The sequence below is a fragment of the Motacilla alba genome, chromosome 4A (genome assembly GCF_015832195.1).
Source record: "Motacilla alba alba isolate MOTALB_02 chromosome 4A, Motacilla_alba_V1.0_pri, whole genome shotgun sequence".
Lineage (NCBI taxonomy): Eukaryota > Metazoa > Chordata > Aves > Passeriformes > Motacillidae > Motacilla > Motacilla alba.
Window position 1 is genome coordinate 5559321 of NC_052045.1, and position 139088 is coordinate 5698408.

General features: G+C 55.8%; 2 protein-coding genes across 5 annotated transcripts; both read left to right on the top strand.

The window, feature by feature from the left end:
- Nucleotides 1-4999: 4999 nt before the first annotated feature.
- Nucleotides 5000-9427, top strand: LOC119695214. Of its 4 annotated transcripts, none has more exons than XR_005255095.1 (5): nucleotides 5000-5054; nucleotides 5199-6612; nucleotides 8429-8613; nucleotides 8805-8973; nucleotides 9200-9427. XR_005255095.1 is itself a non-coding variant. In XM_038123226.1 (4 exons), the coding sequence occupies exons 1-4, from the start codon at nucleotides 5686-5688 to the stop codon at nucleotides 9201-9203; spliced, it is 678 nt and encodes a 225-aa protein (XP_037979154.1). In that variant the 5' UTR covers nucleotides 5007-5685; the 3' UTR covers nucleotides 9204-9427. The 4 variants fall into 4 exon arrangements, 1 of the variants encoding a protein (XP_037979154.1); XR_005255094.1 differs by having other exon boundaries at nucleotides 5007-5327; nucleotides 5810-6612; XR_005255093.1 differs by having other exon boundaries at nucleotides 5007-6612.
- A 4285-nt stretch (nucleotides 9428-13712) lies between these two features.
- On the top strand, nucleotides 13713-62237 carry EFNB1 (ephrin B1). The gene is made up of 5 exons (XM_038164773.1): nucleotides 13713-13942; nucleotides 42255-42532; nucleotides 55695-55787; nucleotides 56694-56822; nucleotides 57778-62237. Exons 1-5 carry the CDS (start codon nucleotides 13827-13829, stop codon nucleotides 58164-58166), a joined length of 1005 nt encoding a protein of 334 aa, XP_038020701.1. The 5' UTR covers nucleotides 13713-13826; the 3' UTR covers nucleotides 58167-62237.
- Nucleotides 62238-139088: the final 76851 nt, after the last annotated feature.

Sequence of the window (139088 nt, forward strand, 5' to 3'; positions counted from 1 at the left end):
CAGCCTGGCTCCAGAGGGGCTCCAGCCCTCAGAGCAGCTCCATGGTCTCCTCTGGACTCTCTCCAGCAGCTCCATGTCCTTTTTGTTTTGGGAGGCAGCTCTGTAGGTGAGGTCTCACCTGATCAGGGCAGAATCCCCCCCTCCCTACTTCCTAGCTGGGATCAGCCCAGGCCTCAGGGGGTTCTGGGGTCCCCGGGGGCTGAGCAGGCTCCAGCCTTGAGCTGGTCCTGCTGGGTGTGCCCAGCCCTGCTGCTGGAAGCTTGGCATTGGCTTATCCCTATCCAGAATCCTGATTCCAACTGGGAATTAGGGATGTGCTGCCCTCAGTGGGGTCTCTCCTCTGTTCTCACCTCTGATGGATAAACCTGCCCCTCTTTGCCCTTCGCCTCTCGGGGCAGGTGTGAGGGATTCGAAGATGAGGGTAAAATTGCCTCCGGCTAATTTATGCAGATTCCCTCCCCTCTCCCTGTGCCCGCTGCCCACCCTTGGCAGTGCCCTGCTCCCTGAGCATCCCAAGCCGCGGGATTTGGGATGCCCTTTCTGCCCAACCCAACCTGGGATGCGGGGACAGAGGCAGCGGGGAGGCAGCACATCCCTGCAGGAGCCCAGGTGGAAAGAGAACAGGCCCAGGTGGAAGGAGGACAGGCCCAGGTGGAAGGAGGGTGGGCCCAGGTGGAAGGAGGATGGCCCAGGTGGAAGGAAGATGAAGGTGGAAGAAGGATGGGTCGAGGTGGAAGGAGGACAGGCCCAGATGGAAGAAGAACAGGCCCAGATGGAAGGAAGATGAAGGTGGGAGGAGGATGGGCCCAGGTGGAAGGAGAATGAACCCAGGTGGAACAGGACAGGCCCAAGTGGAAGGAGAATGAACCCAAGTGGAAGGAGAATGAACCCAGGTGGAAGGAGGATGGCCCAGGTGGAAGGAGGATGGGCCCAGGTGGAAGAAGGATGGGTCCAGGTGGAAGGAGGAGGGCCCAGGTGGAAGGAGGATGAATCCAGATGGAAGAAGAACAGGCCCAGATGGAAGGAAGATGAAGGTGGAAGGAGGACAGGCCCAGGTGGAAGGAGAATGAACCCAGGTGGAAGGAGGATGGCCCAGGTGGAAGGAGAATGAACCCAGGTGGAAGGAGGATGGCCCAGGTGGAAGGAGGATGAACCCAGGTGGAAGGAGGATGCCCCAGGTGGAAGGAGAATGAACCCAGGTGGAAGGAGGATGCCCCAGGTGGAAGGAGGACGGGCAGGCAGCGAGCTGTGGCCGCGCTTGCATCTCCGTGGGTGTTTTCTTCATTAAAATGCTGTGGGAAGAGGTTGCCTCGCCTGCCTCGGTGTTTGTTGCTCCTGAGCTGGAAGCAAGGGGCCTTTGTCAGGGAGAGTGGGAAGGAGTTTTGGCAGGAAGGGCTTTCCGTGGGCTGCCGAGGGCGTGTGGGCACCGGCCGTGGCTGTGGCTGCTGCCCATGGGTACTGAGGTTTTGGCAGGGGATTTTGGGTTTGATTTGGTGTCCCTTTTAACGGCCAAAGCCCTCTCTGTGTCTGTCACCTGCGTCTCTCTGAGGACCCCTCCATCCCCCTTATCTGCTGTGGGTGGTTACTGCCAGGAATTATCATCTGCCTCAGAACTGCTTTGATCTGCTGCTCCCGGAAAAGGAAAACACGCGTTTTCTCTCTTTATTTTATTTTAAGCATCGTTTATCAGCCTAGCAACACCTTTGGGTGAAGGGGTGTGTGGGCAGGGCCCCCAAACCTCTGAGGAACAGGCTTGGGAGCCCCTGGAAGGATGGGATGGGGGCGGAGGGGACCCCCTGTGCCCCCCAGGGCGGGAGGTTTCACAGAGCTGGGCATCCATCGGGTTCCTGATGCTCTCCCGATGCTCTCCGTGCCCCCAGGCAGGGCTTGCCGGCGCTGGATGTGCCTTGGAGGCAGCGGCTGAAATGGATGCTGCTCACTGAGCTCCTTAATTGCTTTTAGTTGTAGACTTATTAAAGAACAAGATTTAAATAACGTCAGGGGGAGGAAGGAAAAAACACCTCAATAAAAACAAGCTGAAGGATGGAGAGGAGAAGCTTCCCGTGGTGCCGAGCGGGAGCTACCCGGGAGGAGTCATCAGCAAAGGCTTCCAGGTTTCCTATTTTTCCTCCAAATCTGCTTTGAGTTTAAGCAAATCCCCGAAGATTGCCCATGAATAGTCATGCGGGAGCTGCCCCTGCCTGTGCTCCAACCGCTATCCCAAAAAACCAGATTCCTGGCAAAAAGGAGATGAGAAAAAGCACCAGGTTTTCCTTGAATATTCCTCATTATTCGGGCAAGGCTTGTAGACACTTGTGCTGAGATCTGATAGGAAAAGATTTGCCCAATTATGGAATGGAAACGGTCCCGGGGGTCGCAGCCAAGGGGGAGGGAGCGGCTCCCGTGCCCAGCCCGGGCACGACGCCCCTGCCAGGCAGGGAGAGCTGCCCCTGCCCCTCCTGGCACAGCCCCACACGTGTGGGTGTCCAACTGCGAGCAAAGAAAAAATAATCCCGAGCACCTGGGGGAAATCCAGCAGCGAAAAGGAGCCAAAACACAGCGGGAAAACTTCCCTTGATCACCCCTTGGTGTGCTCAGGGGTCGGGGAATGGGAGATGAATCCCAGGTTTGCCCTGAGTGATGGAGGCAGATCACAGGATTCATCCCAAGAAAACACCCTGGGAAGGGCGTTAGGAGAGGGACTTGTGTGTCCTTGAGCTAACTGGGATCATGGCAGGAGGTGGGATGAGGGTGCTCAGGAACCCAGCGCCAACCGGTGGCTCTTGGTTCGTCCTGGGATTCCCAGTGGGATGAAGGATTCACTCAGGGTTTGGAATTCACCCCAGATTGCCTCATCTTTGCTTGGTAGAAAAGACCTTTCCCCCAGCGAATTTTCCAGAAGTTACTCTGGACGTGGATGTTGGGATTTCGAATTTCAAAGGAACAAAGAGCCCTGGGTCACGCGTTCCTTTCACTGTATCCGGCAATTCCACCAGCCGTCCCCTTCTTTCCCTGGAATTCAGGTTTTTTCAGTGAAAACGCAGGAGGAAAAAAAAAGGGGGAAGAAGAATGAGATGGTGAATGAGAAGGGAATGGGAGAATGGGATGCTGGGAGGGCAGGAGCTCCTGCACCTCTGGAACCAAATGCTCTGGGTTTGGGGTCTCTTTCCTCTGTGCTCAACCCAAAACTGCCTGGTCCGATCCCAGAAATTCTTTTACCCGTGTCTGAAGCTGGGGGGAAAAAGGAGAGCAGGGATGTCCCTTGGCTCTCAGAGATGTCCCTTGGCCCACTGAGGGGTCTCTCGGATGACCAGGGTGTCCCTGTGGAGCCGGGAACGGCAGCGGGAGCGGGCGGGAAGGGGCTCGGCCGCACGGGGCCGGTGCCTGCCGTAGCTGCAGCTCGTTAAAGTCTGGCTGGAGGCGAGAGAGATCCCTCGATAAAGATGTGAAGCGAAATCGAGGGTAAGTGCAGCAATCTCCCAACTTCCCACCGGGGTGTGAGCGCCCGGGTTGTAAATAGGCTGGAATCAAAGACTCATAAACCATGCAAATTGCTCCGTGTGTGTTTGTCTGTCTCCTTCCCATGTCTTTGCCCCTCACCTCCTTCCTCTGAGTCTCTATCTCTCTATCTCGCCTCTTTCCATGAGCTCTGCTCTGCTCCCGACGAGCCTGTTCGGGCGAGGGAGGGACGCTTTAAAAGGCATTTTTGTGGTTCTGGGCAGCAAGTCAAAAAAAAATCTGCTTTTTTTCCCCCCCCCGCCACCCTGTCCCCCCCCCCCCCCCCCCCCATTCCAGACTCAGGGACACGTCACCCCAAACCTCCACAGCCATCAAAATAAACATTAATTAAGATATTTCCAGTGATCTTCACTGTCACAAATTACCAGCCCCACAAAAGCAGCGCTGCAACTGCTCAGGATGTTCAGTTTATCCCTTTTTGTGATTGCTGGGAGATAAAAGTGAATTTCTCCACTTTCCTCTTCTGCCTTTCAGCCCATCCTGCTCTGCACAGGGAGCCTTCAGCGGCACCACGGGGCTGAAAACATCCCCAAAACCCACATGGAGCGATATCCTAGTGGGAATCGTGCAGCCATGATCCACCTGAATGGGAGGATTCCAGAGCCTTGTGTTCTGCGTGAAGCTGGGATCCCCTCCTGGGTGCTGGGAGGTCGGGATGGGGTGTGGGAATATAAGGGTGCAGGGATGTGGTGGTGTTGGGATGTTGGGATTAGGGGAGCAGGATGGCAGGGAATGCTGGGGTGTAGGGTGAGGCAAGGATGCAGGGGATTGCAGGATCCAGGGAGGCAGGGATGCAGGGGATTGCAGGATCCAGGGGCACAGGATGCAGGGGATTGCAGGATCCAGGGAGGCAGGGATGCAGGGGAATGCAGGATCCAGGGAGGCAGGGATGCAGGGGATTGCAGGATCCAGGGAGGCAGGGGCACAGGGATGCAGGGGCACGGGGATGACAGGAAATACAAGTGCAGGGGTGCAGATGTGCAGGCGTGGGGATGCAGGGGATTAGAGGAGACAGGATGCAGGGATGCAGGGGCACAGAGATGTAGGGATTTAGGATACAGGGATGCAGAGCACAGTGACAGAGGATAGCAGGGATGCAGGGGCTACAAGAGTGTAGGGGTGTGTGGGTGCTGGACTGAGGATGCAGGGATGCAGAAACACAGGGATGCAGAGCCACGTGGATTCAGGACCACGGGGATACAGGCATGCAGGGCTATAGGATTGCAGGAGTGCAGGGCTATAGGATTGCAGGAGTGCAGGGCACAGGGGTGCAGCAGCGAGGGGTCCAGGGGGGCTGGATCTCCCTGTCCCGGCTCCCGCAGCCGCCCGGGAAGCAGCGTGGGCCGCCCGGAGCAGGCCGGCTGCCAGGAGCCGGAGCTGGCAGGGCAGGGTGGGGAAGCAGGAAAGGGAGCCCCGCTCCTCCTCCCCTCGGGGAGAGCTGTGGCTCTCGGCGGGAGGCTTGTGAGTACACTCAGACTCTCTGGAGCCTCCCATGTAAATCCTGGCAGGACGCAGCCAGCTCTGAGCTCATTCACGTGAGATCACCGGCTGGTTCGGGCCACGCGGGTGGGGACGTGCCGGGAGCTCCGCGGGACCCTGCCCCGGGGGCTGCCCGTCGCTTGGAGCTGCGAGGAGAGCTCGGCCCATGCAACCCCTCTCCCTACGCTTCCCTCTTACAGCAGCACCGTGCCCGTGTGGCCGCAGCCGGCATTCCCCAACCTCTGCAGACAGCCGGCAGGAACCTGCTGTCACACCGGGGTACTGGCTCTGATCCTGGGCATGGCACGTGGGACTCTGGGGAATGGCAGGTGTGACACTGGGGATCGGCCCTGGCACTGGGGATTGAAGGTGTGGCACTGGGGATCAGGTGTGACCTTGGGATGGGAGATGGGACACTGGAGGAGGCAGGTGTGACCTTGGGAATGGAGATCTGACCCTAAGGATGGCAGGACTGGCGCTGGGAATGGAAGGTGTGACACTGGGGATCAGCCCTGGCGCTGGGGATTGAAGGTGTGGCACTGGGTATCACGTGTGACCCTTGGAATGGGAGATGGGACACAGGAGGAGGCAGGTGTGACCCTGAGAATGGAGATCTGGCCCTAAGGATGGCAGGACTGGCACTGGGAATGGAAGGTGTGGCACTGGGGAACAGGTTTGACATTTGGGATGGGAGTTGTGACCCTAGGAATGGCAGGTCTGACCCTGAGGATGGTGAGTTTGACCCTGGGGATGGAAGTTGTGACGCTGAGGATGGAAATTGCGACACTGGAAGTGGATGGTCTCATCGTAGGGATGGCGGGTCCGGCCCTGGGGATGGCGGGTGTGGCACTGGGAATGGAAGATGCGGCCTTGGGAGTAGCGGGTCTGACGCTGGGGACAGCAGATCTCATCCTGGGGACAGCAACACTTGGATTTTCCACCCCGGCCGAGGAGCAGAGGCCACGGCAGGTGATGGAGCGGCCCTGGGAGCGGCGATGCCTCGGGCGCATCCATCGGCAGCCGCGTGTCCCGGCGCAGCCTCGGGCTCCCGGCACCGCCCCTGGGGTAGGACACAGCCCCAGGTCACCTCCCGCTCCTCTGCCACCTGCCCCGCTTTTCCTTCGGCGTTCGAACCCTGCGGGAGCTTTGTCTGCAGTTGCGACTTCCCCCGGCCGCTGCCGCTCCAAAGAAAACAGATCCGTGTGTTTGAAAATCTCAGCTTACACAGCATTCCTCCAGCTTCTGCTCCTTTTTGGGGCTTCTCCTTCTTCCTCTGGCTCGCTGACCTGAAAATGCACTTTGTGCTTTCCCTGGGAGAGGTGGATGAGGAGAGCTGCGGCATAGCTGCATATTAACCCCCCCGGATTTTCCCGAGGTGCCGCCGCCGCTCTCCCGCTCCGACAACTTTTTAATCGCTCGCCCCAGATAGACCCGATTGGATTTATTTATTTTCCCCCGCGAACAAAACCATGGCGTTTCCTGCGCTCCTTTCTGGCTCTTCAGGCCCCTTTCATGTCTCCCTGCCTGTGGAAGGACGGCCGGCCCCGCACACCGGGATGGCGGCGGGAATTTCAGCGGGAATTCCAGCGACAAGCTGCTTATCTTCGCTGCCAGGTCATTAAGGAGCCGGGGGTGCCTTTTGCAGGTCATTAAGAGAGATGTTGAGGAGTGACCTCGGCAGTGTCCCCTTGGATATTCCCGCCTCCTCCAGCAAGCTCTGCGTGAATGGATATATTGCTACCTCATATATATACATATATATATACACACACATAAATATATATAAAAACTTACATAAACGTATGTAAAATATACGTATATAATCATATTAAAATACAAACATTCCTATATCACATATAAACACATAAAATCCATATATACCCACATATAAATATATACCAATACATATATACCCACATATCTGTCTAAAACATTACATACACACACACACACACATATATATATATATATATATTTGTTTCCCCACCATAATCTTGTAATCTCCCACTGTGCCATTCAGGGCTGCTCCTTCTCCAGCCAATTTGAGGCATTTTCCTGATATTTTCAACAATAGTGGTCAAAGAGCTGAAGGCAGCTCCCCTGCACGTCTCACCTTTGTTCTTACAAGAGTGAGCGGATTCGCTTCTGGTGGGGTTTTTGGGATGCATTGCTTGGTTTTCTGGGAATATTGGGATGCTCAGGACCTCTCTGTTGCCTTCTGTCCACGCTTAGGGCGGCACCAGCTGCCTGCCAGGGATTTTTCTTGTTGTTTTTGTTGTTCCTTCCCTCTCCCTTTGTCTTTCCCAGGGCACAGCCAAAGTCATGGATTAGCTGGAGATGGGGAATGATGTGTCCTGTCCCAGAGAGCGGCAGGAAAGCAGAGCCAGGAGGGCTCAGCCTCTCTCACCCATTTCTGTGGCCTCATTCGTTGCAGCCAATATTCCTCCCTTCCCAGAGGTCCGGAGGAAAGGGAGCTGCTCCAGTGAGGATGTTTAGGATTAAACCTCTACTCCAGTTCCATTAAAGCTCATGATTAAAGTGCTGGACTGCAGACAATGCTTCCCTGACTTCCCAGCTGCTCCCCCAGCTCCCACTTTCCATCTCCAGCCCAGCCCCTTTTCAGCCACCTTTGAATTTTCCCCTTTCTTGCAGGGTTTTATTCTTTCTCTTTAATTTTTTTTTTTTCAAACCCCAAATCCATGAGTGGCCACTTCTGCAAGCGATAAAAATCTTATTCCCTGCCTTTGGATTTTTTTTTTTTCCAGGCAATTGTAGCTTGCAACACCTTAATTATTGCGGCTCTGAAAACCGGTTAAAGATTTTAATACTTCCTTCCCCAGCCTATTATGCAGCGACTTCTCAGCCCCATAAAAATGTTCCTCTGGAGCCCCACGGCCTCGTGCTGCTGCGTTTCCCTGCTCCATCCTTTCCCCATGGATTAAACACTCCCAGCTCCCCCTTTCCCTCTCCCCTTGGGGCAGGTGGGAAGCGCCCGGATTTCCAGGTGGAAAATGGGTTTTTTTTTCAAAATTGAAATCCTATGACACAGCCAGCAAAAAATGTTGCATCATTTTAATCAGGCAGCACATCTGCAGAAGGTGCAAGATTCCCGGAGCCTGAGCGCGGGAATGATGGGATAAATCACGGGAAAGGCGAATCCTTGACATCACCTTCATTGCTGGTTTTGATGCTCTGATTTCTTGGCTTCCCTGGCACCCATCCTGCCTGGCTGGCTGTTATTCCATGGGTGCAAGGCTCTTTGGATGTCTCCATGCATTCCATTAAAAAAAAAAAAATCCCTTTTTTAAAAAAAATTTGGTTTTTGTGAGGATTTTTTTTGTTGTTGTTGGTTTGTTTTAGTTTTGTTTTTGTTTTTTTTTTGTTTTATAGAAATTTGGGTTAATCACGAATTTTGGTCCCATCTCAGCAGGGCTCCTTGGAAAAGCACTTTCCAGGGAGAGGGGCTGTGCCTCCGCCAGGGTGTTGGGGATCCACGTGCCAGCCCGGTGGGATCTCATCCCTTTCATCCTACAAAACACTTAGGGGGAATATCTCCCTGGTCCCACGGTGCCTGTGGGATGAGAGAAGTTTATTCCCCACCGATGTTTTATTTAGGTGAGTTTTAAATAACTCCAACGCTTTCCTGGGGGAACCATCCCCCGGATTTCTGCACTAAGCACTTTTTCCTGGTGTTCAGCCGAATCTTTCTTTTTCTTTTTCTTTTTTTTTTTTTTTCCTTTGTTTTATCCCATTTCTCTCTCTCTCTTTTTTTTTTGTTTTTTTTTCCCTGCTCTGAAATTTCTCAGGTAATTTAAATGTGAAGTGGCTGTGGAATACATTGGGCTGCAGCTCATCACTTGATGAGGGGCTGATTGGGATCGGAGAGACTCTGCCAGCAGGGAGGGAGGTGGGAGAGCCGGGAATTTTGGGAATGACGCCGGGTGTCACCAGTCCAGTCCTTTTAGAATGGAGCAGGTAAGGGAAAATCACCCAGACCATCCCCAAAAATGTTTTAATGAGGTTTCAAGGTGAAGAGAGAGGAGAGGGAAGCCAAGAGTCCGGAATCCACATGGTGTGGGAAGGGCACAGCAGGAATTGTGGGAAGAGGGCATGGATTGGGGATGAGGCAGCTCCTGGGCCCCAAAAAGGTGAAGAATTTGGGAATTCAACAATGTCCTTTCCTGTCCCTCACCATTTGCAGGTGAGGACTCTGGGGAACACCAGGTCTGTGCGTGGCTCTTGGATCCCTCGTGGAATGGGAGCCTGGAGCAGCACCCCAGGACGGAGCTGTGTGGGAGCCGAGTCCCCCAAAACTCCTGACATCCACGTGGGAATGTCCATGCCAGACCCAGGAAAAGGGAAGGGAGGTGGAAATCCCAGTAACTCCTTATGGAAGCACAAGGATCATCCACCCGGCCTGGGATTTTGGGCATGGATGGGGTTTGTGGTGCCCTGGACCTGCTCGGAGCCCCCAGGATATGGATCCATTCCTTCTCCCACCTGGAGCCCAGCCCAGATCCCGCTGTCATGGGTGCACCTGAGGCATGGAACCATTTCCCATTTAATTTATTGGGTTTTTTTTAATCCCTGAACCAGCCCTGGTTGGTCACCACCAATTCCTTCCCGTGTCTGGTGGGAAAACCAGGTGCTCTGCTTCCCTGGGCAGGTGTTTCCTGCTGGGACAGCACCAGGAGGGCTCGGAAGGAGTTTTCCCACTCTCACACCCCTCCAAGGTGTCCCGCTGCCCTGGGAGAGCCCCGTTCCCGTTCCACGGGGCCTCTCCCACCTCACGAGTGTTTGGTTTGGTGTTGCTGGCGCGTTCCGGGGCGGGCAGAGGCCACAATCCGGGTTTTTCCTGGCGTGCCAGGCGTGGCTGTGCCGTGGCACTCTCCGTGAAGAGGTGACCTTTGGAAGCTCGTGCCCGGCTCAGTCGCCTGCTCCTTTGGGATCCTTGAGGGATTTCCACCTCCCTCATCCCAAGGATCCACATCCCACTGGGGCGAGGCCACGGCGTCTGATCCCAAAGTGTTCCCAAAGGGATCCTGTGCTCTCCTGGCCGGGCGGGGGGGGTTTGGGCACAGGGCAGCTGTGGGGGCATCATCCTCCTCCTCCTTTCCAAAGGATTCCCGGGCTCCCGAGCCCCACCTGAGCCGGAGCCGGGAGAGCGGCATCGCCATGGCAACGGGGCCTGGTGTCAGCGGCGGGGATGGAGGGGCAGGGAACGGGAACGGGCAGGGAACGGGAACGGGCAGGGAACGGGAACGGGCAGGGAACGGGCAGGGAATGGGCAGGGAACGGGCAGGGAACAGGGCAGGGAACGGGCAGGGAACGGGGCAGGGAACGGGCAGGGAACGGGGCAGGGAACGGGCAGGGAACGGGCAGGGAACGGGCAAGGGACGGGGCAGGGAACGGGCAGGGAATGGGCAGGGAATGGGCAGGGAACGGGCTGGGAACGGGGCAGGGAACGGGCAGGGAACAGGCAGGGAACGGGCAGGGAGCGGGCAGGGAACAGGCAGGGAACGGGCAGGGAACGGGCAGGGAACAGGCAGGGAACGGGCAGGGAACGGGCAGGGAACGGGAACGGGAACGGGGCAGGGAACGGGAACGGGAACGGGGCAGGGAACGGGCAGGGAACGGGGCAGGGAATGTGCAGGGGACAGGCAGGGAATGGGCAGGGAATGGGCAGGGAATGGGCAGGGGACAGGCAGGGAAAGGGCAGGGAACGGAACAGGCACGGAAGGGGGAATGTGCAGGGAATGGGGCAGGGAACGGGCAGGGAATGGGCACAGAATGGAACAGGCAGGGAACGGGCAGGGAACGGAAGGGGGAATGTGCAGGGAACGGGCAGGGAACGGAGCAGGGAATGGGGCAGGGAACGGGACAGGGAACGGGGCAGGGAACGGGCAGGGAATGGGGCAGGGAACGGGGCAGGGAACGGGCAGGGAATGGGCAGGGAACGGAACAGGCACGGAAGGGGGAATGTGCAGGGAACGGGCAGGGAATGGGGCAGGGAATGGGCAGGGAACGGGCAGGGAACGGAACAGGCACGGAAGGGGGAATGTGCAGGGAACGGGCAGGGAATGGGCACAGAATGGAACAGGCAGGGAATGGGCAGGGAATGGGCTGGGAGAGAGGAAATGGGCACGGAACGGGGCAGGGAACATGTAGGGAAGGGGCAGGGAACAGAACGGGCAGGAGAGCAGGAACAGGCACGGAAGGGGGAATGGGCAGAGAACGGGGCAGGGAAAGAAGGAACAGACAGGGAATGGGCAGGGAATTGGCAGGGAACAGGCAGGGAAAGAAGGAACGGGCAGGGAGCAGGCAGGAATGCAAGGCCCCTTTCCCAGGACACAGCTGGGCACCCAAATATATTAAAAAATTCACATTTTGTGATGTTTTTTCTCCTCGTTCCTCAGGTGTTTCCCTCTCCTTTGGATCAGGATGGCTCCAAGAGCCCAAATCCCACTGCTCACCGTGCCCAGGGAGCCCCACACCCCACGTGCCACCCCCAGCTTGGGGTTTTCATGGAAAAGACAGAAGAATTACACTTAAAACCTCAATTTTTAATAAATTTTATTGATATGGAGCCAATTTGACCCCGATTGTATACTTTTTTTATTATTTTCTCAATAGAAACGGAACTGGCTCCACCATTTTTTAAAATTTTTGAGCTTTAATTTGAATTATTTTCATAAAAACCGAAGGGACTCGGGGAGGGGGGTTTGGTTTATTTTTGTACTCCAGAGTGACTTTTTTGTTTGTTTTTCAATTTTCTCAACACAAATGAAAGCGACACCAAAATTTGTTGGTTTATTTTTGTAACAGAAAGGAACTGGCTTGAGGGTTTTTTTTAAAATTTCCTTAATAAAAAGTGAACAGACTCAGGAGGGCGTTTTATTTTATTTTGTTTTTATTTTATTAATAGAAATTAAACCAACTCCAAAGGGGTTTATTATTGTTCTTGTAATAGAAAGTGAAGTGACTCCAAAGATTTTCTTAACAGGAAGAGAATTAATTCTGGATTTTGGCTCCTCCCTCCTCATGGACCAAATAAAAACCCATCAAAAATTATAAAAACTCCAAAAAGTCCAGAACACATTAAAAAAAAAATGCCATGGAAATAAAAAGCTCACTGTAAATAACATTTTAAAAGAACCTCAAAATCCCTCAAAAATAGAAGAAAATTTTTAAAAGTTAAAAAGAAATTAAGGAAGAAAAGCTCCGGAGAATTCTGGAAATGAAAAATAAATTAAAAAAAAGTTGAAAAAAGTTCAGAAGACTTAAAAAAATAAGAAAACTTAGGAAAAAAAATTTAAAATCTAAAAAAAAAACCACCTAAAAACCATCCCAAATCTCCCAAAGCTTAAACCCCCCCTATAAAACACCAGAGAAGAAAACAAATCAAGAATGTTTTTGAGGCTTTAAAAATGAAAAAAAACTTCAAAAAATAAAAACCTTCAAAAATTAAAAAGCAAATACAAAACGGCAAAAAGTCAAAGTACTTGACAAAAAAATCAGAAAACTGAAAAACGACATAAAAAAGTTTATAGAATCAAAAATTGGGAAAAAAAATTTAAAACCCTGTAAAAAAGTAAAAAAACCCCTTCCAAATCTTTAAAAAAAGATAAAAGGAAAAATATTTTTAAATGCTTAAAAAATTCCAAAAGTTTCAAAAACATCTTCAAACAAAGTCAGAAAAGTCAGAAATTACTTAAAAAACCTCTAAAAAAGTAAAAAGAATTGAGAAATCTTTAAAAAAACAGAAAAAAGGTTAAAAAAACTGAAAAATGCTCAAAAAAGTAAACATTTTTTAAAAGCCCTTGGAAAAGCCCCAAAATATTGAATGATCTTTTAACAAACCCTTCAAAAAAGTAAAAATATTTAAAAATCTTTCAGACAACCCAAAAGGTCGAAGAAGTGGAAAAATCTTTTTTTTTTTAATGGGGGAAAATGAACAAAACCTTTGGAAAACCGTAGAAAAAATAAAATAAAATAAAATTAGAAAAACTTAATTAATTTTTCTTAAATTAAAAATTTAAATAACCTCTAATCCGCTGGAAAAAAAAACCTCCCAAAGCGGTGGAACACTTTTAATCCCTCCCAATTTTGGGGATTTTGGGGAATATTTCGGTTTTGGGAATATTTTGGGAATATTTTGGGAATATTTTGGCAATATTTTTGGGAATATTTTGGGAATATTTTGGGAATATTTTTGGGAATATTTTTGGGAATATTTTGGGACTATTTGGGGAATGTTTTTGGGAATGTTTTTGTGAACATTTTGGGGATATTTTGGGAATATTTCGGGACTATTTCGGTGCCGCCGCCGCTTCGGGCATAGCCGGCAGCGTCCGCTGGGGGGCGCTGTAGGATCGCGGCTGAACGGGAGGGCGAGGCCAAGCGCGGCGCGCAGCGGGGGGCTGACGGGCTCGGCGGGGATGGGGACGGCTCGGTGCGGCGCCCACACCGGCGCTCTGCCAGCTCGTCCCCAACGCTGTCGCCTCTTCACCTCCCCCGGTAACCCGGTAGCGACGGGCGGCAAGCGGGGGGGGGGGCGTTAAAAAAGCAAAAATCCTCCGCGCTCCCCTTAAGAACCCACAATGGGCGTGCCCTCCCACAAGGCCCCCCCCGCTCCGCTCAGCCATTGGCCGCCCGTCCGGGCTGTCCGCGCCGCTGCCTGCGCGGAGGGGTAGAGCGGCTGCCGCGGCGGGCGGCGCCTCAGTCGGTGCGGGGCGGGCGGAGGCGGCGGGTGGGGAGCGGAGCGGGAGGAGGCGGCGGCGGAGCGTGATGGGCGCCTGACGCCCGGCCCGTCCCGCCGCCGAGGGACGATGGCGCGGCCCCGCGGCGGGCGGTGGCTGCTGGGTGTCCTGCTGGCCCTGTGCCGCCTCGCCGCGCCGCTCGCCAAGAGCCTGGAGCCGGTGTCGTGGAGCTCCGCGAACCCCAAGTACGTGCGGCGAGAGAAGGGGGGGGGTCGGGAGGGACGCGCCTCGCACCCCCCGCGGGGAAAAAGGCACCGAAACCGCGCTCTAAACGCGAATTCGAGGGAAACAGCGAGGTTTTTAGGGTAAAATCGCGCCCGGAGGCTGCGGGCGGCGAACGGAGCGACCCCCGGCTGAGGACGGACCCGCGGCGCCGCGCTGCTTTTCGTACCAAAAAACCCCCAAAACCTTCTGCCTTTTTTTCCTCCCCGTTTTTAACTATGCTTTCACTTTTCGCAGCTTTTCCTCTCTTGAAATCCGTTTTTGTTTTTGAAAACCACGTTTTGTTTCTTGATTTAAATTTTTTTTCTTTTTTCACGCCTCTTTTTTTTTTCTTTTTTTTTTTTTTTTTTTCCCTCGCGGATCGCCGGTTCCCTCCAGCGTTTGGATTTATTACCTTTTTTTTTATTATCATTATTATTGTTTTTTCCTGGGTTTTCTCATCCGAAATCAGCCGCGGAGGAAAGCGAGGAGATTCGTTCCGCCCCCACCTCGGGCTGGGTCCGAACAAAGCGGGCGGTGGGGCTGCTCCGCCTGTAGAGCCACCTAAATTCTATAAATTTATATATTTTTATATCAATCTCTGGATATGGACTCGGCTGCCGTGCAGGAACAATATGAAGGGCGAGGAGGAGGAGGAGGAGTGGGGGTGTTTGGTCGCCCTTACGCCGGGGCTGGTGGTCAGGATGGGTCGGTGGCCCTTGTTCAGCTTTATCTTGTAGATCATAGAATGTTTATTTATCTTACCCCTTTTTTTCATTCAAAAAATTCCTGCTTTTAGCCTGCTGGTTTTTTTTTTTTTTCCCTCACCACACGTCTCAAGGTAAAAAATAACCCAAAAATAATCCAAAGAGTTTTTGAGGGTTGGAAAGAACCGAAACAATTTGGACAACCTTCCTGCCTGGACACGTATTCCAACCAAATGTTTATTTCCTCGGTTTCTTGGTGGGGAAAAAGGAACTTTGCAGGCACACTTTGCGTGTCCCCAGCTCTGGAAGCGCCGGGACGGCGGCTCCGTCACTTCGTTCTCCTCCGAGTGTTTTTCCTTTCCTTTCTTTGGGAGTTGTGTCACTTGGCTGGGAGCAGAGAGAGCCTTTTCCCTCAGGGATTGCCCCGCTGGATTCGTGAGCTTGGTGAGGGGCAGGCAAATTGGTTCCAGAAAACTGAGTTTTTATTTGGGAAAAGGCAGCTGGAGGTGGAGGCGGCTCCGGCTTGGTGCTGGAGGATGCCATGTCACCCCTCTTCCCTTCCTCATCCTGGGTTTTCCTTAAGCTCCTGAGGACTGGGAAGCTGGGAGGAGGCCGTGGCCGTTGGCTGGCACAGGGGTGACACTCCAGGACTTCCCGCTGAGCCCTGGAGTGGTGGCCTTGGAGATGTCCCTCCCTGCCCAGGGAGAGCTTGAGGGGTTCCTTGGTTTTCCCGAACTGGGAGCTTGGTGGTTTTCTGTTCCCAGTTTTTGGGGCTCAGCCTTTCTGGCCTTTGGAGCACGCCTAGTTCGGAGCTCAGAGCTTGTCCGGATTCGGTTTTCCCCCAGATCGGATCTTGGTGGTTGCCCACTCTCAATTCTCTCTGAATTCAGGGATTGGGGTTGTCCACCCTTGGTTTCCCCCAAATCAGAGATCCGAGTTTGTTTGCTTCCAGTTTCCTCCCAGTTTGGAGCTTGTTGGTTGCCCGCTCTCTGTTCTCCCCAAATTCAGATCTTGGTGTTTGTCTGCCCTCAGTTCTCCCCCATTTAGGAGCTCGGTGCTTTTCCACCCCCAGTTCTCCCCCAGTTTGGAGCGTGGTGCTTTTCCTCCCCCAGTTTGGAGCGTGGTGCTTTGCCACCCTCAGTTCTACCCTGCTTTGGAGCTCGGTGGTTGCCCACTCTCCATTCTCCGGGAGTTTAGAGTTCGGGGGTTGCCTGCTCTTGGTTGTCTGAGCTCAGAGGTTGTCTGCCCTAGACCCAGCTTTCTGGGAATGTGCCGTCCCGTGTGGGGCTGCTCCTGTGGGTGCTTCCCCATCCCTGTATCCCCACAGGGACAGGAGAGAGCGAGAGGCGCCCGAAACGTCGGCGTTTCCACCCAGAAATGCCTCTGCCGGGACATGCACGGGCAAAACCCATGGAAGTGTTTTGCCTTGGTGGGGACTTTCGGGGCCTGGCCGTGATCCCGCTCAGATCCCTCCAGCCTGTGCCCCTGCGGAGCGACCCCGGATCCTCGTGTCCGGGATCCGTCTTTGGGATCCGTCGCTTTCTCTCCCGGCTCCGAGCTGTGCCGGCTGCGTGGCATCGGCCAGAGCCTCCTCACGGCCGCTCCCAGCAAACCCAGCTGAGGAAACCAGTCTGGGGATTGGTGTGCTGGGCAAAGTCCGGCTCCAGCTGGAGGAAAGCTCATGCTCTTGGATGGATTGGGATTATCGTCCAGATAGATCCGTAAAAACCCTTCGCCACTGTACTTGGGCTTCCAAGCCCCTTCCTGGGGCAATGCCGGGGCTGTGCCAGCCCCCATCCCATTCTGCTGAGCTTTAACTCTTGTTTTTAGAGTAAAGAGAGCTAAAGCCTTTAAAAATAACACAGCTAAGTGGAATTTTCCAACGAATCCGAGGAGCAAGCGTGGCGCTCCGGGCCCGGCCAGCCTCAGCGCGATTGCTGTAAATAAGGAAAATATTTTCCTGCCCTTTCTGGGCAGCTGGGAGCCGTGGGCTCCCTCTCCACCAGCAAGTCTGGGGCTCCTGGTGTTATCAGAGGGATGCTGATAACACATCCGATAGATGGAACGATTTCCTAATCGAGTTAAGCCAGGCTTAAGCTGTGTGCTGGGTTGGGAAGCCCAGGTCGGCTCCTGGGTGTGTGTCCCAAAGCCAGAGATGAAATCATCACCCACTTCCCACTGCGAGGATGCTGGGTCTTGAAAGAGAAAAAAACAGGCCTAGGAACGGTTTTGTTGGAAAAAGTGATAATTGTCTCAAACCTGTGCTTGGGATGAGCTCACCCTCGGAGTGAGCTTTCCCTGGGATGCCTGCAGAGCCCTTTGGAAGGGGGCTTGCAGAGGCAATATGGTTTAATTTATTCCATCGTGTCCAAGGGGGGCTTTGGGGAAAGTGCTTCTGGGATTTACTCGTCCCCTTTGCTGCGCAGCCGGGGGCGGTGGGAGCGTGCTCTCCTTGGACAGCCGGGAATTGCCAGAGGAATTCTGGCTAAATCCTTTCTCAACTCCCTCGGCTGTAATTTGGGAGAAATATTGACCCTGGTGGGCTCCTGTACCGACCGTTAAAGGGAAACATTCCTAATAAAATATGGTTTGGAAAATTCATTTCAGGCTGGAATTCGCCTCCCCAGAAAGTATTTTAATAAGGAGGTGGGGGAAATGGGACACATCATCCACGCTGCTCCGGAGAACGCCTCCTTTCGCCTCTGCTTTTCCCTCTTCCCCTTCCAGAAAGTTTTGCTCAGTTCCAAACTTGTTAAAAACCAAATAAATGCATTTATTTAAGAAAAAAAAAAAGGTGAGGGAAAGAGGAAAAAAAAAACCCAGACAAAAGTCTAATCCTTCGTGGTATTTTTATTCTGCCTTTAATGACATGATGGTGTCCCATGGAATTCTGTCAGCACTGGGGTTGAAGCCTGGCAGATCTTTGCCTCTTTTAATGCCGTTTTACGAGGGACAAAGTGCTTGTGGGAAGGCTGTTTCCGAGGGGAAAGGCTGGCCTGGAGCTCTGGAGCAGGGGGCTCGCACTTGTCGGAGCAGATGGAATGGAATTACAGGAGCCGTGGGCGCAGGAGGCGCTTGCGATGTCAGGATTTAGGCAATAGGGAAAACTCGCTGCTTATTTTTAATTAAAAGTAATTTCTGACTTGTGGACACTCCCCCTTCCTGAGGCTGAAAGGTGGAGAGTGGGTTTAAACTAAAAAGATGGAAAGTTTAGGTTGGATATTGGGAAGAGATTCTCGGCTGTGAGGGTGGGCAGGCCCTGGCACAGGGTGCCCAGAGAAGCTGTGGCTGCCCCTGGATCCCTGGAAGTGTCCAAGGCCAGGTTGGACAGGGCTTGGAGCAACCTGGGCTGGTGGAAGGTGTCGGGGGGGGGTGAGGCTGGATGGGCTTTAAGGTCCCCTCCCAACCTAAGCCATTCCAGGATTTATGATTCTGTGTTCCCATCAAGAATCCCATAACCCCTATGTGCACCCGGGCCTTTCCTGGGCTTTGCTTCATCTCCAAAGGCTGGCTTGGGCAAAGCAAGCCCGGACAGCCTGTTTTCCAGTTGGAGTTTCCCTTTGGAAGGGGGGGGACCCTTTGCTGGGTGCCAGGCCTTTGGGAGCCCTCCCAGCTCCTGCTCCCCACAAGGCAGAACCCTCTGTGCCCAGCCCACGTTTCACCGCAGGCATTCTCCCTGTGCCTCTGCCGGGGAAAGGAGCACCCAGGGCTCCTTGCGGGTCGTTTGGGAATGACTTCATTAACTTAAATTAAAAAAAAAAGGGAAGGCAGGGCTGCGGCTCTTGCAGTAGCAGGGTAAATACCGCTGGATTCCATAAAATGGATTTAACTGCTTCCTTTAAAAGAAAAAAAGAGCCGTGATGGGGTGGCTGATTGATTGTAAAAGGAGCCGGAGCTTTCTCCGGAGCAAAACAGCTGCTGCAGCTCCTTGGATCCGCCTGGCAGTGGGGCTAGATGGGGCTTCCATGGGCCTTCCATGCCAGTTCTGACTGGGAAGGGCTGGCAGGGGGCTGGCAGGAGCTGCTTTCCTCTGCTGCACCTGGGCTCCTGTGTCGCTTTGGGGTCTCAGCTGTGCTCTTGAATCCTCATCCCAGACCGGCTGGATGTGGCAGGGCGGGATGTGCCTGTGCCCTTGGTGGTGTGGCCAGGTGAGCTGGGGTTCCCTCTGGGCAGCTTCACGAGGTGTTCAGGGGTTCCCCCAAACAGCTTCACTGGGGGCTCAGGGGTCCCCCCAAGCCCTGTCCGTGTTTTTAGGGATCGTGGGGTTGCGAAGAGGCGGAGTGCACGAGTAGTCCCTTGCATGACGTCCTTCAGGAGCTTTTTGGATTGTCCCCTATAAACCAGAGGCTTAGCAGTGGGGATGATCCCTTGTTTCCCTGTAGGATTTGTATGTCCCAGCTTCCCCCCAGCTTTCCCATAGCTTTGTGCTCGCTGCCCCTGTGGCAGGGCACCCTGTCCTTGGCGCAGCAGTGGCCGTGCTGCTGGGGAGCCTGTCTGCCCAAGGAGTGCTGGACTCCGGTGGGAAAACATCTTGGAGCGATCAGTAGCACATGCTACTTGGAGTCTGGCAGCTGGAATAGGGTGGGGAGAAACAAAGCTGATTCCGTTCTGTCTCTAATTAATGATTGCTGGGATCAGGGAGCAGGAGCAGGACTCGCTCGGCGCTATCGCGGCGTCACATCTGGGCAGGAATGCGCGGCCGGGCTGTGGGGCTTTTGTTGTGCAGGGCTGAGGGAGAGCCCAGCTCCTTGCTGGGCTCCTTGCTTTTCCCCTTCCCATCCCTTGCTCTGGGTCGGGTGGTGTGGCGGAGAATCCTGCTCCGGAGAGCAGGGGGGGTGGTGGTGCTGGTCCTCCTGCTTGTGGAGAGGGTCGGTGCAGTCCCGGCATCCTTCGGGAGGGGTTTTCTTGCCCCTTGTGAGTTGTCTCCTCCTTGATCACCAGCTCACGGCTGTGCTGAAGCGTCGGGGTCCCATCTGTTGTATAACCCTGCTGATCTGCTCAGGGCTGTGCTGGAACCTCTGGATTGCATCTGCAGCTGGAGCACCAGAGCTCAGCTTGTGGCTGTGCCGGAGCCTTGGGATCCTGTCTGTGGTTGGAGCAGTGGTACTGGGCTCATGGAGTGTCAGGATCCCCACCCTGCTTGGAGCCCCAGTGCTCTGCTCACGGCTGAGCCTTGGAGTCCTGGCACTCCTGGCTCCCCCAGCCTGTCCAGGCTTGGTCCCAGAGGAGTCGGACAAGCCAGGACTAAACGTCCTGCTCGGTGAGGCTGGATTTGTGCACAGTGGGGTTTTCCTGGCCCCTGCCCTTCCGTGGAGCAGGTTCTGCTGGAGCTGGAGTGCAGTCTGCGGGCAGTCCCCGGAGCGTGGCTCGGGGGCCTCCAGTCCCTCCTCCCTGGAGGATGAGGGGACAGGTTTGGGGGGTTCCTGGTGGTGTTGCAGTGAGCAGTGGCTTCTCTGTGAGCTCTCCCTGCCGGAGCCCCCGGGCGGGATCCGAGCCGGCTCAGGTGCCGGCGTGGCAGTGCTGCCCCGGCCGAGCTGAGCTGAGCTGAGCAGCTGCACTTCAAAAATGCCAGCTATTTATAACCCTGGCTCGCCTGCTCGGGAATAACCTTTTCCTACCCGCAGCCAGCCCTTCCCAGGTGGGCTGCTTGCCCTTTCTGAGGCCATGAGACCCGGCTTTTCCAGGGGGGCTTTGTGAGGGCAGAGCCGGGGCTTTGGTTGGTGTCCAGCCGTGAGCTCCCCTTGGTGTTTTTCAAAGGCTCTGTCCCTCTGTGGTGCTGTGCCCGCACGTGTGTCATGTCTGCTGGGGCTGGGCTGTGGTGTGAAGCCTGGAGTCACCTGGTTTGACATGGATTGGCCCTTGCTGGTGCCAGCGTGGAGGTGCCAGGGTGGGATACTTGGGAGACACTGCACAAGCTGTCCCAGCTCCTTCTGTCCCAGCACCTTCAGGTCGGAGTTTGGGAAGCTCCCTAGTTTAGGGTCCTGGCTGGTTTTGGTGGCACCCAGGGTTGCGCCACTGCTGGTGATGGGACAGGAACATCCCACTTCCCAGCAGTCCCTTTCCTTGCCCCTGGCATTCTACTAGGATGTAACAGCTGCCCTGCCTGTCTTTTGTTATCCCACCTCTTCTGAGTAGATACTTTGGGAAAAGCAAAGTGCCTTTTCATGGCTGATGAGCTATAAACCCCCTTACACCATTCCCATTGATCCCAGAGTGTGTCCATGTTTTCCTTCTCATTAGGCTGGGCAGCGTCTGCGGTTGCTCGCGCAGGGCTGAGGCTCGGCGCCGTCTCCTCTTTGCCACCGATTTTTCCCTTTTAATGGATTTCTGAAACGTGGGAGCACGGCCTGGCGTGCGGGTTGGCAGGCAGGGCTGGCAGCCTCGGGATGCGGAGGGATGCAGGGATGCGCTGGTGCCGGGCTCCGTGCTCTTTGTCTGGGCTTGCTGTAGTATCGCAGCCAAACGCGAGAGGGAGGGACGCAGCCCCCTACTCCCACTGGGATTTCGGGGGGCAGATCCTCAGTGGGGTTTGGAAGGGGAATGGATGGGCACAAAGGCACCCCCGTTAAGGCGGGGTGGCCGGTGTTCCTGTGCGGGGGGTCGGGCGGCTCCCGGTGCCGGCAGCGATGCCGTCGTGCCCTGCCTGCGGCCGGCCGGGAGCATATGGAAAGGATCTGGGTGTAATATCCCGGGCTGCTCCGCGGCTTTGCTGAAGAGGCCACTTCAGCAGGGGACGCGGCGTGGTTAGTCCTCCCAGCTGACACATCCCAGGCCTTCCTCCGACTTGAAAGAGCTTGAGTTCGCCTTTGAATCTGAGGATTTATAGCCCTTTTAGGCCTCTCCAATAAAAGCACTGCTCCCTCCTCAGACAGAGCCCACCGTCTCCCTCCTCCGGGCTCATTATCCCGGGGATTTGTGTTGCTTGCTCTCGCTCTGTTGTTCGCTGCTGCCGCTTTCTTCAGATGTGTGGCCGAGAACTTCAGAGCAGAAAAGCCGAGCTGGAGTGGCCGCGGGGCCCGGCCTCGCTCCAGGTTGGAGCAAGTATGGATCCACATGCAGTGGTGTTCCCAGAGAGAACCCTTATCTGCTGATGATCCCCTGCAGTTGGCGAGCGGCAGTTCCTCTTTGTTCTGTCTGTTCCTCAAGGATTCTGAGCAAACCAGGACGAGCTCCCATTTCATGGAGAGCTTCAAGCGAGTGTCTGTTCCGTATGTCCATCCCATCTTCCTCATCCTGGCACATGTAGACATTGGAGCATCCTCAGCCCCACAGATTTCTGCTTTCTAGAGGCCCCTCAAGCCTCAAACTGTTTAAAGGGAGGCTTAGGAAAGAGGCCAGAGAAACGACATAATAATTATTGTATTACAAATTGTTTCCTTTAATGGGCCCTGTCGGATCGCTCAGTCTGCTAAACACATTGTGCCCTCCCCCAGCCCCTTCCCACTGCTCCAGCCTCCCCTCGAAACCCTGGCCTGCCAGAAAATTCCTCCTGGTGAGGAGCTGGGGTGGTGGGATGAGGGATGGGGCTGTGTGTGCATTCACCTGCTCCTTTGGTTCTCCACTTGTGAGGGGAGATGGGGTGGCTCCACTTAGGAGTGAGGATCCTGTCCCTGCAGGTTCCTGCCTATTCCCCATGCTCCAGAGTTTTGTACTGCTCTCAGTGTTGCATATTCCAAGGGCTTTTGTCTGGTGGCACCCTCAGCTGGTTCTCAGGGCTCGTGGACATCGACTTAAAGACCTCTTGCTGTGCAAGGGCTCCCTCCCTCCTGTTCTTTGCTGGCATTCTGGTGTGTGCTGGCAAAGGCTCCCAGGCAGCTTTTGGGCAGCTCCCAGCCCCAAGGGCTGTGGGGAGTAAACAGAGGAGCCACCAGTGGCTCTGTGAATTTTTTTGTTGCCCCCCAAAGAATGAACGTGTTGGAATTGGGCAGCAGGTTACGTTTCTTCAAGGCCAGGCAGCAAATATGTTTTAAATTTGGCAGCCGACAGCGGAGAACGGGTGGGAGAAATTTTCCAGGTATTGCATTACACTTTCCCCTGAAAGGGCTCTGCTTTGGGGCTGGGGATTAAAGGGAGGAGAGGAGGGGGACCCCTTCTCTTTCACGTACTCGCAGCCCCGCTCTGAGGGTGCTGGGACTGGGGTGTCCTCCCTGAGTGCTGCCTATCCTGGGTGATGCCCGCCCCGGGTGATGCCCATCCCGGCTGAGTCAGGCCCTGCTCGGGGCAGAGCTGTGCTGCGGGGGATGATCAGGATTAATTTTTGGGCTTCCTCCCTCTGGGTGCGATGGGAAATTTCCAGCGTGCTCTGGGCACCGCCCCGGCCTGCCAGGCTCTGCCTGGCCCCCCTCCCCTCCCCTCCTCTCCTCTCCTGTCCTCCTGTGATGTCTTTAATAAATGCTTTATGCAAGAGCAGACCTGGGATCCACTCCCAGCACGGACCTGGGGCTCAGCCAATTAGTCAATTATTTCAAAAGAAGAAATTAAAAAAAAAAAAAAAAAGATGAAATGTTATTTTTGTAAAGGAAGGTCTGGCCCGTGGCTCAGCCAGCAGCCCCTCTCCTGTGGGAAGAGCTGGGGTGGGGGAAGATGGGGAAGCTCTGCACATTCCCTCCCGCAGTGACCACAGCCTGCAGCTGCTGAATTCCCTGTGTCCCTCTCGTGTCCCCCCCATGTCACCAGGACAGGGAGCTGCCCCTCACACCAAGGAAGGGAGGGGGTCTTGGCAGTTGCCTGTGCCCCCTGCTCCGGGCTGTCCCTCCCAGCCTGTCCCTTGTCCCTGGGCAGTCAGGTGGGTGGTCCATGAGTGTCCGTCCCTGCTGGAGCTGGCACTGGCGCATCCCATTGTTCCCAGCTTCCTTCGCAGCGTGTGTGGAGGAGGAGGAGGAGATGGAGATGCTTCCCCTGGAGGTGGGAAAGGCTGTCCCAGTGCCATTGGGGATGCACAGCCTCCTCCCCTCTCACTGGGCCAAGGAGGCCTGGCTGGATTGGGGTTTCAGGAAGGCGCTTGGAGGTGTGAAGGGCTGGAGGCAGCTGGAATTTCCCCTTCAGCTGTGTTTGGGTTTAATATTTGTATTATTCTTCTTTCATGGAAATTTTGGGAGGCTGAGATCTGGCTGTGCATCCCAGCCCGTTTGTGCCCCCTTTTTCCTGCAACCCCCTTTCCCTGTGCCCCCCTTCCCCTGCCCCCCATTTGCAGTGCCTGGGCTCAACTAATTACTGAAATAACTGAAGCAGCAACATTCTGGCAAAGCAGTGGAGAGAGGGGAAAGGGGAGAGGAGGGTCCCTTGTGCTTCTTGGACCCCCAGCCCTCTCTCTCTGCTCCATCCTTTGAGCTTCATGCCTGCTGCTCATTTAATGGCAGTAGAAGAGCTTTTTCCTATTTTCCTTCTTTTTATTTCACTTCCCTGAGCTACAGGAAGACTTGCTGGGAGTAGGAGATGGAAGAAAGCCTGCTTCTCTTGCCTTCTGGCTTGGCATTCCCTACCTTCAGTGAGTGGTTCTGAGATGCAGGGATTGGTGGGGGGTGTCCTACAGGAGTCCATTCCCAGGAGCAGCTCCCGATCCTGGTGAGGATTAATGCTGGATTCTGCTTTTGATCTCTGCTCTGACTTGGTGAGTGCTGGGTGCTGTTCCCTAATTACCCCCTTCATGTGGGGCTCTGCTGGGTATTTGTGCTCACCCAGTCTCTCCAGAAGGAAAACCCACCTTGCGAGGGTGTGTGCGGGGCGGGGGAGCCACGTGCTTTCCCAGACCACGGAGGAATCCTCCGGGCTCTCCATATAGCCCTGGGTGCTCCCACCCACGGCAGGCAGTTTCATGCTCCCTGCCTGGTTTCATAACATCCAAGAGAGGCACGAAAGTCTTCGTGAGCCACCTCCCTCTGCTGCGTGTGGAGTTCGTGGGTTCGGGAAGGTGGGTGGGGGTGCCCCTGTTTGAGGTGCTGGGGAGTTTCTGGATGTGTCAGCCAGCTGAAAAAGCCCTGGTGCCCATCGGCCAGCCTTTCTTGGCTGGGTTTTCCTTTTGGGATGCAAGCTACATGTTGTCCCTGAGCATGGTGTGGGATGAGGAGAATGCAGGGGCTACCTAGCCTGGGGAGGGGGTGTTCAGGGTGGTGAGGAAGGGCTGTGGGATCCTCCTGGCTCCTGCTCTCCTTGACAAGGCCTGTTCCTCCTTGTTTTTCCTCTTTGAGGATGGAGGCACGTGGGTTGAGGATGGAAACACATGGTTTGAGGCTGGAGGCGTGTTGGTTTAGGATGGAGCACATGGTTTGAGGATGGAATTGCACGAGGTGCGTTGGAGGCATGGGTACCATCCCACAGAGCTCCCAGAAGTTCATCCATGCCTGTAAAACAGTTGGAGGTTTTTGGGGCATCAAAATAAGAAGTATAAAGTGCTCCAGCATCATACCAGGGCACAGGCAAAGGAGGCAAATTGTTGTATTCCTTATCTGAGTGGGCTTCTTCCTGAAGGTGCCTACAGGTGCCTGTCCTTGCTGTGCCCAGTTCTCCTGTGACCTGGCAGGAGGAACCTTGCCCACCCTGCCCTACATCAGGAAAGTCTCCACTGCCGCACTGGGATGAGGGGTAAAATCCCTTTCCTGGTTTATGACAGAGAGATTGCTGATACTGGGAATGGTTCCTTACAAAAGGAGTGGGTGACAGATACAAGAGTGCTGGGATAATTGCTTCCAGATGCTGCCTCCCCTTGTCTCCGGGGCTGTGTGTGTTCCAGCGTCCTGCCAGCTCCAGTGAGCGAAAGCAGGGAGTCATCCCAAAAAACAGGGCTGGCTGGAGCAGTGTCAGACAGCTCAGAGTGTAATGGCTCCTGATGTCACCCGAGCTTCTGGTGGCCATTGTGATCCTGTGTGGCTGTGGAAGCAGGTTGGCTCGCAGGGGCTCTCCCAGTTCTGCCAGCCCCTGAGCTGGAGCTTCAGGAGCACCAAGTGCTGAGGGACTGGGATGCGCATGGAATTGGCAGCGCCGGCTGCATTGTGCACGGCAGGCGGCTCTCCCGGATCCTGCCTCTCCTTGTGCCGTAAACACGGCGTTTTTGGCATCTGGGCTTTCTTGCAGAGAGCCTGGTTGCTGCAGCAGCATTAATGATTATTTATTGGCTCTTAATGCCAAATAATGTCAACATCTGGCTGACGCAGCACACGCATCCCTCATTCCATGAGGCATCTCCGAGTGCTCGGCGTTGGGTTGGCGTTGGATCGGCGTTGGGCTTGTGCGCTTTAGGAATTAGAAGGTAGCAAATGGTGGGGTTGTTTGGATACTCCCCTGAAGGGACAGATTCTTGAAGGGCTTCGCTGCTGACCTTCTCCTTAATTACCGCTCTGCGGCGCCGGCAGGACCAGCTCAAAGGGAGCAATGAAGCGTCGGCACCGGCGCTCGGCCCAGGGCCCCGCGAGGGGAATGCTGCTCCCTCCCTTCTGCCGGGATGGTGCCTCTCTGCGTGAGATTCCCTGTGCCTGGCAGCTCAGAGCTCTGCTCATAACACCTGTGTTAGGGTTGCCATTCTAACCTTTGTATACGCCAGCAGTTGATGCAGGATTTTCCCAAGGTAAATCCAGCTGATGACAAAGGTACCAGGGAAGAAAAGGGAGGAAAATGGCATTGCCACATGTTCTTGCTGATGGACGCAGGCTTTCCCTGCAGCTTTCCTTGCTTTCAGCCCCAGACAGAGCTTGGAGGGAAAGAGAAAGGAAAATGTGAATGGGGGAAAATTTACTTCTCTGATTCCTGTGTGGCTTCTGAAGGTGAGAGTTGAGTCACTTTGCCTGGAACCAGCTCAGCAATTCCACCTCGTCCCCAGAGAGTGTCTGAAGTCACGCAGGGAGAAATAATGCTGGGGGTTAAAAATAGACGCTGACAATAGGACAGGAGGACTGGAAAAGCTCTGTGTCAGGCAAGGTGGACAGAGCCTGGTGAGCAGCATTTGGATTGTGCACTGCTAGTGCTGGGCTTTACTGGGTTAAACTGCACTTAAACCTCATTTGCACTTGGAACCTGGAGCAGATTTCAGTCTTGGGCTTGTGTGTCCATCCGGCAGGCTGGGGAAAGCACTTCTGCTTTTAAGGGGCTTGAAAAAGTGAGGGAAGGATGTGGCACTGCTGGGGCCAGGGTTGGGGAACGAAACAGCTCAGTAAATCCAAATGGCTGGAGGAGGACAGGTGGGACAGGGCTGGGGCAGAGCAGAGTCTGGCGCTGGCACCTGTGGAAGTGTTCCAGCTCCCCTGGCATTTTAAAGGCTCATCTGCAGAGTGAAGCATTTATGCTCGATCTGTTTCCTTGCCAGTTGGGATGTGCAGTCGTGACCAAGCCCAGAGTGCTGTGTCGGGGTTTCCCAGTGCCACCAGTGTCCTCGGTGCTGGGAGCAGGGTGCTTGGCCGGGGACAGCAGAGCAGGATGGTGGCTCCTGTAGCCCTTGCTCGGGGCTTTTGCTGAAGCTCAGTGAAACAGTCTGTGGCCACCGGAGCCTGAGTAGAGCCCCGGGCGACAGCGGAGGCTGGGGCAGCGAGTCCCCGTCCCCGCGGAGGGGACACAGCCAGCGCCATCCCCCGGGGCGGCCGCCAAGCAGCAGGCAAGAGGAGATGGGGTCACAGCTCCCGCTGGAGCGGGACCAGGAGCGATTCCGGCTTCTCTCTTAGTTTCCAGCTCTTTTCTTTCTCTCCTGTTCCTTTCCCGCTGGCAGCGCGCTCGGCCCGCTCCTGGTGCTGCGAGGACAATGCGGCTGCGAGGTGGGGCGGGAGGGGGACGGAGATGAAAGGGGAAAAGTAAAATCGAAGCATGTCTGGAAGGGCATTTTGATGTAAATGGGACTTTTTGATAGACTTTGAGAGACACCGGCAGAAAGGGCACCGGCCCCCTTCGGCGCGCTCAGCTCCGGGCTCAGCTCTTTCATTTCCTCAGGAAAAGGGCATTTTTTCACCTCCTGTTGAGTGCAGCCACGGTTCCTCCTGGTGCTCTCCATCCCCATCACTGCCCGTGTCCTGGTGTGGAGCCCTGTGTGCGTGTCTTAACTGAACTCCAACAACCGGAGCTCCTGTTCAGATGGTGAAAGCAGTGGCTGAAGCTCAGGAAAAGGGGAGATGGCTGCTGGCAGCCCATGGGCGGCCAGGAGGGCCTGGCTCCATCCCACCTTCCTCCCCCCGGGCAGCTCCCTGAAACCTTCCCCCTCCCCAGGGAGGGCGCGTGTTTGATCCTCTCTCGCGCTTTTGATCCCAGCCTTTGTCCTTGGCACCGTCTCGCAGCTCTCGCGTGTCGGTGGAGATGTGGCCTCACCGTGAGTCATCCTCCTTCCTTTCTGCTGCTGTTTTATTTTTCCCTTTTCCTTCTCCTAAGAGAGCACTTAGTAAAAGGAAGCAGCGCATTCATCCAGGAAACGGGAGCACAACAAACGCCTGCCGTTTATCCTTTCAAAGGCGTCTCCCTTGAGCTGTTGCTGCTGCTGAGACAGGCTGAGGAGAGAGGCAGCTGCTGGTGGGGGGCCCGGGGATGCTCCCCAGTGCATCATCCCCAGGGTCTCTGGTCCTGCCTGGCCGCAGGGGCCCCTCGGGGGGTCACCTTCCCCTGTGCTGGCAGTGGGGAGCCCTCGGGGGGTCACCTTCCCATGTGCTGGCAGCTCCTGACCCTGCCAAGGTGGGAGGAGGAGAAATGAGGACAGAGCTGCTCCCTGGAGAGAAGTCTGACAGGTCGGGGGGCTGGGAGGGGGGGCCAGGAAGGTCGGTCGGAGCCGGCATCCGTGTTCCCGTGCTGGCGCTGGGGAGCCCAGGAGGAGCCCTGTCACTTCCCATCTCGGCGCTGTCGCCTGAGCCCGGGGCTGGGCTCGTGTCCTCCCCGCACCTCCCTGCTGCTGCCTTCACTTGTCTCACACACCGAGCTGTCAGCAGCCCAAAATTTACTGCTTGGCATAAACCCATCAAAAAGCCAAACTGTTGGTCGGTAAAAATGGCAAAGCAATTGCAGGGGAACTTGTTTCTTCCTCTGACAACTTCTGAGTCAGTCCTTTAATCTCTAATCTAGGTTTATGGTCATTTTATTGAAATGCTGGGCTCTGTGGAAATCTGACATGTATGACCATCATAAACCAGGAGTTATGGGAGCTCAGAATTGCCTTGATGGTCTAAGTGTCTGCAGGAAGCATTTTTAAAATCCGTAATTGGGATTTATTGGCCATTGTGGCTCAAACTGTCAGGAGAAAATAAAATAATCAGCCTGGGATTTTTTTCCTCTTTGGCTTTTGACTCTTTCCACATATTCTTCAATCTTTTGGTGCTTTGCTTCCGTGCTTAATTCCCTTATAGTGGGGGGATGTGGGTGTGAGGAGGGAGCCCATCCCTTTGGGTGCTGTGGCTCCCATCCTGGCTGTGTGGGCTACCTGTGCCCTCCTCCGTGTCCTGTCCCTTAGGATGGCTGGGATCTCATCAGTGTCCCACAGGATGTGATGGTCATGGACACATGGGGGATGTAGATGTGGGGACAAGGAGCAACAGCTGAGCCTGGAGGAGGCCTCTTGGCTGGTTCCTCATCTGGTGGCTGGTTCAGTGGAGGAGGAGATTTGTGGGTTGGTGAGGTGTTGCTGGAGATGGACGTAGCAGGAAGTGTGTGGTGGGCTGGCACAGGGAGAAGAGACGCTCCTGTGCCCTGCCAGAACCTGTGTCAATCAAAGCATCCATTGCCATGGGGTTAAAACATGCCAGCACCAGAGCTTGAGGCCGGGGGCACATTTTGTACCAGCAGCCCATCTAAGGCAGTGCCACGGAGGGGGGCTGTGCCATGCTGGAACGGGCCGAGCCCCACTTGGTGCTTGGCAAACCTTGGGAAGGACCTTGGTGTTCCATTTCATATTCTTTCTTTTTTGGATGTGTGAACTGACTCACCTTTCAGGGCTTTTTTTTCCCAGGCTGGCAGTGACTCCTGTGCTTTGCCTTATGCCTGGTTGTGTCCAGTGGGGCATGGACTCATCCAGGCTGGGGATGGCTCTCCTCAGTGCTGCCATTCCCTGGCTTGCTGCTGCAGGATGCGCCCGCCAGAACTCCTGCCCCTTCCCCGTTATCTGCCATTCCCAATTTTCTCTCCATTAACTTGCGACCGCAAGCAACATCCAGCAGTGCCAGGTCCAGAGTTACCCTGGAATAATCTGCTGGGCTTGATAAATATCTCTGCTTCTGTTTTGTTTAACAAATATCTCCTTTAATGGCGCAGCTTTTTGTTAAGCTTCCTCGCATTATCATCCCGCTTAATCATGCAGGGTGACTTCTAAAAGTACTTTTTTAAAAAATGCCACTTTTTATCCAGGTTTTAAAATTGAAACTCATTTTTTATCCAGAGGCAGGATATAAATGAGTCTACTAAAATTAGATTAATCCTAATAAGAATGTCAGTTATCATTTCTGAATACATTAATTTTTTTTTTTTAAATTTTACATGCCTCTTTAGCTATAATTGCTGGTGTAATTTCTTACACAGACATGATGTGTCCTCATGGTTGACAGAAATACTTAATGCAATGTCGACACCGCACTAAGTTCCAAATTAGTGCGTCTCAGACACTGCCAACAGTTTGAACTTTCTCCTTAATAAGTTAAAAAAAGAGAAAGGCAAAGAAAAAAAAACACCTTACATGCAAAGAAAGACTTAAATGGATTGAGGGAGTTGGAGTGAAGTGGGATAGCTGGAAGCTAGAGCCCCATGAAGGGCTTTTCTGGGAGAGGGAAGCAGGAAAGGGATGGAGGAGCTCCCTCTCCAGGGAGGAGATTTGGGGCCCAGTGAGGGTTTGTGGGTTGAATCCTGCCAGGGGCTGGCAGCTGCAGGGCAGGATGGAGGAGCTGAGGGTCAGGGAGGAGATTTGGAGTCAGCTGAGGGATTTGTGTGGGTGAGTCCTGCCAGGGGCTGCAGGGCAGGATGGGCAGGACCCACAGCAGCACTGGTGCTGCTCACTTGGGGTTTTCCCAAGCCAGGATAAAGGACCCCCACTTCTAGAGGGGGGGGGTCAACCCCAAAACCATCACTCCAAGGTTGTTTGGTCTCTGCTCTCACAGCTCCAGTGGATTTGAGGATTGCTCTGTGTTGGGAACTGGGGACTGGCTCTGCCTCAGCAGGACAGACAGACACCAGCCTTGGAATGAACTCTGGTTGGATTGGTGGCATCAGCCCTCTCAGGCTCCCAGTGTGGTGGCATGGCTGGGATGTGGCCCCAGCCTGGTGGCACGCACTGAGTGGGGCGAGGAGCGCTGCTGGGAACGCTGGAGCTAGCGGGATCTCGGGACGGGGCTCTGGGGGATCGCATCTGGCAGCAAAGCAGGGGGGCAGGATGTGGCTGGGGGAGACTTTGGTCTCTCCTGCGGCTCTCGCCAGTTTTCTTCCATGAGTGTGGGTGGCACGGTGGAGGATTTCGTCTCGGAGGGAGGATTGGGAACACTCCCCGTCCGCAGGCAATTGGAAACTGCTGGCGCTGGAGCGGGACAGGCTGGGTGCTCTGCCCTCCTCCTCCCCAGGCCCAAGGGCTGGGTTATTTTTAGGTTTAAACATGAGCTTTGCTTAGTGCCTTGTGAAAGCTCCCTCTGGGAGTGGGAGCCCTGTGTCCTGGCAGAGTCTGGTGACATCCTTGGAGATGGAAAGGAGCACCATTCCCCGAGATCTCTGGCTGGGTTCTGGTTCCTCTCCTCTCCCATTCCCAGCTGGAAGTTGTACATTGGGTTGAAGTTCAGCTATACATGTAAATCTGGCCTAAAAATAAAGGCAAGGACAAGCCAGATCTCTTTGTACCGAAGGAGTGATTAAAACCTGACACTCCTGTGCTGTGCTGGCCTCTCTCCTGGCCCCTCCTTCAGCTGCTGCTCTTTCCATCAGCCTTCAGCTGGGCAAACTGGGAGCAGTGGAAGGGCTGTTGAGGGGGAGCACAAGAGTGTCCCAGCTCCTTCCACTGGTGAAACCTTTAGGAGGTTCTTTTTGGTGTAGATACGGAGAAAATTTGCACTGTTGTTCCAGAACAGGACCTGGCAGTAAAGAGGGGTGTGGGCAGCACTGGGAACAGGTTCTGGGGAGGAAAAGGCAGTTTCTGCCCTGCTGAGTGACATCCAGAGCGGGACTGGAGGAGGAGACCGGATCCAGCTTCCCTGCAGAGCTGGCTCTCCAGGCTTTGGTGATGGCTCAGTTATGTGCAGGAGGACAAGAGAGGAGAGAACAAATGAACTTTTGAGGTCCTGTGACTCATCTTCAGCTTTTTCTCCCAGACCTAACCCAGCCCCATCCACCCCCGTGGAGCGGGGCCAAAGGTCTGGGGCAGCTGAGTGCAGCGAGCCAGTGGTGGGATTGGTGTGGGAGTGAGGAGCATAGGGTGACCTGGTTCAGCCTGGAGAAGGGAAGGCTCCAGGGAGACCTTGGAACCCCTTCCAGTGCTTGAAGAGCCTCTAGGACAGCTGGAGAGGGACTTTGGATGAGAGACAGGACAAGGGAGAATGGCTTCCTACTTGCCATAGGGCAGGATTAGATGGATATTGGGAAGAAATTCTTCCCTGTGAGGGTGCAGAGGCCCTAACACAGATTGCCCGGAGAAGCTGTGGCTGCCCCCGAGTCCCTGGAAGTGTCCAAGGCCAGGTTGGATGGGGCTTGGAGCACCCTGGGCTAGTGGAAGGTGTCCCTGCCATGGCAGGGGTGGGACTGGATGGTCACCAGGGTCCCTTCTAGCTGGGCAGCTGTGGGCAGATGTGCACATGGCCTGTGTTGGGACGGGGGTTGGGAAGCTCTTAATAACCCCCAGTGCCGGTGGCAGCCGAACAAGTTCCCAGTAATGACGCCGGGGCTGAGGGCTGGTGATTTGCAGCTGCCTGGGAAGATGGCGCTTCCAGACGGGAGCCAGAGCTGGAATGCCAGAACTCGTTTGGCCACTCCGGGAGCCGGGGGATCAAAGGGGCCCGGAGTGAGTCAGGGCGGCGCGGTGGGGGTGACGCTGCTCCCCTGGGACCAGGGGCTGGCAGGGCTGGCGAAACCCGGGAGACCTGTCAGGGCAGGGCAGGGCATCCCACAGCTGGGATGGGGAACCCTCCGCAGGGTTTGCTCCTCCCTGCCCAGTTCCTAACATTGGGATTAATCCTTCAAACCGCAGCATTGCATCCCTGGGCTGAGCCACAGCCCCAGGGACCTGGGTGGGTGCTCTGGAGCTGTCTCCCAGCCCTCAGAGGGATCTCCGGGGTTGGAAACCCGAGCCCTGGGACACAGTGAGGGGCTTCTGGGAGTCAGGGGAAATCCAGGAGACCTTGTGGTTTCTACTGCTCCCCAGGACATGTGTGGGCTTTATTTTTCTGGTATTTCTCAGAAGAATGGGCAGGCTGGTGGCTCCTCTCCCTTGCTCTGGAGGTGGTCAGTGAAGTGAGAAGCTGAGGGATTTGGGGAGCCCTCTTGTACCCCTTGGAATGCAGCAGCAGGAGCCCTCAGTTACTGTCCCATGGGGAGTTTTGAGACTCCTGGCTGCAAACTGTGTTTGTGGGGTGCAGGGTTATGTGGGGTGTCAAGTCCTGGGGTTCAGGAAGGAAGGGGCTCCTTCTCTCCTAAGGCGCAACTACCAGCTGTAACTTCAGCTCACGGCTCTTAGCTTTCTGTTCTTTTTTTTCCAACTGAGCTTGAAAAGTGAGAGGTGGGAAGAGGGAGGCCTCGGAGAACACCGGGGTTTCTGTCAGGTCTGATGTGCTGAACCCCCCACCCGCCTTTCCCTGTGCCCCCAGCCCTGCTCTGGGGAGGGGGCCCTGCAATTTGCCTCCGTTCTGTCCGGGCTGGGGTTGATCTGCATGAGAATGAGCGGGGCTTGGCGGGGAGGGCTTGTCTTGGGTTCCTTGGGCATATTCCTGCTGCTTTCCCTTCCAAGTGGGCGCCCGGCCGCCGCCGCAGCCCCTGCCAAAGTAATTCTTTGCTTTGGACCGGGAGACGAAATCTCCTCCGTTTTATTTCGGAGGGGTCAGGGAAGGAGTGGGAACCCCGCTGATCCAACCGTGTTCCCTTTTAACCTGCCTCTCCCTCTCTCCCCCTCCCGGCCCCCCGTCCTCCGGATGAGCGGGGCTGTAGCCAGGGCACGAGTGGCCAAACCGAAGCCGGAAAACACACCGAGCCGAGCGGGAACATGAGCTGTTTCCGATGGATCATTTAATATCTGCAGCATCCCGGGGCCGGGGCTGTGCTGCTCCTGGTGCCGTCAGGGTTTTGTGATGCCTGACATGTGCTGGGCTCTGTCGTTCTGCCTCCGTGTTCTCCCTGTGGGTTTTAGGTGGTGTTTTTTGGCACGAGGGTCATGGAGCAGCCTCCAGCTGCCAACCTCTGTTGGGGCAGGGATCGGGGTGCGGGTAGGAGAAGGTGAGTGCCCACTGCCGCCGCCGCCCAGCCTCATTGTCTCACTTCTCTCTCCATTCCTACGCCAATTAAAGCGCCGTGTTGCCATTCATGGCCCTTATGGTTTTGTTCAGTTGTCTGTCAGCTCTTGTCAAGCCCTGTCCCCTTCCCCTCCCCCGTTTCCAAAAACAAAACCCCTGACAAACCCCCCTTTGAATCCCCTCTTACCTCACTCCCAGCGTGGGGCCCCATTGCCGGGGGATGCCGGCGGCGGCGGCGGGGAGACCGCTCCCCACGCCGCCTTTGTGGGCCGCCGCCGCCCCCCAGCCCTCGGCCTCCCGCTTCTGCCAGCATTAATTAGATAACTCGGCCCCTCTTGATTCCTCCGAGGGGAGATCGGGACGATCCGACTCCAGGGAGAAAATATGGCTTTTCTTCCTCTTTATTTTTTGGCCGAGCCCTAGGTTCCGTCGCTGCTGGAGGTGCTTATTGTGCTGGGAAATAACGGGTTTGGGGGGTGGGTGTGCGATGGGGGTGAGCCTGCGGGATTCCCGGTGTTCCTCATTCCCTGTCTGGACCCCAGGCGGGCGTGGGCGGGAGCCTGGGGTCCCCCGAGCCCACGCCAGCGGCAGCGGAGAGTGCTGCAGGTGGCAGCAGCAGCCTGCGCCAGTGCTCTGGCCCTAATTAAATCGACTCCAAAATCCCTCAATTAGCAGCAGGTTTTGTTTCTACCCTTGCTAGGTTTGCATTGAGATCTTTTGGGTGCAGCGTCTGAATGCCTGGAGTGTGCGCGGACTTGGGAGGATGGAGCAGCACATGGCTGCTCCCGGCAGGCCCGGCTGCTGTGAGGGCTGGGAGCCTTCCCTGTCATCCCCCTTCTCTTCTTCCTCCTCCCTGGGGCATGAGTGGTCAGCAGCTGTTCCTGGAAGTGATTGACTGGCATCAGGATACATCCTGGCCGAGCCCGCAATGGGACAAAGGAGAACATTCTCCTTTTGTGGGCGCTGCCCTTGGTGGTGGTGATCTGTCATCCTCCTTGGGGCTGGTGGGGAGTCTGGCACTTGGATACTCTCCCTGGCCATGCTGTAATTATGGGGAAAGCTCAGGGAGAAAGCTCTTCCTGCAGCCCTGCTGTGGCACAGGAGGGCTGAGTCACTGGGGCCAGGGATGTCACCAGCTGTGGTGGCAGCCGCTGGCTGTGGGTGCTCAGGTGTGGCTGGCATCCCACAGCATCCATGCCAGCTTTCCTGAAGCCTGCTGACCTGTTTTCCCAGCATCCTGATGGTTGGAACCCTCCTCTGCTCTTGGCTGGTGGCAGGAGGAGGGGTCTGGACTGCAGGAGGGGAAAGCAGACCTGTGCACAAGCTGCAGGTTTGCAGTTGAAACCAGGATCCTGCTCCTGACATCCTGCTTGAGAAACCCAGCAGTGGTGGGTATTTTCCTGAAAAAGTGGGCTCTCTGCTGTGTTCCCCAGATGTTGGGTCATGGCCTGGTCTTCAGAGCTGTGGCAGTGACTGCAACATGTGAACAAAGCTCGGGGAGCTACAGTGAGACATTCCCTGCATCCCTCATTCCCTGAATCTCACCTTCCCTGCTCAGGGTAAGCAAGGTGCTCTCTCAAGCTTCAGTGTTTGAGGCTGCTTGGGGAGAGTAATGGTCCAGTGTTGAACGTGAGGCTCTTGTTTGCCAAACCTCTGTTTGAAGCACTGGAGTGGCCTCTTGGCCATTGCCAAAGCATGGAAATCACCAGAGCCACCAGTTCCCCTGTGGAGAGGGGCTGGGAGCCGTGCTGTGACTGGGGCTGGTGTTTGAGCATGGGCAGACCACACTGCCCTGGGCATCACTCCCCTTTCTGAGCAGAGAGGGGCAGTTTGGGTTCGTTTTCACCTGTGCTTGGTCCATCCTTTCCTCTCCATCCCAGCCCTGGCTTGACCGTGACCCAGAGTCGGTCACAGTGCGGAGCTTCCCGGGGTGTCTGTGCCAGGGGGACACTGGCTTGGGCATCTTGTAACTTCACCTCAAAAAATGTCACCCCTGGCACCCGGGCTGTGGGGAGGGGGGTTGCCAGCTTGCGAGGAGCCTCCCAGCTGGCAGAGAAGCAACAAAAGGGTTTTGGGGAGCAGCAGAGTTGGAAAATGGCATCCCAGAGCTGGGGGGGGGGGTCGGTGAGCGTTGCCATGGAGACCCGTTTATGCCTCACTGATGCGTCGTGTAAATCCGTTTGGAAACGAGAAGGCCCTTTTGTCTTTGGGAGGGTTGAATGGGCCTCATTAAACCCGAGATGAGGGAAAAAAGGGCCTTAGAGTGTATCTGGGAGGGGGACTGGACGGGACGGCCCTGGGGGGGCTCAGCAGAGGCTGTTCCCTCTCCCAGGGATGGTGAGGAGCTGGGGGGGCTGGAGGGTGAAAAATACCTCCTTGAACAGCGGAGACCAAAGGAGTGGAGGAGATATGAGCTGCTTTCTGATACCTGGAATTGCTGGCTCTGGGTGGCCACCTTGGCTCCAAAAGGATAGAGCAGAAATAGAAGAGGGCTGCTGAAGGGCAAGGAAAATAATTATCCATAGATTAGCAGGGGGAAAAAAGATGGCAGGCTCTTCTAAAGGAGACTAATAATAGAGGAGCACATGAAAGGAGTGGGATCTGAGAGCGTGGGGGTTCGTGTGCTCCTATTTACCCTCTTGTGGTGACGAGCGGTGCGATGGACGAGCGAGAAGGCGACAGAGACAGAGGGAGGAACCTTTTCATTCCACTTGTAATTAACTTCCTTCCACGGAGTATCTTTGTTCCCAAGAGCTGAATGGGAGTCAAAGAAGAGAAAGAGGCTGTGCCTTTGTGTACTGGCAGCACTTTGGGGAAGGGCTGTGGATGTTGGTGGTGTGCTGGGATCAGGTGGGCCTTTGGGATTAGGTGTAATTCCTTTGGTTTGATTGTCCTCTGCTCTGGAGAAGTGAAGTGAGGTAGGTGGGGGCTGCTCTGTCTCACTGATTCCTCCTGGTGTCAGCAGGAGAACCTCTCCCTGTGACAGGGAGTGTCTGATGTTCTCAGCTCAAGCTCCCTGAGGACCATGTGGTTGTCCCTGTCTGATAATGTGGTTTGACCTGTGATGTCCCACTTCACCTAAATTAGGTTCCAGGTTTTACTACTGACCTCTGAATTCTCTTTCTTGATGAAAATACAGATTTAGGCAAGGGCAGAGGTGGCTGGGTGTCACCAAGGGAGCTTTGGACGAGCTGTGCAGGGACTGTCCAATGGCAGGAGTGTGATGTGGCTCTGTTACACTGGGGTCTGGAAAACAGCTCTGGGAGCAGGACTGATTCTTCTGGCCAGTGGCCGAGAGTCCCCAGTGCCTGGGCATGGCTGCTGTGTCCCAGGGACATTTGGATGAGTGAGGCAGAGGGGGCAGGATTGGATTTGTGTATGGCTGGGCACCAGCAAATCGCAGGTTTCAGGAGTGTTTTTCAGAATCCCACGCCCAGTTTGAACAGAGCTTTGGCTTCTTTGCTGGATCTGGCCCTTCCCCATCCCTTTCTTGAGGAGATTCCTGGTGGGTGGAAGCTGTGATCCACCTGGAAGGACTCACATGCTCTGTTGGTGTGGAGAGCTGGGCCCATGGGGAAACCTCCCAGCTCCTGCAGGTCTCGCTCTGCCGGGCACTGTCAGCCTTCCCTGCCAGACGTACACATCCTCCACGTAAGATCCAGTTATTTTTGGATTTCTGTGAAGCAAACAGCATTTAGCATATGTCATCTTATATGTATGTCAGCATCAGTGTTAGAACATCTTCTCCAAGGAGAAGGTTCTTGGGAAATGTTCTGTTTCTGCCAAGCCTGAAATCAGGTGAGGGGCATTGTATGCTGTGGATGTGGGGAAAGGTGATGCTGCCCCAGAGATTTTGTGGTTGATGTGGTGCAAGGAATGCCTGGATCCCGGGGGAGAGCAGTTGGAAAATATGTCAACCTATTATTTTAAAAAATGGTATTTTTAAGCCATTTTTCGGTCTTCCCTAACAAAGAGCCGGAGGACTGTTGGATTTTAAGGTTCCAGATGACTTATCTGCAGGACACTTGTGTCTGCAGGATTGCTGGGAATGTGTTGGCTCATCCATGTCTGTCCAGGTGTGCACACATGGAGGAGAGGTGCCTGCATGGAAGGGGGGTGTGGAGGAGTGGGGTATCATTCCCAGTATAACTCCTGATCTTGCTCTGGCCAGCTTGCTTGCTTTTCCTCCTTAGCTTGTGTTCTTCCTCCTCTCCTAGCAAACCCTCTCTGGGATGCCTGGGCCCTGGCTGAGTCCATGGCTCTTCCAGCAGGTCCCACCTGTAGCCCCCGGTCGCTCCATCAGATCCTGTATTTTGGACCCCCAAGGGAAAGTGAGGGGGGCTCTGTAAGGGACTGGGGGCCCCACCAGCAGCCCCCCAACTCAGGGCACGGGAGAGGCTGCGCTTTAATCCCATCTCCCTGCTCCGGCATCCCGGCATCCTGCTGCCAACAGAGCTCCCGTTGTTTACCCAACTCAGAGGAATCGGTTTACAAGGCTCACAAATCCCCTTTTCACCTTTCCCATCAGAAAACACCTCCCGAAACAATGAGGAAATTGGACTCTGCCACCTGATCGCTCCCAAGGAACCTGCGGGGCCGGGAGCTGGGGGCCTGCAGTGGCGCTGGGGATGGGGACGCCTGGCTGGGATGGCCGGGATGGTCCCCTGGCTCTGCAGGTGGGCAGCCACGGATGCCACCCAAAAATCACCTCAGGGGCTTTAGGGGATGAAGCTTTCAGCCCTCTCCACCTGCTCAGCTAGCAAAAAAATACTTGTTCAAAGTTTTAGTGGCTGTAGTTAATCATTCCCACCCCCGTGGACACCAGGAGAAATGATGCTGGGATGTTTCCTGTGAACTGGTGATGATACCAGTCACAGGATCCCAGAATGGTTTGAGTTGGAGGAGACCTTAAAGCCCATCCAGTTCCACCCCCTGCCATGGACTGGGACACCTTTCACTATACCAGGTTGCTCCAAGCCCTATCCAACTTGGCCTTGGATGCTTCAGGGATGGGGCAGAAATAAAGCTGGAGCCATTATCCTCCTCCTCCGGCATGGTGGGCAAAGTACAGGAGAGTGATTCTTAATGCTGAGTGTTATTTCAGCCTTAAGGTTGAGCTAAGTTTTAGTTTTTCTCTTTTTTTTTTCCCTTCCCACCTTAAAACAGGGAAATCAAGCTGTGTTTTCCAGAGGAGCAGCATGTGCTCCTTCCCTCCCTGAAATTACAGTGGGTGCTCTGAGGGCAAGATGAATTTCCCTATTAATTTAAGAGTTGCTCTGTTCACTCCTCCGGGTTAAGATAAATCTGAAGACATGTCCTTGTGAAGACAAGTCAAGAGTGTAATTCCTTTTTGTCTTCAACCATCCCTTGGAACTAAAATACCTCGTCTCCAATACTGGCTGAAATCCTGTGTTCAGGCAGCATGTGACAATTTTTGGACGTTTTTCCCCTCTCCTTTTCTTGTGATAAATGTTGCTTTTCACTGTGTATTTTAAAGGAGAATTTCCCAGAGAACCAGCCTCTGGCATAGTGGGAGCTATTGTTGGTCTTCCTAGGACGATCATCACAAGCTGTTCTTGTGACAAAGCAGAATTTTTGGGGGAAATAAAGGTCTCTGTGTGTGGTGAAAAGCTGGAAGAGCTGTGTGCGGGGTTCGAGACGCATGCCTCAGGTTTGTCTCCTCTCCTGTGCTGCCCAGGCTGTCATCTGGAAACAGCCCTGCTGTTAGAGAAGAGGGGAAATGGAGGAGAAAAAATCAGGAAAATTAGAGGACATAGGGAAAACAGTCTGTGTGCAGGTGGGGAACAGCAGTTGGAGGGAGCAGCGCAAAAGCTCCGTGCACAGAGAAGCGGCTCTGTCTTGCTCCATGTTTGTGTGGATCTGGAAGATGTTGAGCTAATTCCCAGACAGCAGCTGTGTGCTTCTGGAGCTGAGACGGAGTGTTTGTGGAAGGGATTTGCCTCCTTGTTTTATCCTTACATAAACCTAGGGTAGGCCTTGGTCCTGGAGTTCCTGAGATGAAGAGGTGCCAGCAGGATGTGGTACTGGGAGGTTCTCAGCTCCCTCGGTTGCTTCGTGGCTCCTCCCCTGCTTACAAATCCATTTGGCCTGATCCCAGCAGGCTGGTGGCCCGGGGACCGGTTGGTTTGCAGGTGTTGGCCAAGGTTTTGGCCACAGAGGTGTGATAGGTCCTCCTGGTATGGAGATGAGGGTGGATAGGAGCCTTCTCCTCCTGCTCCGGCGGTGCAAGACATCTGCTTGACTTGTTTGTGGCTTCCTGTTTGGCATCTTCTGGGCAGGAGGGAGCTGGCAGGAGCTGGAGGAGGGAGCTTGAGTCACTCCAGAATCCTGTGCCAGGAAGCCTCTGACTCAGCCCAACCGTGGAGAAAGGAGTGTGGGATCCAGCTGCCTCTCGGGGTGGGAACCCGTGCAAGTGTTCACTTGCGCTGCGTGTCTGCGGCCGGGCGGGGAGGGAGGGACAGGGGCTGCTCCTGCCTCCTGCTCCCGCTCCGGCCTTGCGTCAGGGCTCTGGCCGTGGGTGGGGAAGCCTTTATCGCTCCCAAGCCTTTGGAAGTGCCTGCTGGCCACTGGCCAGGTGACCTACTTGGTAGTGTGAAGCAAAGCATGGCTCACCTGCCAGCAGTGCTGGGATGGAGGTGGGCTTTGCATCCCACCTGCGTCCCTAAAGACCCTCCAGGGGCCAAGTTTCCCTCTGTCTCCTGGTCACCATCTGCCTGAATCATGGCTTGTACAAAATTCCCTGCAACCTCACGTGGCCAAGGTGCTGCTGTGCCGCTGGTGCTGGGGTTGGGATGATCCCAACTGCCCCGTTGTGCTGCTTTGGGTACTACTGGAGCTGAGGTGGAGCTGCAGCCAGGCAGGGAGGATGGACCCGTAACCCCTCTAAATCCAGCTCCATGATGGGGCTGTGCCTGCCATCCCCGTGCTGTGCTCTGGGTGCCTGGAATGCTCCTCTGACCTGGCAAGCTGCAACTGAGGTGCAGATGATGTCTGTGTGTCTGCCCTGCTACTACAGCTGGCACTGAGCTCCAGAGCCCGTGCCAAGGGCACTTGGGGGTGCGTGGGCTTCAGCTCCGCCTGCCTGCTCCAGCCCAGCCTGTGGATCTGCTAGGCTCCTGCAGCCAAAGGCCTGCTGCTGGTTCCAGCTCTGTGGCTTCTTGCTAAGACTTGCATGGAGCCACAGAGCAGGTTGGTCTTGTGTGTTTGATCTTCTTTCCATGGAGCCTGCAGCTCCAGCCGGAGCAGCTGGCTGGGGGAGAAGGTATCCTGGCCCCATCCAATCTCCAGGGTGGGCTGGGGCAGGGATGGGCTGTGTCCGACAGCGGAAGGGGAAGCATGGCCGTGCAGCCTTGGCAAAGTGCTCGCTTTGCGTTTTGCCATGCCCAGATTACGTGAGGGAGTTGCAGCAGAGATAACTCCGCAGGAAAATCCATTCCCACCTTATCTCCCATCAGGAGCGCATTTAGTTGCCTACATCAAAGTAGATGATCTGCTGCTTCCCTCCTTGCTGCCCTAATCCTCTCCTTCACGCCGAAAAAAACCTAATCAGTGCCTTGCCCCACCATAACGAGATCCGAATGTTAATTATCAGCATCTTGCCATCCTACCCTTCCCAATGCCCTGCCTTCCAGCCCCGAATAGCTTTCCTCCCTCCTTGCTCCTCTCCATCCGGTCCTCCCACGCTCCTGGGCACGCTGTTGAGCCTGGCTCAGTAGAAGTTGTCCTGCAGGATGCTTCCTTCCCTTCCATTTAAGGACAGGAATTCCTCAGGGAGTCGGGGCGTGGACGGGATCCCTCCCTTCACCCCATTGTCAGGACTTCTCCCTAAGCCTAATTATTGCCTGTCCCTGCAGGAAGCTCCTTGCCTGGCCGTCGGGCAGAGCCGTGGCGTCTCCCAGCCCTTTGTGGGAAGACTCATTCCCAGTTGGATGCCAGGCTTGGGGCCGGGAAGGGTGCCCACCCTTATCATGGCTGGCGAGCGGGACTGACCCAAGCCAGCCCTGATTTTGTCAGCAGGAGCCTGTGCTGGCTCCATGCACAGGCTGGGATGGTGAGGGGAGAGGAGAACTTGTTTTCGGTGTCAAAACCTGTCTTACAGAGGGGCAGCAGCAGAGCTGAAGCACAAAAATGGTGTCAGAGTGGGGTGGGCTGGGCTGGTGTGGCCTCTGCTCCAGCACGTGGTAACCTCTTACCCTCCTCTCTTCCAGGTTCATGACTGGGAAGGGGCTGGTCATCTACCCAGAGATTGGGGATAAACTGGACATTATCTGCCCCAAGGCGGAGCCGTCCAAGCCTTACGAGTACTACAAGCTCTACCTGGTGAGGAAGGAGCAGGCGGATGCCTGCAGCACCGTCATGGACCCCAACGTGCTGGTGACGTGCAACCGGCCCGAGCAGGAGATCCGCTTCACCATCAAGTTCCAGGAGTTCAGCCCCAACTACATGGGCCTGGAATTCAAGCGGCAGCAGGATTACTTCATCACATGTGAGTCGCCCTCCTCTTCCTCGCTGCCAGCCCTGGCTCGGGAGGGCTCGGGCGCCTGGAGAGTGTCACCAGGCGCTTGTGTGTGACTTGGCCGGTGCAGAGAGCTGACACGGACGGAAAATATGTCCCGCTGGATGGGAGCAGGGGGAGGAATGTGTCACTGGCCGAGTGGGTCACCAGTCCCTATCTGGCTGCTCTGCTGTGTCCCCTGCTCTGCTCACGGCTGGGAGCAGGAGCACATCCCCATCTGGGGTCAGCCCTGGAGCGCTGTCATGCCTGGAGTCTATTTTTTGGTGCCATCTTTGCTGGAAGTGTTGCGGGGTTTTGCTTTGGGGTTGGGGAGAAAGAGGAATGTCCGTATTCCTGGGTGTTGCCTCCAGGAGCAGCCCCAGCACAAGGAAAGCTGGTGGTGTCCAGTGTGTGATATGATTGAAGTGGCTGCAAAATTCTGCACACTGGCTTCTTCTGTTTGCGTCTTGGTGCACCATGGCATTTAATGGAGGGGAGAGAGAGGAGGCTGGAATTTCCTTGAAGCTTGTGGTCTGTGCATGCAGGGGATTGCTGCACAGAAATGTATCCTCTTGTGCCTGCTCTGGTGTGGATGGAGGGGGAGCTCAGCCGTGTCTGGGCAGTGCTACCAGCTCTCTCATTGTCCCCTCCCTCCTCCTCAGCCTGGCTGTCCCTGCCTGCCTGGGTGCACTGCAAAGGGCACGGTGGCCACGGCTCAGCTCCCCTCGCTGCGTGCTGTGGGCTCTGCGGCGAGCGGCTGGCACGGGGGTCACTGCCCGTGTGGGAGCGAGCTCCTGGCCGTGGGAGCCGTGTGTTCCCGGCTGGAAACAGGGTATTTTTAGCCTGGAATCTTCGGGAGGGGGCAGCAAGGCCATGGCAGGCAGTGGAAACGGGGCGGGTGCTGTGCTGTAGCGTGGTGCTGCGGTGAGGCTGCTGGTCTGGATGTCCCCAGCGAGCCTGGCTGGGGCTGTTGGAATCTTGCTGCAGAATAATTTGGAATAAACCTGATGCAGAAGAAGCAGCGGAGCCTGGCTCTGGCAGGTCAGCCTTGAGCCCTCATCACTTCTGTCATGGCAAATTTTGCCGGGTGGTGACAGGGGCTCATCGGGGGCTGTGTTCCCTGTGTGGCTGTGGAGATGCTGAAGTGGCTCCTGCATGGTCAGCCAGGGAAGTTTCCCTAACAGGAGGGGTGACAGCAGGGACGACCTGGCACCACAACCTGCAGAGCCAGCTCGGCTCGGTGCTGGCAGCGACCGTGGGCTTTGCAGGGCTGAGTCACTGTGGCAGGGGCAGGCTCTTCCAGAGCAATGGTCACTGTCACTGTCCAGCCAGGGGGATGTCTGTCCTGTGTCACTTGAGAGGCACCAGCTTTGAAGCCTTTGTGGGCAGGACACCTTGGTTCCAGCCCAGATGCCCCATTTTTGGGGATGCCAAAACCCCTGGCGCATCTCCCATGTAGGCTCCCATCTCCCTTACCACAGCTGCACCAGCCTGGTGGCTCTGGGATGGCAAATTTCAGTCCTTCTGCCATCCTTCAGCTGATGGAAAGCTTTATTGAATAAAAGCTTTGCCTGCAGTGGGCAAAAACTTGGAAGAGAAGCCAAAGTGCCAGGCCTAGGTCAGCCAAGCATCTTGAAGCACTTGGTTAGCGACTCCTCTGTGTTTGGGGGTCAAGTTCAAGCACTGACACGGTCATCAAGCTAATGAGGGCTAAAAATTGGGGTCCTCTGAGCTACAGCCTGTGGGACTCTCAGGCTGCAAAGAGCCCTCAAAGACAAATAAGTTCCCCAAAATGAGCTCAGGAGGTGAACAAAGCACCGAGAAGAAGAAATATGGGATCCCTCTTATGGTAACCAAGTCCATTAGGAAGGTGGAGGCAGAAGGATTTACCAGCCTTTGAATTACCCAAATTTTAAGGAGCTGTTTTGCATTTCACACAAAAACTGAAGTGAAAATCAGCCTCCCGGAGCTTTGGGAGGTGCTTTCACAAGCGGCCGCCGCTGCATTGCCGACTCCAAACACGGCTCCCGCGGGGCCCCCGCAGCTTTGAGCCGATGCCAGCTCCCCTCCAAGGCTGCCGGCACACCTGGGTCACTGCCGGTGACCGGCTCCGGCTCGCTGCGGATCCGACGGGACACGCAGCCGGGATTTAGCAAAGACAGCATAGCCCAGGTTGGGAAATCCCGGCTGTGCATCCCGTTGGATGTTGGGCCGAGCCTTTTAAACTCATTTTTTAATGTAAAATCCTGTTTATCCTCTTGTTCCCAGTTTCAGGCTGTAAAGGGATGCAGCGAGCGGGGCACTTGGAGCATCCCTGTGGGATGCCCCCCCTCTCCTCAGGGGGCCGGCAGTGCCCTCTGCCCCTGCCTTGGACCGTTTCTGACTTTAATTTCTCTTGACTCCTCCAAGCTTTGATGCGAAACCCCTCGGAGCTGGGAGCTGCCAGCTGAACTTTGGCCCCTGGGTGGGCTGAGGATGCTCCTGTGATCTGGCCATACCCTCTGCTGAGCAGCCCCAGGAGTTCTTTCTGCCAAGAAATAAAATAGCCAAAAAAACAAAGTCAAAAGTCTCCTGAGCAGACCACCCACATGTTGTCTTTTTTTTCCCCCCCAATTTTTCTCCCCTCCCTTTCCCCAAGCTTTGCCTGGACACACAAAAGGGTTTTTTTTCTCCCTTTTCATTTCTAAGCCGGGGAAGCAACGCTGGAGCCGAGGGGAGCAGGGCGTGTGCCACTCATCCCCCACCTTCCCCAGCGGCTGGAAAACCGCCTCACCGGAGCCGGGGGGCTTCCCGGGGTCCCTCTATTCAGGACTGCTCCTTGCCATCGCTTTGGATATGCCAAGCCTTGTTTAGGGACACTTTTATCATGGAGGGACACGGCCCCAGCCCTCAGCTTAGCAGTGAAAAGGCTTTTGAAAGCTGCTGTTCCCTGTCCCCGTCCTCTCTGGAGCCTCACACTGACCCCCTCCACACCAGCTCCAGGCTTTCCTTAAAAGCATCTTTGCTCCTGGGGATGGATAAGGAAAGGTGATGCTTATTGCTAAGGCTTTCCATAAGGAACAAGATGCAGTAGGATCTGCCTGCAGGTCTACACTAGAGACAGAGGCTGGGGGGCATGTGGGACTCCAGCAGGATGTGGGCACCATCCCCAGGATGAAGTGCTGAGAGGGTGAAGGAGATGGAAATTTGGGAATTGTGTGTTTTACATCATGATGTGCTGTGGTTATTTCCATCCCTGGTCTCCTGGGTGTTTCCCTGCTTGCCTTTGGTGTCTTGGTGTGATTCCCTGTCCACAGTGTCCTGTCCCCTCCCTTCAAAATACTTCCCACCGGAATAGCCTCCCCCCTGCCTGGTGCCTGCGCTCCCGGGATGTCGTGGGCAGCTCCAGCCCCACCATGGCTTATCCAGCCCTGCAGGTTCAGCTCCCTCCACCTCCCTTCCTAATTCACTCCAGCTCCTAATTGCGTTTGCTGCTCCTCTTTGAACTTGCTCCAGTTTTACTATCTCTGGTAATGAGGTGCCTGGATAGAGATCCATTAATCCCCGTGTCCTGGCAGCAGGGTGGCGTGAGGAGGAGCTCCGGGAGTGGCTCCCTGCTATCCCAGAGCTCTGGATCAGAGAATCAAAGAATAGTGTGGGTTAGAAGGAACTGTTAAATGTCACCTAGTCCATCTCTGGAATGTCTCATCCCTGGAAGTGTTCAAGGCCAGATTTGATAGGTCTTGGAGCAACCTGGTGTAGTGGAAGGTGTCCTTGCTCATGGCAGGGGATGAACTGGATGGACTCCCATAGTTCCCAGTTCCTTCTCTGGTTTTTGGGGCTGGTGGTGGTCCTGGCAGCCCCTTCTGTGTTCAGTGGGGTGTAGAGACCCCAGGCAAACATCGCTCAGCCTCGGGGTGCACTCCAGGCAGCTGTTTGCAGATGTGGTGGTGGTGCTGAGGTGTCCTTCCAGGTGTTGTTCCTCAGTGTCCAACCTGTCCCATGAGCCTCTTTAAAGCACAGAGCCCTTGTTTGATGACAATGCTGAAGGAAAAGCAAGGTCCTAGTAGATGTTTCCTCATAAATCCGACGCATTTGCTGTTTATTGTGAGTCCTTAAGCCCTTCAATCCATTTTTGATGTAATAACGTCCGTAATCCAATCCAACGCTTTTTGGCAGCGGGATGCAGTGAGAGAGGATCTATTACCCTGAGTGTTGTGTTAAAGCCCTTGTCTTGCATTTCTGTTTTTAGATGCAATTAGTCTTAACCTGGCAAGAGTTATTTGTTGTAAACCATCGCTGCTGCTGCGATGTGGCTTCGTCCCCGGGCCACGCTCTGTCAGCGTTTTCCTGCAGCTCAGTGTGAGGAAGGGGGTCACCTATACCCTGCCAGCTGCCAGGATCATCCTTCCTCGTCGGGAGCTTTTCTGGGACACGTTGCCATACTTGCTTTTCTGGCTGTGCTTCTCCAGCTTCCGTTGGTTTGGGAAGCCAGCCCGTGCCAGTGCATGTGTGCGGAGCCGCTCGCGCTCCTTCCTGCATTCCTTGGGATTTGATAATTCCCTCCCTGGTTCCTTGGGCTGGGGGCTGTGCCAGGGGGGGCTTTGTCAGCCTGCCAGCCCTTTGCTGATGCCATTTGAATGTGGCCACTTTCATGTGCTCCTCATGCTCCTTCCCACAACTTGTTTGGTGGAGGGGAGTTGAAAGCCCAAGGGCCGTTTGATGCCATGATGGGAGCTGTGAACTTCTGCTGATAAAACTCCAATTAAGCGGCTTCCTCATTCTTCGCCCAAAGGGGCCCGGCTTGCGACACACCCGGGCCAAGCAGAGCCGGCCTGGTGGCATCCATCTGGTTTTGGGGCTTTGCTCCTCCATGCCCATCCCCATCCCGCTGGGAGCCGCTGGCAGGGGATGGTGGTGCCGCGTGGGAGCTGCTGGCCGGACACAAACGGCTCTAACGGTGTCCTGCTCCCGACTTCAAAGCCCGGGCCCTGGCCATGTCAAACCCAAATAATGGCCCTTAGACAACACGCGGTTCCTTGTCTTGCAGGCTTGTCTGAAGAGCGTGACCACAGTAAATGTGATTTTGTTGAGCCCTGTCCCTTAAGCCTCTGCCTCTTTTCTCTTCTCCTCCTCCCTCCTGACCTTTTCGGCTCAGCGCTGTCCCCGGACAGCCCCTGGCAGCTGATCTCATGGCTCAGCCTTTCATGGCCCTAATAGGGATGAAAAGCCCCCTCAGAAAGGGCCGGTGTCCCGGGCCCGGCCGGGAGGTAAATACCCCGTGCTTTGATCTGCTCTGGGGCCAGGGGGGCCCTGCCTGCCACAAACCCCTGCCCAGGGGTCCCTGCCTGCCATAACCACCCACCCAGGGGTCCCCGCCTGCCATAACCACCCACCCAGGGGTCCCCATGCCGCTCATCTCCCCGGCTGCTGGGCAGCCCAGCTCTGCCTACAGTCCTGGCACAGCAGAGGGCTCTGGAGCTGGGCACTGGGTGTTGTCTGCCTGGGAAATTGGGCTGGCTGCATCCCAGGATGCTCTTCCCCAGGAGAAATGATTTGCAAGAGCATCTCTAGCATTGTCACGACCCCTTTAACATTGTCACGACCCATTAGGAGAAAACAAAACATGTTTAACTCCTCAGTGCTCCTGAACACTGGGGTGACAGTAGAGATGGCAGAGGTGAAGGCAGTGAAGAGGTGACATCTCCCCCTGCATCACCTGCCTGATCCTGCTCTGGTGTGGTGGGAGGCTCACACCAAAGCAGACTTTTTGGTGCATCCCATCTTCCCTTTCCTCATCCTGGCTCTTCCAGCCCCTGCTCCTCCTGCCATGTCTGCAGCAAATCCCAGGGCATCTCCTGGAGCTGCAGCTGCATGGATTGTGGTGGACCTGGCTCTTCAGTGGTGGTCACCTCCGAGGACTTCCTCTGGGACACTGAAAGAGATAAAACTTGGCTGCTTTTGGATTAAACATTGAGTAGGAGACTCTTAAGGCAGGAAGAGTTTTCAGCTTGATGTGGAGTTGAAACAAATCCTGGCATACTGGTGTGGATGGGAAGCTGTGCATGGATAAGTGCAGGCAGCTGCTTCCTTGGCATATTTTTTTAAATAACCATAACATCAAGACCCTCTCCCTGGGCTTTTCTCCTGGGATCCCTATTGCAATCCACTGCTCCTGTAGTGCTGGGAAGAGGCTTGTTGGTGTTACTGCAGGTCTGAACTAGTGTGGAGGGGTCTGCAATGGTGGGTGTTGGGATGTGGTGGTAGGTGCTGGGATGTGGTGGTGGATGCTCTCTGTCAGACTAGGAGCTTACTGGGGGCTCCAGGAAGCACCATCACACTTGGACCCTGAGATGTGCAGGGTGCAGAAAGTCTGACGTTAATGAACTGTGACATGCCACCTTTTCCATCCCTAATTTTTAGGGATCTCTGTCTATTCACCCCTCAGCCAGGCCAGCCCAGGGAGTGTGTGGTACCTTCAGCAGGTCACCTTTCTGGGGAGGATCGGTGTCATCCTGCACTCCAAGTCTCTTTACCCTGGGATTGATGTTTTTGCTGCTGCTGTGTAATGCCTGAGCTCTTTGATCCCACCTGGCAGTGTGGAGTGGGAGTGACACGCCTCATGGAGAGGGGGCTGCAGGAGCAATGGAATCTGGGGGTGGCTGCAGTGGGATCAACTCTAATTTGAGGGTGGAGAGTCCCCTTCCTCCATCCATCACTGAGCAAGGAGGCAAATCCTTGTCTGGAGAGTCAGGGGTTTATGTGGCACCTATTGGAAATTTCCAAGCCCTGTAACTCAGAGTGTTGCTGGAGACTATTTGGTCCATGCACTGGTGTCTGCATGGAGCAGAGCAGCTCCTGAGGTCCTGCCATGCAATCCCCAGGAGCAGTGGATCATCTCCTGCTCCAGTTGTGGGGTGCAGCACTGGAAGCCACAGGTGATCCTGCTCAGCCAGGCTCTGGTGGGTGCATGGCCATGGTGGGAGCAGTGCCTGGGCTGCCTCCTCTTGCAGGCAGGGGATTATTTGCAATTCTGGGCTGGGAGTTTCACCGATGTCACCTCCCCAGTTCCAGAAGTTCCTGGTGGTTATGCAAAGTTTGCCTGTAATTGCAGTGGGGTTTCCTCCTGGCTGTCCCATAGCATCCAGAGCTGCTGTCCCTCCCCACTGCCTGGCACCTCTTTGGCTCCCTGAGCTCTCCCAGGCACCTGGAGCTTCCAGAAGATCTGCACATGAATCTGTCCCTCTGTCAGCCTCTCTGTCCCCGATCACCTGAAGTTTTCTCTGAGCCCCTGGGAGTGTGGATGGAGCCTGAGCTCAGGTGGGCAGCTGGCTTCCAGCTGGGGCCTGGCACTGTCTGTCTCCATCCCCTTCCCAAAGGATTTCTCAGTCATCTCCCAGAGGTTTTGCTACCTAGCAGGAGAGATTTACACCCTGTTAAAAGGCAGTAAGTGGTTTCCTCCCCTCCTGCTCCCAGCAGGGCCCACAAATTACTCTGGCAGAACATCAGGTAGGGAATTATGTGGCACTTTCATCCTGACCTGTCTCCAGTTGCTTGGTGTGACCAGAGACTGCACAAATCACCTTCCTCTCCCAATGATGTGCTCTTTCTTTGGAAGGGATGGACAGACCTGAAGACAAAGGGTTTATTTAGGGCTGTGATCCTCCTGAGCTGAGCAGGAAGCAGGATGGACACCGGGAGTTTCCACAGCTCATCCACACAGACAGTGTTGATGATAAAGGTCTTGAGTGAGTCACCAAGCTGTGGTCCTGCAGCCAAGATGTGCTTTCCAGCCTGGATGAGGTTCCCTGCAATCCAGCAGTGACTCTTAATTATGACACTAATTAGGGCTGCTTATAATTTTCCACCAGAAAGCTGTTTTAATGGGAAATTAGCTTTTCACTTAAGCATTACTTGGGTTAAAGCGTCTTTTTCCAGTGGATACTTCAGTGTTTGCCTGTTCTCCCTTTGCCCCAGGAAAGAGTGGGAGAGAGTAGAACTGTTGGTGGTGAGGATGAGTGTGGTGAGTGGTGTCCTCCCTTCTTCCAGCTGTAACTGTGTGTGTCCCACTGCTCTCTATAAGGAATGGGGCTAATTTAACCCTTTAATTTGATTTTGGGGGTGCTGACCCTGGCCAGGGAAAGCCAAACCCCATCCCAGACAAACCCCGTGTGATGGTTTTCACTCCTCTTTCCAGCAGTGCATTTGAACCGGGGATTTTCCCACTGTGTTTGCTGGAGCAGGGAGTGTGGGGTGGGACGGCCAGATTCCCAATTGCTGCAGCGACAGGCTCCTCACCTGCCCTGTACAGCTGTGGGGAGGGACACACCATCCCAGCTGGCTTCATGGCATGGCAGTGCCCTGATGCCAGGGAGGAGAGCAGAGGGGGCCCTCCCGGGGTCTGGGAGCAGCCCCCAGGCCCTTCTCTCTCCATGCCGGCTCTGGAGCTGGCAGGAGCGGCTGTGAAACCCAAGCCTTGCACCTCCTGCACCGTGCGGGGACGGGACAGGGCCGGGCTGGCTCACACAGGCATTTCAGGGGCTGCAGGGCCCCTTCCCGGCGCAGCTGCCTCGGGAAGGCTGGGAGAAGGCTGGAAGAAGGCTGGAAGGTGGCTGCCGGCCCCGCTGGCAGTGTGACAGCGTGGGGTGGGCTCCCTCCGCACAGCCCCTGCCCCGGCGCTGGCAGCAGCCCCAGCCGAAGTGCTGGAGCTCAGCAAAGGGGCTGGGGGATGTGTGCGGGGTGGGGGGCTCGTGTCCCTGCAGTGGGGCTGGCTAGGAAAGTGACACCGATATTAATATTAGTAGTACCAATAACGGGATGCCCTGAGCCGGAGCTGCGTGGCCCTGATGCCTGAGAGGAGCAGCAGGAGGAGAAGGAGGAGGAGGAGGAGGAGGAGCAGGGGCTGTAACCAAGCCGTGCTCCCCGGAGGCCCCAGGGAGTTGGTGTGCAGTGGAGCAGGCGGGTGCCTCTGCTCCGTGACCTGGAAGTGGCTCCGTGTCCCCTGGGGTGCCAGCCCTGGTTGGGATGGGGAGCAAGGAGCTCAGCGGTGCATTGGGCTCCAGTGCAGCACCTCTGTGCCAGTGCTGAGGGTGTGTAAAACAGCTTGAAAGATCTGGAGAGGGGAGGTAGCAGGAGCTAGGATTTTATTTGAAGTGCAGTCTGCTTGTGGATTCCTGCAGGGATCTCTGGCAGGGTCCGAGCACATCAGAGATGTGGGAGGCGCATCTCCAGGGTGACCAGTAGGGGTTTCACCTGTGCCAGGAGGGGCTTTCAGCCCAGGGGTGTCCAGGCTGGGCTCAGGCTGCTCTGAGAGCTGCCCCTTGCCCCCGTGCTCCTGGCAGGATCGGGATCAGGCTTGGGGCACTGGTGGGATGCTGCCACCTCTGCTGAAGTGATGGAAACACAAACCTCGTGCAGGTCTGGGGGCGAGGGGGGGTGGTGGGGATGGCGGCCGGGCTGCGGCCACGCCGTGCCTGGCTGGGGCTGGAGCAGGGCTGAGCTGCACAGATGGAAGAGTGATTAAGAGCAATAAAAGGAAAGAGACTTGGATTCGCTACAGTCTCAGCACATTAATTGTGCTTTGGGGCCCAAATCATAACGCAGCCCTGCTAGAGGGAATCCAGCAGAGAAACCAAACATCTCGCTCTGGCCAAGGCTGACCATTTAAGAGACCCTTGCCTTCATCTCTTGCCAGGTATTACTTCCAGCGTCTCCCATCTGCCAAAACCCGAGTTCTCTTTTGAAATATTTTTAGGGGAGGGAGAAAAGCTCTGGTGACACCGAGTGCTGGTGCTGGAGAGGCAGCAGGGACAGCACATGGCATTGCTGGCTTGGAGATGGGACCATGGGGTTATTGGGGATCTCAGCCATCTGTCCCAGCTCTGTGGTGTGTGTCACTGGGCTGGATGGGGATGTGGGATTCCAGGAGTGGAGGTCCTGCCTGGCTTCCATGGTGGCTGAGCATCTCCTCTAAATTGACAAGCAATTACATGGTTAATGGTATCACTGTTAAATCCTCATCACTCAGCAGCCCGGGGCTTAATGCTCCATTAGGGCAGAGGCATCTGATGGCTCTCTGAGCTGGGAGCAGCCTTTGGAAGTCAGCCTTTGGAATTCACTGGCCAGAGGTTATTTTTGCTCTCCCAGTCCTACAGCCAACCTGCGAATCCATCCAAAATGGAATAAGGCCGGAAAATGCTCCTGTGCACTCAGTGTTGCTGGGTCTGGCTGGACTGAGCCTTGCTGGTGTGGCATGGGGAGATGACAGTGTTCTTTGAGACCTGCCATTTCCTATTCCTTGGCTATTCCCAGCTCCCTGCCTGGCTTCCTTCGTTGTGTCACAGCTCTGCCTCCTGCTGCTGCCCTGCAGCTGCCTCTCTGCAGCTCGGGGCTCTCCCAGCTCTCCTGCAGCCGTTCCTGTGGATTTTACATTTTCCTCGGTGGGTTGCTGACTCTGGATTCTATCAGCAGCTGAGGATTGGTGGTGTCACCACGGCTCACCCTAACCGTGGCAGTGAGTGGCACAGGCACCTGAGGAATCCATCAAGTGCCACCCAGATCCCAGTCTGGATCCTCTGGAGCTGGGCTGAGCTAAGCCTCCTGGAGCTTCTTCTGCTGGGAAGGCAGGAAACAGAGCGTGAGGAGCAGCTCTTCATCACTGAGCTTCACAGGGAATTGCACTGGAGGAGCCTTTCCCGATGGATCAGGGACCTGGTGCTCTCACATCACCCTGCCCTACATGTTCACATCAAACTCTCTGGACTCTGTACCATTTGGATGGATTTTGGGGATTTAGGATTTTGACTTTTGGAAGCCCAACCAGCTGTGTGGAGCATCCAGCTTCTCTCTGGCCTGTTGTGGATTTACACAGAATGTGGAAGCTCATGTCCTTCTTTCCAGAGGCCATTCCAAGACCATCGCTGTGGGTTTTACAAATGTTCCCTCAAGCAACTGCTTCATTTTTCCACATGGTTCCCTCTCAAAGCTACTTTCTACCTCATCATTTCCATGGCTAGAACAAGAAGAAATTTTGTGTCCAAGTGTGGGGTGGGAAGAAGGATGCTCAGCTGTGTCCCTTCGTCCATCCCTGTGGCTCCAGCTGCTCCCTCTGTCCTCTTTGGACCTTTAATATTTTTTGTTGCATGTGGATGGAATGTCTTCATAGTTATTTGGAGGAACTGCTGCCTTTGTGGGGTCTTCTGGTTTCCCTGACTTGAACCACGCTTGCTTGTTACCACATTTTGTTATAATTAGTTAATTATTTACAAATCAGACCTCATGAGGCCTCACAGGAACTGGTTTTTACAGACTGCTGCCTTCTCCCTCAATGGATGAGTCTCTTTGAGATACAACAACCCATGGCACGGAGCTGGGAAGCTGGGAAACAATTCAAGGAGCTGCTTCAGGGCTGTGAGCTGGGATGTACCTGCTGATTTCACCCCCAAACCGGTGCCTCCAGCCTGGGAGAACTGGGCTGCCGAGCTTTCTGCTGGAGTTCACTCCTGATGTGTTTTATGGGGACTCTGAGCTCAGGTCCATCCTGTTTGGATTCCAGAGAACTCGTGCAGGCTGTCGGGGGCGTTTCTCCACATTCCCAGGCATTTGCGTGGGGCTCGGTGCTGACAGTGCCGCTGTTGGAAGGGCTGCCAGCAGATCCCAGCTGGATGCACCATCCCAGCTGGATGCATCATCCCAGCTGGATGCACCATCCCAGCTGGATGCACGGCTCCATCCCGGGAGCCGCTGGCAGGGGGGACCCTGCTGCGGGAGAGGTGATAACTCAGCAAATGGCCCAAGGACTTTCTGATTAGGAAAACATTTGCTGAGGTTTCGGGCAAGAGCCTTGATTGCACAGAGGTGTTTGGAAAGAGCTGGTGGACTCAGAGCCTGCTTCCTGGTGGGATCCGGGTGTGCTTTCCAGTTTATCCCAGCGTGGAGGCTTGTGGAGGCATCCAACCTCCTGCTGTGGGAAGGGGAATGTGGAAACACATTGCTCTGCACTCCAGCCTCTTCCTGTCCCCTCACCAACACCCAGCAGGGTCCAGTGGATTTATCCCAAATTTCTGTCAATCACCTGCCCTCCCAGACCTCCTTTTTTGCGGGATGGAGGCAGGAATTGGGCTGCACAGGGAACCTGAAACCCCGGGGCTGAGCTTTGACTTTGAGGCTCTGGGAGATGTTGACTGTGCTGTGCTGGCCAAGTCCCGCCTTGTGTCTGGAAAATTATCCCTGGACTCCATGATTCTCCATCGCATTGCCTTCCCCGAGCTGTTGCTGAGCTCCTCCCAGGTTTCCCTGCTTCCCTGGGTGAATTGATCTCTGTGGTTAGATTTGGTGGAGCACTGGGATGCTTTATGTTTGCCGTGATGGAGGGAGGTGATGAGGTGGGAACCATCCTGGTCCCTGGGCAGATCCAGCTCCATGCCAGGCACAGTGGTCACATCCAGGGCTCTGGTGGAGTCAGAAACCAGTTTTTTGAGTCTGTTTAGCAGAATCAGCCATTTAGGTGCTTAATCCTGAAATCCTCGTGTTTAGGTTTATTCTCTCTTGTGTCCCCCCTGCCCTGAGCCCCGCAGAGGGCTGGAGGATGGGGGAGGATGGGGGATCTTCCCTGTGCTCCCATGGGATCCAAGGGCTGAAAACTCCGTGCCGGCTCCAGCGAAAAGTTAATGTGAATTTAAGTGACTTCTGCCCTGCAATTAGAGCCCCCGGAGTCCACTGGGGCTCTGAGTTTACATTCTTCACCGAGGCACAGGGTGTAATTAGAGATGTATAATTTAAACTGTGCATATGCAAGTGTTCCCATTCTGCACCAGGAGCAGAGGAAATTATCCAGGAATTAAAGGGGGAGGAGGGTGCAGGCGTGGAGAATGGCTCACTTGTGTGGATGTGGCAGTGAGAGGAAGCTGCAGAGATCATGTCCCCACTGCTGCAGGCAGATTTGGAAGGGGCAGGAGCTGGGAATTCGGAGGGCTCTGGATTGGAGTGTGAAGATGTGGCTGCAAAGAGAGGTCAGGAGTGAATCCCTGGGGTAGGAGGTGCCAGGAGATAGATGGGACCTGCTTGCAGTGCCAGGGGACAGTGAGGACCTGCACAGTAATGCCCAGGAACAGCAGAGAGCTGCTCAGCAGTGCCCTTCCAGCTCCTGTCTAACACTGCCTCTCTTTTCTTGCAGCCACTTCCAACGGCACGCTGGATGGCCTGGAGAACCGGGAAGGAGGGGTCTGCCAGACACGCTCCATGAAGATTGTCATGAAAGTGGGGCAGGGTGAGTCCTGTTCCCTGGGGTCTCCTGCTGCCCCCTGAACCAGGGTCCCTGCTCCTCTGGGGGATGTGGGAGTTCAAGATTCCAGGGAAACTGAGGCCAGGCCAGCTGCTCCTGCGAGGGCTCCTGAGTTAGTTCAACAGAATTTCATTTTTAGGATCTTTCTTCCTGCCTTTTTTGTCTTGCCAACATGGCGCATGTGCTGAGCACTGGGATTGAAAGGGAGCAATTGTTCCCGGTTTCCTCGTGGGCTGGATCCCAGCGGGAAGTGAGCTCGGCACAGGAGCCATGAGTCCTGCAAGCGTCTGCAGCACCCCTGTGACTTCCTGGCCATCCAAGGGGGGATTGTAGCTGGCCAGGCATCGGGGATTGGGCTTGGTTGCTCTCAGCTCTGGAGGCCACCAGGCTCTGGGGACTCCGGTGGCAGTGGGACACCAGGGGTGTCACCAACAGGCTCTTCTCCTGGACTTCCTACTCCCCACCACCTCCATCCCAAGCTGCTTCCCAGCCCCGGTGATGCTCCAGCCTCATTTCAGCTCCTGATTCTGCTTCTCATTATTGTGTTTGCATGTTGGGGCCAATATTTACAATAAACAGGCAAAGATCTGCTGCAGCCTTGGCCTCCTGCCTGCCCTTCCCTTCCTTTCCTCCTGCTGCCCGAGCAAGAAACCTGTCCCAGCCCACGCACGGGAGCTCTGAAAACAGCAAAGCAGGGAATTAGGGTGGGGACCTGCTTCCCACAAGCCCTGGAGCAGCTCAGCCTTGCTCTGTTGCTCTCGGCATCTCCCAGTGCTCCTGTGCCCCATGGGACTGGCTGACGACTGGGGGCACTTCTGTAGGGGGGAACAAGCTGCTGCCTTCCAGGTTGGACCAAGGCTTCTCATCCATCCCTCCCTTCCCCTTTCCCAGATCCCAACGCAGTGATCCCAGAGCAGCTGACGACGAGTCGGCCGAGCAAGGAGTCGGATGACACCGTGAAGGTCGTCACGCAGAGCCCGCGCAGCAAGGTCCCAGCGGTGGAGGAGCCCGGCAAGCCAGGTGGGTGTGCCAGGGACCCCCAGGAGAGGGATGCGGTTCTGCCTGCCACGGGGCCAATGAAGCACCTCCGAGTTCAGCTTACTGCATGGATCCCAGGGATACCAGACTCTCCGGATCTGGGGTCTGGATGGGTTTGCTTTAAGTGTTGTGCTCATCTCTGCTGTCCTGCTGCTGTCCCAAGCCCAGGCTGCAGAGCAGCTTGAGTTTGTTTCCCCAGCTCCTGGCAGAGCTTGGCAGAGAAGTGCTGTTTCAGCACTATTCCTCCTCCTCCTCCTCCTCCCATGTGTTCCTCACAGCACATCTGAGAGGGCTTGGAGGAGGTGAGGTCCTTGGGTGTGAGAGCCCTTTGAAGGTGGCTTCCTGAGTTCCTGACCTCTCTGAGAGCAAAGTGGAATCAGATGAAGCTGGGAAGTTTTTCTTCTCTCCTGCCTGGATCAGCCTCTGAGCACTGCCCCTGTGGGGGCTGCAGCTGCCCCGGCCCAGGGGTCAGTAATTGGAGACTGGGGGACTCTGGGTGTCAGAGTCCATGTTCACCAGGGCATCCCTGTCTGCTGCGGGGAGCGAAGGCTCCCCAGGTCTGGAATGGTGTCACCTGGACACAATCAACACTCTGCTCCATAGGCTGGGAGATGGGAAGGGGAGCAGTGGTGCAGGATGGGGAACAGGGCATGTGGTGCCCCCTCTGTGGATGCCTGGGGCTCCTGCCTGCCCTGCCCAGTCCTTCCCAGGGATGTGTGGGTCTGGCTGGGGTGGGAAGGTGGGGAGCAAGTGCTGTCCCCTTGGAGGTGAGGGGCACCCCTCCTTGGGAGCACAGCGGGAGAATGTTGTGTTGATTCTGGGGGCAGAGAGGGGCTCCAATGAGCAACTCATCCCCCTGCCCCACAGGTGTGATCCGTGCATGGACAGAGCACAGATCTGGCTGCCTCTCTGACCCCCATCTCCCCTTGCCTTGCAGGCTCTGTCAACCAGGACGGCCAGGAGACCCAGGGTCCCAGCGATGGCTTCCTGAGCTCCAAGGTGGCCGTGTTTGCGGCCATTGGCGCCGGCTGCGTCATCTTCATCCTCATCATCATCTTCCTCGTTGTGCTCCTGATCAAGATCCGCAAGCGGCACCGGAAGCACACGCAGCAGCGAGCCGCAGCCTTGTCCCTTAGCACCTTGGCCAGCCCCAAATGCAGCGGGAACGCGGGCTCGGAGCCCAGCGACATCATCATCCCCTTACGGACTACAGAGAACAACTACTGCCCGCACTACGAGAAGGTGAGCGGGGACTACGGGCACCCCGTCTACATCGTGCAGGAGATGCCCCCGCAGAGCCCAGCCAACATTTACTACAAGGTGTGAGGAGCAGCCTGGGAACGGCCGATGCAGCAGCGCGGGAGCGCCGGGCGCGGGGCTGGCGCCGCAGGGAGGAAGCGAAACGTTCCCCCCACCCCGGCACGGCGCGGGCAGCGCCGGGAGCGGCGCCGGGGAGCGGAGGGCTCAACGCTCACGTGCTGATTCTCCCCTTTGTATTTAGTTTTGTAGTTCTCAGCTTTTGTAATCCCGAGACTCTGAGGGTGAGCCTTCAGCCTCCTCCTCTTCTTCTCCAGACTGTGGCCGGCCGTGGGGGGCGGGCGCCGTGCCTTTCTGTGCTCGGGACACCGCTGGCAAACCCGGAGACTCCACCTCCCCTTTGTGGTTTGGGATTTCCCCGCGTCACCCCTCCGGCCCTGTGGGAAGTGCCCGCCAGCGCCACAGGGTCCCAGAGCCTGGAGCGACGCCGGGGCCTCGGTCCCAGGAGCAACGAGCGCACAGGGGGATGAGGAGGAGGATGCTTTGCCATGGTGCCAAGATGCAGACAACTGTGCAGGGAGGAAGCTGGCAAACCCGATTTACTACTACTACTATTATTATTATTATTATAATTATTTTAATTTTTTTGTAACATTTTTATTTTTGTGAATTCCGGGCGGGACTCCGGCCCGCCACCTCTGGGCACACGCCATCACCTCCTTCCAGCACGTCATCCTGCCGGCCATGGGGCAGATCCCGCTCCCCCCACTGCCCCTGGAAACTTTTGTGTTCGTAGCTGTTGACTCTTGTTTTAGTCTCTTTATAAAAAGAAAGAAAGAAAAAAAAATTTCTATCTCCACCCTGTTTCAAGCGTTCAGTGCGCGAGGGGCTGGACACTGCTCCTGCCCTACGCGGAGCAGCCGTGGCCTGGCAGCTCTTCCCAACCCCTCTGGAGCATCCCACTGTGGAAAAAGCCTTTGGCTTTCCATCGGGCTGGGGCTGAGCCTGCTGGAAGCAAAGTAGGGAGTGGCAGGGGGAAGCTGCAGTCCCCTCCCAAGCTGGGCATACTGCAGGTGGTTGTCCTTGAAAAGGAAAACTGGAAAACAAAGGTTCCCAACTTGCAGCTTGTGCCAGGAGTGTCAGGAGGAGGCTGGTGCTCGGGATTGGAAGCTCCCAAGAGGCTGGAGCACCAGGCTTGGCTTGGTTGGGAGCTGAGCCAAAGGCTTTTCCACCCTCCTGGTTTCCCTGAAGAATCCAGCACCCCTCGGTGGGACCTGCTCTGGGGACCAGCCCCACTGTGCCTGTTCCCTGCCCTGCTCCTGGTGCAGGAGCATTCCCTGTCCTGCCACCTCCCGGGGATCCCACAGCCCGGGCTCCCCTGCCCTTGCCTTGCCCATCTCCCGCCCAAGACTGGAAGGGGTTGAGCCTGTCTGGTGGGATCATTCCCAATTTCCTTTTCCCGGGAGGAGCCGCCAGCACCGCGGCTGATGCCAGTGAGCCCGGCAGGGCTGGCGCTGCCCTGTCACTGCCTGTCCTCGGGCTGTCCCCCCTTCCTCACTTTCTTTTCCTTCCAGCAGTAGCTGCTTTTGCTCAGGGAGCAGGAGTGGGGCCAGCGGGGCTGTTCCCGCCTGGGCTGTTCCCGCCTGTCCCCGGGGCCCCGAATCCCGCGTTAGGAAGTGCCCAAAGAGCGAGGGAGCTGCTCTGCTAAAGTGCCTTGACAAGGAGCGGGCGGGGGCAGGGGCAGAGCAGGGACAGGGGCCCGTGGCCTGGGAGGATCTGGTGACTTGGGGGGATCTGGTGGCCCGGCTGCTGCACTGGGGTTTGGCCCTCCGTGGGATGGGAGCATCCTGTGGTGTCACGTTGTTGGGTTTAGGGCAGGAATTCGGGCTGGAGCGGAGCGGGGTGTCTCAGCTCCCCTCCTGCCCTTGGCATCCTGAGGTGGTTCTGCTTCCAGGGCCCCAAACCAGCTGCTTCCCTCGGGAGAGATGCACCCCAGTGGGTGCTTCCCCCTGTTCCCCATCCCAGCACTGCTTCCCCCATGTAGCACCTTCCATCCCTCTCTCCTCTGTGGGATCCACTGCCCGTCCTGGCCTGGGAGCCGCCCCCACCAGGACCCCCATTCCCCGATGGGGAAATCCCAGAGAATTGTGTCTTAAAAAAATCCCCTTTCCCTCTTCCCTCTGCCGAACCTTAGCCTGTGTTTCCCGAAGTGGGAAGAGCCCTGGCTGGGTGGTGGTGGCAGTGGTGATGGTGACGGTGACAGTGGAATCTGTTAGGAATAGTGACTGGAGTGGAGGGGGAAGTGAGGGGACAGTGTAGTTTTGGTTTGGTTTTGGTGGAGAAGGGACAGAGTCTGGCCACAGCTTGTACCAAAAGTGATCTGACAGTGCCGGTGGCTTCTCATGGTGGCTGTCCCCAGCCGAGGTCTCCATCGGTCCCACTCCTGCTGCTGGGAACAGCTGCAAAATCTTGTAAATATGTGAAGAAAGGGTGAAATCAGAACTCTTGGTTTTTGCTGAGCACCTCGGGCTGCTGGGTCCTGGATCAGAGTGTGTCCCTCGGGTTCTTTTCTTGGAAAGCATTGAAATTTGGTTGATTTTCCTTTTTTAATTTTTTTTTATTTTTTTGTTTCCTCCCCCCCTCCTTTTGTTTGTGTAAATACTAGTCTTTTTTGGAAGAAATAATGTAAAGATGTTTTGTATAAACTCCGAATTATTTTCTGGTTGCTTTTTCTTAGAAAAACAAATGAGAACTTAAAAAAAAAAAAGATGAAAAAAAAAGAAATTTTAACCACAAGAACGGGTGTAAAACATTGTCATAGAGCTCAGCCCGGAGCTGTGGGCTGTGCTGGAGTGTGGGAACTGCCGGGATCGGGACTGGGGACCTGCTCTCGATATAATGCAGGATCACATGGGCTCCAGAGAGTGAGGCAGGAATCTGGGATTCTATTCCATCCCAGAATCTGTGGCTCATTCCCAATGAGTCGCAGAGCTCTGTGCCCTGTCCTGGCCACGAGCAGAGACCTGGGAACACATGGTGATTTAAAGGGACATCAAATTTATCTGCTTTCTTATCTTTAACCAAAAAAATCCCTGACTTGGGGATGCAGAACTCAATGCAACATCCTGAGATCCTGCTCTGCTTTTCTGGGCCTGTGGAGCTGCTCCTGGTGCAGATCCCTTTCCCAACTATTCCATTTCATGTTTGCCTGTTTTGGTTTCCAACTGCCAGCTCACCATGGCCCCATCTCTTCTTGGTGCCAGGGCTGGGATGGCTTCTCCTCAGCCGTGCCCAGTGCAGGGTCCCTGCCCAGAGGTGGTGGCTGTGCCTGGAGCCATCTCTGGTGTCATGTGGCCCTTGCTGTGGGCAGCTGGAAGGCGCCAGGGAGCTCCCAGTTCTCCCAGTTGCTCCCAGGAGCTGGGCTGTGAACCTGCATTATATTGACAGAGGGTTTCTGGGAGGTTCCAGAGGTGCTGGAGCAGGGATGGACATCCCTCTCTCCATCCCGGCAGCGCCGCGCCCCTGCACGTCCTTACCGCGCTCCCACATTTCAGAGCTGTGCCACCTCCACATCCCACAGCGTCACATCCGCACCGTCCCTGTCCCGAGGGCCTGGCCCTGCCATCAACCAGCCGGGGCTGCCGCTGCCCCACCCCTGTGCCCCGCCAGAGCAGCCGGGCTGGCAGATCCTCCCTGTCCCCCCTCCACTGCCCTCAGCCGAGGGCTGGATACGGAGCTGGAGCCCGGGCGCGGTCCTGGTGCGGGGCACGCGGGATGGGGCTCGGGCCGAGCGGGAGCGGTTGGGAACCGGGCACGGAGGGAACCAGGCCCCTCTGTGCTGGCACCTCCTCGGCTGCAGGGCACATCCCGGCTCCGGCCTTGGCATCCCCATGCTGGTTGATGCTCCTCGGCTCCCGGTGGGGCTACGGCGGTGCCGGGATCCCCTCGGCTGCGCTCCCGGCGCCGCAGATTTTCTTTCTTCGTGTCATGTTCCTGGTTTTGATTCCTTTCGCCTTCTCCCAGCTCTCCCGCCCAGTAGCATATCATCGGCATCGGTAACAGCTCTGTGGCAGCTGAACTCCATGGAGCCGTGATGGAACCTGATATATTGTTAAATAAAAGGGTTTTTTTCCTATGGAATCCTGGCTGTCTCCCGTGTGCTTTATTCCTGCCCCAGGTTTGAAACTGCAGCCTGAGCTGAAGAGATCTGGAAAGAGTTGGCTGGGACAGATCCTAACCAGCAGGTCCTGGAGGGACCTGGTGGGTTTGGTTTAGTCAGGAAAAATTTGGAGATTTTTGTCCAGTATTTACAGCGTGGACTCAGGATTGGATGAACTCAGGGTTGGATATGGATGGGTATGGTTGGGCACTCCATGGATATAGTTGGACCTGGTGATCTTAAAGGTCTTTTCCAATCCAAATGATTTTGTGTTTCCATGGCTCTGTCCCTGCAGCTGGAGGCTCCTGGGGGCCACTGGATTCCACTCAGACCTGAGGGGCTGCTCCTGCACTCCAGAGCAGGCAGAGCCTGGGAGCTGCTGGTGGCACAGGACAGGGATGTCCCATTCCTGGCAGGAATGAGCCTGCTCCAGACGGGCACAGGGAAGCGCAGGAAGGGAGTGAGGCCGGCTCTCCTCACTCTGGAGTTGCTTTAGGAGAGGATGGAGTCATGAAAGTTCCTGCCTGGTGCAAACCACACCTGCTGCAGTCCAGGTTGTCCTGTCAGGAATTGTGGGTGCTGGGTTCTGGGGTGACCACAGGGATATGGGAGGGAATGGGTCTGGATTATGGGATCTTAAAGTGGGGCTGAGGCACCAGCCAAGAGAGGCTGGAGAAAATTCATCCAACCTGGAGGGGTGAGGTGAGCCGTGGAGATGGAATGCAGTGGGATAGTTCGGAGCTGCTTGGGCTCAAGCAGAACCTCCAGGACCATGCCAAGAGCCTGCTGGAGTGAGCAGGGAATGCCGGGATGGGGGTCGGGATGGGGGGGCCCTGGGGTGCACCAGCTGGGCTCAAATGTGGTTTGCTGGTTTGAAAATCCTCCCTCTCTGCATGCTTTGATCCCAGTGGGAATGAAATAAGGCTTTTAATTCTAAACAGCTTCGCTGGGCCCTGATGCCTGCAGGGAGAACTGGAAGTGCCAAACGTGCTGGGACCTGCCAGCAGAGGGAAAAGTGCTTTAACAGGTTCCTGGAACCCACCCCCTGCAGGGAGCGGGAGTGCAGGAGGGTCCCCCCGGCTCCAGGGCTGCTCCGGGTGGGACCAGCAGGGACTGGGGGGTGCAGAGCCTGCGAGCCCCACGGGGTCACTCCTGGTGCTCCGTGTGTGTCCCGAGGCAGCTGCAGAGGGGTTCCATAGGACAGGGATGTGCTGGAGCTGCTTCTCCTCCTGATCCCACCCCAGCATGAGATCCTGCAGAAGTCCTCGTGCTGGGGAAGGTTTGGTTGGGAGCACCCTTGTCCCTGTCTGTGGTGGGAGGGGACATCAAACCCTGCTGCCAGTGCCCACGGGGCCGCGGGAGCCGAGGCCGTGCGGTGGCTCCGCTCTGCTCCCAGGGGCCAGCTGGCAGGATCCTCCCCGGGAGCCTCTGGATCTGGAAAGTTCATTAAAGCTGCAGAGCTGCTGATGGTTTTGGATGTCCATCAGGACTGGAGGAGTTATTTTAATTATTTCACATAAAGGAGCTTTTTGTCGAGTTTATTAACTCGCCCTTGGCCGGATCCCACTCGGGAGTGGGGCGGCTGCCAGGCCAGCAGAGCTGGAGTGTTTGGGGGGATTGGGATGCTGGGGGTAACCACGAACCTGGTGCAGGAGTGTTTGGGGGATTGGGATGCTGGGGATAACCACGTCCCTGGTGCAGGAGTGTTTGGGGGGATTGGGATGCTGGGGGTAACTACGTCCCTGGTGCAGGAGTGTTTGGGGGGATTGGGATGCTGGGGGTAATCACGAACCTGGTGCAGGAGTGTTTGGGGGATCAGGATGCCAGGGTCACCCCAGGCGCAGGGGCAGTGCCACTGTGTGCCATGGCCAGGGTGGAACCCCCGTGGAAGGGGAGCCCATATGGAAAGTGCCTGTATGACCAGGTTAAGGGATGGGAAGCTCAAAGCCTTGGAGGAAGGTGAGCAGGGAATGATGGATCTGCAGCACTTCCAGCTCCAGTTTGAGACCAGGCTTAGCTGGGGATGGGACGCAGGGGTTTCTGTGGGGCTCAGGATGAGCTCTGGAGAGGGGGAGCACGGGGCAGGGACTCTCCCAGCATTCCTGGAACATTGGCTCCATGTGCTGGGGCTGTGCTGGTGGCACTGGTGCTGACAGGGTGCTCTCCCTGTTCCATTGATCTTCCCTCTCCTAATCCCAGCACTGCCAAGGCATTGCCATCCCTGGAGCTTCCCATTCCCCTCAAGGCCCTGAGCAGCAGTTGCTGCTGCCCATCCGTGGACGAGCTGGCCCTGGGAGGCAGCAGGGAAGGAGCTGGAGCACCAGTGCCTCCAGCCCCTGCTCTTCCCAGCCTTGGCTGTATTCCCTGGATCTCAGCGGGGCTGAGGGTGAACAGGAGAACGTATCCCAGGTTTCCTTTCCAATATCACACCCCCTTCTCCCATTGCTGTAGCCCATTCCTGGCCTCATCCGCCCTTCCCAGCACACTCGGCCTCCTCCTCTGGCATTTCCACTCCAAGGGGAGCAGCTGAACCCCCCAGCCTGGAAGGGGCTGGATAACAGCAACTCCTGCTCATAAACCTTGGCTGGACCAGCTGTGGCCGCCAGGATTGGGAAGTTTATCCTTGTTTTCCCTACAGTGTATCCAAAATAACTAACAGGTTTTCCTGGTTGAGGCGCTGGGCCTTTCCCACAGCCAGGCCTTCTGCTGCATCCACCGGCCCGCCTGCACCTGGTTTCCAGGGAGAGGAGCCTGGAAGATCCATTAGGCTGTCGTGGAATGCAACGAGTCCCGCGGGCTCCGTAATAAGAGCAATAACGGGAATGCACTGGGGGGCCGTTTGTCACAGGGATGGGATGGGATGGGATGGGGACAGGCAGGGGATGGGAAGGGGGCAGGAATGTGGACAGTGGTCTCTGTGTCAGACGCTGAATGGGACGGGAGGACGAGAAGGGTGAGGAAGAGGAGGAAAAGATCACAGCTGGTGCTGGCAAGGCAGCGGGTCGGGCTCCAGCGCTCTCCCTGTGTTCCTGTGCCACTGCCAGCCCCATCCCTGTGCCAGGGCAGCCATCTGTGCCCGAGGCGGAGCAGATCTGGGCGGAGCGGGCCCGGCGCCGCTCGCACAAAGGCCCCGCAGTTGGACCCAGCGGAGCTCAAGTGCTCGGAGAAAAGCGTCACGCGCTGCCAAGGTTTTTCCTCTGCAGGCAGGCCCGGAGCCAGCAGGGATGGTTGCAGCCTTTTTCCCCTGGCAGCTCTTCCAGCATCCTGAAAAGGCTCTTCCCTGGTCATATCCCAGCCAGCCGGGATGTGCAGAGGCTCCTGTGAATGACCTCCCTGGGGTTGCCAGCAACCCGCTGGGATAACCATGGGGAAAGGGCTGGGCTGGAGGGGTCACAGGGCTGGAAAAGGCAAAGCGTGCTAGGAAGCCATGGGGGGATGAGGAGGAAAGTTTGTCCCAGTGAAACAGGGAGCTTCAGGATAAATCCTGTAGGTTTTGGTTCGTTAAGAAGGAATGAACACAGCTCTACAGCAAACATCAGTTAATTATGTGCAAAGTTTTAATGTTCCTGAAACACAACCCTTGGAGAGGGTCCCCCAGCTGCTGGAAGGGGGTCTGAAGGAAACACAGAGCTTTTCCTTTTGTTTTGGATGGAGGATGAGAGAAAAATGGGAAATATCAGTGCTGTGGCCACCCTGAGAGCTGCTGCTGAGCCAACCCAGGATCCCACCAGTGTTGGGGTGTTCTGCCTCTCTGCAATCCCAGGAGTCTGATAGGGGCTTGTTCTGCTTTTCAGCAATCCTGGGATCCTGACAGGGCTTGTTCTGCCTCTCCCTAATACCGGGACCCTGTGAGGGCTTCTCCCTCCTCTGAGCCAGCCCAGGTTCTGGCTGGGAGGGTGCCCCATTTCAGGGGTCACTCTGTGCTTCTCCCCTGCTCCCCAGGGCACAGGGAATAAGGGCACCGTGAGTGCAGGGTGGATGTGTCCAGGGGGAGGTGTGATCCAGGCTCCCATGGCTTCACCCTGCCCCATGGAGGGATGTGGCTGAGCCTTTGTCAGCTCCCGTGTCCCAGGGCCAGCACCCAGAGCTCAGGGATGGGATTTGGGCAGAGCCAGGACAAGCTGGGCTGCTGCTCCCATCCTGCAGCTCCTGTTCCCATCCCAGGATCGCCTCCAGCCTTGGACCTGCCCTGGCTGGGAAGGGCCGAGCGAGGCTTTGGTTTCAGCCGAGCTCCCCCCTAATTCCTGCAGCCTGGTGTAATCCTCCCCAGCGAGCCCAGCGCCAGGTTCCTGCTGGAAATTGGCTCTGGCTGTGGCTCTGGGGTCTTTGTAGGGAAGCTGAGCCAGAAGGAAAAACGAGCTGGAGACTCCAAAGGGCTGGGGGGCGCTCCTCTCTCCACCTGGGGGGCTGAGGGAACTCAGGTGGGGACGTGGCCCAGCTGGTGTCTGGAGTGGGGTGGAAAAAGCCCTGAATCCCGCTGAGAGCTGGGGTGGGATCACCCCTGCAGCAGGGGATGGGGTGCTGTGGGGTGCCAGTCCTGCCCAGCAGCAGGCAAAGGGCTGCCCAGGGTGCCCAGGGGTGCCCCAGCTGGAGATGGGCCTCTCCTGCTGCAGATGGAGGTGGGGAGTGACACAGGGAATTTCTGGGGAGATGAACCATGGGGGAACCCGCAGCCAGGAGCACGGAGGTAGCTGCCAGTGGGGTTATTTCCCTTCGCCTCAACAAAGGATCTTTCCTGCTGCTCCAGCCCCAGCAGGGAAAGCTGCCCTTGGAAAAGTGAGGTGCAGGGCTCCCATGGCTGCTGTCCCCGTGGGATACCCCCAAACTGTCGCTGTGCCAATGCCCAGCTCGCTCCAGACTGCAGGAACTTGGAAGGCTGGCAGCTCCCATCCTGCATCCATCACTTTGTCCTGGCTGGGAACGAGAGAGCAGCTCGTGAGGAGGATGCAGGATGAACTGCGGCTTCCCACTGCTTGATGCAAAATGGGATTGGCCATTAATTATGGACTTTGCAGGGCCCGGCTGGGGCGACCTGCAGCGGGTTGAGGGGACCTAGTGACCGGAGAAAAGCTTTCCCAGAGGATGGATGGGAAGGGCTGAGCCTCATCCCAGCGGGAGAAGGCAGCTCTGAGCAGGCAGAGGTGGATCCTGCTGGGATGTGCATCCCTGTGCCGGAGCCTGACACCTCTCCTCGCTCTCCCTGGGCTTCCAACAAGAATCCCGGTGCCGGCCGGGCTCTGCTGCTCTTGGACGCGGGAGTGGGGCCGGAGCGCTCGGCTCGTAAGGCGATATCCCGAGATCCCGGCGGCCGGAGCAGCCGAACAAAGGCGCAGTGTCTGCGCCCCCCGGGTCACCCGGAAACCCGGCCCAGCCTGGGGGGAAAGGGTTAAGGAAGGCTGAGCCTCCAAACATCCCGCGATCCTTCTCAAAACCAACAGAGGGGTAATCAGCTCCGAATAAACGGGAAAGATGAGCCCGGGTGTCCTCGGGGGGTGCAGGGACAGCGGGGCCAAGGGGCTCATCCCGAATCCCAGGAAATCCCAGGCTGTGAACAGCTCGCTCACAGCTCAGGCACAGGCAGCGAAGCCAGGGGGTGAGGGTTTTATTCCATGTCTTGTCACAGGATCAGAGAATCATTAAGGTGGGAAAATCCCGCTGAGATCGTGGAGTCCAACCCTTTCCCCAGCACTGCTGCATCCCCAGGTGACGCTTTCACTTGTTTTTGAACATTTCCAGGGATGGTGATTCCATTGCTTCCCTGGGCAACGTGTCCAGGGCCTGACCACCCTTTCAGTGAAGAAAATCCTGCAGCATTTCCCAGTGTCAGTTTTGCCCCTTCCCAGTGATCCCAGCTGCTGGAGGAGGATTTCCAGGCACCTGTGCACGTGAAGGGAATGCAGGAATTCCCACCAGGAATGCCATTTGGATGTTGGAACCCCCTCATTCAGCTGGGGATGGGCAGGGGGCTTGGCAGAAGCCAAAAAGGAGCAGCAGTGGGTCTCAGGCATGCCATGCCCAGAGGTGATCCATGGGATGATCCATGGGATGATCCATGAGATGCTCCATGGGATGCTCCATGAGATGTTCCATGGGATGCTCCATAGGATGATCCATGAGATGATCCATGAGATGCTCCATGGGATGCTCCATGGGATGATCCATGAGATGCTCCATGAAATGTTCCATGGGATGCTGCATGGGATGCTCCATGGGATGCTCCATGGGTGCTCCATGGGATGCTCCGTGGGATGCTGCATGGGATGCTCCATGGGATGCTCCGGCCCCGCCACATCCCGCGCTCCCTCCTCTCTGCCCCGCGGCACCGCTGGCTGCGGGAGAGCGCCAGGGAGGGCCGGGCGGGCGAGTCCTGCCCTGAATGCGAGAGAAAAGCCCTTTCAGGGAGTGCAGCCAAGCACGGAGCGTGGCCGCAGCCTGGGGAGGCCCCGCAGCCTCGGCGGGACGGGCGGGAGGACGGAGCTGGAGCACGGCGGGATCTGCTGAGCCCCTTTGGATCCTCCTGGCCTGGCACCGTGGCTGCTCCCGCTGCCGGCGGGGTTTTCCAGCCAGGATGGGCACCTCGGCCGTGAAGCCCCTCCAGTCTCCAGCATCAGGGGATGCTGGCAGAGCAAAAGGCTCCTCAGCCGCGTGGGATTCATCCCGCCAGGAGCAGGAGCAGGCAGCCAGGAATGCTCCCAGCTCACCCTGGAGCTTGGGGTGCTGGGGGAGCAGTGAAGGGGCCTGGAGGATCTTGGCTCTCACCCTCCATCTGCAAAATGGGGAAACCATTCCTTCCCCTCCAGCAGGTTTTTAAAGGAATGGTTTCGCCCTAGAAGTCCCATAATTAACATTTCCCACTTCACAGTGTCCTCTGGGCATGCTGATCCTGCCCCATGTCCCATGCCCTGCTCCCCAAAAACTTCCAGCACCAAACCTGGAACTGGCTCTGCCGTGGTGGCTTTGTTTCTACCAGAGCGGGGTGAAACGTGTCCGGTTAATGCTGTGCTCAACAAAAATATGCAGTTTTGGACTGGCCTGGACTATTCATTCGTTCTGGGTTCGTGGCCAAAAGAATGGATTTTTAAAAATATAAAAATGTCTCACTTCAACATTTTTTAAATCAAATATTTTGGCTTTGCCTTTGGAGTCAGAATGGGGAGATCAGGTGAAGCCATAGGGAGCACTTCTAAAAACATTTTTTCCAACCTAGCTCTGCCTTCCCAAACAAACTTGGCCTTTTCTCTGGCTGTGTTTAACGTGGGATTGTTTGTTTACCCTCGTGCAGACCACGGCGTTTGCTTTTGTGGTGTTTCTTGTTTGTTCTGGGATCCTTGAAATGATTTGGGTTTTGTTATTATTTGCTTGCTGAAGGAAACCCCAAATCCGTTATTATCACACCTCTTGTTGCAGTGGGTTTTTCTCCAGAACTTTCCCATTACCCACCGGCAGGAAGAGGGATTTGGGGCGTCGCTTCCCGTGGATGGACCCTTGTGGGGTGGCTGGTTGTTTTTGGGGTGTGTGCTTTAGGGTTTTTTAGGATTTTTAGGGTGTGTGTGTTCGGGCTGGGAGGATGTTGTAGCAGCAAAGCCAAGGGGACGCCACGGGAAGGGGATCCCTAGAGATGTGTGCTGCTCCACCAGCCGCTCACCCTCTTCTCAGGGCACTCTGGAAGATCTCCGAGGTCTTTTCCAAGCCAAGTAATTCCAGGATTCTGTGTGGATACTGGGCTGGGCGGCAGGTGATGCTCCATGGGGAGCAAACGAGGGTTCCCGTGTCAGCTGAGGCTCATCCCCTGCTCCCCTTCCCCCCGTGTGTCCCTGCCCATGCCGTGCCCAGCCCGGGCACCGCCAGCCCTGCCTGGTGTGTCCTGGCAGCCGCCGCCTCCGGCTCCGCGGTGACGAGATGAGTCCTGACGGCCCGGCCACGTTATACAACGAACGGGCTGTGCTGCGGAGGGGCCGGGGGCTGCGGGCACAGGGACCCCCCCCGGACACCCCCGTGCCTCGTCCTGCTCCGCTTGCCGCTCCGCTCCGTGGGGTTTTCCAGGGGGCATGGATGCTGTGCCGGTCACTGCGGATGCTCTGCCGGTCACCGGCCTTATGGGCTGGGAGCAGCGAGCCGTGGCTGAGGCAGAGGATGGTGGGGGAGGAAGTTTTGCTTGTCCAAGGCCTCCTTTTCCCTGCTTCTCACCGCTTCCCAGATCCCGGCCCTGCTGGAGCAGCAGCTCCCCAGCATCCCTGCGCCGGCTGCATCCCCCGGGACCGGCTGGGCTGGTGTGACAGGCGTGAACGGAGCGGTGGTGACACAGCTACGTGTCCTCATTCTTCACTGCGGCCTCTGTGTGCAACTTTTAATTGCTTTTGTGCCGTGGGTGGCGGGTCCGGCAGGCCAGGATCCGCGGCGCCAGCAGAGCCGGCTCTTCCTCGCTATTGTCGGTGCTCCTGGAATGTTGGAGCCCTGGCACAGCTCCGGTCTGAGAGACCCCCGAGCCAGGCAGGGATCACCCCCCAGACTGGGATGGAGACACCTCCAGGCCATTCTGGGTCCAGGGGAGCGTTTGTAGCCATTTCCATCCTCCCTGTCCCCACATCCTCCCTCCCCAGGCTGGCGGCAGGGCTGGGATGGTGAGGGGGGTGCTCGTGGCCAGCTGAAGATCCTCAGTGCCTGGTTGGACTTGGCATGAAATATTCACTGGAGGCAGCCCACGCCGCTGGCCACGGGACAAGCCATCAGCTGGCAGGGGACGGGAAGGGGCTGTGTCCCCCACGGTGGGGACAGGGGGATGGCACCAGGCATGGAGAGCCCCCACTGCCCTCCTCCTGCCCGGCCTCCAAATGCTGGGGCCTGGTGGGGGGCTGCGGGTTCCTTCCGGGCAGAGCAGAAGGGTCCTGCAGATCTCAGCAGCCTCCTTGGCTGGTGCCTCGGCCACCTGGAAGATGACGGGAACCAGCCTGGTTTGGAGAGGGCTGGATCCTGCCTGCCCACCTGGGATGTCTTGCACGTGCACGGGGGTTGGGGGAGGGGGCTGGGTGCTCTTGGCACGGGCAAGGGGCATTTGGGGAGTAATCACATCCCAGGATAGAGTCACCCCACCTCTGACATCTCCGGGTGAGGCGAGGGGCAGGATGCTCCCACATGGACGCCCCGTGCCGTGCTCCCCATCTGTGCCATGGGCTCCCATCCATCTGTCAGGGGGTCCAGCTCCCAGCTGGAGCATCAAGGACCCACCGCTCCTGTGGGTTCTGAGCTCTGGGAAGATCCAGCCAGGAGCTTTCATGGCAAATCTCAGGGCTCACCAGGGCTGCAGCGTGTGGTGAGGAGAGTGAGAGACCTGGAGCAGCCCTGGGAAATGCGGCAGCTCCTGCAGCTCTGTGCTCACTGGACTCAGTGTTACTGGGAATCTCAGCCTCTCCTCTGATCCCTGCAGCTCCACAGAGCAAATCTGGGAGCCACAGCTGATGGCATCCAACAGGCACCTCCTTCTATGGCTGAGGCAAAGAGTTGTTCATTATTATTATTATTATTATTATTATTATTATTATTATTATTGATCTGGGGCTGAGCCCCTCCCACTGTCCTCTCCCTCCCCTGACTCTCCTCTCCCATTGGGGCTCCCTTTTTGGGGATTCTGCTCATCCTGGGAGAAGAGGAGCTGTGACATTCTCGGTGTGCAGCCATTGAGCCCCAACAGCCCCCTGTGAGGGAAGGTGCCAATCCCATCACAGGGGCCACAGGGAACACGTTCCACCTCAGCTTTTGCAAGCTGCAAATGTGGCACAGTCCTTCCTGGGGCACAAAATTTCGGGTGGCAACAATGGACGCGGGAGAGCCACGTGCTGCTCTGTTGTCACCCTCTGAGCCTGCCCTCCTGCTGCTGCTGGGCTCCTGCTCCCAGCACGGATGGTGCCAGAGCAGGATCCTGGCATGGATCCCTCCTGGGACCCTCAGGGCAGGATGGACACAGGGAAAGCTCAGGAGGGGCTGCACGGAACGGGGAGAGAGGGACTGTGTGGCTGTGGGAAAGGCAGCCCTGGCGTCACAGCGATTTTGGGGTCAGGAGAAGGAGTTCTGAGCCAGATTCTCTGGGATTTGGGTGCTGCTGGCCCTGGGTGATGGCAGCACCAAAGCTGGGGCTCATTTGAGCTGGAAATCATTACCAGTGCCAGGCATCCTGGGAGGAGGGACCAGTGTTCCCCATCCCATCCTGCCATTCTGGGCAGCAGCTTTTGCCCAGGGCACTGCCAGGGCATAGAACTGTAGAATACTGGAATAGTTTGGATTGGAAGAAACCTTAAAGCTCATCCTATTCCACCCCTGGCCATGGCAGGGACCCCTCCCACTACCCCAGGTTGCTCCAAGCCCCATCCAGGTGAGCAGAAGGTGGGAAGCCAGCAGTGTTCCAGCTCTCTCTGGAGCCCCAGCACCAGCTCAGTGCTCAAAACCAGGTCACAGCCTCCCTGTCCTGCTTCCATGGCTCAGTCCCAGCTGATCCCTGCACCTCCCCACCCTCCTCCTGATCCTCCCGGGCCATGGGTGCCCCAAGGTTGCCGTGGCTCTGCCTTGTCCCAGGGCTGGGGGCTGCAGCGGTGCCTCTCGCATCCAGCTGGGATTTGGGCTCCTGCCCAGGCACAGGAGCCTCAGTGGGGCTGTGATTTACCACCATCATCTCAGTGCCATGGGCAGGGCTGCCCTCAGCCCTTCCCACAGCTGCTTTAATGACCTACTTTTAATCCAGGGCTGCGATGAATTAGGGGCAGCAAAGCCTGGGCGAAGTTTTGTTTGGCCTTTCTGGGGTGGGTTTTTCCCCGTTTGGGCAGTGCAAGGGGGAGCCCCCTTCACTCTCAGGGACTCTTTCAACTCGGCTCCTTGAAAGACTCCCCCAGAACTGCTTCTCTCTTTAGTGCTGTGATTAAGCTCCTCTCCCCACCCCTGTATCAAATCCAGCTGCAGAGCTGAAGAGATTCTTGGCAGGAGACTCAAGACAGAAACAATACTTCAAGTGGAGAAGGGGGGCCGGGGGCCAGAGCTCTTCCCAAAGCCCTGGAGAGCTCTGGGGCTTCATTAAGGGGATTTTTGCAGCCTGTGGTCAGAAAATCCTTCAACTTTGTAGCTATAAAAAGTAAATTTCCATCATCTGTTTTGCCCAAGCAAATGAAGGTGAGCATTCCGTGCTGGCGCCTTGGCTGGATCCAACCGGGGGTCACCTGAGGGAAAAGCTCTCTGAGATCCTCGAGTCCAACCATGCCCCAGTGCTGCCAAGGCCACCACTGACTGTGTCCCCAAGTGCCACACCCCCAGGTCTCTTAACCCCCCCCCATTGCCCTGGGCAGGCCTTGACAACGCTTTCCATGACAGAATTTTCCCAATATCCAGCTCCACCTCCCCTGGCACAGCTGAAGGCTGTTTCCCCCTGTCCCATGGCTTGTTCCTTGGGAAGCAGTGGCTCGGGTGGCCCCAGGTGCCCACGGATGGGTGACACTCTCTGCACATCCCAGCATGGAAAAACCTTGGGTATCTTGGGAAGATGGTGCCCACAGGAGCCTTCCAGACTTTGGGAAGTCAATAAAAATTGGGTGGGGGGCAGGAAGGGGTTATTAAACGCTGTTTGTAGGCTTGGCAAGGAGAGAATGGGGTTGATCCCTGCCAGAGGCTGCCCATCACAGAGCCCCAGAATGGTTTGGGTTTGAAGGGACTTTAAAACTCATCTCATTCCTCCCCCTGCCGTGGGACACCTTCCACTGGGCCAAACTCTGTCCAGCCTGGCCTTGACCCCGGGGAGGAGAGAGGTCTCCATGGAGCTCAGCGGGATGTGCCACCCCAAAGGACCCGGGATCAAAAGGCAGCTGGACATTGTCCTGCAGGGAAAATCCAGGGGGTTTTAAAACTACACTGACAGGAATATTGGCCGGCCCAGGGGGGCACATCCCTCCCCAGGGCTTCCTGCCCTCATGCCAAGCCTCTCTCTGCCTCTGGAAGGGCTTCCCGTGGCACTGGAGGACAGGGAGCCAGGGAGGGAATATCCAGGGCATCAGCAGCCGGTTTGGGAGGTGAGGCTGCCCCGGGCAAGAGGCAAGAGCAGACCCAGAGCAGGAATGAATGTGAGAACAGCAGACTTTGCTCTGGGTGGGGAATCACCGAGGGATTAAAGGTTTAATAAGATCAGAGGGACAAAGCAATAATTAGCCTAAATTATGCTGTAATTTAGGAAATTAAAAACAAAGCCTCTCATGTCAGAGGAATAACTCTGCCAGCAAAGTGGGGGAAGAGCTGAGGAGCAAAGGGGGACGTGACAACTTGGGGCGAGGAAATTGGAGGAGCGGCCGCAGCTCGGCCCCGGAGGGGCGATGGAACAAGGGAGGGATGGAAGGAGGGATGGAAGGAGGGGAGCCTGCAGGGTGGGGGGCTCAGCCTTGGCCCCCCAGGGTGTACTGGGCGTGCAGGCTGGGACAGGCACCGGCTGCAGCTCTGCCTTCCCTTCCCTGCCCTCCCCTCCCTGCCTGCAGGAGCAGGAGTGGGGCTGCAGCTCGGCCCCGGGCACTGGTGGGGGGTCCCCACTTACACCAGCCAGGCCTAGAGTGTCCCCACTGTGTCCCCCGGGCTTTGAGGGGCTGCTGGCTGGTAAAGCCCCTGCTGGCCTGGAAAAACCCAGCCATCCTAGGGATGGGAGCTGGGGAAGTGGCTTGAGGCTGGCAGCAGCGTTTTCACTGGTGCTCAGGAATTCGCCTGGAGAGACAATCAGCTCAGCCCCCGAGCCTTAGCTCATTACAATAACATCAAGATTAAATGGGATATAGGAACAGCTGTCCTAAAGCTCCTTAAAGGATCTGAACAGATGTAACAAAAATAGATTTACATTTAATATATTAAGTTTTGCCTCCCTTAACATTTAGATCATTTCGATTTTTTAATAGTGTTTTATCTCTGCCTGGGCCTTCCCCAGCCCTCTGTTAGCTCCAATCCCTTGTTCTGCAGCACAGGCACCAGGAAAAGCCCCATTGCTGGGAGCAGGGATGCTGAACTGGCCGTTTTGGGTACATTCGCATTTGGATCAGCTGCCCAGCTGCAAATGAGATAAATGTACAGAGCAGAACTAGGGCAGGGAATGCTCAGAGCAACTTTGGACCTGACCCTGCTGAGCCCGGGCTGCTGCAGGCGCCTGCCTGTGGCTCAGGGAGCTGATTCCTGATTCCAGGCTCTGTGTCACCGGATCTGCCTGGTGACAGGGGGTGCGGGGACAGAGGCTTGCTCAGCTCCACAAAAGGGAAGAGATGGAATCACTCCCCGGAAATTTGGGGGAGAAAATGACAAATAGGGAGGGAAGGCATTTAACTCCAGTGGTTTTATCAATGCAAGATCAAATGGTTCTAAATTGGTGAAGAATTAATTTAGGGCGGGAATTAGGGAGAGGTTTTGACCAGGTGATGGGTGGAGGTTTGGAGCAGCCCTGGGGCAGGGAGCCTGGCAGGGTCTGGAAAAGAGCTCAGTGGATTTCAAAGAAATCATGGAATGGTTTACCTTGAAAAAGGAATTTAAAGGTAATTTCATTCCTCCCCCTGTCATGGGCAGGGACACCTTCCAGTGTCCCAGGTTGCTCCAAACCCCATCCAACCTGGCCTTGGACATTTCCAGGGATGTGGCAGCCACAGCTGCTCTGGGCAGCCTGTGCTCTCACCACCCTCATCATGAAAAAAAATCTTTCCTTATATCCAATCTAAATCTTCCCTTTTTATTTTTAAACTGCCTCCCTTTGGACTGTCACAACAGTCCCTGCCCAAATCACTGCCCCCACCTTTCCTGCAGGTCTCCTTTAAGGACTGGAATTTTGTGGAGGCATTTGTGCTGCTGGACGTGAGAACACCAAACACAGGGAGATTTACCAGGAGTTTGAGCCAGCCTGAAGGACCGGGAGGGAGGTGCTTCATTTTGGTGTGAATTACGGTGGGTTTTTATTCCTTCACCCCTGGTATCTGTGAACAGAACTCTGACCGGCCAGGGCTGGCAGCCAGGGTTTGCTGTCTGCATGGGACAGCAGGGAATGTCACCCACAGGGAATGTCACCCACAGGGGATGTCACCCGCGGGAATGTCAGCGCATCCCTCAGCCGCGGGGTGTGGAGCACCCGTGTGCCAGCCGCAGATCCTGGCTCTCCCTCTCCCAGAGATGCTCCCTGGCCCTCCCTACTCCTTCACCACCACCCGTCCCCTTCACTGCTCCTTTCCTTCCTTTGTCTCTTCCTTCCCCTCGCTCCCAGCCCCTTTTCCTCTCCCGCTGTCTCCCTTCCCCCCGGAGCAGGTAATTTTGCTCCCGTGTCCTGCGCATCCATCACCGGCACAGCCGCGCTCCCGGCCCCTTCCCTGGGACCGGCTCTTGCCGGAGGATGCGCCGCTAAATTGCTTGGATGGCAAACGAGCACCTGGGCTCATTACAGCCGAGCCGGGGACATGGTAATTGCCTGCCTGCGAGGGACAGCGGCACCGCCGGCCCCGGCAATGCTCACCGGGATGGAAACAGGCTCCGGGGCTGGGAGAGGGGAGAACTGCCCCCTGAGGCAGAGCCTGCCCCCCACCCCGAACCCCGAACCCCCGCAGTCCCTCATGGGGGGAGTGTCGGGATTTTTTGCGCAGCTCCAGCGCACGGAGGGGTTTTCCAGCTGGAGTGGGCTGTCACGACCCTTCCCTGGTTCTTCCCTCGTGCCTCCTGAGCAGCTTTGCTCAGGATCTGGAGAGGAGGGAGGTCGGGACACGCTGCCTGTCCAAGGGCGCTGCCGGACACGGGATTTGTCCTTCCCGTCCCGCGGCCGGGGGGAACGGGAGGAGGTTATGGTCTCCTTCTCGAATGACAGCTTTTCTGCTGAGCAGTTTGTTCTCTCCTTGAGGGCGGCTGCTGAAGGGCTGCCAGGCTGGGTGGTGGCCACTCTCCTGAAGGATTTCAGGAGCATCCTCCGTGCTGGAGCCGGCGCTCGGCTCTCCCGGCTGGGGGAAGCCGCAGCCCCAGGCTCTGCCGGGCCGGCGCGGGGCCAGCTCCCCCCAGGACAGGTTTTAGCCCAATTTCCAGCCCCTGTGCCACAGACGCCATCTGCCAGGGCCAGCCCGGCGTGTCTCACAGTCCCCCTCAGCCCCAGGCCCCCGGCCCCTCCCAGCCCCGTCTCTCGGCGGTGGCTGGGGCTCGGTTTTCCAGCGCTGCTGGGCACATGCCGCACCCCCAGAGTGTCCATCTGTCCTCCAGTAATAACTTGGAGTCTGCTGCCTAATTTTAACCGAATCTGACAGCTCTTTCGAGCACGTCATTCCAGAAAGTCTCCAGCGAGACAGATGCATGGTAGCGAGGCAGCTTCCGATGGGAAGCTCCGATGCTCAGGGAAACGTCAGGAGGGATTTGAGGCTGAAACTGCTTTTTCCAGGCAGGGGAAGGAGCTGTGCGGGGATGGACCCCTTGCGCCCCAGGGCCGGGCTGCGTCAGGGCCGCCCACGGGGCAGGACCTCGAGCGGGGTCTTTGGACAAGGACGAAGTGTCTCAGCTTTCCCGCAGCCCCTGCAGCCCCCTCCCCGCTGTCCCAGCCCCCCACCCGTCTGTCAGCTCCTTTCCCCGGCCCGGGCGTTCTTCAGCACCAGCCTATTCCTCGGTGATGAAACGGCCACTCAGCCGCTGCCGGCGAGAGACAGTGACCTTGTGTGTCCCCTCTCGGTCTCCTGGAACAGCAGCTGAAAGATGGGGACAAGGTCAGTGACTCCTGCCGGCAGGTTTATTGCCGAGGAGGGGCGGCAGCTCGGCTCCAGGTTCAGCTGCCGGAGACGCTCCCGGGGTTCCAGCAGCACGCACAGAACCAGGCCCGCACCTCCCCGGGGCGCTCCAGGGTGAGCGGGAGCAGTGTTCCCCTGCACGGGCACGGGGCTGACTCGGTACGGAAGGCTGGATGTGTCTTTGTTCTCTCCATCCCTCCGTGTTTGTTTTTCTCCACTCTCCCGGCCGCTGCGCCGTGGTGGTGGCGGGGAGCATCCCCGGCCCCGTGCGGGGTGACTCGGTGCGGGCAGCAGCGTCGGGGACCACCCCGTGGCTCGGTCCCCTTCCCTCTCCCTCATCCTCGGCCTCCCGGTGCGCCAGGATGAGCTCAGCCCTCCCTCGCCCGCGGGCGCGGTGTCGGCAGCGGTGGCCGGGGTGGAAAATCTCCCCGGCTCCTCAGGTGGGAACTGGGTCAGCCGGAGCGATGGGAGCGGTGGGAGCCGGGCCGGCACTCGCGGCACCGGGCCGGTGATTCAGAGGGTGCCGGCTGCTCCCTCTGAGCCAGGGCTGATTCAGCAGGGCCGGGGAGCTCTGCTGCTGCAGGCCCGGCCTTTGGGCCACCCCCTTCTCGCTGGAAATGTAAAGGATGGGGTATTTTTATAGTTTAAAGGGTTGCTTTTATGTTAGAGAGGCAGTGAGAATCCCAGGGCAGCAGCCGCGCATCCAGCACAGCCCTGGGAGCGCTGGGCAGCTCCCGGTGCTGCATCTGCTGAGCCCGGAGCATCACCCACCTCCCCGGGAAAACTGGAATTCCAGGAGGCCTTGGGCAGAGCGAAGGGCTGCTCCTGGCAGTGACGGTCTCTGCCGTGCACGCAGAGGTGCCACCATACACCCTGAGGTGTCACCGTGCACCCCGAGGTGTCACCGTGCACCCCAGGGGGCCACAGGGTGACCTCCGGATGTCGCAGTGCAGGAATGTCCCTGTGGCACCTCCCCTCCCTGGCCACTCTGTCACCCACAGATCCAGACATCGCCGTGACAGGGCCTTGGGGACAAATACCCTGTTTGCAACAAAATCCTGCTTCAAAGAGTTCCCAGCACCCCCGTGATATAAAAAGAACTCGCCTGTCTGTAACAGTATTAAATCCATCACCGGGAGATTAAATTCTAAAGGGATTTTGGCTTTCAATATAAACAGCAGATTCTTAAGTGCCTCTTCATTTTCTGCGTTTAGGAAAGACACAGAAAGGCCTAAAATCCTCCCAAATCCCTCGGCACGGCTGAGCCCGGGAGCTGGTTCGTGACTCCCCGAGCTGACCGGGCTGCGATTCCTGACCAACCACCCCGGGAACAGGGCAGCTGGAAGGTCCCCAGCTCCCTCGGGGCAGTGACGAGGCAGAAATACCGGGAGAATTGCGGGAGCTGCCTGTCTGGAGCCGGGGAGATGGGGAAGGAGCGGGGTTCGTGCTGCGGAGCGGGGGCCGCAGGGCGGGCACGGAGCATCCCGCAGGATGAGCGGGCTGCGGGGCGGCTGCGCCCCGGGGCAAGGAGCGAGGTGCGAGGTGCCACGTTCCTCCCGAGATCCGGCTGGAAATTTCCCGAGCACATCCCAGACGAGGCCGGAATGACGAAGCCCTGACGAGACACCAGCCCCGGGACAAATTCCTGCTCAGGCTCTTTGTTTTTGGCTGGGTGTGGCCCCGGGCCGGAAGGGAGGGCACGGGGTGTGCCCCCGCTGTCTGGGGGTGCCTCCCGTGCCCCGCTTTCATCTCCCCCACCCCCAGCGCCGCTCTCGGGGCCGCTGGCTGGGGGTGATGGGCTCGACACTTCCCTGCAGGAGCTGAGCTCCCAGACATTCCCCCCGGGCAAGGTGAGCCCGGCTGGCTCCCATGCCCTGAGTCACTCCGGGCTCACGCGGCACCGGCAGCAGCCGGGGCAGAGCTGGCAGTGCCACCTCATCCCACATCGCCCGGTCCTGCCACCAGGGAAGCATCTGGAACACGGCAGTGCAAGAGGTTTCACCCCTGGCCACTGCCTCGTTCAGCTTCTGACTTCTCAGAGGAGTGCCCTGAATTTGTTTAACTTTGTTTTCTTTTATAAAATTTTATTTGCAAGTTGTTTTTTTTTTTTTTGGTTTTTTTTTTTGGTGAAACTGAAAACTGACACTAAAACTGCAGCAATTCTCCATGGCCCCATTCCACCTTGGCTGGCCAAGATTCTCGTTGTTGTTGTCTCGGGTGCTCCAGTGGTCTCCAAGCAGCAGAAGCCAGTGTGGAAGTTTGGGGTGTTGGTGTGAGTTTTTTGGAGGTGGATGATTTTTTTTCAGGGATTCTCCCTCATCTTTTCCTGCCACAGCCACAGCTGTTGCCCCAGTGCCTCGCTCCATGCTGGAACCACCCTTGGATCTGGCTCACAGGCAGCAAGGGGTTAACGGAAACGCTGCTTTGAAGGTGATTTCTCCTTTATTAAAAAATCCCCAACCAAAGCAATGTAATTCCATAGGAAAATAACCCAGCTCGGGAACGAGGAACCACCTGAAGGCTCACGCTGGCTCTGAAACCCTTTTCTCCCCAGCTCCAGCATCTCCCTGTGCACATTTGCCATAAAAGCAGCCACAAAGAGCTGTTGGGTCCTGTAAAATCCTGCCCCAGTGGCCACAGCCCACAGCAGCCGTGCCCTGGGCGCGTTATCCCAGCGGCTCTGCTTCCCAGGCATGGCCCAGCCGGGGCTGCCTCACAGCCCAGGGAGCCTGGAGGGATAGGGAGGGGGCTGGGTGGCTGGACTGCCCGTGGACAAGGGAGACCTGTCCATGGAGATGCTGCTTCTCATGGAGAGACTGAGCTTGGTGCCGCTGGAACGGGGATTTGTGCTGGAGTTGGATCCCTGGCCATCCTCTGGTGGGAATGGAGCGCCCTGTCCACCTCCCCAAGAGCAAGTGGAGGCAAACATGGGCTGTAAGGTGCAGGGTTTGTATTCTGGAAGTGTTCCAGGACAGGTTGGATGGGGTTTGGAGCAACCTGGTCCAATGGGAGACATCCCTGTCCGTGACAGGGGGTGGCCCTGGATGGGCTTTTAGGTCCCTTCCAACCAAACCTATCCTGTGATTCATTCTACATTTTGTGATTCATTTTATGATTCCTTGGTTCTCTATAAACAAACCCTTCTTAAATCTTCCTTACAAAGTCTAAAATATCAACAGACTTATTTACCCTCCAACTCCTCCTCCGTACCAAACACTGAAATATGAATTCCGTTCCTCCCTGTTACAAAACATGACACGAAGTGGGAATTTGTTCTCCCAATCTCCACCACTATTAAAAAATAAATGCAAGAATTTGCATCTCTCTTCCCTCAGACACCTCAGCAATAAACCAGGATATCTCTCCATATCATCTTTCCCCTCTTTCCCATCTCCAATATCCGTGGGGTCACAGCAGGGCCGCTTCTACAAAATGAAAACCTCTCTAAGACCAAACAGTTCAATGCCCCCCAGGATGTTCCAGCTTCCAGGTAAACCCCGGCTCTGGTCCCTCCCAGTGCCACTGGGGGCTGGAACAGCAATTCCAAAGCTGGAAGCAGCAAACCCAGGGCTGGGATGTGCTGGGAGCTGTTTGCAATCAACCCCAGCGCCGGAGTCAATGCACATGAAACGGATTTGGAGCAATTATGGAGAGCGGAGAAATTAGTAAAGAATCAGAGGCTGTTCCTGAACAATTCCCAGGCAGGAAGAAAGAAGAAAAAAAGGGCAAAATGCTTGGAATAAGTTGTTTGCTATAAATAGTCTGCCCGGTTCGAGGAGCTGGTGACAAACAGCGGCGGGGGAAGGCGAGGATAATGCAGCACAAACTGTACTTTGTTCATTTATTTGACAAGTGTAGCTAAATTTTAATTATTTATGATTAGACTTCGTAATGTGCTCGCACATGTTCTGAGGAGTATTTTCATCTCGGTAATCTGAGCCCTCACTCCAGCACTGTCCGGGCTCTGAAATCCCTGCAGCTCTGCAGGGAGCCCAGGAACTTCCAGGCACAGGGAATCCATGAGGATCATCCCGTCCCGCTGTGTTTGTAACCCAGGTAAAGCCCGGGACGCTGGAAAACCCAGAATTGTGAACCTGACAATACTCCTTTAATCTTTGTCACTTCACATGCCAAATCCCAGAAGTGCTGAATTATTAAGTCTAAAGTTCCAAAATAAACTCGCACTCCGAAGATTATTTCCATATAATTTGAAATTTCCTGCTCTAATAACTCCTGCGCTGGGTCTGTCTCCTGCCCTAATCCTGTTTGGAGAGGCTGAGCCCAGCCCTGGGCCGGGCTGAGCCCCTGGGGTGGGCTCACCTTCCCCTTCCCTCCCCAGATAAACCCCCAGCCCCCCAACTGCTGACGGCTTAATTATTGCCTGGGATAATTAGCACGAGGAACCAGCTCGAGTCCTCTCCAAAGTCATTTCACTGAGGAAATCAATCTGATCCCTCCCAAAGGGCTCCGCTGCCAAACTTAATTCCAAATAATTGAACGGAAAACTCCTTTAATGTTTCAAAGGGGGAAATGTGAGGAGGTGGTGACCGGGCCCTGGCACCCTGTGGGTGCCCACCGGGATCGGGCATTCCCTCACAGGGATCTTGGGATCAGGCAGCCCTTTGCAGGAATTCTGGGATCGGGCATTCCCTCACAGGGATCTTGGGATCAGGCAGCTCCTCACAGGGACCCAAACTCCCTTGGGCTCTGTGGGTGCTTGAATCACCTTCTTTCCCTGCTCCACTAATCCCAATCCCACTCGAGGATGTTCCAAAGGCTGTGGAATATTCATGGGGCTGGAATTCCCCGGGCAGGGAGCAGCAGGAAGTGAGTGCCGTGGGCTGTGGGTGGGCGCAGGGAAGGATTGGACCCAACCAAAGCTATTTTTGCCATGCAAAGGCAAACTGTGCCTTTGCTCCCTGGATTATGGATCTGTGTGTTTTTCCCCCTGCAGTAACTGGAGAATAGAAATAAAATACTGAATTATTAACTCTAATTACCCCCAGAATTACTTCAATAACAGTGCAATTTCACAGACGGCTGCTGCGAGGACAATATGCAGGGATAAAAGGAGAAGAGAATCCACTTCCACCACAGGAATGTTTGCAATTTATTATTTTCACATTAACCCTTCTTTTTTTTTTTCGGTTCCCTCATCTTTTCCTTCGCGGTGGTCAAATTTCAAACGCTCCAAAGCATCCTCCCGATGTGTGGCTTTGTTTCAGGAGTATCCCAAGCCCTCCACGCTGCAGAGCTGGGCTGGAGATTGCACAGGGATGAAGCCACGAGGTGGAGAGGCAGGGACGGAGCAGCAGGAATGGAATCCCAGGGATGGCTGGCAAGGATGAAGCTGCAGGGACACAGAGGCAGGGATGGGCTGGCAGGAATGAAGCTCCAGGGATGGAGCAGCAGCAATGGAGCAGGAGCTGGAGTGGCAGGGATGGAGCTGCAGGGATGCTCCTGACCTCCATCCTTCCCTGCCCTGCTGCCCATCCCAGCAAGTGGATTTGGGAGCTCCCAGCCGTGGAGGATCTGCAGCCTTGGCAAGGTTGGGGACATTCTCAGAGCAGCTTTCAGCTCTCCAGCTTTCCTGGGTTTTGTTCCAAATCCAGACCCAATCCTACTCAATTCCAGACGAGAGTCCATGTTGAGGCCAGGCCGCTGGTCCCCTCCTCCATCTCTGCAGGTGTAGCTGATTTGATTTTCATTCCCTTCCTGAACTTGCACAGGCTCTGAGGAGGTTTTCCTCAATGAAAAAAACTTTGGGAATTGGGGAAAATGATGCTTGAAACAGCAACGTTCCCTGGTGCTCGTGGTCCTGATCCAACAGGGACAGGAAGAGCTTTCTCCTCACTGGGATGGGGGATCCCTGGCACTCCCTGGCTGGTGCCTTTCCCCACACTTGGGGTGTCCAAGACCCTTTTCCATGGGATTTGAAGCAGGTGCTCCTGCTCCCAGCCTGGCTCTCCGTTGGGTACCAGGACACGAGCAGCACTTGGCATGGCCGGGACGCTTGGGCACCGTTCCCAGGCAGGTTAATCCCGAGCAATCTGTGCTGCTCCAGACCTGAACCGTGCCCTGGGGCCTGTCCTGCAGCTTTTCACGAGCACTCAATCAAAGGGGGCTCCTGGAAGGGGGAAAGGGAAGAGAGGGGAAAAATGCACTTGCCATTGGAATGTGCCCAGCCGGGTGACTCAAAGCAGGAGCAGCCGGTGGCAAGCAGGCAGCTGGCAAGGGGCTGGCAGGGCTGGCATGGCCTGGGCCTGACCTGCCAACAGCCTCTCAGGGCTGGATTCAGGGAAAAAAGGAATCCAGACCAAAAACACGATGGTTTGGAGAGCAGCTCTGCGCTCTTTGCTCTGGGTCGGGAGTGCAGCATCTCCGTGGGGCAGGGAGTCAGTGCAGCGTGAGCCAGCGACAGGGCACAGAGCTGGCAGGGGGATGCCAAGGTGCAGGGAGATGTGTGAGGGTCACAGGGTGAGCGATGGCACTGCAGAGGGGCAAATCAGCCTCAGCAAGGATGTGGGGAGGGATGGGATCCAGGGACCCATCCACGGGGGAACAGGATGGGAGAAGTCACAGAATCCAGAATGGTTTGGGTTGGGATGGACCCTGAAGCTCATCTTGTTCCACCCCTGCCATGGCAGGGACACCTTCCACTACCCCAGAGTGCTCCAAGCCTGTCCAGCCTGGCCTTGGATACTTCCCAGGATCCAGAGGCAGCCACGGCTTCTCTGGGCACCCCAACTTATCCACAACCGCATCCAAACCCTCTTCTGGGCTGAAGCCTGGATCCCACATCCCGTCCTGAGCTGCTGGAGACTGTTCCAGTGTCCCGCTGCAGTGTCCCCAAGGATGGGATAATGCTGGCAGTGCCACCCAGAGCAGCTCTTTGTGCCCCACAGCTGCATGCCACTGGTCACCACGTGTCCTCCCCCTGGGGTCCCCTCCCAGCCTGGCACTGGGGCTGCCCTCTCTGCTCCTGTTACCTCTCCAGCTCCCATCCTGACTCCCGGCAGGTCCCACGGCTTCCTGATGCTGAACGAGCCACAGGGACAGGCAGGTTCTGACATCTCTGATCCCTGATTCCATTCTTTGTGCTGCTGGTCCCAGTGAGGAGCGGGAAGAAAGCGGCACGTTCCCCTCTGCACAGCCCTGCCCTTCCCAGGCTGTTCATGCCTCTTGCCAGCACCACTCCAGTGGAGAACATCCAGCCTTTCCCCGGGAGCAGACACTCGGGCAGGGATCGGCTCTTGGAGGAGCTGGCTTGGAGACAGGAAGGGGAATCCCCGGACTCTGGCAGGCTGCTGCAGGAGCGCTGCACTCCAGGACTTTTGGGGAGTTTGCTCTTCTTTCCATGGCTTTGCCTTCATCTGCTGGCAAGCAGCTGCTGCTCCCAGGACACAGCTGGCTCTGGGAATCTTCTGCATGGAGACCAAGGCAGCAGGTCTCCCTCTGCCCGTGCTCCTGCTTTCCAAATGGAATCCCCTTTGCTGCCTTTCCTGGTGTTTCTTTCCCAAAAGCTGGCTCAGCCCCTCCTGCAGCACCCTCCACAGGGTCAGCCCTAAAGCAGTTCCCATCCCCAAGGTGTTTCCAAGGCTGCTCTGGCCGCGCTGTTACCCCTTGGAATGCTGCGTGCTGCCTTCCCGCGGTCCCTGCCGGCCCCACTCCATCATCCTTTTGCCACCAGGAAATCGTTGTGCCTGATAATGCATTAAAGCCATTGTTATTTCAGTGATCGTGCTCATATTTCCCTCTTTGTTTTCCTGCCAGGCTTGAGGGGAAACCTCAGCAGATAAATCAGGGCTGGGAGCAGGTGTGGGAGCAGCTTTTGCCGTGCTGCTGGGATCACATGGATGCTTTGAAGCACGGACCACTGGCTCCAGCAACACCTGCACGGATCCCTGGAGGGATGGCATTCCCAACACCCCACCGCCTTCTCTGTCACCCTGGAGCCGCTCTCCTGTCCCTTTATGTCACCACTGTGACCTCCCTGTGTGGGGCAGGGGATGGGGCTGAGCTCCCGCTGTGGGGCTGGGCTGCCTCTCCCTCTGTGGGGCCCACAGCTTGTCCTGGGATGGGTGGGAGCTGTGGGATCTGCCCCAGGATGCTGCAGGATGCTACTCTCCTGAGAAAAAGCTGCTGCTTTGGGGGGCAGGAGCCCTCCAGCCTGGGAAGCAGCAGGGCAGGGGGAGGCACAGAGTGCCCAGACGTGCTCCCTGAGCTTCCCCACAGCCGGGAGCTCTCCCGAGGCTGGAGCACTCAATGGGAGCTTTCAATCCTTCCTTCCCTGTCCCTCCTCACTGTGCCCCGCAGCCAAGCCAGAGCCTCCTCTTTGTCCCCTTTTAAAAATAAATCATTTTGGGATGAATTCCATGCCAGTGAACAATGCCAGCCCGGCCGTGGCAGGGATGTAAGGCTCCATTATTCCATGGGGATGAGGGGCAGCCGCAGGCAAAGCAGCTCTGGGGATGCTGAGCGCCCTGCCCTGCTGCATTGTGGAAGGGATGTCCCCTCCCTGAGAGCTGCTGTCACCTCCCCTGCACTGCTGCAGGGACCCCAGACTGCACCCCCTGGGCTGGGACCCCCTCAGCTCCTCCCAGCCTGAGCCTGGCATTGCTTACTGGGAAGCACTGGGACACCCTGGAGGAAGGACTGACACTGCAAGGCAGGGTGGAGGGGGAAAGGGGCCCATTCCCAAAACACGGATAGCTTTGATAATTAGCCAGGACTGGGAAGGGGAATGATGAAAGGTGGGAAGGATTTGTTTAAGCACGGGGTGTTTTATTGCTTTCCTCACTCAAAGTCGCTCTTTAAAGTGGTTGGAAGATTTTTGCTCTTGTTTTGCCTCAGATGTTGAACTGTAATTACAGCCAACGCACCAAAATACCTGGAATGTGAATAAACCAAGGAAAAGCTGCTCCCAGGGATTCATTCTGCCCCAAGCTCTCCCCACCTTGCTGCTGCACAGGGGGTCCTGGTGGCACCCAGCTCAGCCCGGGGGTGCCAGCACATCCTGGTGATGCCCATGGACAAAGCCAAGGCTGGGCAGATCCTGGCATGAAAGCCAGGGAAGACCTGGGGGGAGATTTGCCACCATTTCCCAGCCCAGAATTGCTGAGATCCTTCACCATCCTCTTCCTCATGGCTGTTCCTGGAGGCAGCAGCAAGGCTGAACACGATTGGTGTTTTCTGGAAGCTGGAGCTCCTCTTCCCTCCATCCCCTCCAGCTGCTGGAATCCAGGGATGGGGACAAAGCCCTGTGGCACAGGACACCCCCACACCTCCTTCCCAGCCACAGTTCTGGAAGGGATCATTCCAGCCCGTGTGTGCTCCTTGTGCCAGAGCTCCTTTCCCAGGAGGAAGTGCCAGCAGTGCCCATGGTTTGTGCCCCTTCTCCTCGGGGTCCATGAGGATGGGGTTGAGTTTTCCAGGTCAGGGAGCCAGGGCAGTGGTGCTGCTCACCTGGGGCTGGCTGCTCCCTCCAGGAATGGCTGGAGCTGGCAGGGGACCAGCAGAGATGGGGGGACGGTCATCGTGTGGCCAGGGGCTGCTTGGCTCAGTCTGTCCCAGCTGGGATCCCGAGGGATGAGGATCTGGGGAATTTGGGGGGTCTGAGGTGTTGGAAAGGGGTGGGATGGGGTGGTGGGGAAGTGTCAGCTCCACTGGGGAATGTGAGATGTCCTGTCTTGGCCTGGTAGGGGAGAAACAAGGAGAGGAGGAGAGGCTGGATGGTGCCACGTGTCCCTGGCAGCCCTCACCCAGGAATTCTCCTGTTATTGATTATTTTTATGGATTTATTATTCATAGTCCTCCATAAGTGCTCTGGGTTTTTGGAGGCAGGTGATGCCCTGAGGCACAACATTCCCTTCAACAGCTCTGACAGCTCCCAGGCCTTCCCAGACTGCCCCACTCAGCCCCTTCCCACCCTGGGAAGGGAATGGGAATATTCCCTTCATTCACAGACGAGGAATGGGGACCCCAGCAGCCAGGGGACCCCAGCTCAGCTCCAAACCAGGGCCATGCTGTGGAAGGCTGGGTAGGAAAGAGCCCAATTAAGATAAAATCACAGGAAACTGATTATTAATTAGCAAGTAATTAGTTATCTCTGTGCCATCTGGAGGGCTGAATCTGCCTGTGTGGCGCAGGATTGTCTGCTGGGTGTCCCCCACCACGCAGCTGCCCTGGGTCACTGGTGGAGGCCCTCGCTGGAGCCCAGATCTCCTCTGGAATCTCTGCTCCAGGCACTGTTCTCTCTGTGTCTCAGGAGGAGGCACAGAGGCAGCTGATGCTGCATTATCCCATGCTTTGTCTGGGTTATTCTGCCAGGCTGTGGAGGGAGAGCTCTCCCGTGGGCCCATCCTTGGTGCAAGGGGACCTGAGGTATTGAAGAGCTCAGAGTTGGAGAATCCAGAATGGTTTGGGCTGGAAGGGACCTTAAAACTCATCTTGTTGCACCCCTGCCATGGGCAGAGACACCTTCCAGTACCCCAGGTTGCTCCAAGCCCTGTCCAGACTAGCCTTGGACACTTCCAGGGGTCCAGGGGCAGCCATGAGCATCTTCTGCTGGAAGCTGTAAGAGCTGACACTCAGCCTCTTCCCCAGAGAAAGGCTCACCTGCGCTGGTGTGATTTGAATTTTCGGCCTCAGGCTTCAGGCTGGGGCAGAGACCCCAGTTCCAGGAGGCCTCTCTTTGCTGCCAAGATCTGGGGGACTCAGCCCCTCGCCAGGGAGGTGCCATGTCCAGGAGCAGCCGTGCTGTGCCATGGACTTGAGCGTTCTCATTCCTGCATGGCTCATTCTCTGTCCTCCTGCCAATCCAGAAGTGCCACCAGGCCTGTGACTGCCAACCCACTCCTTTCTGTGCCCTCTCCTGCCTCCCTCAGCCTCATCCCAGCTCCCTCAGCCTCACAGGAGTGCCAGGAGAGGCTGGAGGTTTCCACACACAGCAGTGATCAATGTCACTCCTGGGAGCACCCGGGGACCCACAGCCAGAGGGGCTCGATTCTCTCTCAGGACTTCTCTGGAGGGGATTTGTCTGGCAAACAGCACCAGAACAAAACCTGAACATTCTCCTAAAATGAATAAAAGGCTTGGAAGCCAGAATGAGGAGGGTCTGGGTGTTCTAGGGTTGGTGCAGCCCATATCCCACCCCGTGGGGCTGCAGGTATGTCCCATAGGCACAGACACTGAGTGGGGCTGGTGGGATGGGATGGGATGGGATCCCCTGGCCATGCAGAGCTGTGCTCGGGCTGTCCAGCTCCATTGTTCAGCTCTCGGCTGCTGGGAGCATCGTTTGACCCTTTGCCACCCTTGGGAGATGCCGGGGAGGTTGAGCTGCATGGCTGTGTGACCCGTGGTGCTGCCAGAGCTCTGCGTTTCGGCAGCTCCGGAGCTCTGCTCCTCCTGCCCCGTTCCAAGGCCTCCTTCCTGCAATAAAGGCAGTCCTGAACTGGAGCCAAGGACTTGTCTTTGGCTCTCCCTGTGGTAACAACTTGGAGGACTTGAGGCCTTTGCAAGACCTTCCGAAGGCTTTGCTGATGAGCCCCTCCCCGTGCCACACATTTCATCACAAACCCAGGGAGAAACCACACGGGTCCACGGAGAGGCATTTCTGCTGCTCCAGAGACAGCAAGAATGCTCCCATGCAAATGTGTCTGGGTTTTGCTTCCATTTTGGAGCCCAAAGCAGCTCTGTGCCTCCCGTTTTCTGTTTGCCAGAGCTGCCCTGGGCTGGACTGGAAAACTGAAGCTGTGGATTGTCTTTCTTCTGGGAAGAAAACAAGAGGGAGCAGCTGACTTGGGACTTGGAGGGAATCAAAGCCCTACCCAAAGGGAAGGGGGGAGCTAGGCCTCTTTCTGTCAGTCTCTGAATTATCTCTGGGTCCCTGAGGCCATCCCCAAAAAGGACACAGGGTTTTCCCACTGCTGAGGGATTTTTCCTCTCTCCCCTCAGCAAAGCACACGCTGGTTGATGGTAGCTCTGCGTCCTTGGTGTCGCCTCAGTGGTGTAATGAACATTCCCGTGTCCTCCTACTTGTGGACACTGCCACACTGCCACACTGGCCTTCCCAAGCTCCCCCGGTGTTCCAGTACTGTGCATCCGTGGGATCCCTCCTTGCTCCTCTCCACCTGCTGTGATTCCCCATGCCAGGGTGTTCCAGACCCCATCCCCCCTGGCATGGGTGGAAGTCAGTCTGGGAGATGAAGTTCTGGGATTGTGGAGACACACACAGAGGCCTCTTCTGGCTTCCAGAGGGAGGATGAGGCAGCCATTCCCCATCTCTCCCTGACTTCTGGGCTGGGGAAGGCCCCTGCTGCCTGTCTGTGGGAATCCAGAGAGGAGCAGCAGAAGGAAGAGAAGAGGAGGAGAAGGTGCAGCTCCAGGCATTGGGAGATGCTGGTGTGAACCTCCCTCATCCCTGCCTTCATCCACGACGGATCAGCTGCTTCCAGCTCTGTCTTTAATTCCTGCCATTTGTAACATCTGAGTCCTGCCAAACTGGTCTCGAGACCTAATTCCTATTTATTACTCCTTTTGAAAGAGAGGAACTGCTCCATGAATACTGAATACTGAATATCCAGAGAGATGGACTGATGCCACCAGAATTCCCTCAGCTGGCGAGGATGAGGTTGGCAAATCCCAGGTGGGATCCTGCCCCACCCCTTCTCCAACTGCTCCAAAAGGGCTGAATTTCTGTCCCCATGTTTCTTGCATTTTCTTGGCTCTTGCTTCACACCCGATGAGGTTTTGCCCTCTGCAATCAGAGCAGGGAAGAGCCAAGAGCAGGTGGCTGAATCCATCAAATAAATGGGAAACTTCCTAGGAGCACCAGTGCACCTGGACCAGAGCCAGGATCTTCTGTTGATATTTTAATGACGATAAATGCAATTAAGGAGGAAAAAGAGGAGCATTAAATTAAATAAAAAAAAACAAAGCTTGGAGATTATGAGCTGGTGGGTTCATGACCCTCTCTTGGTTTTCCATGGGTAAAGGGGGGAAGGTGAGGGAAACCTCTGCCCTCAGAGCTTCTGTCCTGTCCGTCTGTCCCTCTGTTGCCTGTCCTGGTGGGGATTGAATAATCCTGGCCTTGGCTCTACCCACACTGAGCACAGAGCTGCAGCACCAGACAGCCCCGAGTGCTCCAACATCTCACGCTGTTGGAGAGGGATATTCAATGTGTGCTCTCTCTCTGCTGTTCCTGTCAGGCTGAGCCTCATCCCAGCTGCTGATGGGACATCCAGTAACAGGTCATCCCACCCTGGGAAGATCCCATGGTCTGCTGGAAGAAACATTAAAAAGAAGGATTTTACCATGAGGGTGGGCAGGCCCTGGCACAGGGTGCCCAGAGAAGCTGTCCCTGGACCCCTGGAAGTGTCCAAGGCCAGGTTGGACAGGCCTTGCAGCAACCTGGGAGAGTGGGAGGTGTCCCTGCCCACGGCAGGGATGGAATGAGATGATTCCATGTGATCTTGACCATGCATGTCCAGCAGTGCCAAGACTGCGGTGGAATCAAACAAATGGCCAAACTCACGTGGCTCCTGCAGGAGCTGGAAGAGCCAAGGACACCTATTTTACTGCTGGAGCAGCGTTACCATCATGCAGGGGGGTTGCTGGTGGTCCCAAATCACTGTGGGATTGACAGCTTGACATTTGCTGGATCCAATCAGGAGCAGGCAGCTTCCCAGCGTGGGAGCACTGCCCTTGGACACGGTGCCCCTGTGTCTGCCGGCGCCGTATCTCCTGGATCTGCTCCTGAGCCTTTCCAAGGGCAAGGACAGGACAAGGGGGTTTTGCTGGGCTGGACTAATTGCCAGGTTTCCCTCATGCTGGCCTGTGCTGTGCTGAGCCACTCCTTCCCATCGGCTCCAGCGTTCCTAACGAAGTCCCGCGGGCTTCCCACCTTCCCTCGCCCCTTCTGGAACAGTCACTGCTCCTGAAGAATTTAAAGCTCCTTTTGTTCAGGACTAAAAGTGCCTGAAAATAATCATTAAAATTGAAATTAAATTAATTGAAAAGGGAGCCATTCCAAGCTGGCTTCCTTCTAGCCCTGACAGATTTTCCATCTGGGTTTGCTTCACCTTGGGCTGGGTATGAACCTGCATCTCCCAGAGCTGCCCGTGGGAGGTTTCTTTGTGTAGGGATGTCTTGGGGGATGGTGGTTGTCCCCAGCATGCACGCCTCCCATGGCTGCTGGCCAAGGGGACACAGCAGAGCAGAAGCGACCTGCTGTGGTATCCCACGAATACCAGTTGTATGTTACCAGCTGACGTATTCCCTCTTCACCAAAAATCAATTATTGCAAAACCAGCACATCACTGCTCCGGTCCGGACTTGTCCTCCCCTCCCCACTGTGGGCATCTCTGCCATGGGGCAGCAGGACTGGGCTCCATCTCTGAGGCTTTCCATGCAAAAACCCAGGGTGAGGAACGCTCCAGCCTGTCCTGGGTTATTTTCTGCCCCTTTCAGAAAATTCTAACCTCATCCATGGATTTCCAGGCTAGAAGGGACCGCTGTGACCAGCCAGGCTGACCCCCTGCATTCCACAGCCTTGGCAGGGACCCCATTGCTCGTGCTCAAACTGAAACACATTTTTGAGAAAGATCCTCAGTCTTCGTGAAAAGCCTTTGAGTGATGGAGATCCCACTCTGTCCCCAGGGATTCGTTCCAACGCTTAATTGCTCTGACGGCTCAAAATGTGCTTCTTATTTCTAATCTGGATTTGTCTTGTTTCAGCTTCCAAGGAGAGATGTTGTAATGCCTTTTCCTGCTAGATTAAAGAGCCGGCTGCTATCAGAAATCTCTTCTCCGTGCAATATGCTCGTGGCCCGTGAGCAAAGCACCTCTTGCTCTCCCCAATAAACTAAACAGCCGGAGCTTCTTCGCTCTGTCACTGTAATGCACATTTTCCTCTGCCTTGACTCACTCCCAGCTCGTTCCTGAACCCGTTCCAAGTTCTCCTGCTCTGGTTGGAAGCGCAGATGAGAGCACTGAAGGCAGCATCCTCCTCGTGCCATGTGGCCTGGTAGGGGTGGTTCTCCCTCTTCCTTTGTGGCTCAGCCAAGGATGATGCTCCTCTCCCTGGATTTGTGCTGCTCAGGCTGCGGGGTCACAGGACCTCGGCACTGCCAGCTCCAAGTGTCACAGGAGCAGGACACTGCTGCTTGTCCATGGATGCACTTCCCGGGTCTGCAGGACCCGGCTATTTCAGGTCTGGTGAACCAGAGATGTTCCAGCCAGGCTGAGCTGTACCCCTGTCTCTGCTGGAGGCTTGGAGAGCTGCCTGGGAGGAAAAAAGCAAAGGGAACCCAACCACCCATGTCCACCCACAGAGCTCCCTCTGAATGCTGGCCTTTTCACCCAGTTTCCCAAGTTTGGTGCTGACACAAGGTAGAATTTATAAAGGCCCAGCAGAGCTCGGCAGGGTTTGGTTGGGGTGGCTGTGGGAAAAGGGATGGGTAGAGGAAGGGCTGGAATTTGTCCAGCTCATCGTTAAAAGTCAGCGTGGTGGGATTCACCCGCTGCCTCATTAGCTCTGGGACTCTTGGAGCTGTTGGAGCTGTGGGAGCAGCTCCCTGCGAGATTAATCATCTGTGACCCATCCAGGCTGGGCTCTGGCCTCCTTTCCAAAGCCTGTGCTGTTCCTGTTCCCTACCCACCGCCGGCCAGAGGTCGGTATCCCTCTTCCCCACGAACAATGGAGCCGGGGCTGCAGCAGCCAGAGCAGCTGCTGATGGTTGCCAGCTGTGTTGCCTTAACATCTTCCCATTATCTCCGGCCTGCTGGCTAACCCCATCCTGGGGGAAGCTTTGGCCTGGCTTTGGCAGAGGAAGGAGTCTCCCTCCCAGCATGGAAATCTGGCCGGGAGATGACTTGCTCTGCCCTAAACATCTGCTGCCGGCTTGGCGGGAATGGGGCTGCAGCTGGCACGGCCGTGGGGTGGTCAGGAACACCCACAGGAACATCCACAGGAGCATCCAGAGGAACACACACAAGAACACACACAAGAACACACACAGGAACACACACAGGAACACACACAGCACACACAGCTTCCCCATGCCATGCCCTGCCATTCCTGGGGCTGGGACACCCGGCAGAGCCTGGGATATGGGGCAGAAGGACTGAGCATACATGGAGGGGCCTTCGCCAAGGGGAAGGCTGTTCACCTGGGACATCCCTTCATCCTGTCTTGAAGCATCCAAGGATTCCTCTTAGCCCTTTGGCAAACTGCTCTGTGAGGACTGGACACTCTGGATGAAAGTGCCAGAGCCTGGATCAGTGAAGGGAGGAATTGAGCCCCCGAGGTGGTCCTGCCCAGTGAGGCGCAGCAGGGGTGGGACACAGAGCAGCCAGACCAGCAGGGCTGGATAAACCGGCAGCGCCTTTGGCTACGGACCTGCCCATGAGGAGCTGCAGGAGCAGGGGAGTGGGACGCTGTGGGGATGGGATTGGTGCACTTTGGGTACACAGGGAGCCATCCTAGAATGGTTTGGGTTGGAAGGGACTTTTCAAGGCCATCCAGACCAACCCTCCTGTATGGATCTTCCACTAGACCAGGGTGCTCAAAACCCTGCCCAATCTGACCTTGGATGATTTCAGGGGTGGGGCATCTCCCACCTCTCTTGGCAGTCTGTACTGGGGTTTTACCTCCTGGCAATGTGCAGAGGGGTTTAATCCCCTGAAAATGTGGATGCTGATGGAGCTGCAACACTCCTAGGGTTCCAGAGACTGTCTCACATGAATGCCATGTGCTCTTGTTATTGTGGAGCTGGATGGGATGTGGGAGCTGCTGTCTCCTGCCTGTGCTCCCTGCTCCTGCTGGGGGAGAAAACCTGAGCCCACGGATCCAGCCCTGTGTCTGGATGTGGCACTTTTCCTGAGTCCCGACATGGCTTTCCAAATCCAAAGCAGCGGGAGGGAGCTGGGGGGAGGCCGTGTGGAGGGGCCCTGCCAAAGCTGGAGCACGAGAGGGAAAACGAGAGTCCCAAATAATTTGAGAACCTGACCGTCTCTCGCTGTTCAGGTTTTGTGAACATCCTTAACGGAAACACATGTGGAACGAGCTCTCTGCGGATCTACCCGAGAAGGCTTTTCCGTTTTTGCTGCGTTTGCAAACTGCAGACAACTCCTTCTCTCCACCTCAGTGAACTACTGAACAGGGACCCTGGACTTGCTCCTCCATTTTCATCCAGAGCCTCTGCCAGCGTCATAAACCCAGTAAAACATTATGGCACTTTGCACCCACTGGGAAACCAAATGTATTTTAATGTAGATTTAATAGATTTCAGGTCTTTCTGTTATTAAATTTGCTTTTCATTCACCCCCTCCCCCTCTCTTTGGTGCTTGAGACTCAATGGGAAATTTGAAGTGTATTAAAGCAGCATCTCGCAGAAACAAATCCAGATGGCCTGGTACAAATCAGGGAAAAAATCGCATCAGAATCCATTAGAATCCCAGCCCAAATGCAAGGCACATTCCGACAGGCAGAGCCCTCCCCGCTCCTCAGCTCCTCACTCCATGACAGCCAGGAAACATGTGCTTTCTTCCCCAGCTTCTTGGGAAGGGGATGGACCTGACAGCCTGGAAGCTGCCGGCCAGATTCCCCCATGGAGAGCGCTAGTGAAAATAGACACTGGAAGGTTGAGGTCAGCTGGGGTGTTCTGGTTTTTCCTCCCTTTAACTGGGAGCTGAAGGTGATCCTCAAGCTCTCTCTCAGAGAAGGGAACGGTGCAAATGTCCTGTCCCACGGGGTGATGTTCCAGGGGCTCTTCTTCCTTCAGGACCATCCTGTCCCTCCAGCCAGCACCAGCAGACTCTATTCCCACTGGTTTTCCAGTGCCAGAGGACACTGCTTTGGGATCGCAGGCTCAGCCCAGTGGAGATGGGACCCCAAGGAGTGTCAAGGGCTTTGGTTCCTCTCCCTGCTGACTCCCAGTAACACAGCACAGGATCATGGAATGGTTTGGGTGGGAAGAGGCCTTTAAAGGTCATCCATGGGCAGGGACACCTTCCACTCCCCCAGCCTGCTCCAAGCCCTGTCCGACCTTGTACACTGCTTCAAGGGATGGGGGCACCCACAGCTTCTGTGGGCAACGTGTTGGAGATGGAAATGGGCGGGAATCATCCTTCTGCCTGGGGGGTCTGCTGCCAGCAGAAGATGTTGGGTAGGTCGCGCTGTGCATTCCCTACCAGCACACACATCCCATGAGCAAGGCTCCTCTGTGGAACATACAGGGTGGTCGGGATTGCAGGGAGAGGCTTTGCCAGGTAAACAACCACCATTCCCCGTTTTCCACACTTTATTAGTGCTTCCAACCACTCCGGTGAGGAAGGACAGCCTGAATTGCCAAGTGAGAATGGATTGTTTCCCTTTCTGCTGGAGCGAGCACCGGTGGGATGCGGAGGCAGCAGGGGGCTGAGGCGAGGGCCGGAGTAGGCAGGATTATTTATTTCATCTGCACTGACATTTGTGGAGTGCTCCTCAGAGGAATTCCCCTCCGGTCTCCATGCCCGCTCCTCTGGCTCCAATCCCCACATGGCCCTGCTCTGTTTGCCTTCAAATATTCAAGCAAACAGAGCGAGTTACAAGGAGGAATGGCCATGGAAACAGTGAATTTTAAGGCCCTCTTGTAAAATATTCATAGAAAGCAAATTTTGAATTAATACAAAATGTGTGTGCTGAAGCCCTGGTGCTCAGAGTCATCTACTCAGGGAAGGGAAATAATCCCAGCTGACCTATAGGGCCAATAAAGCAGCTTGACTTTGGAATTCTCGCAGTAAACTGCCTGTGAACAAGACACAGGCCAAGAATTATGTGCAGAAATTATTCATTAAGGGCCTAATCCAAAACCCAGCTAAGTCAGTGGAAAGATCCCCCTAAGTTAGGCCCCAAATAATTCTGGATAATGAATACATTGGAGAAAACAGCGATCCTTTCCCAGATAACTCAATGAGCAGAAAAAAAGGAGCACAACTTCCCGGAGCACCGGCAGAGGCTGTAAATAATGACCTGAGTGGATCTTTCCTGCTCCACATCTGCTCCTCCCTGGCCACCAGAGACGTGGTGGGAGCTGGGGGATGCACAACTCCCTCCATGGCTGCAGCTCCCACAGGGATAGGGATCAACACGAGACACCTCCCATGGAGACAATGCCACCCTGGCCCTTTGCATCCCCTTCCATCCTCGGGGCTCCTGGGAAAGGCAGGTCATGGATGTAGATGGATAAGGGCAAATCCTCCGTGCTCGCCGCTCCCCCCGCCGCTCGGCTCATCCCTTCCCGAGGAAATCAGGCTGAAGAGATGGTTATGAGTTGTGGCTTCTCCGAGGATCTAATTGCAAAGTACCCTGGGAGAGGCGGGAGGCACGGAAATATATTATTACTGCTATTGTTGTTATTATTATTATTACTATTCCTATTAGAACACGGCAGTAATTCCATCAACAGATCCCGGGGACACCGTAAAACACAGGAGCAAGGATTGAAGTTGCCCGGGGGCCTCGGAGCTGGAACGACCCAATTAATAGCTGTATATTTTTATGGCCACATTTAACACTATACATTAATCCCACAAATCTTGCCATATTATTAAATGCTGCTTTTTATCCTGCTTTGGGTTTGTTTGTGTTTAGGATGATGCCGGTGGCAGGGAAGTCGGATTTGTCCCTGAAAATTGGGTCCCATCTCCAGAGTGATGGAGTGGAATTAACAAGGGGGTGTAAACAGCCAGGCTGTGAGGGCTGGATGGTGGAGGGAATCATTCCCTTGTCCTGTTGGGATGGATTTGGGATGCTGAGCAGGCAGTGACGGCGAACTAGAGACTTGGGAATGGTGGCACTGGCGGGGGAAATGGCTTAAAAAAACTCAGGAGAACCAGCAGCACGTTGTATTTGTCAGCTATCTGGATAAAACATATCTGCATCCAATATCAATGTAATGGGAAGCCAGTGTCAGGGAGGGTGACCCCCAGTCCATCTGGATGCAATTCCAGCTTCACATCTGAAAATCAAATACATATTTTTGAAGCCTATCAGACAGAAAAGGCTCCTTTTTTCGCCTCTCCCTCGGCGTGTGCCTGGCTCTGATGTGAGGGGACGTTAATGGGGTTATTGTGGCAGGGTGTGACACAGGGGACCCAGTCCCCTTCCCCTGTCTGGGTCAGCCCCGTGGAGAGGGCTGGAGTCCCTTATGGGTTCACAACCAGGGCAAGGCACCCCTCCGGCTCTTCTTGGGACCCAGCACTGGGAAAGGTTTCCTTTCCTTCACTTGAGGTCATGGCTGTGCAGCAGGAGTGGAAATTCACCTTCAGAGACTCCCTTGTGCTCTGTATAGCTCGGAAAATTTGGAGGAAGAAAGCTGTTCCAGGGCTGGCAGGTCCTCCCCGGCTCCTCTTCCAGGTTTGATGGGATTTCATGCGTTTGAACGCTCGCAGAAACACGGCTTTGGAGCGGGGGAGAGCCGGGAGGAGCCAGGCGAGTGCTACCAGCAGCAGGGAATGTTGCAGCCGGGAAGGGCTGAGCCGGTGCGTGTGAGCATCCATGGAAAAGCCGCGCTCCGCCAACCCGGGCACGGCGCAGGCCCCACGTGCCTGATGGCAGGCGGCCAAGGCAAACGCCATGGTACATGAACTACAAGTAAACACAGCTTGAGTTTCACATGTCAAATATGCTCAACAAACTGCTGGCGGATAATCTACAGGCCAAGGAACCAGACAGAAAACGTAGATGATGAATCAGTTGCAATGATGAATAAATTAGGGGCTGGAGCAGTTTGCCCATAGGCGGCTCGCAGAGGCCGACGAGGAAAAACGTGGCACGCACACAGCTTGCCCAGAGCTCGCTTTTCCTCCAAGCCAAAGCTCTCCCTAGTGGCCCTGAGGGCTGGGCAGGTTCTGTGCAGCCTCTTCAGGGCTTTGCACGAGTGAAAAAAGCAGTTTGTGCTCAGGAGGAGCCACTGCACCCTGTGCAGAGCACCCTGGGTGGCTGCCACCAGGGCAGCATCGCTGTGGCCATGAGCAGCCTCTTCCTCATCCCTTATTTTTGTCCGGTCTTCTTTAACCTGGGTCCAGCTCAGGGTGATGGGTTGGTGTGGCTGTGGGTTGGCTCACGATGGTGGAGGGAGGTGGTCAAGGGACCAATGGGGAAGGAGGGAGAGGTTGCACCAGCGGATCTCCCACTTGATGGTCTCCCACACGCCATTCTCCCACCCATCTCCCGCCCAATTATTTCCCAATGCTCTTCCATCCAACTCCCTCCCACCCAATATTCTCCCACCCAACTCTCTTCCACTCAACTCTCTCCCACCTGCCGTTCTCCCACCTGCTGTTCTCCCACCCAACTCTCTCCCACCCAGCTCTCACCCAGCTCTCCCACACCAGGGTGAAGTTTCCAGCCCCTGCTGATTCAATCAGCCAGAGCTGCCCATGGCAGCTGGAAAGCAACGTTCCCATCTCCCAGACTCAAACAGGAAGATTCATTAACCGTAAAAATATACAGAGCCCCAGCCCTTCAAAAGCTTGCAATTTATTTTACTCAAGGCAGCCAAACTTTATATAATGGGAGATGAATGCTGGGATCAGGGAGCAGGCGAGGAAGAAGGGGCTGGGAGCGAGCGCAGGGACGGCGGCGGGGTCGGAGGAGGAAGGGGAGGAGGAAGGTGGCTCTCAATGAAAGGACAGGCTTGGGGGGAGCTGGGAAGAATGGGATTGTCCAGGAGGATGGAGAAGGTGGGGGCAATGTGAATGATTGATGAGCAGGCGAGCGGAGCAATCAACGTGCCACTTTATCCCAACAACAGCCCCGGAGCCGTTGGTATTTATCCAGGCCCCAGCCTGATTATTATTGTAAGAGAGATTTCTCTAATCAAAACTCCAAAATCACACGCAGGTTTTACTGATTAATATTCCATGATAACAGCAGCGGGGCACATCTGGCAAAGGAGCTGCAATTTCTGCACTGCTGCTGTCCATTTGGTGGAAGAATAAAATCCACATCCTCAGTGCTGCCGAGGCACCCTGGATTCCCATCGCAGGGCACGGCTGGCACCATGCTGGATCTAAGTAATGCCTAAGTGGCACAATCCAGGGCCTTGGGAAGAGGAGCCATGGCTGAAGCTCTGCCCATGTGACCATTCCCACGCTGCGAAGCTCCTGTTGAGCTGTTTGCCGGCCGCGCTGTTCCGCTCATCCCTGGTGAGAAGCAAGTGATGTTAATGGGATTTTTTTTGGAAGCCAGGATGGAAACAGTCTCACCTCATATTATAAAATCCAACAAATACGTGCAAGGCAGCAGGGCAAGGAAATTCCATCTGGGATGTCGGAGCTGGGAGCTCGGCTCTCTGACTTCACAGTACAGAAGGGATGCACAGGCTGGAAACAACATTTGCCTGGCATTACACAGCGTTTTTGGAATGACTCCTCTTTCCCAGTGGAGATGGTGGGGCTGGGTCAGCTTCTGTCCCTGCACAGTTGTGGAGCGGAAATGTCTGGGATCCTTCTCCTCACTCCAACTGGTGAGAAGTCAGCTCTGATTTGGGTGGATGCGTTCCAAGGGATCATAGCCTTGACTTGGACGGGATGTGATCCATGGGATGATAGCCTTGACTTGGACGGGATGTGATCCATGGGATGATAGCCTTGATTTGGGCAGGATGTGATCCATGGGATGATAGCCTTGACTTGGGCAGGATGTGATCCATGGGATGATAGCCTTGATTTGGGCAGGATGTGCTCCACTGAGAGGGATTGATAACCATCTCCTGTCTATCAGCAAGTGGGAGGTACATCCATTTTTCCCAGGGATACTTTAGGAATGTCAGGCTGGAAGTGGTGATTTCTTTCTCAGATTGCTGGGAGGGTGCTTCTTGTGCCCCTAAGATGAGCAGATGGAAGCTGGATCTTGTATTTTCCAAATGGAGGCATAAATGGGCTCCTTTATTCTGGAGCAGTTTGGAGCGTGGTGGCATGAACAGAACTGGCAATGCTTTGTGGGGACAATATCCTCATGGGAATCTGGTGTAATGGAAATCTCAGGAAATTTCCAGCTCAGCTGGAAAGCTGAAATGGGCTTGGGAGAAGCTTTGGATAAAAACTTCTGCATTTGGATGCTTTAACCAAACGTCTGAAGACTCCCTTGGTACCGGGGGCTGTTGCTTACCAGCCGGAATGGTGATCCTGGATGGAGAATTGTGGAATCCCAGGATGGCTTGGGTTGGAAGGGACCTTAAAGGTCCTATTGTTTCATCCCCTGCCACGGACAGGGATGCCTTCCACTATCCCAGTTAGCTCCAAGTCCCATCCAACATGACCTTGAAAACTGCCAAGGATGGGGAAACCACAGCTCCTCTGGGCACCCTGTGCCAGGGCCTGCCCACCCTCACAGGGAGGAACATTTCCTAATAAGAAGGAATTGCCTGTGGGAGACTCTCCTGCCCTTCCCTGCATTTCCAATCAGTGCTGACCTTAGGAGCCTGAGCTCAGGGATGCTGGGGACATCCCATTTGCCCTCTCTGCTGTCCCGGTCCCTGCAGCTGGGGCAGCTTAGAGCAGAGCAGCTTTGAGTGTGGGATATGGTGGGGCTGGGGGGATGGGATGGGCCTGTCCTGTTCCTGGTTTCCATGTTGCTCCAAGTTTGGTTCCTCTCCAAGCCAAGGTACCTGGAGCTGGGCTGCAGCCAGCACGCAGGTTCTGCATTATCGGGGATTTATGAGCCATGATTTATGGGCCAGTGGCTGGGCTGCTGTTCCATACCCTCGCTGAGGAGGCCAATTTTATGCCTAAACTCTATTCTTGGATCGCTGTACCTCCAGAAACAGTGGTTAAAGGAAAAGTGCTTCCCGGTCACCCACTGTTCCCAGGGCTGGGGAGCGGAACGGGGGCTGGTTTGGGGCCATTTCATGAGTTTCAGTGCCAGGAGGGAGCTCCTGGGAGGGCTGGTTAGGTTATCCAGACAGAAAACCTGATCCCAAGATCCCTCCTTCCCTAAAAAGACCCTGCTGGCCGCAGCAGAGCGGGATGCCACACGGCTGGCCGGAGGTGGCAATGGCTGTGGCGGGTGGCTCGTCCCCGGATCCCATCTCCTGCCGCTCCCCGGCAGCTGCCCCCGAGCCGAAAGCAAATCCCTGCCTGCAGCGTGGGGGGAAAGGGCCACGGAGCGCTCCGTTCCCTGATGGACACGGACCATCTGTCCCCTCCGTCCTTGACATTCCAGCAGAGCCCTTCCGCCGCTCTCCGCCTGTGACCCGCTGGAAATTTCGCCTGTCCTGCCGGCCATCAGGAATCGTGCCACGGCCTGGGGACACAGCTGCTGCCGGTGTCAGGGGGAGCCTGTGCGGGGGGACACGGCCACCCCACACCTGTCTGCGCTCCCGGGTGACGCGGGGCCGCTTTCATCCCGCGGCCGGGGTCGTGCCCAGGCTCCGCTGCGCAGCGCCCGGGGTCAGGGCTGGAGGGGCATTGCCACCTGGCTCCCATTAGGAGGGCTCCGTGCTCCGGAAGAGGGCTATGTCATTCTCTCGCTCCTGCCAATTATCCCGCTAGGTCTCTATTAGCTTGCCCAAAACAAGCGCTCCCCATCCCGAGCTCTGACAGCCCGGCAGACGCGGCCGTGCCGAGGCTCCTCCCCGGCTGCCTCCAGGTTGTGGCTGTGGAAAAGGCTGCTCCCGCCTTCCCCTTCCTCTTCTCGGGGCAATCGGGCTCATTTTCATTCTTTTCTCCTGTTTTTTTTTTTTTTTTCCTCTCCTCCCTGCTTGGCTGGGCAAAGACGGGGCTGGGTAAAGTGTAGCCAGAACCATGAGTTTGGTGTCCAGATCCCTCCAAAATTAAGGCACAAGGGTGGTTGTGAGCACAACAAGCCATAACCCCCACTGTACCCAGCGCCCTGGCTCAAGCGGAGCGATGCCCATCCTGAGATGCCACCTCCAAGCCTCCCATGATGGGATTTGGAGCAGAAACGCAGCTCCCGGGGGTTGGGAGGGTTTTTTCCAGCTGCTCCTGGACTGCTCCACCACCAGCTCTCCGCTCCTGGGGAACAAATCAAGTAGCAAACCACTGAGGTTTGCTGCATGGCTGCCCTCCCCACGGCTCCCCAGGTAAGTGTTGCTGTAATAGGATTTGCTCCACATCCCTGGAAACCCCCCGGAGGAGGATGTGGGGTTTTCAGCACGTTAACTCCTTCATGCACCACAGAGGGCGAAACCCCAGCATGGCCACATCAAGCCCCGGGCTCTGCTGAGAGCCTCGGCCAGGGCGCTGCAGCTGTGGGAAGCAGCTGGTGAGTTTTGGGAGATGGAGGGAGGGAGAGAAAGGTCATGGGGAAAACCATCCCGTGGGAGCAGGGCGGCTGTGGGAAGCAGAGCCTGTACATGGGGAGCACCATCAGCTTCTCCCCCAGGGCAAGGGACACCAGGCTGTGCCCCCAGCCCAACCAGGCTCAGCGAAACCTCCTGAGCTTTGCTGCTTTTCCCTGTTCTCATCCCATTGTTTAACAGCAGAAAATGCCGATCTGATCCCTTCAGCCAGAGGGCTGAATCTGGGAATAAATTGCCCTTTTCCCACAGAGGGTTTCAGGGTGTCTGTGTGTGGTTTGGCTGGAGGGTCCCCAGCACAAAGGGGACCAGGCACTCCAGGCAGGGAGCACCCTCGGGAGTGCAACCACCCTGTGTGGGGACCATGGAAGTGCAGGGAAGCAGAGACCTGAGCTGCTGGCAGGTATGGAGGTGGGAAGGTGCTGTGAGAGCAGATTTGGGTGCCCAGGGCTCCTCAGCCCACAGCAGGATGGCTCTATCCCAACCTCCCCAGCATCCCCTCCCACAGGATCCCTGCTTTGGCCTTGGGAAAGGGCTTGTGTTTATCCCAAACAGCCGTGACTTGTCTTCACGCCAAGCTAGAGGTTATTTGAGGCTGCTGTCTCGTTCATCAGATCCTCATGTTTCATTAAAAGAAATTAAGAAATCTTCCAATTCAGAATAGCAACAGCCTGGAGTAGGAGAAACCCCTCCATGCCTGAAGCTGCAATTCCCAGTGTGGAGCACCCTGGGCAAGGCTGAACCCCAGCTCATGGCCCGGGTCCTCCTGAGCTCAGCTTGCCCCAGGGCTGCTGAGCCACAGGGAGATGCCTGAGGCGCCCCTGCTCCTGTGCCAGCTGTGTCCCCATGAGAGCTGTGACATGGCTGCGGTCACCCGTCTCTCTGTCTGGGATGGTCATCCTGCCCAGGGCCTTGCGCAGGGGATGGGAGGCACCCAGGACTTGGCCAGGAGCTGTTGGGGGGTCCCACCCGTGTAGCCCATGGAGGGGAAGCTGTGGGGCTCTGGAGTGGCCCCACCCCGGGAGTGTGGGGCCGTGGGACCCTGGGGCTACTGGGCCCCCAGACTGGAGTGACTGGAAATGGGGAAGATTCACAGCACAGAGACTGAGACTATAAAGGGAGCTGAGGAAGCTCATAAGGAGGTGTAAATTGGAACAATATGGGCTGTGTCGTGTCCTGATTTGGCTTCGGGGAATTAAGAGCTAATCTTTTCCCTGAGACTGGGATTGCTGGAGTTGTGCATGCAGCACACGAGGGAGTTTGGGATCGCTGAGCAAAGCCGATGCAGGAGATGCAGGGCTGAGGTTTGGGATGGATGATGAGTTTTACATTTGGTCTTTCTGTGGTTATTGAGGGGCACGTTTAAAGTAAAAGCCTCCTCCTGCAGATCCGCTTTGTTAATAAAGGATCCCTGTGTGTGCTCAGATGAGAGAAATAGGCACCAAACTGGTGCCAGTGGGCTGGAAGTGTGTGGCAGTGTATTGTAAACTGGAGGCATTTAGGACAGCTCAAATGCTGGGAATTGAAGCAATTCCACCTTGGAATGTGGGACTGGATGTGGATGGAGGCAGCTGGGCTGGGAAAGGAGAGGTGGGTGATGCTGCAGCCTCCAGCCCTTAGCCTAAAGTGGGGCTTTTGCTCCTGGCAGAGATTTGCCCGTTGCCCTCCTCATCGCTCCTGTGCATGAAATGTGAAATGAAAATGAGTCTGTATAATGCTTAAAGCCAGGCTGGACAGGGCTGGGAGCAATCTGGGAGCAGGCTGGGAGATAATGGAAGATGTCCCTGCCCATGACAGGGGGCGGGACTGGATGGGCTTTAAGTTCCCTTCCCATCCAAACCATTCTGGGACTGCGATTCTATAAATGTGAGCTCCATCAATGAACACACACAAAGACATTAAGAAACTCCAATTCTCACTGAAAACTTGGCATTGCAATGATATAACACAGCAATACTCCATGGACTCCATCCATGTGAACGCTCTTCAGGAACATTTGGCTTGAGAGGTTTTTTTTCATTTGCTTTTCCTCCAAAACTGCTGTTCCTGCTCTCACGAAGGTTTCGGGGCCTCCCCCGTGCAGCCCCCACGCCGTGCCCTGGCAGGAGGCTCCGGCTGCAGCCCTGTCTGTGCCCCAGCCCCTGCACCCTCCTCCTCCTCTCCCAGCAAGTTCCTTTGCTATCTAGGTCAAAGATTAGCAGCAGCAATAAAAAAAAGAGGAGAGAAAGCAAAAGCCAGCAGCGCGCCTTTCATGCGGACATTATTTGCTGCTCAGCACAGAAAACACATCCCCCCTGCACTTCAGGCTCAGCTTTTCCACACCGGGCTGAGCAGGAGCAGGAGGAGGAGGAGGAGGAGGAGGAGGAGGAGGAGGAGGTGGTTGCGTGCCTGTGGAGGGATCAGCAAGGCCAGCCTGGAGGCAGGACTGTCCCAGCCCCAGGAGCACGTTCCCACCCTCCCACCGCCTTGGCCAACCTGGCTGATGATGCCCATAGCTCCTCTGGGGAGGGGGACAAGGCTGGCCCACCCTGGGCTGCCCACAAGCTCCCCTGGGGCATGGAAGAGCTTTCCCTGGAAATAAATCCCTCCTCTGCAAGGCACAAAGTCCTGTGTGCTCCTGCTCCAAGGGATCTGTGTCCTTGGGCTGTGCTGGGTGCTGGGGGTGCTGGGCAGCCTTGGGAGGGTGCTGGGGGTGGTTGGCAATTTCAGGAGGATGCTGGGCAACACTGTGAAGGTGTTGGGGGTGGTTGGCAATCTCAGGAGGATGCTGGGCAACACTGTGAAGGTGTTGGGGGTGGCTGGCAGCCCTAGGAAGGTGCTGGGGCTGGTTGACAGCCCCAGGAGGGTGCTGGGCTCAGGTGGTGGCAGCCCAAGGCAGCGTGGCCGTGCCTGCCAGCCCAGATTGTTTCAGCCCAGTGCCCACACAAGTGGGTTTGCTAAAGCTGCAAGTTGATCTTATGGAAGGAAATTGAATTGTCGGCGGGGCCGGGTTTTATCTGGGCTTTGGGCTCCGCTGCCTGGCTCGGCCTATTAAGGTTTGCTCGTCAGATTACAGACACAGCTTGGGGTGAGAGGTCACGTTTAAATCGTGCCTCTTTCCTTTCTCATCAGCAACAGCGGCACTGAGGGGCTGGAGAGGTTTGGGGGAGCTGGGGGTGGGTGGATGAGTCCCTGGACAGCTGCCCGTGGGCACTGCAGGGTGAGCTGGGGGATGCCAGGTGAGGGATCTTCTTCCTAAATGTGATTTTTCTCCCAGCCACAAATGTAGGTGACCTACTATTTTTACTCCCAAAAAAATAAGAAGGGAAAGGCAATGCTAAAAATGACCTTTCTCCTCTAATCACAGGGCTCTGGGAGCTGGAGATTGAAGGGAATTTATAAATAGAGTCAGAAGGTGGCCACTGATACCTAAAGTGAGGTGTGTACGGACACTCCTCAGCACTTTGGGAAGCTGTGGCTGCCAGGACTGGCTGGAATGGGATGGCGAGTGGCTTGTTAGTGCTGATGGCTGTCCCCCTCCTGTCCAGCAGTGCTCCTGGGTTAAGATTCTTTAATGACCTTAATCACCAGTTCATTTACAGCAGTGGAAAGCGCTGCCCTCCCCCAGCATGGGAACAACATCTGCTCCCCCACATTGCCCCTGGAAACTGCTCCTGTTCCACACCACCAGAAATATCCAGGGCATTAAAGTCGGGATGTTTTATAGGGGAGCTGTCAGGCAGCTCCAATCCAGGCTCTGACCTACTTAAAAGTTGTCCTAATCAGGGGAGGCATTTGTGTGTGTGCTGAGTTCACATCTCCACTTCCATGTGTCACCCTGGCACTAGGAAATGGAAATGGGAATTATTTACAGAACGGAGGAGTCACATTGTGGGAGAGGAGGAGGAGGAGAAGGCAGGGGAGCAGTGCTGGGTGCCTGTGCAGAAAAGGGCACCGGGAACAGCCCCTTGGGGATGGGAAGCAATGAGGATGAGGAAGGGGGGCTGGAATCAACCCTGGTTCCTCTCACTTGTGTTCTGTGGCACTGGAGCCATCTGGAAATGCGGGATGCTATGGAGGCTGCGCCTGGGGGCACAGGAGGAGGAGGAGGAGGAAGAAGAAGGGTGCTCACACTGCCCAACAGGGACAGGATTCTTGAGTTCACTTGCCCTTCCTGCCACAGATTTCCCATGGGATGAGCTGGGTGTGGCACCCCAAGGATAACCAGGAGCCCCCAGCCCCTCCCAGGACCTGAGCAGGCAGGGCTGGGGCAGGGGAAGTCACGCTGGGGTGAAGGAGGGCCTCACTCAGCTCACTGAGTGCCATCCAGGGAACATCCCAGAGCACAGATCCCAGGTCAATGCCAAGGGATTTGGTGCCCCTCTGCTCTGCTGGGACAGCTCAGTGCTTCCAACGGCCTCGGCTCCTTGGCATGGGCCAGGATCATCTGGATCATCTCCGTGTGGGATCCCCTGTGCTCCCCACTCCCTGTGGTGTGTGCTGGGAGGGATGAGCCACCGCTGACACAGCACCCCGAATTCCCACAGCATGTGCCTGCAGCCCCCAACAAGTCAGGAGATGGAACATGGATAGGTCACCACATCCTCCCTGCTCCCAGGAGCACCTCCTGCCCTCGGGGTGCTGCTTCAGCCTCCTGAGATCTTGGACCCAGCACAGTCATGGGCTGAGGGGCAGCTTTCACCCCAGAATGTGGGACAGAATCCCGGCCTGGAGGGGATGCTGGCACTGCCTGGCTCCCACTGGGATTCTGGTCACCCTCCAGGTGGGACAAACATTGGGAGCTGCAGGGGGGAAAGGGGCCTCCTTGGCCGGGCTGGGGATCTGCTGCAGAGGTGTTGGGAATTTAAATGTTCCTGAGGCCAAATCCCATTTTTGTGTCTCTGTTTGGCATCATGCAGGGAAGAGGGGCACCCAAGTAGGGAATGGGGGCACCCAGGTAGGGAATGGGGGCACCCAAGTAGGGAAGAGCAGCACCCAGCCCTGGAGCAGCACCCAGTTCCTTAGAGTTGGGAGCCAGGCAAGTCCTTGTCCTGGCCCTGGCCATGGATGTGAAGCCTCTGGCTGGAGCATCCTGTTATCCTTGGCTGTTTTGGAAATTGTCTGTGCTCACCCTTGGTTCCCACTCCCAGAGGTGTTTGGGGAAAATAATAGGAGCTGGGGGAAAATGGAGCTTCAACCCCTTGGAGAAGGGGCCAGACCCAGCCCTGCTGGGCAGTGCAGCCTCCAAATTCCCAAATTCCTGCACTTGCTCTTAGAGAGAGGTGGGACACTGGGGCTGCAGACATCAAAGGGGCAGTTTAATGGCCTGTGCCCGGGGTATCTGCAGCTTCCCACTGCCCCCAAGGCTCTCAATCCCTAATTAAACTGTGCACAGCATTCCTTCCCCATCACACCTCATAAAAACGGGAACCCACCAAAGCCAGGCTGGGCTGCTCCAGGATAATGATCCAGCACGGAGCTGCTGCAGATCCTCAGGGAACAGGGACCCTGCCAGAGGCAGCAGGACCTGAGGGGGGCATGGGGGCTTCTTCTGTGTCCCTCACTTTGGTTTATGTGCAAATAAGTCTGAATCCAGCATCATGAGAAGGAAAAACAACAGCAGAACTGGGAATGTGGCCTGGAGTGTGACCGAGGTGGCTCGTGAGGCCACAAGAGCTGGGACCTGCAAGGACACGGCTGTGGAGGGCAGGGACAGCCCAGCACTGTGGCTTCTGCCAGGATGAAACTCAGGAATATGGCAATTTTTGGAGCCACAAGGCTGTTAGAAGTCAGGGATTCAAAGGAGATCATGAGATGGGAATTTTAACATAGATTCTGTAGAGTTCCCAATATGTGGAATTAAAATCGTCCATCTCCCAGGCTCCATTTAGGCCAGGAAAACACAGATCTCTCCTTTTCTTTGCTCACACAGAGTGTAAGGAGTTTATCTGCAGCAGCAGCTTGTCCCTTTGTCCAGAGCCACCCCTGGAGGGATTTAAAAAGCTGTGGCACTTGGGGACATGGGTGAGTGGTGGCCCTGGCAGCTCAGTGGGCTCAGAGGGCTTTTCCAAGCGAAATGGTCCTAAGACAGGGACTCTCCAGACTGGAAAAGCTCTAGATGATGCTTGGTCAGGTCTTCCAGCATGAGCAGGAGTTGGAGAACTCTGCTGCTCTGGCCTGGGCCACTGTCCTCCTTTAATGTGTTTTACACATGTGATGAATATCGGAGGAATTTGTTTTTTAAAGCCTGTTTTGATTGAAATCACACAGAAAGCGCCTCATGCTCGGGGCCTTCCTGTGAGTTATTATTATTTTTTTCATTTTGGGGCAAGATTATGTTTCTTAGGCAAACAGGAAAAACAACAGGGAAAAGAGGCTCTGTTTGTTTCTTTAGCTTGGAGCTCAATCTCGGAGCGGTTCCCTGTGGTGAAGACCGTGGGGCAGCAGCACTGTGGCATCAGAAGGTCCTGCTGGTGGTGATGCTTGGACTCCGTGGGCTTAAAGGTCTTTTCCAACCTAAATGATTCCATAATTCTGTGATTCTGGGATTCTATGATGTGAGAGGGACTGGTTGGGGGTAACACTGCTGTCCTCTAAATACAAACCTTTGTCCTCCGTCCTTCCTTGAGGTCCAGCTGTGCCCCCATCCCAAGGACGTGCCTTGAGGTGGCCCCCAGCAGCCTCTGCAAGCCCCTCCAAGAAACTTTGGCAAGTGGCAAGCAGGATTTAGCCAGTGGGATACCTGGGGGAGGCATTTCCCTCTCTTCCTCCTCCTCTGGAGAAGGAGGAGGGGGTGACCAGAGCTGCTGGAGGCCCTGCAGGATTTGGGGCCGTGGGTGGGAGCAGGAACCCCTCTTGGTGGGAACGAGGAGGCGTTTGCAGGTCATTCCAGCATGTTGTCCCAGTCAAATATTTGTCTAGTTAATAAATATATTGTTGTTTTTTGCAGCGAGGAAATGAGGAGACTGCGAAGAAAAATAATGAAAGGCCTTTCTTGTGCAGGCCCGCTCTGCGAGGAGCTGGATCAGGCCCTCGCCTTCTCCTTGGCCCTCCCGCTCCCAGAAACCCTGCTGCGGATTTCACAACGGCGTGATTGACAAGATTAGGAATTATCTCCCCCTCTCCCTACATATAAGGTTACTGCTGCTCCAGGCACAGTGTGAAATTCCCCTTGCCGGAGCTCATTAAATGGGTCAATGGACGCGTTCCAGCTTCTCTGCAGTTCACAAAGGGCTGAGTCCTGGCCACCCCACCAAACCCTGTCCCAGGCTGTTGACGAGTAAGTGCTTCCATATGGCTCACCTCAGCATCTCCCGAAAGATAACACACAGCTAATGGCTTGCAGATTCCACGGATGCTCGTCGGGAAACGCGCAGGGACGGGGGCTCAGGGCTGCCTTCAATCACAGCTGATTGGGATCGAGGGGACCTGTGGGCTCCCTGCCAGCCCCTGGCCCCCTCCCCCGGGCTGGGGGCACCGGGAAAGAGCGGTGGGTTCATGGAGTTGCCTCGGGAATTGGGAGCAGGAGAAGGGTGAGCGGCAGCCGCCGTCCCGAAGGCACCGGGGGCTGGAGGGTGAGGTGGTGCCCTCTGAGCGTTCGTGGATCTTCACAACTCCTGGGATGAGGAACTACAGGTATCCAACAGTGGCAAGAGCTGCTTCTTGTCCTGGATGCACCCCAGGGCATCCGGATGCCCTCAGGCCAGAAAGCCGCGGATGTGGGTTTGGTGATGTGAAGACAGTAAAATGCAAGGAAAGCATTCCTACCGGGATGTTTGTCTTTCTTCCCTTCTTTTCTTTCTAATGATACTTCAGAATTGGATATTGGGAAGAAATTCCTCCCTGTGAAGTTGGTGAGGGCCTGGGATGGAATTCCCAGAGAAGCTGTGGCTGTCTTATCCCTGGAAGTGTCCAAGGCCAGGTTGGATGAGGCTTGGAGCAAACTGGGACAGTGGAAGGTGTCCCTGGGATGGGATGAGGTTTAAGATCCTTTCCAGCCCAAACCATTCTGGGATTGTGGGATTCAGTGATTCAGTGATTCAGTGACTCAGTGACAAGGACACTTCTCTGAATCACATTTACTGCGAGGAATGAAATTACAAATTTCTCCCTGACATTCATCCCTGCCCATGAATCCCCGCAGAGCAGATGCTCAGAAACTCATCCTTGTCACCCGGCCACGGGCATGGCCTGGCATTTTTCCTCTCCCGCAGTTGGGTGGCTCCTGTCACTCTCTGGCACAGGGAACAATTCAGACGCACCCAAACACGCCATTCCAAACGCTGCTGTTGAATATTTGAGAATCCAATTTATATTTCATGAGCCTGTGTGCGGAATTCATGTGGAAGAGACACAATGGGGTCGGGAGCTCGTGTGAGTCAAAGCATCCTTGTGTCACAACAGGCACCGTGGGACGTGGGTGTCTCTGCTCAGCTGCTCCAGCACCCAGCAGCGCTGTCACCCTGTCCCCACCTGCAGGGAGGTGGTTTGGGATGCTCTGAGATATGAATCCCTGAGCTGGAATATGTTAGAGCACAGTCACAGTTTGGCAGTCGGGGTTGTCTCAGCTCTCCCATCAGCGGGAGCCACCCAGCGATGCTATTGTGATGCTGTAGGTGATGTGAAGTCTCGGGATGAAGTTCCTGTAATCCCCAAAAATGTCTGCGTGTTTGGGAGCATCACCTGGCTCATGGAGCAGGGATGGAATGTGCTGCTGGAGGAGCTGTGCCCTGGGTGCTTTATGGGCTCCAAACTGCCCAGCTCAGCATCATCACCACCAAGTGAGGCCCCTCCACGCAGGGCATTTGTGGGACTAACAGCCTGTTAAAGTCCTGCTCCAGATCCCAGTGCTGATTCACTGCAGTCAGGACAGTGGAAGTGCCCTTGACACCTTTCTGGGGGATTCTGGCTCCCCAGAACCACGGGCCCTGCTCTGAGGGGTCTCCCAGGCACGGCTTCACCTCTCCAGGCTGGGCTGAGCCTCTCTCTGTGTTCCCTGTGCACAGAATGGGGAAAGTCTGGCTCCAGGGAAGCTCTCCATGCTTCTCTCCAGGGTAATTCCACAGGTCTATCCAGCACAGGCCTCTCAAAGGGAAGGCTCCCTCTGGGACCATCTTTCCCCCCCTGGAACCACTCACTGAGTGTCCCCAGGACACTGTGGGATCTCCTCTTCCAGGTGAGCTGCAGCAACAGCAGGGTTCAGAGAGAGGGACAGGGGTCCCAGGAGGAAAAAGGGCGTCCCTGTAATCCCTGAAGGCAGCTCAGCATTGGGGCTTTGCTTTCTGCCCTCCCCTCCTTCAGTGAGAGGGCTGAAACCCCAACCCCCATCTGCTTTACACTCTGGAGCTGAAATAAATGAAATTACCTTTAATTATTCTCATTACTTTCCCCGGGAATGCTGGAGTGAAAGGCAGCATTTAGTTGTGAGCTACAGCAGGGCTCTGCCCTTCCTCCTGTCCCCCAAAACACTGCCAGGGGCCCCTGGCTCCTGCCTGCAGCCCCTGGACACACACGGAGCTGCTGCTCCATCCCAGCAGGATGAAAGGAGGGGACAGGAGGGGAAGGACCCGGACAGCGCAGAGGGCGAGGGGACAGCGAGGGGGAGCAGGGGTCAGCGCTGGGGGCTGGCAGGGGTCAGGGGTCACAGCCAGGCAGGGCTGACCTGCCCTTTTCCAGACCACCTCCAGCTGGAGGAGCCCTCGGAGAGGGGGGAGAGCAGCAGTGCAGGGGCGGGGGGTTCTCACACCTTCACGGCCCATCGCAGATCAGCAGGAGGTGTCCGGCCACAGGCGCTTCCACCACACTGCATTCCCTGTTTGTCCATCCTGGGAGGTGCTGGGGGATTGATCCTACTCCTACACAACTGGGAAAATGGGACCCACTCCCAGGTGGGAGTTGCTGCCTGAGCTCCCCATGCTTGGAGAGGAACTGCTGATTATTCTTCCCTGTTTAAGGATTTCTGGACCTGCATCTTCGTGAGGTGCTGGCTGACACCTTCCAGCAGGTGTTTTCCTGGGATATTTAAGTCCACAGGTCAGGCAGGCTGGCTCTGGGTGGGCGTGAGGCTCCAAGGAGGTTCCCTGTCATAAACACCCACCTCATGTCTGTCCAGCAGTGGGCTGGGACCACAGGGATCAGCAGCTCCCGCGGGATCCTCAGAGCAGGCACCACTCTGATACCCTGGGCTCTTCTTTCCCCATGTCCTAGTGTGGAAAAAGAGGATTTTCCTCTTCCTAGCAGCAAGGCTGAGCATAAATTCCCTATCTCCTGATCTGTGAAGGAAGGAGCACCTACCTTTGTGCCCAGCAGAGAAGAAAAAGCAAATGAGACCCCCACCCCATGGGACTTCCCAAAATAGACCTTCCAAGAAACCTGAGATGTGGGGAAGGGGAACTGGGGGGGGCTGGGAGCCCCATTCCAGATGGACACTGGACCATTCTTCTGGAGAAGGTCTTGTTCCCCTCCAAGGTCAGCCGTAAGTGACACCGAGCCCAGCGGGGCCTTTGGGAAGGAACCCCGAGACACGTTCGCTGTCAAATGGAATCTATTAACAGGGATTAGAGGCTTTTTCCCTCAATCCCCCCGTGACACCGTGATGGGCTGAAATTGCTGTGAAAACATCATTATTAAAAATGGGCCTATTAGTATTAGAATGGACAGAAGCTCCTTGCTAAATTTAGCAGCAGCCACCAGAGCAGGGAGTGGAGGGGAAATGGCACCAGCAGCGCCAGGATGGGGCTCTGGGAAACCTGGATGAGGTGGGAGCAGAGGGGGCTGGGGCATCACCAGCCCAACGCTCAGCACGGGAAGCAAAGTGGTTGCTTAGAAATGCAGCAAACACACCATCATCCCTGCTCCAAGTGCATCCAAGAAGCTGGAGGTGCTCCAGACATGCACGTCGTGCTCCGTCACGGAGCTGACGCGGCTGAGAGCGTCACCAGGGACACAGGGACACAGCTCCAGGGTCGGAGGTCCAGCTCCTCTAAATGGTTTAAGGGGGGGCTGGAGGCTCTCAGGAGCTGGCAGGGCCGTGTCCCCCAGGAGGACACGTCCCTCTGTGTGCCATGAGGATACATCCCATCCCTGTGCCTGTTGGAATGGAGGCTCGGCACTGCCCAGCACATCCCAGGATGCCTTGAGTCCAAGGAGTGTTTCCTGAGCTGGGCTGGAGAGCAGGAGTTGGATGTGGGGAGAGCTGGGACAGCCTGGCACAGCAGAACCCTGACAGCACCAGGGCGGGCACATGGGCCTCTCCAGACTGGAGCTAAAACCCAATTCCCTGGAATTTTAGGTAGGTTATTTTTTATTGCTGGGAAAGCAAAGCTGATGAAATCACAGTGATGATTCCTACCCATTCCATGCATGGATGGACTCCAAGACCGTCTCTCCCCTTGGGTGTGCACATATCCCTGGGGGTCCCAGGGCTTAGGAAGCTCCTGGGATGTGGGATCAGCCCCTGGCTGCTGCATCCCATCCCGGTGGGAACTTGCACCGAGGTTTCACAGCAATGAGCAGCACTTCCAAACCTTCACCGGCACGGGGACAGGATGCACATGGCTTTGTCACAGTGTAACCCCTGAAGGGCGCAGGGCAGCCTGGGGGGACCCTCACACCCTGGGGATGGAAAACAGGCTCCACAGTTTGGGGAGTGCCTCTCTGGAGCCAGCTTGGTTCTGTGGGAGGGCTCAGCCTGGAATTGTTGACAGGTTGGTTTTCCTACTGAGAAATGCAGTTTTATGGAAATCAAAGTGTTCCTGGGGAATCTGCTGGTTCTGACAAAGTTTTTGAGAGGAATGTGTCTGAACAAATCACTTTAACTCTCTTGTTTTATTTTTCACAGAGGTAAAAATAACTCCTTGGATCTTTAGGTGCTATAAATCCCATACAATACAATTAATCTAATATTTATAATATCGCATCTTGCATTGACTTTGTCAACTGCAACATTTAGCTGTTGACAAAAGGACTCAAAAATTCTCTTTCATAAAGCAGCCAGGCTCGCTCCCAGAATCCAAGCGTGGAATTCCTCATGCAGGGCAGGCTCTGCTTGGGAAACAACCTGAGGATGAAAGCCCCAGAGCTGGGGATGGTGGTTTGGGGGGCTGGTGATGTTCAGCCCCCAAGGGAGAGATTGAGGGGAGGTTTGAGAGCTAAGCCCCTGACACAGCACCCCCCAGTAAGACTTCCAGGGATTTAACCCAAGTTTTGTTTAGTCCTAGCCCTTCCCAGGCTGCTGCAGAGCACCAGATGGTATCCGATCCTCAGCCCTAAATGTTGGCTTTGATAATCAGCTCCATGTCATTAAGATAATTAAGGCTCATTTGTGTGCAGACTTTCCTTCGATGTTCACGCCTCTCCTTCCTTCCCTTCCTCCCTCCCTTTCTCATGCTTTCTTGATTTTTCCCTTCCCTTCCCTTCCCTTCCCTTCCCTTCCCTTCCCTTCCCTTCCCTTCCCTTCCCTTCCCTTCCCTTCCCTTCCCTTCCCTTCCCTTTCCTTCCCTTCCCTTCCCTTCCCTTCCCGCAACCTTCCCGCAACCTTCCCGCAACCTTCCCTTCCCTTCCCGCAACCTTCCCTTCCCGCAACCTTCCCTTCCCGCAACCTTCCCTTCCCGCAACCTTCCCTCCCCAGCACCATCTCTGCCTTGGGCTCCCAGATTCTGCCTGGGAACAGAATTTTTGGCAGGACCTGGAGTGACAGGACAAGGGGTGATGGTTTTAAACTAAAAAAGGGGTATTTATATGGGATATAAAGGAAGAAGTTGGTCTCAATGGCAGTGAAGAGGTCCTGGCATAGGTTTTCCAGAGAAGCTGCGGCTGCCCCTGGATCCCTGGAAGTGTCCCAGGCCAGGCTGGATGGGGCTTGGAGCAACCTGGGATAGTGGCAGGTGTGCCTCCCATGGCAGGGGGTGGGACAAGATGAGCTTTGTTTCCCTCCCAATCCAAATTATTCCATGATTCTCTGAAATCCAGACTCTCCCTGGACTCCACTCCCTGCTGGCAGGGGTGATCTCCCAACTCTGCTGATAAAAGGTGCCCAAGGACATCACAATCCCCTCGTGGCAGCTGGGCTGTGCTTCCACCTCAGCCTTCTGAGGGCACAAAGGTCCTTCAGAGCCACTTCTCCCTCAGTCCCTGTCCTGTGGGAGCAGCTCTCACACTGCTCAAGGACCAGCTCTGTCTGATCTGTGGGAGATGGACAAGCAGACAGGACAGACAAGGCAATCCCTCACCTGGGTTTACAAACCTCTTGTTTACAACTCCCAAACCGCCCTGGAAAGCCCGCATTCCTGTGGATGGGATGTCCATCTCTGGCAGCATCTCCAGCTTTCTCTGGGTGCCTGGTGCCTTCCCAGGGCCACAGAACTCATGGATGGGCACCAGAAGAGCCCTTGTGCCAGCAAACCCCCGAGCACATCCACCTCAGAAAAGGGGCTTTTTAATTAACCATAGGAATAAATCTGTGGCCAGTCCGTAACCATGGTGATGCAGAGCCAATCTCAGAGGATTGCCAGCCAGCTGGAATATTTTTTGGATGGCAAAGCTTCAGCCCAACATTTAATGGTGTTCGACTCTATTCGGGGAAACAATTACATGCTCCATTTTCAACGGAGTCAGCTGAACAATGGAGTCAATGAGGCAATTTCGGCACAGGCTCCTCTGCTGCTCTGCCGGGCTGGGGCTGCCTTCCACGGGCAGCTGTGGGGACACCTGGGGGCTGCCTGTGACAAGATCCACCCTCACACGTGATGCCACAGGTCCTGATGCTGGTGGTGGCCCCAGCGCATCCTCCTGGGCTTCCTTGGGTGGCCCAAGCACTCAGCTCTTGTCCCAGCCATGACCAGTGCTGGGTGGTTGGAAGGGTGGCACAAGGGACACCTTGGCTGCCTCCCTGGCTCTGCCCACCTGGAGTGGGAGGTGTCCCTTGCTGGTTTTCCCCTTACTGACTTTGGGGTCTCAGTCTCTCTCTTTGGGGGTTCCAACCTGGAGAAAAGGAGGTTCAGGGGGGACCTTCTGGCTCTGCACAGCTCCCTGACAGGAAGGGACAGCTGGGGGGACGGGCTCTGCTCAGGGAACAGGGACAGGAGGAGAGGGAATGGCCTCAAGCTGTGCCAGGGGAGGTTCAGGTTGGATGTTGGGAAATTCCTTCATAGAAAAGGTGGGCAAGTCCTGGAACAGGGCAGTGATGGAATCACCATCCCTGGAAGTGTCCAAAAAAGGTGTGGATGTGGCAGTGGGGAACATGGGTTAACGGTGGCCTTGGCAGTGCTGGGGAAATAGTTGGACTCACTCTCAGAGGGCTTTTCCCACCTGAATGATTGGATGACTCCACGATGCTTTACTCTTCTCTCCCTGTGTGACACAGCCATCCCTCTGTTTCTCACCTCCCTTTCCCAGAGCTCGCCCTTCCTCAGCTCTGTGACCTCCTTTCTCCTTCAGGAATATCCTGTTCCCTCCCCGTGTGTCACCACCACTGCACACCAACCCCGTGGCCTCCAGACACGCCAGCCACAAAAATGCCTTTTAAAGCCTGCTGGGATTTAATTAATTGCTGCCTTTATTTTATTAGGATAAAAAATGCAGGTCTGGAAAATCTTTCCGAGGATGACATCAGTGTCTTCAGCTGAGTTTGGATTTGGTTGGTGTTATTTTAGCTATTCAAGAAATGTGAGGAGTAGGGGAGCCTGGTGACTCCTTCCCTGCTGCCACACCTTGCTTGGGCTTGTTTTTCCCTGTCCTTGACCTCAGCACATCTGTGGAATGGCAATCCACCCCGACCTTCTCCGTTCTGTCCTTGCTCTCCAAGGAATTGGTTGGTTCCCATGGTGGCTCAGCTGATCCCTGGTACTCGGGGCAGCCTTCTCCTCCGTGGTGTTCCCTGAGGTTTATTATCCTCCCTTTTCTCCATCCCAGCCCTTTCACCTCCGGCTTTATAACCATGGGCAGGGCCAGCAGCGAATGGACAAGCCTGCTCTTGCACAATTGCACCATGAGAACATTCCTTGGATTCACCAGGAGAGTTTCCTCAGCAGTTTAAAGCAGAGGGGCTCTTGGGGTGTCCATCCCAAGACCTTTTCCAGCCTCTTGAGGTCGGGAAGACAAACGCACAGCGTTGATTTTTCTCTGAGCGCCATCTTCCAGCTGGGGTCCCAAATCCCTGGTTATTCCTGAAGATTCAGGCTGCTGCTCTCCCAGTGACTCAGCTCACATTGATGGAAGAGCTTAATTAGGGTTACTCAAACGAGAGTTACTCAACTGGATATTCATCGCCATAGGAAGAGCTCTGTCTCCTCACTCACCCTTCCTGACTCTTTTGGGAAAGCCAGCTCCAGGATTTATTGCAGGTTCTGGCGTGTCCCATCTTGAAGGGAAAGATTTACCTCCAGGGCAGGAGGGATCCATCCAAGAGCCTCCTCTTCCTCCTCCTCTTCTTCCTCTGACTCTGCCCTTTCTCCACCTGCCCGTGGACCTCTGGCAACACCGCCCTCCTGGGGCTTGGAAAGGGCCTAGAAAAGAGAGGAAAAAAGCATTTTTTTCCTGAGGTTTTACACATTTCTGCTGGCACTCCTTGGCCTGGGGAGGGTGATGAAGGAGGGGATGGAGAACATGCCTGGGAATGGCTGTGGTGGGGCAGCTTGGAATCACCCCCTAAGAGCATCTCCACCAAAAATGAGTTTGGCCTCTGTTTCCATCATTGAGGTCAGTAGGAGAGGATAAAAGCGAGAAAAAGAGGGAAAAGGGAAGAGCCAGGCTGGGCTGAGAACAAATTGTTTATCTGTATTTTCCATGAAGCATCAGCAGTTCTTTAAAGAGGACAAAACCAGAGGGACCTTCCAGAGAAATCCTTGTAGGGGCTGGTAAGGTCTAATTAGTTTCTATATTTGAGCAATGTAAAAGTTTATCTTGAAGCCTCCTGTATTTTTTAAATATGACATCAATGTCTTCGGCTTGGCTTTGATTGTCCTTAACGACCAGGTTTTATTATTATTCTTTTTTTTAAACTCTTTCAAGAAAATAAAAGCGGAATATTTACTCAAGGCATAAAAATACCCCTGAATTCTGATAGCTTTGGCAGAGAAGTGGTGGCCCCGTTGCTTTTCCGTGTGATAAATCCTCCTGCTGCCGTGCTGCTCCCACCCCAGATCCAAGGATTGTTTAATTTTCAGCTCGATTTTGAAAACCCAAAATGTTTGGAGCCCAGTTAATGTCGTATTAATTTTCTAAGGCAGCAAGGCAAAGTGGCTCCTAACATAAATATTTTACCAACCATTTATAAATAGCATGGCTGCTCAAAAAGAGCATCACCGTTGATCAGGAAGCTTTGGAGGCTCCGTGCACGGTGCCAGAGGGATGGAGGGATTCAGGGTGGGAGATGTCGGCAGCCACTCCAATGTGCTGGAAGCTTTTCAGAGCTGGAATCCTGTTCCTGTTTCCCCCCTATTCTTTGTGTCCTGGAGTTGATTGTGCAGCTGTTCCTGACTGTGGGGAAATCCGTTCTTGACATGCTCCCCTCCTTGTCCTGCCTGGATGAAGGCTGGAGCCTGTCGGCACTGCTGGAGTTGGCACTGAAATAGTGAGGGCACCACAAATCCTTTCTGGACTCAGTTCTCCAACCCTGACCTGAGGATTCAATGAATTTTTCTCCTGTTAATGTTGGAGTTCTCTTCGGATCAGCGGCAGCAGCTCTCTCCATTCCATTCCCACCCTGGGACCTTCCATGTGCCAAGAGATGGGACGGAGGGATGGAAAGAACTGGAGGAGGAGACACGGGGAGGGAAAGACTTTACAAAATTCACTTTTAGATGAGTGAAAACAGCATTACCCAAACCCTGGTCCTTTGTGGGGAGGATAATCCCCCTTTCAGATGTTAACGGGAAGGAATTAAAACAAGGATTTGGCTGTTCTCTCTTCAGAGCAGGAACAGTAATTCCGTAAGTACATCTTGGGAAGGTTTCCAAAGCATTGGGAAGGGACAGTAATAAAACTGGACAGGTACCTTGGAGAGCAGGAATGGGAGGTAATGGCCAAGGGCCTGCATGGACCTGGCCCGGCATCCTGCTCCTGCCTCTGGAGCGGGGCAAGGGAGAGAGGTGGAAAACGATAACAGGAAAAGGCGTGGGATGGGATGGGATGGGATGGGATGGGATGGGATGGGATGGGATGGGATGGGATCAGGTGGGATAGGAGGGATAGGATGGAATTGGGAAGACTCTTCACCAAGCTGAGCTCTGTGTGGGCCTCTAAAAATGGTGGGAGGTGTGGAATGTGCAGTGGAGGCAGGAGCACAGCAGAAGGAATGGGACAGAGTCTTTGGAGTTTGACTTGGATCAAAGAAGCCAAATGCCTGTCCCTGACCTTTGCAGTGCTTCCCTTCAGCTGGAGGCCAAGCTGATAATTATCTCCCTTAGGAAAATTCACCAGGGAGGCAGAGCATTTCCTCCTCAGATTGTGGGATTTTATGGCTGTTTGCACAATTCCTGGATCACGTCAGCCAGGAGCAAGCTGGGAAGAGATCCCCACCTTTCTGGGAACATGTGGGAAAAGCAAACACAAGGATTTGACCTTCCCTCTCTGCATGGACAGCTCTTGCCCGTGGCGAGCTTGGGTTTCACCCAGGGCAATCAGGGCAATTTCCCTGCCTTCCATCCCCATCCCTCCTTCTGCAGGCATCCTGTGGGATCTTTCCCTTCCCAGACTTGGTGACGTGTCCTTGCCATCAGTGGGTTCACATGGATGGTCTGGCATACGAGGAATTTTGGGAGCCAAGCCGCTTCCTGCCCGTGGAAGCGGCATCGGGAGGAAGATGTCAGCCGGTGACGGGAAGCAGCACGAGTGTGGTCGGCAGTATCCAGGGATCCTGGGATGTAAACACCAAACACACACAGGGCTGCCAGAGGAGAGGGGATGGAATGAATAGCGCAGGCTCCGTGCCAGCTTCCTGGTGGCACATGAAGTCAGGGGCTGGCACAGGGTTTGGGGGGACAGGGAATGCTTGGAGTGTTTGGGGAACTCTGGGGATTGTGGTTTGGGTCTCCCAGGTCCCCCAGCCTTCCTAGGGGGGGTCTCCAACCCGAGATGGGGGCAGAGGATCCATGCAAAACTTCCTGCCAAAATGCTGGCAGCCCTCTGGGCTCCTCCTGGAATGTGGCAGCAGCTCCATCCCGAGCAGCTGGGACAGGACCGAGGTTCCTGCAGCCCAACAATAGCAGAGCTCAGGCCAGCCCTCAGCCCCTGGGGCTCTTTGCCACCCCGCTGTCCCCGGACATGCCAGGGACTCTGGGACACCAATCCAAGCCTGGATGTTTCCCGAGTCCTCCCCTCCTGTCCCCCCAGCCTGTCTTGTCTTGTCTGTATCCGATGCTCCAGCCAGTATTAATAGAGTTGCAATGTCTGACGTCTCAAAGGAATCCCCTGTTGGGAAAAAGCTGCTCCGGGAGCTGGTGGTGGAACAGCTCATCCCTTCCACCACAGCATTCCCGGTGCAAGCCCTGGGAGTCACGGGGCTCCTGGATTTCCACCTGAATTCCAGGGGTTTGGGGGTGCACCGCATCCGCCCGTTTGAGCATTTAATGGGGTTTTATTCCAGCTAGTTTTACAACTTTAATGCACTTAGCACTAATTTGGGGAAGTTTAATGCCAAACACATAAATGTTGGATGGGAGACGGCTGAGGTGTTTTACGGCCTCTGGGAATTACCCAAAGTATGTGGGGCTCGTTTTGGCTTCTGATATCACTCAGCACAAAATTCCCGGTGCTTGGCCGGGTGCCAGGCTCTGGGGCTGATGGATGGCGGTGGCACTCTCGGAGCGGTGACCGTGGCCATACATAAACCCCAGAGCCAGGCAAGGGCTCAAAGCCTCGTTAAAGCCTTCCCTAATCTGGCAGGATCAGATTTGCCTGGTGCACTCGGAGCCGCTCCCACTCCCAGCCTCTGGTTTGTGTGGTCGCCTCAATTCGTGTTGTGGGGAAAGCGGAGACGGCTTTGGTGCAAGGAAAACACCCCGGGAGGCTGGGAAGGGGAAGCTGGGAAAACCGAGCAGGAGGTGATGGAGCAGGAACCAGCCGAGCCAGCATCGTGTCTCTGCCCATCCTGTCACACCTCTTCCATCTCCAGGAATCCGTTCCTCTGCATGCCGTGGTCTGCAGGATGGAAATGCCTGTTTTCCACATGGCAGCGTCTCCTGTGGAGTGAGGGATTGCTCTGCTGTCAAGGCCGAAGTCAGGATAAACTTGTTGAGTCCTGGATGCAGTGAGCCTGGAGCAACAGAGAGACCAGGAGAATAAATCCAGTGGGATGAAGGATATCCAAAAACCTGGGGCAGGAGGATGGACACACAGCTGCCATGCCCTCTGGAGGAGTTCTGAAGGACTGTGGAAAAGGATTTGGCTGTGGGTTTGAGCCCAGCCTCACTCCCCAGGCTCTGAAATCAGCCCCATTTGTAACAACCCTTTCATGGGACAGCCAGTGGGGACCAGGATGGCTTGGAAAAAGGGACTCCCAGTGAACATCCTGATGGATGCCCGGATGTGGATGCCAAGAGGAGAGGGAACTGTTCTGGCTGGATCATGCCCTGGGAGCAGGCACTTTCCCGGTGTGCAGGATGCTCCTCTCTCCTGGAGCAGGGGCAACCTTCAGCCCTTCCTCCATGCAGGAGGGATCAGCAGGTCCCTGGGAGCAATCCCACATTCCACACAGCTCACCCTGGGCACAGGGAATGAGCAGGGGAAGTACCACCTACAGCTGAGGAAGAAACTACACCTCAAAACATTGGTTTCTTCCTTAGTCCTTTAATTTAGCAAACGAGCTGCTCATTCCTGAGCTGAGCAGGCTGTCCCTTCCCCAGCTAATCCCAGGGAAGCTGTTATGACTGCAGGAAATTTTTGGGTGCTCTCCTTGTCCCAGATTCACTTGTTATGAGTCAGAAAAGTCTTTTCCCAGCCTTGTCCTTCAGGTAACTCCTGTGACTGCTGCCTACTGAGCAGGCTCCGAGCATTAATTTGTCAGTCATGTCCAGTCTGTCATTCTGCTTCCTGGATTTGGGCTGAGCTGAGCCAAAGGCATTCAATGCCTTATCCAGGGCCAGCAGTGAAACCAGCTGGGTCACTTGGGCTACCAATTCCCAGCCCTGTGCTTCCTGCAGGGAGATGTGGCAGCTCCTGCAAGGAGCTGGGATAGTTCTGAGGTGGGACAAGGCCTGGGAAGCAGTCTGGGAAAGCCAGTGACTGTGGTGGGAGTGGGGGGACTGAGCGGGAGGAAGGGAGGAAGGGAGGAAGGGAGGAAGGGGGAAGGTTGGGGTTAGAGCTGAATTGACATCGGTGTGGCCATAGATGCTTCATTGCACCCTCCTGTCTGCACTACTGCTGCCTGGGCCTTCCAAAGGATGGCTCAGCTGGAGCCTCAGGAGCTCCATGAGATTCCAACAGCTCAGCAGGGACAGGGAGAGGGGATGGGATGGCATGGGTCATGTACCAGCCCCACTTTGCTGGGAGCTGTCACTGGAGGTGTCAGCCACATCCCCGGGTGCCTGTGCTGCTCCTGACATTGCAACCAGATTTTCCCACCTTTCCTTTTGCCCCAGGTGGAACCTGCTGCTTTATCATCACAGGCCAAGGGGCAGATCAGCCCCACAGCTCCGGTGGAGCAGCTGGGAGCTGTTGCCCCCACGCAGCCTGGTTAATCCGGTTATCCTATAACCAAAGAGCTTATCTGCTCCTGGAGCTCAGCCAGTGACTTCTGCTTCCTCAGCACACAGCCCTGGGCAAGGGACTGCCCTGGACTGTGCAGTGACCCCAGCGCAGCGTGTCTGAGCCATCCTGGCACTGATTCCATCAGGGCACATCCCAGACACTCGGCCAAGTGGGGAGACTTCGCTGTTCCCAGGCAGCCCTGCCGAATTCCGCCGGAGCAGCCAAGCTCACCGTGCACAGTGCCCTGCTGCCCACCAGAATTGCTGTCTCAGCTCCCATCCCTGCTCCTCAGCTCCACAGGGAGTCCAGGCAAGTCCTGGCACCTTTCCTGCAGACAGGATTTGCTCCTTTTCCCACTGGAGGAGAGGAACAAACTGGCAAACTCTTCCACCCCTGGCTCTGCAGAGCCACTTGTGCTTGGAGAAGGTTTTAAACCCAGTGCACTGGCTGTGCTCTGGCTGGGGAATTCCCTCACAGCCCTGCTAATCCTTCCTTTAATTTTATGCCTTTTCTTCTGTTGTCTCTTTTAATTACCTAAAAACCACCCCAAAATGAAATTGCATCAAATAAATTCATGCTCCCAGGAGAGCCCCCAGAAGCTGCAGGAAGTTCAGAGGGAATATAGACCATGTCTCTGGGATGCTCTGGGAGCTTTGGCAGGAGGTTCCCAGGAGTCTCAGGGCTCATATTCCATTTCCCTTCCTTCTGAGAATATAATTTAGGGTCTCCTGGCTGGGATGGGGAGGAGGAGGGTGAGCTGGGAGTGCCTTCCTTTGGTCTGCTGTGGCACAGGCACGAGGGGTCGATCTGAGGTAGACCCTCTGCCTGCTGAGAGCTGGGAGAAGGAGAAGAACTTGGAAAATCCATGGCAGAGCACAGCTGGGCCTCATGGCAGACACACTTTGCTCCATGTCCAAGCACAGACCACATGAGCACGCAGACCCCGCTGCTCCAAGGCCATCAGGAGCTGCCTTGGCACCTCGGGAGCAAACACCTCCTTTTCTCAGCAGCTGGAAAAGTTTTTTCCTTTGTTTTTACTCCACACAAGCCTTGCCCTTCTTGCTCCACTGCTGGCTATGACTCAGAGCTGTGCAAGAGGCAGCAGGAGGGGCTAGGAGGCTGCTGGACCTGCCGTTGCCAGCCCAGGGCACACACGGACCTGCCAGGACCCTGCTGTGGCCAGCCCAGGGCACACACGGACCTGCCAGGACCCTGCCGTGGCCAGCCCAGGGCACACACGGACCTGCCAGGACCCTGCCGTGGCCAGCCCAGGGCACACACGGACCTGCTCAGTGCCAGACCAGCCCCAGGAGCTGCACACAGACAGGGATCAAGCAGAAATAAAGCTCTTGGCTAAACGTTTTCCCCGGGCAGGGGTTGGGGATGGCACAAGGACCCTGCAGCATCCAGGCTGCTCGTCCTTGTGCTCCTCCCTGCCTTCTCCTAAAGTGTTGCTTTGGGGCTGCCACTGTCACAGTGTCCCTGTCTCATGTCATTGATCCACAGCTGCGTGGGGACCTCCCTGCTGTCATGGATTCATGGAAAATTTTGGGTTGAAAGGGATCTTAGGGATCACCCAGTTTCACTCCGTGCCATGGGTCTACACCCCACTGGACCAGCCTTGTCCCACACAACCTGCTCCACTCTTTCAATCCTGGCACATCCCCCAGGCAGTGTCCCCTGGGGGCACAGGGGAAGGGTCTCTGCGACCTTGTACTGCCACACACTGGGGCTCACCCCTGCTCCATCTAGCCTGGCTGCGCTCCCTGCCGTGGGCAGCACATCTCCAGGGAAAAGCTTGGAGAGCCCAAGAGGACTTCTGCAAGGGCTGGCCTGACCCACAGAGCTGGTGGGACACAGAGCTGGCACTTCTGCCCCCTTGGATGTGGGAACTGCCCAGTCTGTCCCAGCAGCTGGAGGTGAGCGAGGATCTGTGCACCGGCTGGGTCCCCATGGGGCTGTCCTGGCAGTGGGGTCCCTGCTCCAGTGGTGTCCCCACCCCTTGGAGAGCCCACCCCACCCGGCCACACGGACACACACCTGGGCAATGCCCGTGACAAGGACCGGGAGGCAGACAGCTCCTGCTCCGTGCGGCTGAGCGGAATGTTAAAGCAGCCTTGGGATCCATCCCTGCGGGAGAGAGCGGCTGCGGGATTGCCCCCCGCACCACCAACCCTGCAGAGTTCCGGGGGTGCCACTGGGGCACAGCAAAACCGGCAGAGCTCCAGTAAAACCAGTGTCGTGGGCTGGGCTTGGTGGCCAGCAGTGAGGGGAGCAGGGACAGCCCTGCGCCATCCCGCCGCCAGCTCCAGCATTCCCATGCCACCTGCATATGAATGAAGGGAAAATAGGACACTACTCCGGGCAGGGATGGAAATGGCTGTTCAGGCGGGCTGGGGGGACCACCCAGGTGCCGGTTGCTCACATTTTGCTCAGGTGAACAAAATGTTAATTGGCAAGGTCCGAAATTCCTGCTTGCTGCTGCTCCGAGTGCTGCGGAACTTGAGGTGACAGCAGGGAAATGGCCACCAAATGTCCCCCCAGTGCCAGCCCCTAGGACACAGGACCAAGGTGGGGAAAGCCCCAGCCTGCTGGGCAGCTGGCACAGGGGCAAATCCCGCCAGGAGAAGGGACAGAGCCAGCAGACAGGGACAGAGCCAGGAGGGGGACGGGACAATCAATGCAGGATGTGACACTGCACACCCTGACCCCGCTGCTGCTCAAACACAGCAGGCCACAAGCCCTTGGCATTCCCACATCTCGCTGGGCTCAGGGTCAGGTTCACAGCAAAGGTGAAGCCAGGGAGCCCTGACAGCTCTTTATTCAATACCTGGGAGAGGGAGGAGTTCAAATCTTCAGATTTCACCTGGAAACGTTAAACTGGAAAAACTGTCATTTAATAAATAATGGAATTTTCTTTTAAAAATCTCACTCACAAAGCTTGGAAGTGTTTTTTGAAGCCTTTTGGTTTGATTTTGATGCTTCAGCTCAGAGGAAAAATGCTAAAACTGAACTGGGACCCCTGGACTTCGCAGTGTTTTCATAATTATTCACCAAACACGTCGATGAAATATAAATGTTTCCACAAAGCCCTTCTAGTGTGTGGAATCAGCATTTCCTGACTCCAGCATTCCACTGGAAAGTGTTTGGTCACCTCTCAAAAATGCCTCCTCTGAGCTGATCGTACCCACCCTGCCCCTGCTGTCCTTCTCCTTGGAGCCCCCAGGCTGCTGCTCCCAGCCCAGCTCCGTGCAGAGCAAGCTGGAAGGGGGGCAAGGAAATATTGCAGAAGCTCAAGTGGATCATTTCAATTTCCTTTCCTGCTAGGAAGCACAGGCTGGCCGGGGGCTGTTGCCAAGCTGGGGACCCCTTGTCTGGCCCAGCCACTCCCTCCCAGCTCTCCCAGGATTCCAGGGCTGCGCTGGGATCCCATCAAGTGTTGGATCAGACCAGGAAGCTTCTCCACTCCACAAAGACATCAGAGTGGGACATCAGGGGGTCAGAGGGATGAACCCTCCTTGCTCCAGGTACCCACCCAGGATAACTCAGATCTGGGGCAGCAGCCAGCAGTGCCACCCCCACGGCTCCCTCAGCTCAGGCAGGAGCTGGGAATCTCCCTGGGGGGGTGAGCTCACAACATTTTCTCTCCTTTCAGAGACTTCTCAGCCTCTTTACCTGGACAATTCCTGGGTTTGGGGTGCTTTTGAAAGGCCATGCTCCCACCGAGGGATGCAGCAGCAGAATGCAGATGTTTGGCTCCCTGCGCTGCTGCGGGGACACGGAGGGAGTTGGGATGACCCTGGGGTGTGGAGTGGAGCGTGGTAGGAGATGGATGGGCTCCACGAGAGCCTCCACGGAGCTCTTTGGGCAGAGTCCTGAGCTCTGCAAGCTGCTGGCTCTTGCCAGGGCTCTGCAGCCCCCCTGGCCCCCCATGCCAGCTCCATGGCTGCTCCCAGGGCTGGGGCCATGAGCTCTGGCAGCCGGGAGCGAGCGCTGGCACAGGGAGCCGGGCCATCTCACCTCTGGTGATTAATTATCCCCTGAGCCTGCCGCCTCCTTCACCTCCAGCCATAATTCAAAGGTTCTTAAAAAAGCCGTGTTTTTCTTCTCCCTGTACCATTTAATTAGTTACACATGTCCCCAGGACAAGTTTTGTGGAGTTTTTTTTGTTGGTTGTTTTTTTTTTTTTTTTTTTAATGGAGCATTTGGAAAATTAAAAGAAAAGGTGATAAGGCTTCCTCATTCCCTTACACCCTCTGCTCCCTGCTCCTGGGGTGCTGGAACCTTCATTCCTGGGGATGAATGGGGGCACCCAAAGGGGCACCGGGAGGTTTGCCCAGGGGGAGCAGCCCCTGATCTCTGCCCTGTGTCCTCCCTGAGGGGCTGGAGGGGTGGTGGGTGCTTGCTGGCTGCTGCTCCTGGCAGGAAGAGCCAGGGAGAAGCTGCCCATGCCCTGCTGCCCACACCCCGCTGCCCACACCTCACTGCCCAGGGCAGCACCACGTAAAGTTGCTCAGGAGCATTCCCATAATCCGCTCCTTCCCCACCTGCACCCAGCTTCTTTGGAAAGAAAAGGAGGAGAAAATCCACCTGAAAGGAGCAAAGCCCGGAGCTATCCGGCCCAATCGTGCTCCTGTGGATGATGCCAGCCCTTTTCCCTGCTTTTTCACACTGCAGCAGGATCCAACCCTGCTCCAGGTGAAAACGAGGGGTCCTGTTTCTCATTTATATAAATAAATACCTGAATTCCTATAAATATCTCCATATATAGAGATATCTCTTCCTATGCAGGACTCCCCTGAGTCCTCACGGCTTCAGTGGATTCTTGTCAAAGATCAGCATGGAATTCCAGAATGGTTTGGGTTGGAAGGATCTTAAAGCCCATCTCAAGGAAGGCAGGACCTGCCAACAGCCCTGCTGGTTCCAGCCCTGCTGGTTCCTTCAGCCCCATGTTGGCCATCCTTGGCCATCCCCAGGAAAAGGGGGATGTGTGAGGGGCCGTGTCTGCTCCCCCACATCCTGGCCGGAGAGTTTGGACCCAGCCCAGGCTCTGCTTGTTCAGGATATGCTGTTCCCTGTCAGTGCTCCAACACTTTCGTTTCCATCCAAAAACACAAGACAAAACACAAGTGGGGAAAGCTCAGGCAGCCTCAGCCCAGCCCCGGAGCGGGTGCTGTGAATTCATCCAGAGTGAAATCTGTGTTTGGAGATAAGTGCAGGAATTCAGCCTGGGATGAGGGCTTTGCAAAGCCCCTGCCAGGAAATGTTTGCTTGAAAGGGGAAAAGAGCCCAGCCTGGCTGCCTCCTCCCCATTGCCACCATGACCAGCCTGTGCCGTGTCCTGCTCACTGCCATGTGGCACAGGGGACAGTGGCCAGCTCATGCCATGGCCCCCCTGCTGCCCTCTGCAATGTGGGGGTGTTCCAGGCTGTGCCAGGTCTCCCCAGACTGGATGGCCTCACTGCGTCTCTCCTGGAATCTCATGGCTCCCGTCCTGGTGGGATGAGGTGGGAGAGGTTTCAGCTCCTCATTGATTCCTTGAGGCACCCCCAAACCCCCCTGGGCCTCCACCCTGGAATAACCATGGTGGGATGAGCCCCGCTGCCCTTCCCAGTGACCCGGAGATGATTCCTTGCTGGAACCCACCCGGTCCTGCTCCTGCGCCGCCGAGCTCCGGCCACACCACGCTCCACATCCCTCACCTGCCTGCAGTGGGAGACAGGAAAGAAAAGGAGAGGGACAGACAGGTCCCCAGGAAATGGGGATTGATGGTCACTTGTGACAAGTGCGGGGGACTTGCAGAGACCTCCAGGTTTTACGAGCGACGTTTGAGGCTTGACTGGCTGCTTAAACACAGCTCAGCTAATCCCAGCACAGCATATCCAGCACAAATTGGAAAAGGTTTAGTGGGAAGACAAGGGGAAAATGAGAGCATAAAACATATTTTACATCGTGTCAGAGGAATATGTAATTTACAGTAAAAGGCTGTTAAACAAACACCAGAGGTGGCCACGGGAGCGGAGACGGAGGGGAGGAGCTGCTTCCCTTTGGGCAGCAACAGGGAGGTTCTCCTGAGCATGGAGAAGGGGATCAGCTGGGAGTGGCATTTCTGCTGCTCTCCAGAGACATCCTGGCAGTGGGACAGCCGCACATGCAGTGCCAGGGCAGGGACAGAGGACACCACCCCTGTGGTGAGGCAGCACTGGAGGAGAATTCCCAGGCTCTTCATTTTTGCCTGGACCCCTCCTCGCTGGGCTGTGTCTCTGCCTCCGCCCCTCCTGTGCTACCCCAGCTGGGGAATGGCTTCCCACTGCCACAGGGCAGGGCTAGATGAGATATCAGGAGGAAATATTCACCACCTACAAGGGTGGTGAAGCCCTGGCACGTGTTACCCAGAGCAGCTGTGGCCGCCCCATCCCTGGAAGCATTCAAGGCCAGGTTGGAGTAACCTGGGGTAGTGGAAGGTGTCCCTGCCCATGGCAGGGGGCAGCACTGGATGGGCCTTAACCTTCCAACCCAAAGAATTCCATGGTTCTGTGGCACAAAGCCCCCAGCCCCCGGAGAGTCCAGGCAGGCACAAGCAGGGGGCTGTGCCAGGTACGTGCTTTCCTTGGGATCAGCCCAGAGCAGCAGCTCCTACAGCTGCTCCCTCTCACCTGCCCGTGGGAGGAGAGAGAAACCAGCCCAGGTGGGAGCAGTCTTTGCTGCAGGGGCTCTGGGAAGCTGCATTTCCTGGAGAAAGGAGCTTCCTTCTCCATCCTCCTCCATTAGCATTGCTGAAGAGAAGTGTCAGGTCCTGGCTGGAAGAAGAGCAGCTCTGGCAGGATAATGAGCAGCCACAGGCCAGGCTGGGCTCCCAAAGGCTGTAGGAGCTTGGGGGTGATCTGGCTTTACCTCCCTGGCTGCCCTGCCCTGTCCCTGCCAGGTGTTTCTGCACTGGTGCCAACACCTTGTCACCTCCCTGCCATGACCCTTTTCCAGCAGTGAAGCACAATTAGGAAGCTGCTTTTTCCCTGCTGTGTCCAGCAGCTGCTTCCCTCCACTCTGCTGGCTCTGACCTTCGTCTTCTCTGCCACCAAGCCGCCCAAGGAATGCACTGGGAATGGGCAGAACAGGATTGTCACTCCTGGGGACACCGTGTCTCCATCCCCAGCTCTCAGCCCCAGACAGGGGTGGCACTGGGGGGTCAGACAAGTCACCCCCCTGGCTGACAGAGCTGTGTGGTGCCTCTGTGGCTTCCTGCCTGGAGAAATTCCGGCTTTCCTTCACCAAGGGCTCCGTCCTGGCTCTCCCCAGCAGCCGCACGCTACCAGGAAATTTATTAGACTTGTAAAACTTCAGGGCTCAAATCTAATTGTCTCCTTCTCCCCCTGCTCCCTGGAGGGAAGCTCCTTGATTTAAGCCCCAATTCCAAGCCCAGCCAGCGTGTCAGCACTCAGAGTTCAAAGTCAAATGAGCCATTTGTGCCAGGGCGAAGGGATAATTACAGCTCCTGTGGATCAGGGACCTGGAGCAGCTCAGTTCTGACAGAGGGGCACCATCTCTTGTTTGGGGACACCAGTCCAGCTCACCGGAGCTGGCTGGGACAGAGCTGAGACATCCCAGCTCACCATGGCAGCAGGAACGTGGTGTTTGTTCGACAGCACAAGAAACCCCTGCAGGTGAACACAACTCCTCTGCCATGGGCTCTGCCCAACCCCAAAATTTGTAGAGGGTCACAGAAATATCTGTGAGGGGACTGAGGTTGGATTAATGGCATGAGGGCTTCCAGTACAGCTGGGTTTGCTCAGCCACAAAAAGCAGCCCCTGATGGGAGGGAAAAGCAGCTGGGTGGGGATAAAACGTGGTTCAGAAATGAAGGAGCTGAAGGCTTAGATTGGGATTTAACTCCAGCCAGGGATTCAGCCCCACTCAGCCCATCGCTCCCCAGTGATGCAGGGCTGGCCCTTCCTCCAAGTCTTTTGGGGAACAAGGACACCCCCGTGCTTGGGTGGAGGCTGCCTGTGGAAGGGAGGGCTGGGAGTTCAGGGAAGAGGAGGGATGGGATGGCTCCTGCATTGGGAATGTTTTTAGCTGGACCAAAACTGGGGAAGCCATGGAGGAAGGGATGTTCCACTGCAGGCTTGGGGATGATCCAAGTGCTTTTGCCCCTGTAATTCCCTGCAGAACTCCTGTCAGTGCCCTTGCTGAGCCTCTTGTGCCTCACTGAGCAGTGATGGGACACTGCTTCCAGCCCTGCCTGCTCTGTGTCCCCACAGAGAATGAGGATTTTTGTGGGGCTGAGTGCCTTTGACTGGAAAACCACCCTGAGCTCCCCAAATCCCTTCAGCCTTTCCAATGGCTTCACACAGGCTGTTTAACTGGGCAACTCTGTGCTTATCTGGGGGTTATCCTGGCAGGGATAGGGCTCCATGGCAGGCTGTAATCCCAGGCCCTGTGTCACCGGCTCCACCAGCCACAGCCACCGGGGGTTTGTTGCCTGAAGCAGCTTTATTCCAGCAAATTATAAACTCCAGGAGATTTTGCAGCTCTGCTTGGGACTCACCTGGCAAGTGCAATCCCACTTCCCTCTTTGCTTCCCTGTTGAAGATAAACTTTATTTTTCCATTCCTCAACTTTCCCTGAGCCTTGCTGGCTGTGGCAGAGCTGCTGGGCCAGGCACATTCCTTCCCTGCACATCCCATCCCCATTCCAGCTTGGAGAGGGTGGGGACGATGCCACGGGGGTGCTGCAGGGCAAAAGCACCATCCCTGGAAGTGTCCAAGGCCAGGTTGGATGAGGCTTGGGGCAACCTGGGATAGTGAAAGGTGCCCCTGCCTGTGGCAAGGAGGGGAATGAAAAGGGGCTTTAAAATCTCTTCCAACCCAGACTATTCCATGGTTCCCAAAAGCTGATGTTGAGCTCAGGGAATGTGGCTGCTGCTCCTGAGGGCTCAGACCTCACCCCACGGAAGGATCCCAGGCGGTGTGTGAACTTGCAGCCTTCCCTGACTCCCGATTTCCTGGGCCTCGCAAGCTGCTCCCCAGAAATTTGCAAATCAAGAAAGGAAGTTAAAAATCCGTCTCCAGAAATAGCTGATTCCTGGGTTTGCAGCTTGTCTGGGAGCTGCTGGCAATTTTGTCATTTGTAGTTGGGAGAAGGGAGGGGGGAAAAAGGAAAAGGGAGAAATAAGAAAATGCAAAATCCAACGAGGACAGAAAGCTGAAGCCTGGATGGAGCCAGGAATTACAGGAGGAGCCCAGGAGATGCTTGGAGGTGTCCAACACCCTCTGAGCCATGGTCCCCAGGCACTGTGCCATGGAAGGAGGTGACAACAGCCCCTTTCTGGACAGCTCTGCCGTGCCAATCCATCACAGTGCCTCTCATCCAGAGAAATGAATGGATACGGCGCCGGGAGTGGATCAGGGGAGATTTATGGGGAGGGATTAAAAGAACTAAATATCCAGAGCTGGGTGGGGAGATGTTTAAAGGAAAGGGCGCGTGTGTGCAGGCAGGGAGTGAAAAGTGTAATAACACTCTATAAATATTTGAAGGTGGAGGCACCAGCAGCAGATTGATTTATTTGTGGCTGTGGAAATGAGATGAAGCTAAGGAAGAGGGTTGGGAGAAGCCAGAGCAGTTTCCCTGAAGAAGGAGCACGGATCCCATCACCTGGGGGCAGGTGGAGGTGCTGAGCGGACACAGGGAATGTGGGATGCCTGATTTGGGCTGAGTGGCCCCTGGTGCTCCAGTTCAGAGCACGATGCTGCTGGAGATGGTCTGGAACCTGTCGACTCCATCAAACTCAGCTCCGTGAGCTTTTCCATTCATCTCTTCCCGAACAGCACCCAACAACGCCTGAACTGTTCCTCCTCCTCCTTCTCCTCCTCCTCCTCCTCTTCCCCCCCTCCCAGCCCCTCGTGCTGCCAAGCTGTTCATGTGTAAGGAGAACATCTTGGGCAGGACGCGCGCTCCGAGTCCTTCCCGCTTTCTTGGCGGCCCCCCGGCCCCCTCCCAGCTCGGTGTCACGTTGTCCCTGCCGAGTGTGCCACGCTGGGTGGCAGAGCCTGGCTGGCATCGGCGGCGCCGCGAACGCGACAGATGGGAGCGAGGAAGGCTCGCTCCGCCTGTGCCAGGGTGAAAATGGCTCAGCTGCAAATGAATATTTCCAGAAACCTCTCCTTCCCTGCTTTATAATTATGAGCAGATTTTCTTGGGGATAAAAGGGAGGCTGGTTTCAAAAAAGAACTGACCCTGTGTGGGAAGAACGGTTTTCTTCTTGGAAAAATTATGGTGCCTTGAGCAAGTTTAACTCTTCTGCTTCCTCCAGGCAGGAGAGGATTCTCTGCATCCAAATTCCCATCAGTCATCTCCGAGCCTGAGGCTTGGCTTCAGCAACCTCCCAGCACAGGAACAGGAGGCTGTTTTAAACCAGCCAGTTCCTCTTTCAGGCTCTGTGTGGGGGGCTGTGACCCCATGGGAAGCGCCTCCTTGGAAGCTCCTGGAGCATCTGTGGCAGGCAGGACCCCACACATGAAGGTCTCTGGCAGCGTGACTGGGAGGCACTGGTGGGAGGTGGGACATGGTGGTGTTGCCTAGTGATGGCTGTGGGGGTCCCTGCTCTGCTCTACCCCCACCGGGGCTATTCCATGGGGAATTCCAGCTGGGGACACCACTCTGGATTGGATTTGTGTATTGAAACCCAACCTGGAATTCTCTGGAAGGCATCTGGTGCTGCCCAGTAGGGGCTGGGCTGAGCACTGGGCTCCATCCCATGTGTGGGAGCTTCTGCCAATGCTCATTCCACGGGGATGGAGGGAGGGAAGGCAGCTGGGAATGAACCGAGAGGTGTCCATGGTGACATCACACATGTCCATGGTCATATCACACAGGTCCGTGTCACATCAAACGTGCCCATGGTCACGTCACAGAATTCCACGTGATATCATATGTGTCCATGGTGACATCATGCACATCCATGGTGACATCACACGTGTCCATGGTGACATCACACACCCCCATGGTGACATCACAGATGCCCATGGTCACATCACAGATGTACACAGCCAGGCCAAATATGTCCATGTCACATCACACAATTCCATAAACACAATTCCATGGTCACATCACACAATTCCATATCACACAATTCCATGGTCACGTCAAAGACATCCATGGTCACACCATGGGGTGTCCATCTCACCCTTGTGCTCACCAGAGCACCGTGGCCATGCACGACCAGCATCCCACAAGCTGGGAGCTCTGGGACACAGGATCCCCTTCCCTGTATCCAAACCGCCTCCGCTGTGTCAGGAACGCCTCGGAAAATTCATGCGGCAGACGCGAGAGGCAAAGGGGTCCTTGGAAGTTTTCCCCAGCATGAGGGAAGCTCTTGAAGTTGATTCCTAGAACAGGCACCTTATTAGGGAGCGTCGGGGCGAACTTTGAACAGCTCTTACACGGAAACAGATCTGCCTCTCGAGCAGCAGTTTGCTGTGTTCCTTTTGATAACGATAATGATCTTACATTGCGGCGCTGCCTTTCATCTCGCCCGATCTTAATGAGCTTTACAGACAAATGTGCAAGCGATACGGGCAGATCCATTCTCCCGACAATGCCAGCACTGGATGTGGCAGGTGTCTGGGAATCAGCCCGCGCCGGAGCGGGAGGGATGGGGGTTTGTTTTGATTTCTCCTTATTTATTGAAAATGCAGGCAGCATTTTAGAGAAGTGGGATTTGGCAAGCTTGGATTTGGCCAGGACAACAAAGTTGTCTCTCCGTCTTTCCTTTTGGAGCCGTTCCTCTCCTCGATCCATATTTCAGCTGCGGCGGTGCCAGGGAAGGGATCGCTTCCCAGTGGCTGCCTGGCGTGGAGGCTCACGGCTCCAGGGCTCTGCTGAGTGTTTCATGTGTTTCAGAGGTGCCAAGAGGAGGGAGATGTGCCAGAATAGCCCATGGCCTGTGCCCACAGAGCTCAGCTGGGCTTGGACTGGGGTGCTGCATCCATCACAGCCTCTCCCTGCAGTTCTGCTCCCAGATATTTCTCCCAGTTTCTCATCCATGCCCCCAAACGATGGGGTGAGATCTGCTCCCTCATCCAGCAGGATATTTCCAGCCACTGTTGTGTTCAAGGGTAGAGGTATCACCTTGAAGGCCGGGCTCTGTGTCCCCGGAGTCTCATCTGTTCCCAATCCATCAGGCCAAATTTAGCATTGTCATGGGGAGGAGTCCCCTAGCACAGTACATCTCCTCCATCTCCTCCATCTCCTCCCCACCCATGAGGGCACTGCTCTGTTCCTCCCCATAGCAGCCAGCTCAGGAGCCAGCCTTCAGTGGAGAGGGAAAGGCAGGAGCTGGGAGCATCCCAATGCCCCCAGGTTCTGTTTTGTGCCAATATTCTGCCTAACGATCCCAGGCCAAAGGGAAAACTGCTGCTGCTGCTGCTGCTGCTCAGGTGTTGATGGAGCCTCCTGCCTTCCCCATCCATAAGGCTGGAATCCTCCTCCTCCTCATTTAGGATTTTTCCCCAGGAAATTGCTGTCCCACCCATCCCAGCACCCAGCCAGGGCTGTGTGTGGGTGGTGCTGTCTCCCCCCTCCTGGGGACATCCCAGCTCATTCAGGTTGTGCCCTACTCCTTTTGGCCCTTGTGGCCCTTTGGTTCACAAACGCTTTCAACCTTTGGGGTTTACGTGGAAGCAAATTCCTTTTCTCTCCTCAGTTTCTCTCCCTCTCGAGCTGACCCCTCCTGAGAGCCCTTTTATCCTCCTCTATCTCCATTTCCACCTCTTTTTTGGGGGCTGTGGTGGGGTTTACCCTTCCTTTGCTGCCTGAGGTTTGTAAAAATGCTGCTGCTCAGGATATTTGAGGTTAAAAGCAAACCCTTGTGCCCTCAGGAAAGAGTGCTATGTCCCTGCCAGGGGGCCCACAGGAGATTGGTGTGGGACATCCCAGCCCAGAGGTTTTGCTCTCATGTTCCTCCTGAGGTTTTAATTCCCTGGGGAGCAAGGAATTCAAAAATGGGTCTGGGGGAAGGTGTTTTGTTGCCAACAAGAAGAACCCTGTGGGGAGATGAGATAAATGCTTGTTTGCTCTAATAAAAATTCATTAGTAAGGCTGATCGACAGCAAAGGACACAAACACTGACTCTCCTGAGTGCTGATGTGTGATGGGAATGCTGGAGTGGTTATCAGGATTTGTGAATTTGGGAATTGTCCAGTCCAGGACTGTCAGGCTGATGTGACCATTCACGTGGCATTTGGTGTGGCTGCCCCATCCATGGAAGTGCCCAAGGCCAGGCTGGACAAGGCTTGGACAAACCTGGGAGAGTGGAAGGTGTCCGTGCCCATGGCAGGGGTGGGATGAGCTGAGCTTTAAGGTTGTTTCCCACCCAAAGAGTTCTGGAATTCTGCTCTTGGAAGAGCTGCCGTGACTCTACCAGCTCCCATGGATTTCCCGTGCTTGCAGCCATTGCCTCACCCTGACTCATGGGCAGTGGCATAAAAGGAGGCAGTTTGCAGGGAATTTCAGATTGTCCAAGTCCAGTCTGGTGGCCTTGGCTCTCTGCTTGTTTACAATGAGACAATTGATGCTGCCACATTTGTGTTTGGAGCACTGTGAGAAAGGCTGAAATCTCTCCAAACCTGTTTTTCTCTGAGAACTAGAAAACCACAAAAAAAAACCAAACCAAACGAAAACAAAACAAAAACCAAACAACAAAACAAACCCAAAAAAACCCACAATAAAAACCTCAAAAAACAACACAACAACAACAATAAAATTAAAAAAAAAAAAAAAAAGCTCCCCCAAAAAAGACAAACACAACCAGATTGGGGAGTGTTTTTATCCATGTCAACTTCCATGAAGCTCCTCTCTCCTCTATTCCCCCAGTATGAGCAACCCTTGGGGAGGAATCAGCTTTTGAAAGTTGGGATGAAACCAGGGGGTATCTGGTTACACCCCAGGGCTCAGGAGAGGATCCTGCAGCTCCAGAGTGGATCTTCCTTCCCTCTCTCCAGCTCCAGCACAAGGCCTGTGGTGCCAGCATTGAGTTAAATGCCCAGTTAGTCCCTCCCACTTCCCAGTTAATCTGTGGTTGCTGCTGAGCGGGAGCCTTTGGGCTCCATCAGCTCCTCTTCCTCCTCCTCTGCCCAGCTGGCCTGGGCTGGCTCCAGGGCTGCTTTTGGGGGCTGCCACTGCTGAAAAATCTGGCCTGAGATCCCTTGGGAATGGGAGTGCTGCGTTTGCTGCCTCCAGGTGACCCACCAGCCTGGGTTTTGGCTGGATGAGGAGAGACAGAGGGAATAATTGGGACAGAACGGCCAAAGCCTGACAGCCACAGGCAGGGATGTAAGGATTTCTATGGAAAGATGATAAACAATCGAGGAAAAAGCTGCCTCCTGCCTGAGGCCAATCATCCAGGGGTGAGAGGTTTTCCAGGTGCTGGGTGCGAGCTCATGGCTTGTCCCACATGTGGGAGATCTCATAACTGGTGGGAGCATCCCATCCCTCCTGCTCCAGCCCCAGTATTCCCTCAGCTCCCTGGGATGTGGGAAGATGCTGAACCCACCTTTCCTCACCTCCTGAGCAAGGAAAAGCAGCATCCAACACCTCCTGCAACTTTGTTGGCAAGGAAATGAGCAAGTGCCAGGGAATTTTGTTGGCTCCTCGCTCTCTCCGGCATGGGAGTAGTGCTGGGACTCAGACTGAGCTTGGGCTGAATTCAGCCAAATTCCTTAATCCCTGAAAGTGGGGAAGCCTCCTCTCTGCCTTGGGCTTTGTGGTTGGTGTCTGGATCATGCACCAGAGGTGGGCCCAGAGGCAAGTGAGCATTGTCACCCCAGACGTGCTCGTGACATGAGCAGTATGAACTCATAACATGCTGCTGCTGCTGCTGCTGCTGGTTTGATGATTGGAGTTGGTGACCTTAAAGGTCTTTTCCAACCTTAACAATTCCATTATTTATAATTCCCCTCTCCCTGCACTTTTAGGGTTTAAAAACCTGATTTTATCTGAGAGGGTTAATGCCCCCTCCCAGCTCCTGCAGCAGCCAGGTGAATGTCACTGGCCCTGTTTTGGAGGCAGAGGGGTCGCTTGGCCTGTGGAGATTCAATGTCAGAGGCAGGGTCACACCCCGAGAGCCAGTCCG

Coding starts and splice junctions, on each gene's coding strand:
- EFNB1 (XM_038164773.1), top strand. CDS start 13,827: ATGGCGCGGCCCCGCGGCGGGCGGTGGCTGCTGGGTGTCCTGCTGGCC. Junction 42,533..55,694: donor GCAGGATTACTTCATCACAT/GTGAGTCGCCCT, acceptor CTTTTCTTGCAG/CCACTTCCAACGGCACGCTG. Junction 56,823..57,777: donor GGAGGAGCCCGGCAAGCCAG/GTGGGTGTGCCA, acceptor CTTGCCTTGCAG/GCTCTGTCAACCAGGACGGC.
- LOC119695214 (XM_038123226.1), top strand. CDS start 5,686: ATGGGAGTTGTGACCCTAGGAATGGCAGGTCTGACCCTGAGGATGGTG. Junction 6,064..6,501: donor CTCCCGGCACCGCCCCTGGG/GTAGGACACAGC, acceptor CTGGCTCTTCAG/GCCCCTTTCATGTCTCCCTG. Junction 6,613..8,428: donor CTGCTTATCTTCGCTGCCAG/GTCATTAAGGAG, acceptor CCATCTCAGCAG/GGCTCCTTGGAAAAGCACTT.